The sequence below is a fragment of the Symphodus melops genome, assembly GCF_947650265.1.
Source record: "Symphodus melops genome assembly, chromosome: 11".
Taxonomy (NCBI): Eukaryota; Metazoa; Chordata; class Actinopteri; order Labriformes; family Labridae; genus Symphodus; species Symphodus melops.
This window is the reverse complement of record NC_136701.1, coordinates 17,237,938-17,380,141: the sequence shown is the minus strand read 5'-3', so window position 1 is coordinate 17,380,141 and position 142,204 is coordinate 17,237,938. Positions and strand designations below refer to the sequence as shown.

The following is a 142,204-nucleotide window of genomic DNA, read 5'->3' as shown; positions in this document are numbered from 1 at the left end:
GGTTATGTCGGGCCAAAATGTGTTTTCATGCACATTCTACGTCACTTTTCTGCAGCGGCCTTTGAAACTATGATTTCATCCTGTAGACTATCAGGTGGTTGACTTAATACATTTGGGGCATTTTATATAATCTTCTCTAGCTCATTAGAGACATACAGTACCTTGATATCTACATCTAATACCTACTGTATAAATGCCTGCACAGTACAAGAAAGCATTTGTTTTGTTCAAATTCATTCAACACAGAAAGTCCCACAGATGTATGTTTCTCGGGCAGTTAAAACTTGGGTAAGAGACACAAAGAGTATAAGGATGTGGTTGGACCCTGTGTTGTTAAGAGGGAGGAAATGGAGCAGTCCTCAGGAGTAGTAGTTGATATGCTCAGGAATGCTTTCAATTAAGGGTTTCTCTCTTTCCCTTATTAATTAAAGCCTAAGCATTTGGAAAATTAAAACCGCATTGAGTGAGGGAGCGAGCGAGAGAACAATGACTAAAGTGTAGGTGGTTTGTGCCTTGAGCTTTTTGTGTGTGTATGGGGTGCACATTTTAAGTGTGTGCTTAATGGCAGGGAAAACCGTCAGGGTGGAGGAAGAAAGCATGGTGGGAGCAGGACTAAGAAAATAAACGAGAAACAAAAGAGCTTCTTGTCATTATTATCCCTTTCTTTTCCTCCTCTTCATAACCTCACCCTGTTCATCTGACTGGTGCTGCACATTTCCTGATCCATCATAGTTTAATCTGTTTTTATGAGCCTGCGTAGGACGTGTGCGAGCCGAGCACCTTAAAGTGTGTGTGTGTGTTTGTGTAGTAAGGGGCTGGTTACGACAAATAATGCAATGTTCATGTGGTTATCATCAATTCAAAGGCACGCGACAGCTCAGAGGGTCTTTAGAGAATGTAGCAACTCCACACAGCAGGAATACTTCTGCAGACGTGTCACCATGGTATTTTTTGATAAATCCTTTGTAGGAATGGTTGCCACGGTATTTATCGTCATTTGTTTGATGGGCATTTTTCTTGTTTAGTGGAAGAAAACGTGTTTTAACTGGTGGATGTACTGACGATTCACAGAACTGTTTGAGAAGATAATTGCTGGATTCCACAATTAAAGACAAAAAAAAGACAAAATACAGCAACATTAGTTCCCAAGTACCACTATCACGTTATTAGAGCTGCTTCTCTACCTTTTGTTTTCCTTCATTCAAGAAGGTAAAAGTTGTATAATGATTACAGCACATACAGATAACCCGAATCCAGAACAAGTACTAGTATTTTACCCAAAGTGTTTCTAAATTGTTTGCTTATCTCTATGCAACAAAATGTTTCCCAACACATCCACAATAAAAGGTATTCACGGACAGGTAGCTAAACTCACAGCTCAGCTGCAAAAAGGTTTTTAAAGAGCCTAACAATCCTTTACCGTTACTGCTGCAAGTCATTAACAAAACATCTGCCTTCTAATGTATTTGTTGAGATGACACAGCAACAGACTACAGCTCAACAGTAGAGAGAAAAAAGGTGAGAATCAATTAAACACAGGATGGACCGTTGTCACAATTTTCATACAACATTTTTAGCAGTGCACGGTGCGTACAGGATTACTGCTGGCGATGCCGTTGCTCTTGTGAAACTCATTTTGACCACATGACTTTTTTTTTTCTTGACCTTGGAATGAGTATGCGTGATAGAAATAATCTCTGCTCACAGCCCACTTGAGTTGAGATTATTTTGAGCGTTGAATGATGTATTTATGGAGCAAGTGGATCTTGACTTTCTTTGTGAGATTGTTTTGTTGTCACGCTGTCACATGAACTGCTTTTGTTAAAGTGATTTATAGTGAAAGACTCTGACGTATCCTCAAACAAAAGGCTATTATGATCCAGTGTCACAAAGACGGTTCCTGCTGCTGATCTACAATGATACAAGTGCTCTGAATGGGAGAGGAACCTGTTTTTTTTTTTTTACCCTTTTCCGTCCACTTAGTAGTTTCAAGTTCAGTTGACGTTTTGAAGTTTTAAGAACATCATTGATACATGTCTGTTAATTTCAGATTCTTTGAGGAATAACTTGGATTAAGACAAGATTCACTGACAGGCTTTTTATGCCTTTATTAGAGAGACTATTTCGTGCCTATATTAGAGTGAATTCGGGGCCTTTTGGGTTCATTTGGGCTCTGATTGGGTAGACTCAGGTCCCCTTGGAGGTATTAATATCCCATCTTGCCTGGGCAGCACTTGGGTCCCACTGAAGGAGCTGGAAAACATTGTTGGAAGACAATGGAGGAACTTTGTTAAAAGGCAAACTCTCAGGTATAAGCTCTTTTTAAAATCTGACTCACTTTTATTTTTAACAAACCATTCAAGTTCTTCAAATGGAGCTCAGCCTGAATTTCATTTGGTTCAAACAGCCGTTTTATCAAAAGCATAACCTGCAGGGGAAACCCTCTTAATTAGGGCTCCGCAGTATTCTTGTTCCCCAAAAACAAGACAGATGCTGGAGTTTGATTGTGAGTCATGCGAAGCTGTCATAACAAGCCTCATTTCTCTTTATTCAACGCAAAAGACTGACTGTATTCAAGGTTAAATCGAAGAAATCAATAGAAAACCTTCGCCTGTTTTGTGATAAAAACAAGGAAGCTGTGAATTTGTTACACTCTGTTTAACAGAGACCCAAAGAAAGCAACTGGGTTCTCATTGTCACTCACTGTTTCTCTCTAAAATCTTATCTTAGCTCCCCATGTGAGAGCCCATTAATGTGTAGAAGAAAATGAAATCTGTCTTCTTTTTTTTTTATTTTACTGGACAGAAAAAACTGTCTGCCGATTATGTGGGAGGACAGCAAGTTGAGAAGATTTGTCACATTTCAATCTCTTTCCTCCCTCCCTCCCTCCCGCTTGCTCTCTTGCATAAACACTGTGTGCTCACAAGCTCTGACCGAAAAAAAAAACAAGAAAGCCATGGAAACAGATATGAGAATAAACGTGCTGATCTTTATGTATTACAATCTATTTCTCTGCTCGTCGCTTATTTTTCAGTTCCTGCATTTTGTTCCCTATATGTGCCTCTCATTTCCTCCCTCCTTCTGCCTACTTTCATCTCACTCACCCACTCCAACTCTGTCACCTCTCCTTATGTCTCACATCTCAATCCCCCCCTCCCATCTACCTCTCCATTCCTGCCAGATGTCTATGATTCACATTCGAAGTGTTTATGCCTCCTGCTGTTCCTCCTTTTCCTCCCACCCTCACTTCATCCTCGTGGTTTCCTCCTTTCTCTTTCAGCCCCCTTCCTCTGTCTTATCCTCCTTCCTCTCTTCTTCTCGTTTTTTTTCCTTCCCCCCTCTTCTTCTCCTGCTTCTCTCCCTCCTCCTGTGCCTCCTAGATAACTGTTTTCGCTGCTGCCACTTTTATCACTGTAAGACCTATAGAAAGGGAAGAGGAGGGTGCAACACCCAGCCATGTCACGCTCTCACTCCCTCTTCCTCCCTCTTTCAGGATCTATTCTTCTGCAGCAACTTTCTGTGATCAGCTCCATACCTGTCAAGTCAAAATAACCTTCTGTCTTTGTGTGCCTTTGTAAGACTTTTCTATGTTCTGCTGTGACAAAGTTGCTTAAACGCCACCTCATCGCACACTCAATAGGAAGCTTGGAGGTTTCTATTCACCCAAAAGTTTTCTCTATTAGTCCAGCTAAGAACTTCCCCTTTAGAGCTAAAAACCCAGTTATGGGTAACATTTTGAGCTAATTTTGGCCTTTAACTCTACACATTTTCAATCAATGTCACTTCTTTTATTTGAATAAAGCCACATGTTTGTTCTTGCCGTTTTAGCAGGTCCCAGTTATCTCAATAATCATCCCAACTTTCAATAACAACCTGCAACATATGCATATATTTACATGTGATTGTTTTAGACCTGATCGATGGTTATTTTGAAGTCATTGATAGAAAGTGAAAAAACCTTGGTACGGTAAATCCCGCAGTTGTTTTGTGACAGCCGAAATCACCCTAATTCTGTCTGAATACTGAAACAAAAGTTTCAGTTTCTCAAAACCGCAGTCTTTTTTTTTCTTTTTTCCTGTGAGTTGGACTCTCTATCTCTTGTGTGCTCTAATTTTTCTTCCCTCTTTGAATACTCTCCTGATTTATTACCTCTGCGGGGACATGTGAACAGATGTTTGGTGAGCTGCTGCACCGCGTGTCTGTGCGCTTACTGGATGTGCCCTTTGATTTCAGGAGTCACTGATTTAGATGTCAGGTATAAAAGAACTGATTTAAGTAACGCTATTTTTTATTACGAAAGTCTGATTTATGTTATATGTTTAATACAAATAGGGCAACATTACAGTAGCTGGCTTCATCACCACCCTGTGAGGTACGACCTGGTACATTATTTCACCACAGATGTATATCCTTCTACAACAATAGTTTGCTCTGACCAGGGTTGTACAAAGAATGTTCTTTTTACTGGCTAAAAATAGTTGCTCCGACCATTTTTGTTGTGTGAGCATTACAGTCTGATGTAATATTTGCCCTCACTGCAGGCGACGTATTACAGCATCCAATAACTACATCCAGCTTCCTCACATTCACTTCATGCTCTGTGGCTGCTGTGTGGCTGCTGTTCAAAAGTTGAAAAGAGAGCTCGCAGAAACACAGTGCATTTGTTTTTGTTTTTTTCTGTAATTTCCTTCGTTTCACATTGAGTTTAAGCTTAACTCAGAAACACTTACACACATGCATGCAAACACACTTGGGTGACTCAGACAATGTGCTCTGGTGATACCGGACTGTTTTTTTTTTTTGTTTTTTTTACAGCAAGCAAATACAGCTGGCTATGCTTGTACACTCCACTAAACCATTTGTTCCGCAAACACAAATGTCAAAGCTCCAGACAAGAAAACAAACACGCAAGCTTAGAAATGCCAACATTCGCATGGAAGATGTTCACTTATAGCAAAAACAGTTTGGTGACAAATTTCAATTCGGTGACACATTTCTTTAGATGATGTTTTCCTGTTCAGACAGTGTAAATGGTTGTGGGGCCCTGCAATGTATAGTCTATTTGGCCCTTTCTCTTTTTGCTTTGATGATTTACTGTACAAGTTTATTTAATCAGAAACTACTATGTAATTTTATCTCCTGAGGTGAAAATAATGCTGATCCTACAAGGCTTCAGACTGTTACAATATGCTGACTGCTGAACCATGTGCATGTTTTTATCATCCTGCAGTATTTCCACGTCAGCATTTTTGTACCACTAATAAAGATCCCTCTTTTTTTTTTGCCGTAAATGACAGAAAACTGACCCAAGTTTTTTTCCCCGTCTTTTTTAACAAAACGCTGTCCATTAGGAAGTTCAGCAGAGACAGCGTGTGTGTGTTGAAGCCCCATCTGGCTTGGTCCTCGGTCCTCGTTATTTCTGCCCGCCCAGTGTCCCACAGTGCCACACCGGCAGCTATTTATTGATGACAGCTAACTTACTCTACATGCCGGGAAGACCTCGCACATGTTCTCTCCCAGGACTTCTGGGTAGCAGACACATAAGAAGGCCTCTAAAGTATAAGTCTTTAGGTTATACACAGTTCCACGCACACATTGTCTCTGGTGAATTGTCCCAGTTGGTTACTTTTCTTCCCTAATGAATGCTACATCTTCCACATGGTGTTTTGTCTGGTGGTCTGTGTTACATTTCTGTATGAAGCTAAACGCACGCATAGAACACACAAGTAACAGGCAAAGAGGAAGAGTTGAGGCAAGCCAAAACATATGGAGGCTGATAAAACATGTAGCTTGTCTGGGTCATCATCATACAAATGATGAAAACAACGTGAAAAACAGGTAGAAGACAGTAATGAGATTTAGATACATAATTCAAGCCTCCTGGCCATCAGCTACAATGTGCCTGCCTGTCAGTTGAATTGGCCACACTCACTATTATGGCTACTTATGCATTGCTCTTAGTCTCTACATATAGTCAAAATCATCCTCTATAAAGCTATGCAGGTAAATAAATGAGATATAAATTAACACTGGATCTAAAGGGGTATCCTTGGCTTTTGTAGTCAATTGGACACGAGAGGGATTACAGATTCTGATCAGCTGCTTAATTAGAGTAAGGACAGTACCATTGTGTGTTATTGTCTGTAACCGGTACGTCCCAGAGTGAAAACTGGACAGGGAAAAGCACTGACTGGTTTCCATGCACCATCTGGTACAAAAAAAAAAAATCCTAGAAAACTTTACAATTGAGTTTAAAAAATGTTATGTGACACTGCATATTATTTTTCATTCACTCATCACGTTCTCACACAAAACTGCAGCTTTTTGTAATGTCTTTTTGCATTTTTCGCACCCCAGACAAAGTGAAAATTCTCTTTGGTTGATAAAGTGTCACACAAAAGAGAGTTGTCAGCTCTCTGAAGCATTTACACACATCGATGTACTCTATTAAAATTACAGTTGTCAAAGAGTGAGCACTAGGATATGAGATCATCAGTAAAAGCAAGGCTGTGTGAGTGATGTGCTGGAGAGATGTTGAAGGTGAATGGAAAGATGCAGCAGAGGATGGTAGCTGAAAGAAGAGAGGCAGGACAAGGCACATGGGTTAGTTTTATAACCAGGAGTTCATGAGAACGACATGGACTCATTACTGTCTGTTGGACATAACAAGTTCAACACAGACCACATGTAGAGGAACTCAACATGTATGTCTTACTTTACTTTAGGAAGCTTCATGAATACGGGCCCAGAAGGAATTGAGGAATTCCATTTGAACAGTATTAATTATAATGAAACAAGCAACTGTTCAACTTAATGGAGCAACAAAACCAGGAAATATTCCACTGGACAAGTAAGCAAAACTCAAACAGCTGAATTTTAAAGAGTAAAAGTTATCACAAAGTTTTATTAATTTAATTACTATTTATTCACATTTTTTGAGTGTCTACTTTTTTGTGCCTATAATTTATTTATTTATTTTTATCCCGCGCACTGATCGCAAACTGTTTGCGTGTTGAGTATTTGTGTTTGTGTAACGGTTACCACTATAGCTATAGCCTGTGGATAAATGACCTCACAGGAGAGGTTAGTGCTGGGGGAGACAGGTTTTAAGGTTCCAAACTTTGAAAGCTAACTTGAAGCTTGACATGGAAATAGACAACCTTTTGGCATCATATGGATTTGTTTATTTTGTATGCAAACCTTACCTGACACATAGCTTAAATGAGATGACTTACCCAGTAAAGCCAACAGGAAACAATGATGACACCGATAATGATATGTCCTAAGGCTGCAATCTGTAATGAATAATATCTACAGGGGCGTACACTCTGCTTCTTACTCGGACACTTCCTTATACGTCACCCTCCTCATCCCTCTCTTAGCCTCAGCCTTTGTATTTTTAATTACCCGGCCACCATGCACCACCACCCCAGTAGGGATATTTTTTATTTTTATTTTTTTTATTCTCTCCACTTATTTCTAATTTTCAATTGTATTTATTCAAAATGTTTTCCTATTTTTTTTATTCAGGTGTGGAGCTTAGTGTAAGCAGGTGGACATATAACAATTTACAAAAAAATCTATCTCCATTATGAAGGATTTCAACCACAGCTTGTATAAACATTTGGAGTCTTTTAGGCCCATCCAGACTGGTTGTAGTTAAATGTATCACACAATAAAAAAAAAAATATATCACATATCACACACAAATCCTGAAGCGTTTTCTGCTCTCCTTTAACCAATTGGAACTCAAATCCTGACTCCACTATTTTAACAGCGCTCTCAACCTGAGGATCAAGTGTAATCCAGACACTGAATGACTCCGCGGCTCTGAGTATCACCTGGATCTGTGTGGACTCTTCATAATCACTCAGTCATAAGAGTAGCATTAGTGCCAGACTATCCAAAAATGCCCGAATGCTTTACAACTTCCAACTCTGCAAATGATTCAACTTTTGCTATGCACAGTTCTAAATCTTAAACCCCTGTCCTGTGCAGGCAGTTACAAATGACAATTTTATCTCTTCTCAAAGATGACCAATAAAACCAAACTGTCAACAAAGACCTAAAACTAATACATCATTCAGTCCAGTGCCTTATTTCTGAACAACACTCTGTTTCTCCATGCTCACCTCTCTGTATCTTATTCACACACACTTAACAGAAGGAGGTGTGTCACTGATCGCATTAGCCCACTCACAACATGTCTCCTTCTGAGTCATTGCATTTGAAACATAGCAGGGCCATAATTTAACCCATCAGTTTGAATTCCACAAACTGATGGGCTCCTGCTCCTGAATGCAGCAACCAGCAAGCAAATTTTGCCTGCCCCAGTTCTATTGTCCAAAGAACTGTAAGATTGGAGAGAGCCATGCAATCCTTTGTGCAAATTGTCCTCTAAATCATAAAAGTAAGCACAATGAATCACCTTTCCTCTGGAAACAGTAAGTACATAGCGAGATATGTAATCATTACTCTGTGAAACACCTCTTTCAGCCTGCCTTCCCCGGTTTTCTAACCTTGCCTGCAATTATGTCTGTGCTCCAGAAACACAAATGGAGAATGCACATCTTTGTATTAAAGTAATCTACTGTGACTCTTAAGCTGCTGCAAACAGAACAACTTGAATTTGGAAACAAATACAGAGCGAGAAAGCCGTCTTTAAAAAATGAAACACTCAGTGAACAAGCTCAACATTTCAGTGGTTTCTAAGTGAAATGGGATGGCTGATTAAGCTTAACTTATTAGAAGGCGGTTGATGATCAATGGAGAGGCAGAAAAATGAGGAGAGAGGCATTCTCATGAAAGTGAAGACAACAAGAGTACTGAGGATCTCACTTTTTTTAAAACAATAAGACCAAATTTAAAAATAGCTTCTTTTTTTCTTTCTTTCTTTTTTTTTATTTTTACCAAGGATTAAGAAGACTTTAGTGCTTTATAAAGCAGTCTTTTAGGATGATTTGAGAGAGAGAGAGAGAGAGAGAGAGAGAGAGAGAGAGAGAGAGAGAGAGAGAGAGAGAGAGAGTGAGTTGGGAATGACTTGAGGGAAAGGAACTGCAGGTCGGACTTGAACCCAGGCTGCACATAGTACATGGCGCACATACTGCTCTTTAAAAATGTCATTTTAAAATGACAGCTAATTGCTGATAAAGAAGGAGGCTTAAAAGTTGAGGGAGTTGCATGTCAGAGAGAAGAGTACTTCCGTTTGGGCTCAGGGAATTTGTGGACAGACATGATGAGGAGGATGTATGATCATTGTCATTTGGTGAATTTCATAACGCTCACTTATTGAAGTGTGCAACTTTAAAAACAACAAAGATACGATCTTTGTTTTGCAAAGGTAGATCAGTCCTTAAGCTTGTTTCTATACTTGCAGCACTGTTCAGTCCTATTCACATGCTAATATTTAAAGATGTTTTATAAATAGGACTACACACAGAATATTTCATTTGAAAAATTCAAATTGTGTCCAACCCGATTGAGTTCAAAGCATTTCTTCTTCTCTCTTTCATGTTATCTTGAGGCAAAACTGCTCGGCCATTGTGCTCGAGTTTAAAAGAGAACTGACTGACACAGATTTCAGTATCTTTGCAAAATGTGGCAAGAGCCCTGTTCATGCCCAAAGATTTAAACAGAAGTAGGTAAAGCATGACAGACAGACAGACGGACGGACAGACGGACAGACGGACAGACAGACAGACAGACAGACAGACAGACAGACAGACAGACAGACAGACAGACAGACAGACAGACAGACAGACAGACAGACAGACAGACAGTACAAATTATGACTTAAAGCATCCATGGCCTTACTGTACTTTGACAAACTTGAATTACATTTATATGAACTGTGCTTGTGGGCTGTGGTGAAATGGAAATCTCTCTGAAAAAGCATTGAGCCTCTTACTCACAGGTTTCCAAATGGGCATTTTGAAGATTATGGCTTGACTTTACGACTCACTGTCATGTAATCAGCCAGAAAATCAAAGTTTGCACAGCAGTGTTTGATAAAGAAGGAGCATCCACGGTGGCTGAGTGCATATGCTGAAGAGAAGTTAGTCAGGCAAACATCACACACTAAATGTACCCATCTTTACTTTTCAGTCTTACCAAGTCTTTCTGTGTAATCATCTATATTGTGAGCACTTAGAGAAAAGAGAGCTGTCTGTTCTTGGGTAAAAGTTAAAAAAAGGTGCCCGATGTAGATCACTGGAAAGGAACTCTACAGGTTGCATAACTTCAGTTTATGTGACAGATACAGAAAGACAGATTGACTTTGTTCTTTACTCTATGTCATGCTTTTATTATACTTACCCAGTAGAATCAGTTGTGGACTGATTGGGAGGGTCAGTGTGCCCTCAACATCGGCTGCAGTGGCAGATCTGTAGAACATGCAAATGCACATGTGATGTTTAGATTTAACTACACTTTGAGAGGACAACGATGACACTAAAAAGTTGAGAGTTTGTAAAACTCCAACAGCAATCTGGAAAAAAAATTAAATGAAGTGTATTTGTATACATTCTCCTGTGTCACTATTTGCGACACAGTTAGAAATGCAGACATGTTTGTGGGAAATTGTAATTGTTTGAATTAAAAAAAAATTTAAAAAAAATTTCCAAATTTAAAATACATATTTTCATGCATACACAGAAAAAAAATGTGTGTGACCTCTCCTGACCCCACCTCTCTTCCTCTCTTCCACTCTTCGGCTACCGATTTAGAGCAAAATTTTGAAAAAAAAACAAAAACACCCTATACATATATTTAGTCATTTTATTTTACTTGTTTCAGTTTAACAGTTTAGATATCATGCCCAGTTGGTAAAGTGTGTATTCACTTGTGCTTGTGAACACACATTTTTCCAACTGGGCATATCTAAACTGTTAAACTGACACAAGTAAAATAAAATGTAAGTCTAAACTTACCTTTTGAATGGTTGTGAAATTGCACTTGACGAAATACAGAATAAACACAAGATTGTTTTTAACGATTCAAATTTAGCTTTTAAAATATTTATACATTTACATACATTTTAAATGCTTTAAAACATGTATAAATATTTAAAAACATTTTACTTTTTTGTTTTTAAGTGCAAATTTGCTTTCAATATTTACACAAATATATATATATAAAGATTTAAAGACATTTAGCTTGTTTGTTTTTAACTGTGCAAAAATTGCTTTTAAATTTAAAAATATATAGCTTAAAATTTGTTTGTTTTTAACAGTGTAAAAAATGCTTTTAGAATATGTATAAATATTGACATAACATTTTACTTTTTAGTTTAAAAAGTTTAGAGCAAAAAAAAAAGTGCCTAATCTCTATCTTTCATTTCAAACTCCTGTTTTCATGATTGCCATATGGTAAGCAATGCCAACACCACCATGCTGGGCTTTCCATCCTCCCACTTTTCAATCACTTTTTCTGGCATTGTTAATTCATGTGAGGGTCAAACAGATCATACACGTGTGAATCAATTCAGTCTGAAAAATGTCTCACCAATACGTTTGATTCATTACCGATCAAGGAGTGAAGGCCAAGCTTCTGGGCTCTCAACTGATTTGAGAGTCCGGGCCCTTCAATCTTAGATACTCCGGATCGGCTTTGAATTCGAACTGTAGTGACCACACCCTTATTTCTAATTCACAATGTATATACCACTAGTTACCTATTACCACCCTTTGTTCCCAATATGATTGACATTGACCGTGTGATATTTACACGAATTCGAGTCTTCCCTGGGAAGTCTCTACGATGTCAATATACACGTCAAAAAGTTGTCATTTGTGTGTCAATCTGCTATCTACGCATAGCATACACCCACAGGTTGTCATGACATTACAGTATAAAATAACTCTCCTTGCCTTTGTCAACCAAATGAAATTGTTGAGTGAAATCATAATTGTGACCAGACGATAGCTGCTGAATTCAAAAGAAGCAATCACCCCCTCCTGAGGTTTTGTGTTTAAAAATGTGGTCTGCAGCATTGTTGCATCCCACCTCCTGCACTGATAATCTGGCTAAATTACGGACTACTGCAACTGTAGTGATGTGGTGCTCCAGTGATTATAGCCACGTCCCGCTGGGGGAAAGAGATATGAGACTTCAAGCTGCGTTTTGTATTACAAGTTAGATACAATGGAGGAAGATCTCTCCCTATAATATGCCCATTAAAAAAACACCCTAAACTGTAATAGTGCTAAATTCATTTCTTACAGCTTGTCTCTTGCAACTTTTTACTTTTTTTTTCACCAAAATTAATATCCATTTGTCAAAACTTCTTTGTCAACATCTCCTCAAGGTATAATGACTAAAGAAGGTCCATAATCTTCTTTGTAACGGTGTCATCATCAGTTGATGCCATGACCCAACTCCAGATCAGGGTGGAAAAGTCGGCACAAACTATAAAGATCTGAACATGGAAAAAGAAAATATGACCCCATTCATGACAGCGAGTATATGTTTTTAAAAAATTCCAGAATTGGAAGTCATCATTTTTACTTGTGTTTAAGATAAAATTCAACAAATTTCTTAGCTCTGACTTCGCTTCATAGAAACATTGAAGGTTCACTATAAGAACGACATATATCCTATATATTCACTACACACACTTGTTTTCTATTAATCCCTCTTAAATGGAAAAAAATCAAAGGTATTGAAATACTTGGTTAAAAATAAACCTCCTCTAAAAACTTGAAGACCTTCCCAGGAACACTCCACTGATGTACCTATGATGAAATACACACTCTGACACACACACACACACACACACACACACACACACACACACACACACACACACTTACTAAAGAAAGAGCCTCCTCACCCTCCTACCCACTTTCCTCACATTCAGTACGTACTGCACACTCATGGTGTAACTTCCCATAGGGGTGTAATTACGTTTGTGGTGTAAACTGGATAATTAGCTGCGTCTCCACTTAGCTCTCAGCTGGAAACAGGGAGAGGGGGCGAGCAGAGCAGCAGACAGAGACTTCACCACATCTGCTCACTCTGATACCATCGCAGGATAATGCAATACTGAAACAAATCATTACAAAACACATGCCAGCACAATGAGAATTATCCATATGCTGCATGTAAAACTAGAAACTTCCTTTTATGTTCAGCTCCTCCGCCCTCGAAGCCGAACACACTGTGAGAAAACAAACAGCACACAGAGACATCTGCAGAATCCTGTCTGTCTGCCACTTCAGTTTTTCATTGAATAAATCTGATTTGGTTGATAAAACCAGAACAAGCAACCACAGCTCCTAAATCCTAAATTGAGCTTTAAAGTGTATCCACGCTCTGTTTAAGATTTGAGACAGAATATCCCTAACTATACTTTACCATTTCAACCCATTGTTTTGTTGATTTTGTGAATTATGTTGAATCCCAAAACATGAATAACAAGACAGTTATTAGGGTTTAATGTTTTGAACTTGAAAAACAAGATTACATAGATTTAACTTTCAAACCTTTGTAATGCTAGTGTTAAGCTTTTCAAATCAAATCAAATCAATCTTTATTTATAAAGCGCTTTTCATACTTTAAAAGTAGCACAAAGTGCTTTACATGTTAGATCACATTAAAATCACATTAAAATCATTCCCACCCTCCCCCCACCCCCCACGCATACAAACAGTATCACACTCATACTCACAAGCCACCCCACTCTCCAACACACACACGCAGACCTACACACATAAACACACATGCACACACACCAGCATCAATAATATGGACAGAAGGCTGAGTACGGATGAACCAGGTAAGTGAACGCCAAAGAGGAGCCGTCTGCATCGAGAGCAGCAGATCGGCCGCGGCCATCAGGGGCACCATCACAGGGTGCCCAGGGGAGGCGGGGCCGAGACCCCTGACCTCCACCCAGGCACTGCAGGACGGCACCCTGTTTGCTTGTCATGACCATGTTCAGCCTATTGTTTCATGTGTTTGGCTTTTTGGGGGGATGTTGGTTTGCTATCCTGCTACTATAGTTCTGTATGTTTCTGTTTTTACTGACACTTCATTTCTAAAAAAAAAAAAAGATTTTTCTTTCGGGCCTTCATGCCTGAAAGAAAGAGAATAGAGTGGGTCAGATATACATCAAAGGGCCATGGCCCAGAGTCAAACCTGTGGCTGATAAACAGAGGGTTTTTGCCTCTAAATATGGGGCGCTTGCTCTACTGCCTGGGCTAAACCAGCAGCCTTTGTTCCTGATTTTAAGAGTATGGATACAAACTTTTGAAAACTTATTAGCCGGTAAACCTCCACATTATATTAAACTGGTAAAGCTCCACATTACATTAATAATAATGTGGAGGTTAAAACCTTCACATTATTATTATTCATGGGTCCGCCTCTGTCTTCCACTTTCTACCTGCTAATAGAAAAGTGTCGTCAGTGAGGGTATCTAATCCTGCAGATAAGCAAAGCAAACAAGAAAGAGTTATCACAGTCATCTCTCTGCCATCAGATAGCAGGTTATGAAGATAGAGGCTTAGGACATTTATCTACTGGCTCACACTGACACACTACACATGCTCTATATGTGGCATCATGGACAAACTGAAAAAGTCTGGGCCACTGCCTTGGTACAGCTTGTGGACTAGAAATACTCAAAATAAATTCAATTTTTTATAGATTTGTTTATATGAATTTCTTGCATGGTTGTCAGTCTCCTACTAATGGTGTTTGAATAAAAATGTTGCATTTTGCAGACTCAAAAAAAATCAAAATCAAACAGGGGTTAGAGTGAGCATTGCAGCAAAATGAGGAACCACATAAACTATCAGAACATGCATGCAAATAAAAAAAAATAGGTGTGTAGGTGGTTGCGTGGGTGGCAAAAAACAGAGTCAGGACAATCTGACAAAAGCCAGCAGGCAAGATGTCAGGTACATACATACAGCACAGAGGCAGTGTTAAGATATGAGGTGAGGATTGTGCATCAAGCAGCAGGTCACAACAACCAATGAGGGAGCAGCGACAGGTGTGCAGAGGTGTGGAAACACCATAGGTGTATGGATGGGTGAGGAAAATCTAATTTATTTATTTTTATTCTATAATATTTCTCATTTTAATCTGAAACAGGGAAACTACTAAAACAACATTTAAAGACGTCTTACTCTTATAATTAAAGAACAAATCTTACCACTGAGTCCAAACATCAATGAAGACATAATCAATGAATAGATCAGTCGGTCATTTTCATTGACAAATTAAATTATGCCAGAAAATGCAATTTGATCATTTTTAGTTCTGATTTTTAAAAACATCCACCTTTATCGAGTAAAAAAAAAAACATCTTCAGCTTCATTAAAAGCCATTGAATCTCCAAATCAATTGTGTATCAGAAAACGAAGTGTTTTGCATTTTTACGAGGCGTCCCTGGAGGGCTACTTCCACATGATTGTGATAAAGAGGTAATTTCTCTGTACTCAAGTTATTTCTGATAAAAAACTTATGTAAAGCTCTTCTCAAGGCTCAAGGTTTGTGAAAACTTTTCCTGTAAAAGAGGCGACACCCTCAGTCTGCAAGGAAACGTATTTAGATACTAGTCTACATTTTTTTCAAGTTCAGTTCATTAAACCTTAATTGTGGAAACAACTGAAAACAAACCTTGAAAGAATCTTAAATATTTAAAAACTTAGACTATTAAGTTGCACAAATGCACACCTTCATTGCCCAAAAAGTTATTGATTTGCATGCTAATCAAAGAACCCTCTCTTTGCAGAATAATTAAGAGAGGTAGAATAAGCTTTGCCAGACCAAAAAAAGTTGAAACATTCTGCTAAGATAATGTGCAGTTCAAGAAAACCTGGTCAAATATGTAAAAGAGGGGTGTCAACATGACATCAGTTAGTGGATAATGATCATTCTGTTCAATGCACTCCTCAGAAGCGATCTTCTGTTTCACTTCTTATCATCAAATGGGTTTTTTTTTCACTTTGTAGAACAGTTTTCCTCCAACAGCTCATTAGTGTCAACTTTAAATGATTTAAGGACGTTCTCTTTGTGTAAGGTGCTGAATGAATCAGTATCCTGGTGATTCAGAGAAGCTTCAGGAATGAATCCCCATCACAGATTGAGCTGTGTGAAGCAGAAACCAATCTTTAAAAATATGACAGAAATAAAGCTAATTTGATTGATGATGACTGACGTGAGCTCCTACCCTGTCCTCATAATAAAGTTTCAAATCACACCCTGTTTCCAAATGTACTTCAGCTGTGCTGCATGCCTTTAGCAATAAAATCCAAAAGTCAGCTGTCTCACAGAGAGTGCAGCACTCTGCACCATTGACTCTATGAAACTGAGCCCAGAGACACCAATTTATCCATCGACAGGAGCCACAATGCACCAAAATATTACACAGTGTTTTGAGTAATGCCTGCTAGTAATGCACAATTGTCTCATACTGCTTCTCTGGAATCTGGAATATTATCATCGCTGTTTTCACTTACATCATGAGTGCAACCAATTTTCAGCCTATCCTACTGATAAACATGATATCAAATCCTCTGTGCACCAATACAGAGGGTCATTTTTGGAAAGAATGATTAAGGAAATCGTTTTTTATCATGTACTACTAACTATGCAACTGTGAGGGATTTTGCAGGTAGAAAGCACAGCATGCACTTCAAATTAAACAATAAAAAGGTTTTTGCTCCAAAAAAAAAAACTAATTACAGCGAAACTGTTGTTGGATGCTTCACAACAGCATGTGAGAAACAATAAGAGTTTGTTCAGGAAAAAACATTGTTACGGTTAAAACGATAAGACACGTCGTTTCTATCAGGGGACAAATGCTGTCATGACTGACGGAAATCATGTTGACAGTCAGGCAGAAACAAGAAAACAACAGAATGTAAGTGTGTTAAAGGCCCACAGTCGGCCCCTCCCTCCACCTCCTGGAGTTAGCAGCTTTTCAAAACAACGTTACACCACCTCCTGTTTAGCCAAAGACATATAGGAGTCTGATAGAATAATAGGCCTCTTTCTGCTTATAATCAATGTGTTCACTGCAATAAAGTCTTGTTGAATAAATCAGATAAGGTTTCATCACCTGGTCCACAGGAATGGTTTGATATCCACGGTATGAATGTTAATGTTAATGAATGTTAATATCATACCAGTTATTTTATCATGTTTTATTCTAGGTTTGTGTGTGTTAATAAAATTGTCTGACTTTTCAGTAAGGTGTTTGGGTGAAGACGGCTTGCAGGAGTGATTGCACATTCCAACATGTGTTTGATGTGGCTTTAAACTGAATCACTCACCAATCCAAACATAAGTTTAGTTTAAGGCCCTGAACAGTTAATTACTCACCCACTTTTACAGGTTCAGTGAGCCTTGATAGTTAATCACTTAAGTGGTTTGTTGCTTAAAAGGAATTAGTTACGAGACGAGATGTCAGGTTAAGATAAGAAACGGGCCAGGCAGGAAGTGTCTTTCCCTACAGATTGGAGAAAGGATTCGGGAGTTTGATGCACCAATGAGAGAAGCGGGACCAAACATCAGGAGGCGCATAATTTGGAAAGCTGCCCAATTGGAGGAAGGAAACTGCACATCCTTGAATGCATTATTTGGTTAGATATTCTCTGTCTAGTGTATAAAAGGGTTTAGGGAAAGATAGTCGGGGCTCAGACTTCGCGAACTGACCAGGTATCTGTCTGTCGTCAGGGACACGTAGTGTTGAACCCAGAGACTCTGTAGCATGTATTCTTGATTCATCTGGTTGATAAACTATGTTAACCTGAAAGAGACGCCTCCAGTCATTCCTCTCATCTCATCAAAAGATTGTGCAGAGAGATTCAAGGTAATTATTTAAAGGAGTCAGATTTCTATTTACAACATTTAGGAAAAAGATTAAACAGCCGACTTTTATCCAACAAGTCCCACATCCTAAAAGACCACCCTCCACTATATTTCACTTTATAACAAGTAAAATAGGGAGTGTAAAAAAGAAAGATATAAAAAGAAGAATAACAAATAAAGGTTTATTTATAAAGACTTTAATGTGCATTTTAACATTGTTAAAAATCTGCCCCAATTTCATTTTAAATTTCCTTAATTGTCAGCTGGAGGGTTTTTTTTTTCTTCACTGTCAGAATGATGAATTTGCAGAGTATGGTCCAAGAAAATAGCAAAGTGTGCACAGTTTGTAACTAAACCAACTTTACTTCTTGTATCCACTGTTGTTGTTTTTTTTAATATATAATTATTGGTGTTTTCATAGATCCAGTGTTTCCTAATGAGAGTTAGAGTAGACATGTCTACTCTAACTCTCATGTCTGCAGGGGATCTTTAAAAACATGACATTCATTAGTTTTTGGATACAAACTCGAAGAACTAAATATGTGTTCACGGACATGGAGATGATCAGATGTGTGCCAGATTAACCCCAGTCTGATACTGCAAACTTAAACACATCAATGTATGTTATCCCCAGTACAATATGTGCCTGAATCAAACCCTGTGCAATAGGGCTATGTGCAATCACACCAGCACTATATAGGCTCATTGGCAAAATGTGCTATTTACATCAGAACTGCATAAACATGTGCAATACTCCAGCACTTTAATACTTTACTTGTTATCTGTATGCATTCAATTCAAGATTAACGTCTGGGTTAATTATTGTTCTCAAATTGTAAAGTTGCATTAAAATCTTAAATCTTAGCCTCTCTAAACAGCTGCCATACATAATTCCAGGGACATAGCTTGCCATGTGCCTACTGGCCCTTGGGGTCAACATGGCCTCTGGCTCTGCATGTGCAAAAACGTACAGAAATGCCTTCAGGCAAAATCTATTCCTGACTGAAAGAGAGGGGCAAAAAGGGAATGTTTATTTAACTGGTGGTGGGTAGGAGGAAGAAAAGATGGCAAAAGATAAGAGGCAGCGCAGGGTGGAAAAAGAAATCGATCAGCAGCTCAGAAAGAAATGACGACGATGGAAACAGTTTGAAAAACAAAATAAGAAGTACTGCAGGTAGACAGGAAGAGGTGGTTGATGAGCATTAGGAGGGCTGGGGTAGTTTATGTAAAGAGTAGAAGGAGACAAGGGAGAATAGAAAAAGGAAGAAAAACCCTTTTACAGAAAAGAAAGTTACAACAGTTAGAGTGCGCAATCTGCACCTACGGCTCCCTGCCAGGAACATGTGACATGAAAGTCCTCAGCATACAGCAGAACACCTGCACAGCTTCCTCTTGAGGCCCTTTTAACTGAAATAACTGAGATCCTACACTCATTCATGCACACACACTTTCACACAAACACACTGCAAACAGAGCACATAAATACCCTTGTGACAGTGAAGTGTCCTTGATAGCTCAGTGAAATCCTTGAGCAGAAACAGGCAGTAAAACTGTCTATCAAACTGTTCTGTTAGACCAACAAAGATGAAGATGAACAGAGTCCTCGCTGAGCTGCTTCTTTTAGCTGCCAGCAAAATGCATATAGTGGAATATACAAGCATTTTAAAGTGATACATCAAAGCACGACCTGTTGATACAGCAGTCGATGGGATTCTGTTTGCTGATTAAATTCATTTTGTTTCACAAACTTGAATCTGAATCCCTGAAGCAATTTTATGTTCCCATATTTGTTTGAGTCTTTTAAGAGATTAAATATATATATATATAAAAATAGCCTGTGACCCCTTTAATATTTGATGTTTCCTTTTTTTCCTAATCCACCTTTTTTATTTCATGATTTGTAAAATATTGTCAGTGATTCATGGTATGATCCTTATTTGTACGAGAAAAATGATTAAAATGGCAATTTGAAAAGTGAAAAACTATTACCTGGATCTGCAGCCTTACAAACGTGAACAAATTTCAGTTTTGATAAAGCTGTTTGGCTGTGACAAGCCGGCTTTGGTTCAGTTTTACTCTTCTCAGTGTGTTGTACAAATCTAAGCCATATTAAGCAGATGTTTCATTAGAGTGAATCAGAAGGGATTTGAACCTACATTTAGATATTTCAACACCGTCCCTTTAAAAATGTACTTTAAACATAATGATGTCATGCATATTAAAATAACTGACATGCTGTTAACAGTCTAACACTAACTAACAGTGTATGTAATCTAAAATAAGCAAACTAACAATATTGTCCACTTGTGCTGGATGGATACTGCATTATTTGGGTCAGGGATACCCCGTAGTCAAAGCGGGCCCTCTTTCATCCTGAATGATGACATTTCTGAAACCTTCATCAAAGTGTTTGTTGTCTTATCTTAACCACACAGTGAACTATTTGCTCTAATGCTGATTGCTTTGAATTAATGTGTTAGTCTGTCAATCCTCAATAAATGACTATAACATGACAGGAATCTTTACACAGGCACTTATAGCCTCTCAAAATCCAGGTCCTCCACTACCTGCATACTAACGATCAATTTCCTATGTAGATTTTAACCTTTATTACCCAGAGAGTCAACTTAGCAGGCTCGTACTTCATCAGCAATGCAAAAGAGTTAATTGGCTTGGGAATCACACAGTGTTAAATTAGATTTACACAAACATAACGGGCACATGGCTAAATAGGGAATTAAAGCATCAATACTCAACATGAAGAGGTTCATTATCAGTTGATTTTATATTGCCTAAACATGCTTAGAATAAATGGAAATCCCATTAGGCCATATGTCATGAACAGCTCCTCAACCTTTACAGTCCATATTTGCACATATATGTCTTTGTGAAGATCAGATGAAGATGTGAAAAGAAGACTAAATACATCTAGGGGCTTCAACTGGATATCCACTCTCAGTAATGCACATGGTAGCTATTAGAGTTTAGGATATCTGCTGGAAAAGAAGAAAAACTATTTACCTGCAGAGCCCTTCTTACCAAGCTAGCAAACGTGTTAGTGGGAAAAAAAGACCATGTAATGTCAAGTATGATAGGTCACTTCCTGTATGCTTCCTGGTTAGATCTCTTCTTAAAACTGTACGGACTGTTCTTAACTGACACACATTGTACTCAGTTCACATTGTTGTTAATTCTTAGAGTTTTTCTAATTGTGATAATTGTTCGGTAACAGCCTCCAGTACAGCCTCAAATGTTTGTGTATCAGTGACTATGCAAAGCAATGCATAGAACAATTATAATATTATAAGCCCTATACAGTAACCTTGTTTTACTGTAGGCTAAATGAGTACATCTACACTGCAGAAGTACTGCAGATTAAGTTTCATTGTGCGGCTACAATAACGTGTTAATGCTGCCACGAACAACAATTGTTTAGACTCTCTTTTTTCGGACTCATGATTTTAGTTGGACTAACATGTTAACATGTATGTTAAAGTCCATTTTACAATACCATTCATTTTTAAGTAGCATATTAACCCACTATTTAGACCGTTCGTATCCCATAAGTGCAGCAAATCTTGGACTTGCTTTTGTTCTTGCGAAGGAAAATAAATTGCAGGAAACATCTCCAGCTATTTCCATTACCCAGTTTTAAAGCCTTCTATTGTTTCCTGCTTTACTTCATCCAACATCACCCTGGACCAGAGGTCTTATCAGCCAGAGTGATTGAAAATACATGTGGGGGTGAGTAGGATCTTTACGTGTTGTCATCTTTGAAAGAAAAATTTCATGTCAGTGTTATGTGTCTTTCACTCCCTATGACAGGACTGATAGTCATGTTCACCATTCACAAACACTAACTATACGTTTGAATATTGAAGTACATTATACCATCTTGTTTCATAGGCCATAACAGTGAACATTTGTTTTATTATCCAACACTATTTGTTCTGTTTTTGACATTACAAATTACAAACACAACAAAAAAAGCACTTAGAACCATGAACAATTCAAAATGGATACATTGAGGATTGCCTGTACTGGTAGAGGGCCTTTTGCTCGCACGTGCATCCGCACACATTAGCGCGCGCACACACACACACACACACACACACACACACACACACACACACACACACACACACACACACACACACACACACACACACACACACACACACACACACACACACACACACACACACACACACACACACACACACACACACACACACACACACACACACACACACACACACACACACACACACACACACACACACACACACACACACACACACACACACACACACACACACACACACACACACACACACACACACACACACACACACACACACACACACACACACACACACACACACACACACACACACACACACACACACACACACACACACACACACACACACACACACACACACACACACACACACACACACACACACACACACACACACACACACACACACACACACACACACACACACACACACACACACACACACACACACACACACACACACACACACACACACACACACACACACACACACACACACACACACACACACACACACACACACACACACACACACACACACACACACACACACACACACACACACACACACACACACACACACACACACACACACACACACACACACACACACACACACACACACACACACACACACACACACACACACACACACACACACACACACACACACACACACACACACACACACACACACACACACACACACACACACACACACACACACACACACACACACACACACACACACACACACACACACACACACACACACACACACACACACACACACACACACACACACACACACACACACACACACACACACACACACACACACACACACACACACACACACACACACACACACACACACACACACACACAGAAAGGCTTAACTGAACTACAGTGTGTTTTAAGATAAGACCACGGTCAGATAGACTGTGATCAGGGCTACGACCTGTGTGATAACAGTGGCACATTTCCATCGGCTGTCCTTCTAGTGTCTCACACACACACACACACACACACACACACACACTGCATATTCACCAGACTGGAGGTCCCACATTCCCACGAAGGAGATATGACCAGCTTACTAGGAATTCAGTTCACTACTGCTTAGCACATCACATTCAGATAAAGTTCTCTGAGGATAATACAAAAAAAATGTATTTTTCTTAATCTCTTCACGATGTCCTCCGCTGTCCCATAATGCCTTGGGGTTATTCGGGCTGCAGACCGACACGTCTTCATCTTAAGACTCAATCACCAGCAAGGCTTTAAGTTGAAAATGACTTTCTGATCTCATGAACTCATTTTTTGGATATTTTATTAACAAAATAAAGTCGCACTTTTTGCACTTGCTTATGCCATCAAATTAAACACATCCTGGTTTATGAGCTGGTAACGTTGAAGAGTAAAGCAGAAGAAAACATTTGGCAGAATCTCTCGTTCTCTTTTCTCTCATTCTTTTCTTCTCTCTTTTGTTCTCGTTCTTTTTATTTCTCTTTTCTTTCATTCTCTTTCTTTGTCTCCTCTCTCTTTCTTTTCTTTTGTTCTAAGAAAGAAAAAAAGACAGAAAATAACGAGACAACGAAAGTTCACTGATTTTTTTTTCTTTTCGTCCCTCTTTCTATCTCTGTCTTTCAGAACAAGACAAAAAAACATCAGACAGAATCATGTGAATATTGATGGAGAACATCAAATGTGACAATATTACAATGAATCTCTATTTCTCGTCCCTTTAGCTTTGAACCCTGTTTGCATAGGTAAATGTTAAACCGCTAAGTCAGATGGTGTTGTCTTGAAAATGATTAGAAGCTCAGGCCTTGAACAGCTGGAAGAAAAAGAAATCAAGTAAGGCAGAGATAATGAAAAGTTAGGAGAAAGGTGACACAGGGATGAAAAACTCAGTGTGAGTTTTCTAATCTCCCAATCCTTCACACACGCGCACACACACACACACACACACGCACGCAAACAGGCTAAACTCAGCGGGCAGCAGGCGGGAGATGGTCCTGATGGAGCTGAGCGAGTGGAGCTTGATGACGACATAAATCAGCCGTGCCCTTGAGCCACACCTTCGTGGGGAGACGACGTCTCGGAAACACCAACCTTGCTTCCCTGTCACTAAATGTATACTCACAGTGAACGTAAAGAAGTGTGATAAATGTTCACACAGAGATTTAAGTGCCGAGTGATTCCCCGCTTTGATGTACCACAGGTATGAGTGGGTCATATAAGGGCTGAAAAATGCTTACATTTTCTGTGATGTGTAGGCTGGATCAGGACAATTAATGGAAAACTATAACAGCGCTTTAACCTATAACAAAGTTAATTAAGGATTGCTTACTATGGAGACAATGGAGAACATTCTGGACTTTATTTGCCACAGGACTGATATTTAAACTCTAAAAGCCTCATGTAACAATCAGTCTGCTCACTCTTATTGGCTGCTGTGAGTATTTAGTCAGAGGCAGTGAGAGGATCCAACGAGCAGTAAAATACAATAATTGTACAAACACCACAATCTCAATCGGACCGTGCCAATCTTCTACAGATTGGCCAGCGTTACTTGCTCACAACGACTTATTTTTAGAGAACATCCTGGAAGCAGATTACATCCTGTTGTAGAAACTATTGTCGTATCAAAATTCGGAACACTTTCAAGGCTTTTTTAGTAGGAAAGTGTTGACACAGAGACACATCACTCGACATGAACTTTTTTTTCTTTTAATCACTCTTTTCTTGTACATGTTTTGGACGCCCACAAAGAGAAACCCACAGTCTCGACACTCAAATAAAGAAGTTCAACAAGCATTAAAGAAAATGAGACGTTAAAACAATTGCAAACACGTGCATCTCCCACGCCTCCTTTTTTAAACAATAAAAAATAAATAACTCTGACTCATCTACATCTCACACATCTCACACTGGGCAACAACTAACTAATCAGAAATGAATCATATAAATCCAACAAGAGAAAAGTCTTATCTTTGTGTGCAGATGAAACATGATAAACATAAAAATACACTAAAACAGAGTCTTATCAAATTTGTTTTTCATACAGTGATTAAATTAAAAGGTCAAATTAAAAATGGTAGTGTTTTACAACAGGCAAGTTGAAGAAAAAAAAAGAACAATTTTGTTTTCGCTTTTGTTTGGCTGCCATTTAAACATGATGAATCGCTGCCCACCCATCTGCTGCCTCAGTCAGATATGATGTTATTTCACTGGTGGAAAAAGTCAAAAACCAGTCAGAGATCAGCGGAAGACAGGTTTAATCATCAGGCGGCTGTTCAGAAGACTGGGAGCAGTTTATTCTGCCAGTTTGCGGATATTGCTGAGGAGTCTCCTGCTGTATTCCCTGTGGTCGATGGGTTGGACTTCCAGTGCAGTTACCTTCAATCGGGCTTCATCCTGAGGAGCAAAGAAACATCTGGATTACGCAAAGAGAGTTTCTAACCTCCATAAGAAGAATAACAGCAAACGTCACATGAGAACATTAATGGGTCTTCCTAAGAGAGGGGAGCAAAGGAAATAATCTTGAATTTATTTTTGGATTGAATGCTGTCATGTGTATAATTAAAGTATAATTATTTTTGGCCGACTTTTTCCTTTATTGGATTGTACAGTTAAATAGGGAGAGGGAATGTTGGGAGAAGGGAGTTGGGAACGACATGCAACGAAGGGGCCAAGGTCGGATTCAAACCGACAATCACTGCGATGACTAAGTGTTAAAACATGACCAGAAACAAATCAACATTTGTAAGTGGAAAACTCCTGCAGCCTTGGCTCATCATAAGTAAAGGCCCTCACCTTGGATCCACTGCAGTACACTTCAGATTCATGTGAAGATGCAGCTCATTTTCTTTCTTTAGAAGAAATATGTGAGGAACCTGCCTGATGTCAGGAGGACACAATCCTAACAGGCTCAGAGTGAATTAGACTCAATCTTAGGAGAAAACATTCCTGATGTGAGGATAGCACAGCACATGAATACTCCACCTCACCTAAAGCCAACAGAGGCAAGACATGTCAGTGTTTGTCTTTTCTTGAATTTACAAGACAAACATTAGTTTAGTTGATGTTATTTGACTTTTACACATCATTCGTTTTCAATCACTGAAAATACTGCTATAATACTTATGTTCATCAATAAAATACAAATAAATTATTTAAATATAACACAATGTGATTTCCTGATTTGAATTATTATTTTTTTTAAATTCTGTCTCTCACAGTGGAAATGCACTTACGATGTAAATATCAGACCCCTCCATAATTTCTAAATGGGGGAACTTGCCAAATCTCTGGGTGTTCACAAACTTATGTTCCTCACTGTCGATGAATGCAGGTAAAAGTTAAGGCCCAACTATTTCACATCAATCTATCTTAAACATGTGTTTTATTATATAAGTCTCATTATTCAAGTTATCAACCATTGACGCACTTTCTCTTTTACGCATAAAGCCGAAAACTCATTTCCATTACAATCGCGAGCGCTATAAGAAGAAAACTAATTAATCAATTAGAAATTCAGTCAGCAGACCCAGCATCAAGGATTTAACAATACCCCATTATCTCAGCTGTGATTCAACACCTCGATTAGTGTTTTCAATTTGCACCTACCTGATTACAGCAGGTAAATTAAGGGAAACCAGGCGCACCGAGACAAAGGTTCCACTCGACAAAGGCTAACAACTTATATAAAAAAATAACAGCCTCACAAAGGAGGGGGCTACTGACAAAAAAAAAAGAGAGCGCTTCATTTAACCAGCGAGACGAATATTCTCAGCACAGCAGGTGAAAACAATTACTAAGTGATGTAAGAGGAAGTTATGTTCTCTCACTGGATGTAGATGGTGGTGGGTGGTTACACAACACAACTTCTTGATGTAGACACACTCGTACACATGAAACAAAGAACCAGCACCGGCCCCTTTGTGGTGTCGTGACCTCAGAAAAATTAACGCAGTTCTTCTTTGGTGGTGTTAACAATACATACATCTATTACACAAGGATCCCTGCTGAGAGGTATGAATAATGTAATAGACTGATGGGAAGGATGTTAATGAGAACTACGTGAACATTTCAAATGCACCTTCAACCTTCAGACTCGAGACATCCTGGAGGACGGCTTTATGGTCAGAAATGTGCAGCGCCACTTTGATCTAGGCGGAAATATCTTCAAAAAGCCGCACCTTACAAACATTTACCCGGCAAACTCTGACGGTCAACTATTCTGGTCATCTACCAACATGGCAGAAAGATGTAATTAAACAGTTTCTGTGTAAAGTATTCAGGGATTGATCTGCTGCCAGGTGGCACTGAGCATCTTTTACGTACATTTGAATGGAGGCCGACAGAATGACTAAGTGGTAATTAGAGGTTTTCAACAAACATCCACAGCAGCAGGCGAAAATAAAAAATGACATCAGGCCCCTCCAAAATAAAACAAACCTGAAAGGAGTGATGAAGCGCTGACGTTAACGGTCCCCACAGGACGAATATTTTGGTGATCACTTGTCACCATGAGCATCATGCTGGGTGTTGCATGAACAAACATCAGATAAGTTTGTCATGAACGTTGGCGCATTCAAGGTCTGCTCAGGACCGAATGACTTTCCCATGAGCCTCAGCTGTACTGTGTGTCAGCGGGAAAGGATGTCTAGCTGTTTGCTCAGCATCTGCAAACCAACACTTTCACGATCAAACTTTGAGATTCCGCCGCAGCGACGTGAAGAAGCTCATCCTTTGCTCGTGTACATTAAATCCTGCAAAGGCATAAAATTAGTGTCTTGGTTTGTGATTTTACAAACCATTTCAGCGTTGGTAGAGCATGAGAGGCATGTGCAAACAGAGCTCCACATGACACACAGCCTGAGGCCTGCACTCACACAGCGCTGTTCAGCCATGCCAGTTTCAACTTAATACAGTGACGCTGTTTTGCATCCCTTTTATTGCTGCCGAAATCCAGCTAAGCGGCAGAACAACCTCGCCACGCCATTAAACAATATTCACATTGACAGCAAGGCTGACAAACTAACCCCTGAAGAAGCAACTTAAAAGGACCTGCTGTAACTAAGAGCAGGCTCAATGGGACTGTGACTGTAATCTTATGCTACACATGTTCTATAGTTACATAAAACTGCATTGAAATAATTAAAGAAGAGAAAACACAGAAACAGCATGGAGACTTATTTCTATAGTAACACTCAAAGTACCTTCTGGAGTTGACGTTCCAGTCTCAATGAAAACTGAAGAATGAGGAAAATTGAAGTCTGTGTACGTTCTGACGACTGTGAAAGCATTTACCTTCACCTCCTCACAAAAGAACTGAAAGTGATATTGACACGGTCTGCTAAGAGCGTGGTTTGTCCATGATTTGTAATGAATGTGTCGAATGTGTCAAGTGTGTGTGTGTGTGTGTGTGTGTGTGTGTGTGTGTGTGTGCGTGCGTGCGTGCGTGCGTGCGGCTTTCGATGACCTGCGTGTTAATATAAGGCCGGAAAGAAAAAAGTCCTCTCTGACGCGTGTATGAATCCAGACAAAACCGATTAACCCACGTCAGACATGCACCCCACACAGGCACAATTATACAGCTGATTGCATTTTTACAGTTATACGAACATACACATTTATCAGATCTGAACATATTCGATGTAAGTATTATATCACAGAAATGAGGAACAAAAAAACAACCATCTGTTAGGAGGAAAGTCAAAGACTTGTGATGTGCAAATATTGCATGAAGTGACGAGTTGGAAATCAGACCCTGTTTCTGAAAGTGCATTAATTATCTTAAATCGTCTTTTAAACAAACAACACAGCTAATGTGAGGTTTGTGAGGAAAAGTGCACCCAGTGAATCCGATCTCGAAGGTCAAATGTGATCTACGCCATCATCTAAACGCCATTAACTCCACCTGTGGCAGAGAGCCGAGGGCCTCTACTTCTCTCCAGCACATGGCACCCTCTCCACCCTGTCTGCTCGCACTTCACACACTATCACGGGGGAAATCGTGACTGACTGCTGGTCAGTCGGTTGAAATCTTTTGACTGTAGCTTTCTTTTCCGTCCGAGACACACTGGCTTCTTTTCTCTTAAAAACACTTAGACGAGTTACCAACTACGGAAACTTTCAAACCTCTGACTCTGTGGTCACACACAGACTTCAGTGTGACTTTTATTTTATTTATAAATTATTTTTTTATTTGAAGTGCTGTTAACTAATGCTGAAACTCATCTTTCATAAACGACAGTCAAACAGTCATGTTTAACAAAACAACGAAAATCAAAAGAAGCACATCCTGCAGAATAATCTGCAACTTTGTGATTTAATATTTAGAGTTGATGGCAGTAGCTGCTAGTTTATCTTCTCCGCACTGAACCAAAATGTATTCAGTAAAGAAGTTCAAACAACAACTTTGAATTATGATCCCAACCACAGCTGCTCTTTCTCCACTGAGCCCTTGTTATGAGAAATGACAAAGCACACATTTTGTAACTTCATTAATCCTGTTAAGCTCCGACATTTCATTAGATTGTTCTATTTTTGTGAAAACACCGGGGTGGGTGTCTGATCTTTGCGTCTTGTGTCACGCTCTCGCGTCTACAGGAAAGAACAGAGGCTGAGGCAGAAAGACGCACGGAGCAAGCGAATCACAGGCTCTCCCTCTGTGCTCGTCGCTTTGAACCAACAGCTTTGAAAACCTAAAAGTTTGACAAACACTTACACTTACTATTGATAAGCCCTGGATAGACATTTAGCTAGTCTTCTAACAACATGACAAAAAAAACAGATGAGTTCATGAATCTCAAGAAAAATCATCACCTGTTTAGCACTTCATTTACAGTTTCTCTTTAAATCAGGTTCAGTATCACAATGTTTAGTAACAGGTGAGGGTTTTTTCTCCTCTATCTCTTTTCTTGCTTCATGTTAAGGGGACTCATTTGTTTTAACTTGAGGAATGTGCACTCATTTTCAGTAGATTACTTCAAATAGTAATCTACCAGAAAAAGTGATAGTGATCTATTATCTGTTCACCAGTTTTTCTGTTGAGCAGTATCCGGATGACTTTCAGACGTCTATCTTCCAGTTTACAATCAGCTCGCCATGAAAATGTGCAAAAATACTTGGTACTAAGAGAAAGATCTACCAACAATAATCAGACCCCTAAAGCGACGAGCCATTTGTTTTTAACAACCTTTAACTAACCGAGACGCCAGGAAGGTTATTCCTTTTAGGAGGAGGCGTTTTCCTTCTAATTTACAGAAATGATGTGACTGGTCTTCATTTTTTTAAATCTGAGACTGAGACAAGGCCAAGTAAAAAGGGTTTGGATTCCGAAACGAAATCGAGAAAATTCAGAAAAGTGGTCTCGTCACCACAACAATAGCATAGGAGACAAAATGTATTCTGTGGTCTGCCTCTCTTAGAATTCTTGAAAGTAAAACCATCAGAATGTTGTCATGGAAAAACTGTGCGGAAGTCAGAAGCACTGGTATGCTGACTACCAACGTAGTTAGACAGTTGGGCTCATTCGACTTAAAGACAACCGTGTGTCCGTTTGACTGCAGCTGTACAGGCAATGTGCATTCCATACTTCATGTGAAACTTTTGTGTTGAGGACTTTAACAGTTTTTGAGATTTTGAAAAGCTGCTTCTGAACACCGCTCGGCGTTCCTCCTAGGTATTCTTGAGGTCAGAATTCAGCCCGTTTAGAGCTAAATCTACATCTCAATCATTCCACTCAGACTCTCGCTATGTGCCCCAAATAGCAAATTAGCCTCTGAATAATTACGCTAATTAGGCTTACACAGACAATAGCAAAATGCTAATTAGTGCCTAATTAAGAGCAATGAATTCACAGCTGTATTTGTTTTCTGTTATTCAAAGCACACTGGCTTTACAACAACTCCCTTGTCACTGAGATACTAATTGAAATGAGTTTGTTTCGTTTGACTGACATTGTATTTTGTACATCTTTTCGTGTGGCAATCGGCTGTTGTTGTTGTTGTTGTTATATTGTAAAGTCATTACCAAGCACGCATCCTTGTGCACCTTCATGCATTTCGGTATTTATTAAGCATCCCTCCGCCTCTGCCTGCAACCAGCTCGTCTTAAAGGTTGCTGCTAATCAGAGCGTGGTTTGTGCCAATCAAAATACTAAATCTGTAAACACTGCAGGCTCTGCCATCTCATCTTGTCCGTACCATCAAACTTCATTTGTCACCAACTCCACTAAGGAAGTGTTACTTGGATCTGACAAGAACAAAAATCCTGTGGGGTTGACAAATATTCAGTGTAACAATTTCAAACCTCAATGTAATGACTGGAAGGTGTTCTCTGCTGTATGGTAGATTCTGCTTTAACACACAGCCACAGCTCGTGTCTTTGTACAGTAGTCGGCTGCCGCTTTGTGGGTTTGATTGTGAAATTGGCACTAAAGGAGACCGTTTACTGATTTTACAATGCCACTTTTTTGCAACCTTGGTTTTTTTGGAGAGCCCATTTTTCCAGGAACATTATTAGAGTCCATGAAATGAAATGCTTGCTGGCGCATTTGTTCGGAGCACAAATAAGACAAATAACAGGTTTGAAGGAGCCATTGATAGGTCGAGGATTCCAGCGAGGAAGGGTACACACAAAGGGTCTTAGAGCTAGTAGGACAATGAGGATTCCTGGAGAACCAAACTGTATTGTATCACACTCTACTGTGCTCCCAGTTCAATCGTCACTTACGTTGTACGTCTCCAGCTTGACTCGGTTTTTGAAGATGTGAGTTGTGAAGTTGGCTTTCTGAAAGACTTCATCGAATGCAGCCTCATCCTTAAGGAAACAAACACACATGAGAAAAGGTAAAATAACAAAGTCATGGCCAGAGGTTTATAGGAAGTAGTCTGTTCGGGCTCACCCTCAGAGCTCAATCGGAAAGGCAATTTTCTTGTCAGATGTGGACAAGCTGGTTCAAGGAGAGCTGTGTGTGGTTGTTAATTGTTTGTGTGTGAGTGTGTGTGAGTCTCTCACTGTGTCTCTGAGCTGTCCCAGCGTTTCTGCGCTGTGACCTAACAGAACCTCAGCTGTCTCCTGGAAGCATGTCACCCACTGGTTATCCCCGAAGTCTGCTAAGTTGGCCTGAGAGTCAGACAGACAAGACAAGATGATGAAGGGGCCAGAGATTATTCATGTGTATATGCGATCATAGATGTGGCAATATTCCTCAAAGTCAGCAGCAGTGTGTGAATGATGTGCAGTGTGTGCACTTACTGAAAGAAGGAGCCTGTATTTGAAGTCGGGGAACTCTCTGTTACACTTTTCGCAGCGGTAAAATCCATTCTGCTGGTCTATGACCTTTTTGTTGCAGCCATCAGATGGACAGGCCTGGTACAGACAATTCTCCTTACGAGTGTACACCACGGTTGCCACACAGCTGAAATAGTCCGCCTGAGGAGAGGGGAGGAAATCTATTTATGAGGATTTATAGGAATGAAGCAGCAAAATCAATAAAAACAACCAATTCAAATCCGACTAATGCAACGTGAGCGTCCGAAGCCACAGCGGTTAATTCGCAGGTGCTGCCCTGTTCTATTCTCTATTCTGTTGAGGTGAAACCTAACCTGCAAACCAAAAGTCACAACCACACATAATATCACATTATTAAACAAGTGTTGTACTGCATTTCATATATTATATTTTAATATACAGAACAATATTATTTCCAGCACGCTGCATTAAATGTTCCACTTTGGAAACTGGAGCTGCATCTGTGAAACCACCCCCACCGGAGCTGGAAGAGAGAAGACAATGTAACAGTATGATTCACCAGCTCATTACCATTGGCCCTCAAAAGCATGATTCAAGTCACAGAAAATGTGAGATATTGATAGAAGACAAGACAACAGCCGGAAGGAGGAAGGAAATGATGATAGAGGAAGAGTCAGGGTACCAGAGTGATGGATCACCTCATTCCCCTGTTTTACTGGCACCTCTCCTCTCGGAGCTTCCTGAATATGTGCTGCATGCTATTAGTACCAGCCTATATTAAAAAAAATGGCGCTAGCTGTAGCTGTTATAGTGACGGCCTTGTTTCATTTAAATTTTAGAGTTGACTCGTCTGGTTATTTTTTGGGGAGTCTTGAGTGAAACAGTCGACAAGATTTTTTTTCAATTGCATTTCAAATATCAGAAACCAAATTAATTGGAATGAAAAGAGTTCAATCTCTTACAGCTGCGCATGGACAGAATCTCATGTTAAGTTTTTATAATCAAGGCTGGCAGACTAGACCACGGTAAAAAAAAATACAGCCAGTGTGTAAGAGACTCCCGTTCCATTTCAAAAACAGGCACTACAGTTCAAATTAAAATTAAAAATCAAGCCTGGAACAAGTCCCGTCTTCGTCTCATTTTGACTTTGACAGAGAAAAGACGAATAACAAAAAAGGGACATTGAGAAAAGGTGACTCCTCTCTATTCTCGCTGTCGAGAGTATCGTTAGGACTGTCACTAATCTTATAGAAGGTGTCCACAAAGTGGACAAGAACAATAAACTTCAGAGGACTTGTTATGTAGGATGCTGCGACTTGGTCGATGTACAAGACGGCAGGTGGCTCAGGCAGTAAGAACACAATGAGTAATCTCTAGACAAAACTAAAGAGTCAAACTGCATGACAATGGTCGGGCTATGATGACCAATTTCACAACAAGCAATGTGTCAAGCTATTTTTGTGAAGGCACAACAGCCGATTACTTCAAAGGGTAGCTCCACGGCCCACCGTGATAAAAAAACATGTTTCCAGTGGGCTTCAAAACTTTGGTAAAAGAAAAGTCGGTTTGAAAGAAAACTTTGTCTGCTCTGATGAATCATTGTTGAGTTGAAGTTAGAATCACTTCAATGTTTTTTTCTATTTCCACAGGTTTCCACACAGATCAGGAGGAACCAGCTCAGGCAGAGATTTAAAACAAGAAGCAGAAACTTAGCTGCAGTACACAGAAAACAGTGGTGCACTAGACTGTCACAGCCGTTGTTAAATTCAGCACAATGACAATATTCACATTCTTTAAGCAATAGTCATAGAGCATTTAAAGGTGGGAACCTGATTTGTTTCTATTCCTCTATGAACTTAGACAAAACGTTTTAACAACTGTACAGCCATGGTCATTCATTCATGACATACTTATAGCTCCAGGTGATGGATGCGATGATCAAGATTATAGTACTGTTAGACCAGCAAGTCTTTTTGATGATATATTCCAATTTGAGTCCTATTTAAAAGCTTTTGGGTGCAGTGAAATAAACAAATATTAGAAAAGAACATCATTCAAACCTTTGGGTGAGAAATCTCTGACAGATGGTCTGTTCTCATCCACATATCTTATGATCTGGCATTTTTCTTGTCTCGTCAATATTGGTATTTTTAAATCCTAACTTTGTAGTAAATGCCATGAAAATAAAGTCGATCTCAACTGGAGGGACAAAAAAAAAAAAAAAAAAAAAAATGAAAGAGGAAAAGGAGAAAAAGTGCTCCTTCCAGTTCAGGCAGAAGGACATCTTTCAACATTTTAAAGTACCGTAAATCAACTAAATAAGTCGCTTATGGTGAAAGAGAAACATAAAATAAAATACAATAAAATAAAAATACTTCAGAACCCGCTTGGCATCATCAGTGAAAATGGTGCCAAACAAGTCAGTCCAGCTGGTAGATGCATGCTGTTTACACATCTCTATTTGACTTCCAAACAATCTTGGAACAGTTTAAAAAGAGAGCAGAGGGAATTTGAGAATTCTATGCATAATAGATGCGAGATGAGACGAATTTCTCTCTCCCCCTCTAATACATAAATTGTGCTCATGTACTCTCTCTCTCTCACACTCACTCACACACACACACACACACACACACACACACACAAGGTTATATGCAAAAACCCAAACTTAAACATTTGCAATACAGATACAATGAGCTTCGTTTGAGTTTCGAATTTCAATTAGCGCGTACGCAGTCAAACAGAATCATATTAAAATGCAGCAATGCTGCTATAATTTAAACAGATATTAGCACCTTAAGCGTCAGAACTCACACTGCTAAAATCAACAGCAAAAAAGGAAAGAAATGCTAATTCCAAAGGAAAAAGGCTATTCGCTCATCCTGTGGAGGAGCACAGCATTCCATTTCCATAAATATAAACATAAAGAATGCACACAGCAAATGAACCAGGTCTCACTGGAGGGAAGCATGCACGTGTACACGCCTGCATGCACACAAACACTGTAGCAAATTAACGGACACACGTGCGAGCACAAAAGAATATGTTATACATGCTAAACTAAGAAACCCCAAGAAAATCCTTTTTTTCCCTTTCCGAGCATCACCAAGAGAGTGTTTCTGCTACCAAGAGAACCGGCCTTAGACACGATGTTGGAATTACAGCCAGAATTTCAAATGAAATGCATTAAAATGCGTTCTAAAACAACAACTACAAGCTAGAGCCGGGCCAGACTCATTACTAATGTTGGCCTAAATGAGTCTATCAAAGAGCCTCTCTAGGACGCTGGCCAACATTCACAAACACACTGTGCGCTGCTGTTCCTTGGTTTTGCCGCCCACACTTCATGTTAGGAGTTCAGTAAGGGCAGTAGATGTGAAAAGGCCATTGTGTTCTCTACATCCCTTGTGAGATGAATGATGCTCTCCTTTGTCCCCATGACCTCCACAGATACTGTCAGTCAGACTTAGAGCTCTGTGACACTTTCTTCCCGCTAGCTAACAATGACTCACAGCCTCATAATCTGCCCACCCATCCATCTCCCCAGTACTCATGCCACACAGCAAGAACCTCCCCTTCCAAACACTTACTAAGGAGCTTTTTTTAATTAGGAGAACTTTTCCCGTGAGCAACAACCCACTACCCCGTCAGCGTTGCACTCCCATGTTTCCGCTCGCCTGCCTGCCTCATCATATTTCACAAACTTGGGTAGATTGGAGCGCTGCAAGGCGGGAGAGGTGGTAAGGCGACGGGGTGGGGAAGGTGGTAAGGAGGCAGGGTGCATGTGGTGGGAAGACGTCTTCTTTGGGGGATTGTCAAGGGCTCAAGATGTTGGCAGAGGCTACACGGAATGTGAAGACAGAGGTCAGAGAGATGTGGACCTTCAATCGCAACGAGACCACTCGAAATAAATCCCCCTGCATTCGCCATCATCTCTCCCCTCCTGCCTGCTACTTCTGTGGCGTTTTCGCTTCCCCCCTCTGTATTCCGGTGTGTACACAGAAGCCTTGGGGCAAAGTCTTAACCTTAAGCACACTGAGGAGAACCTGGAGGAGCAGCATGACTAATGCTGCACACAAAAACAGACGCACAAAAACACTCAGAGACACACTTACACACAACTACGTGCTCAGACTTACCTAAAAAGTCATAAACACACACAAACACACTTCTGAAAATATATTTTTTTTTATTCTTATCACACCAAATCCCTGTGTCACCTCTGGCACCTAAATGCAATTAAAATGTGTATGTGGAAGGGCAACCAAGTGAAAATCTACTTCACATAATTGACATGGCTGCACATGCCAGCCTTAATGCTTGTCCCAAAACCCCGCAATACGCACACACATTGGCGTTTTAATTAGAAATGGCTCGTACACCTTCACACACACAAAAAGAGTCACAGTCACGTACAGACATGGAGGGAAACAGGTAGAATGTCAAATTAGGTTCCTTCAAAATATAAGCTAATGAGTTGGATGCCATAAATAGAGCCGAAGCTGCCGCCTCAGAGTATGTGATAGACGGCCTCCTCAAAGCTGTTCAATTACAGAAACAGTTGGGGGGTACACAAGCAAAGAGAGAGAAAAGAGGAGAACACAAAGAGAATAAGAAGGGGGGGGGGCATGAAAAAGGGGAGGAGAAAATAAAATCATAGCTTGAATTATTTATAAATTCTCACCTTTCACACATCTGCCAGCTGATCCTAAACCTGTCAATCCCCAATTTCCTCTTTCTGTGATTCTTCTTCACTTCTTCTCTTTTAGTTTTATCTTTCCCCCTTCCATCTTTAAATGACAACATTGTCTACCCAAATTTACTACCAGTATCTTAAACTAGGATTGAGCGCTCTGGAGTTTCTTTTTTTAAGTGTTCGACCTCCGTAGGCTTCCTCCACCTCAAACACATAATGAGTTTTTTTTCTATTTTTTTTATTAGAAACAAAACTGACCTTGAAGCGTCTTGTTAGTGGCTTCTAATTAAACGTGAGGGCCGAGGGAGACAAGCTGGAAGTGTACCAAATGAATTTGACAGAAAGTTTAGAAATGGCGTCGCTCTTACAGGCAGTTTACTTTCACCGCGGCGTAAAGATTATCCTCGGCGATAACGCGTCGTTAAATAGGCCAGGGATCAATTTCAGAGTTCTCACGAGCTCCTGCAAAAAAATCCATGGCAGTTTAAATCTGTACAGCTAATATGTGAGCTTCTCTATCAGCCTCCCACAGCTAAAACAAGAGAAAGAGGACTCTAATCCATGAAGTCATAGTAAGGCACAGCCTGGAGCTGCTCTGTTTGAAACGAGCAGGAGACTGACTGGATTCATGCTCAGCTAAAACTCTTCCACTCAAATGAGAGGGTGTTTAAAAAAAAAAAAAAAGGCTGAATCCATGTCTGCTCACAGAAAAAGGCTTCCCAGATAGTTTGAAAGAAGACACAGTGGATGTTATCTAAGTCAAACACTGATCATAACACTGATGTTTATGGTAGAGAAGGAATCATGTAAATCTAATTTTTGATTTCTTAAAATGTTCTTAGTGCTCGCTGACAAAGGATGGTCCGAAAGTACGGATTGCTAAATGAGTGATAGTTACAGTTAGGAAAGGTAGGAAGGAGGGGGTGGGGGGGTGAAATAAGTCAAGAAAACACGAGAAACATTTGTGGTGTAACAGCCTGTCACCATGATGGATCTGTTCCTGCTTGGCGTCTAAACTCTGTGTAAAAGACCGTGAAGCTCAGGGACACACACCCAAACCTGGTGTTTACTATGTTTGTCTAAGAACACGGAAAGATTTTCTCAAACTCTGCCATAATCTGCACTCTTCCTCTCCGAACGGGAGCCAGCTGTCTGAGCGAAGAAGGTTTTCCTGACGGACACTTTAATCTGCTTGCAGCCAGAGTTTTCATCAAGAACCGGCTATGGGATTGAGGGTGTAAACTTTTGCAGGGATACACCTCGGGCTACATGTCCACCCTATCGACTGCCTCAGCCTCTTCCTTCGAAAACAAAAATAACTTAAAATGAAAGAATAAATAATTAAGCAGGCGCATGCATCGTCTTCTCAAAGGCCAAGAGTAATTTAAGTTGTTAAAAACGTCTATAACTCCACGTCATCCCCCATCAGTCTCTTCGACTGAACCCGCTGATAAGTGAAGATTAATGAATGGGAAATAAACCATTTGGTGTTCCATCCTAACTTTAGAAGATAACCAGCAGCTGGTTGTTGCCATGTCTCTTTGCATTACATGTCTGGGTCATTCCATGCCAAGTGGTCCAATTTAAAAAAATCTGCCCCACCTCAACATTTGCAAAATCTGAGATGTTGAGGTGGAGAGCATTGGACCATCGAATGACCCAAGAATCACTTTTTAATATAGCTAGCTAATTGGCTTATGAGGTTGTTACGGTTTTTAAAGAAAGACATCAAACATCAGCAGACAGGTGTCAGGTTAGTGAATATGTTGGGAGCAGAGAGCTGGTGGGGTGAATAATGTAAGCCTGCACACCGTAAGCTGCGGTTAGCTCACATGCTACGTCAGTCCATTTATGTTTTTGCAAAGTTGTTCCCAATGAAACCAGAGTAAAAGTGTGTGTGATTTAAAAGCAACCCTTGCACTCAGTGTCTTTTGCAGTCTTTGTTTAGTGTTTATTTCGCTGCTACTGAGCAGCTCCCGTCGTACTGTTCAGCAAGGTGCTGATGCCGCTGCTGTCGTTGCCCGGGTAACAGTGAAATCAGACGGCTTGTCAGATGATCCTCTCAGAAAATAGGAGTTTGTGGGAACAGATCGCCTTTGAGTTGTATAGTTATGTGCTGTATGTATCTTTGGCATGCTAAATCTCCTATCTGCACAACTCATGTACTATTTTAGATACCAAATAAGACAACCTTAGAGGTTGAAAAAAAGAAAAAGAAGACTGACACATGATGTGCAATGGTTTTAGAAATACTACTCATGCTATTCTTATCTTTCTCCTATTGTTCGAGGGCACTTCTGTCTTTGTTTAAAAAGGTCAACAATTACAGTAAGTGACACTTTTGAGTCACAATGCATGATGGAAAACACTACCTCGAAGTGAAGCTAGGCAGAAGCATGTAGTCCCAGCTGTGTGGGACAGAGCAACAGAGCATCATCATTCAAAGCTTATACGAATACGACATGATTAAAATTGCAATAAAAAATAAAATAAAAGTCATGTGTTTTAATCATAGTTCACATCTGCAACTACTGCATTTTTAGGCAAGCAGCTTTTTTTTGGTCAGATAATGAAAATAACAGTGGAGAGGAAAGACAGACACGTCTGAATGAAACTCTGAGCCGAGGGAATTTCTTACAGGCATCGTTGTTCTCCTGTATTTGTGACATTTTAGAGAATGATTAATTGGTTAGCAAAGAAAAGATTGCTTTTAATAAAAAGGAAAACTCATTAGTAGCAGCCAAATTTCCTCGTGAGGCCGATTATCCTTGAGAACATTTTTTTATTTTATTTTAAAGAGGAGTATAATATCAAAAGACAACACCAACTTTTAATAATAGCATTTACTTTAAAAAACTTTTAAAATGTTTTGACCAATGTTTAAAAGCCCTTTACCATGAAAGTCATTCTGGTTTATTCTCCTCAATGTTTCAATGTTCTGCCTCACTGCCTCATTTTCATTGTCACTTTATTGTTAGTTATAAGTGTCAGTGCTGTGGATATCGACTTCTTCAAAGGATGAATGTTTGCTGTGTGAGGCCTTACACATGTAAAAACAAAGTTTGCTGTAAATACTGCACCTTCTCTCGGTGTCCCATCTGCTCATCTTTAACATCGCTCAGTGATTTCCAGTTTGTCTTTGCTCCACTGCCCGTCGACCTCGTCTCTGTCAGGGATTGGCTGTTGAGCTGATAGCCTTCCTGGTCAAACCTTCAGTGTGGGGGAAATCATCCAAGACACACGGAACATATGTTGGATCAACATGTGCTGAACACAACATACATGTGGAAAAACGTCATACATCATTCAGAGAGGAGACTGAGAGGAGGGCGTGTTGAGAGAAATAAAAGACAAACAGAGCGTGCCTAAGAACTCGGCTAATGAGCCGTGTCTAATGATGAACCTACAAAAAGCACAAGATTAATAAAAGTCATCTGTGGTGGTTTTCAGGGATGTACCTACTCGAAGTAGGTGTACAAGTAGGAAAGTATTTTCTATGACCTATTTATCTGCATTGAAGAAGAGTGTGCGCCTTCTAAACACCTCACCGTCTGCTATTATCGAAAGAAACCTTCTTCAGCCATGACTAAATTACTCCCTTAATCCCTTCACTGATTTAAATCCACTGCATCTGTCTGTATGCTGCCAACGTCTCTCTCCGACATATGGCTGCCTATCATAAGAACACCTTTGCATATCAATCAGCTTTAAGATCTATTTTTACATTTCTGTCCACACACGTTTTATTCACAGAGGGGGGAAGAGAAAAACAAAACTTATTCGTCTTTGTACTTCTCTACCCACTCCATCTTTTCATTTATCTAGCTTTTTAATATTCTATCTCAACGCATCGCTGTGACTCCTGCTCTGTATTCAAGCCAGAGTGGAGGAATCTAATCAAGGCATCATCCAAATTCATCCGTTTCCTTTAATTATGCGAGCAAGCCTGGTCAAAACAATCCCACAATGCAGCACGTCGCCACAGGAGCTCGAATCAGAGAGGCGCTCTTCTGTCTGTGAAGGAAGCGGACCTCAGCGTTAAGGAGTCAAAACATCACATTTATTGCGATTTTTCTCGTGGTTGTTTGTACGTAAAAACCAGAGAGAGGGCCGAACAGCTGCTCAGATCAGAGTGAACGAGGGGAAAGAAAAAGAAGGAGGAGGTTTTTTTTTCTCTCTCCAGTTTTCTTTGACTGTCAGGATGAGACGGTGTATTGACCGGAGACTAATAAGAGCGAGATTAAAGCTGGAGCAGAGGAGCCTCCCCCCACCCCCCTCCCCCTCTCTCCCTTTTAACACAAACACAAGTAACTGCTCTCACTAATGCAACACACACAAAAAAAGTTGCAAAAACTACAGCTCACTGAATAGGAAGACAAATTCACAAGTCAAACATTAAAGTTTGAAAGATACATAACAATAATGCCCACAGGTACTTCAAAACACAAGCTGCAAGCACCCTGCAACTTTCAACCCCAAGAATAGCTTTCGATTGAACACACAGGCAATCATATGCACACTCCGGCTCTGTTATGTTATCACACACACACACACAAAAGAAGAAAAACTGCATTTATATTTCAGCGGTGAAACTACTTGGGGAGCAGCCTTAATGAGTGAATGAGTCATAATTTAAAATCCCTCCACAGGAGCTGCTAATAAGAATCCAGTTTGACGCAGCTCAGTGTCCCCTCGTTTTCAGCTCATACAGTATAAAGAGGAAGTTCAGAGAAGGAATCCAGATTTATCCGTGTTCTGCTTTTCTTTTTTCTTTTTTACCCTGAAGCTGGTCCTGTCTACGCCTTCTCCCACTGGGACTGAGGAAGCACATGTAACCAGTCTCCTGACACGTGATCGTCAACGCTTAGCACCGTTTGCCTTTAGTGTGTATATGCATGTGTTACCATATCAGGGGTTTAGAGTTTGTTGTATGTTTGTCAGTGTATGTGGACAGTTCAGCAGCAAAATGATTCAGTGCACATGTGGGGCTTGTGATAAAAGACATTAAATATCTATGGGCTCTGGGAAAAAAATGTGCGAGCATGCAAAACACTGACTCACCAGCCCCTCAGTTTGAAGGCCTCGGGTATGTCCGGGTTAACTAAGACTGTCGAACTGAACAAAACAGAGAGAGATCTCCCCCCAAAATCAGACAAGCGAGCTCCTTTGATTGCGACCACTGGCTGCCCTGAGCCGTCAAACTTCTCAGCCTGAAGGGAGAAAGAAGAAAAAAAAAACTGTTGAAGACAGTGACGAGGAAATGAAGAAAAAAAGAGACGACAAAAGCAGTGGTATTAATGTTCCAGATATGTTCAGTCTGTTTCTGCAGCTTGGATAGACCAGAAAGTGATACAGGGTATGGTTTTCTTTTATAATTGGACAACCTACGAGTTAATTTGAAAGTCATTTTTGGATTTTGGCAAAATGGAGGGATTAGCTCTTGCAGATTGAATGAGCTTAGAGAAGAATAGTGCCATTTCATGCACATTCGAGAGTTATTTAGGCTGCCGTCTCAAATCAAGGACTCGGGTCCAAAACACTCCTGAAGGTCACAGGAATGACTCGACCCATCCAAATTTTGATAGCCTTGAAATCCCCCACCTCCCGTAAAACAGCTCTATGCAGGAGCACAGTGGGACACATGGGCACATGCACGGCTGGGCATCTTCATGAACACACGATTAATTATAGCCTGCTCCGCATGAGTTTTTTTTTTTTTTTGTTAAAATCCCTGAATCCATTCCTGGATACAGACAGAGTAAAAATAGAGTGAGGGAGATTATAGTTATTACCTCCTCTCCCCACAATGTGGCCGTCACCACTTTGCCAGTTGTGTCTATTAAGCTGAGGGCCCTCTTGGAGACTTCTTTGCTGTTCCTCGTGGTGATACGGGACACGTCCTCTGCACTCTTACACACTCCAATCACATCTGCAGACAGAGAGAGTCATTTTACATCCCCAATCTATAGATAGCTTATGGACGCAACAGAGGAAGCTAACAGAGGTAAGAAAAGCATGTCATGTGAAAGTAGCCTTTTTAAACATCAAGTACCGTAAATTCCGGACTATAAGCCGCTACTTTTTTCTCACACTTCGAGCACTGCGGCTTCTACTCCGGTGCGGCTAATGCATGGATTTTTTATGGGGGACAATGAGCTTCTGCCGCAAAAACATTTGACTTCGTCACGTCGGATCTTAATATCAGTCATTTTGCGCTTCATGCACGCACCCTCATGATGGAAAACACACAGAGAAATACATATGATGCAGCTTTCAAGTTAAAGGCGATCGATCTGGCTGTCAAAGAAGCTAACAGAGCTGCTGCACGTTAAGATGACACTGACAGCGACAACAGAGACTGAGGAAGTGAGTAATGAAGTCATTCTGAGGCAGTGAATGGATGGACATTTTCTTGTGAAATATATTACGGTCATCTTTTTCATCAGCCGTGTTACAGACACCGTCGGCTAGGCTTCGTATTGTAACGGTTCATGTTGTAAAGTCAGTAGTTGATAATGTATTCATAATTCCGATTATGTGGAGAGTCAGTGAATGCACCAGCGAGAACGTGTTGAGTGGCTGTATGAGAGAACGCTGGGGGAGAGAGTTGGATTGTTACGGCAAGTTATGTGTTGCTCTCTGCTGTAAACGGCGTGGTCACGGCCGACAGTGATCGGGTTATTAAAAGTTATTATTTGAACGCTCTCGTCGTCCTTTAACGTCCGTACGGACGCTACAGTATTTGCGGATGTTACCGGTAGCCTACGTCTGTGTAAATAGCTCTTGTTATAGCGTGGACACCTGCGGCTTATAATCAAGTGCGGCTTATATATGTACAAATACATTTATTTACTTATTTTTAGCCGGTGCGGCTTATATCCAGGTGCGCTCAATAGTACGGAATTTACGGTATATACATCAATGCATCCTCTACATAACACGAGGTACGTATAATAGACAGACATACAGTCACAGTGGATAACAATAAGGCCCATCCTCCTGAACACAAAAAAACCCCTCCTCATTCAAGGTTCCCGCCATGCTCAGGGCCTGAACACTTCATTATAGAAGAGCTGCGCTGCAAAGGTGAAGAGCCTGGCACACGCTGACGAACATTAACATCAAAAGCAGAGTGAGGCAAATTCATTTAACCAGTGCTTATCATACATAAACATGACTGTCACAAGGACACTGAAAATACATCAAATTAACAAAAGGCAGAATAAATACATCCAGTTGATAAGTGTGCATTTCATTGATTATTTTTTTCCCCATTTGTGAAAATTCTTTTTTAAAGCTTTTTTTCCTTGAAAAAACACAAACCGTTTACTTTTACTGTTCCCAACACGTTCAGTGCAACCATACACGTTTATTACAGCTTCTTTATTAGACAAGAAGCCCTTTTGAAACACAGCAAATTAAGGATTGTTCGCAATCATGTTTTCAAGGTTGAAAGCTTCTTCTGCTGTGCTACCATGAAAAGGAGGCGGGTGCCTGCTGCACCACTATGCGTCTTTGCCTTTATGGTGAAAATATTGCTCCTTTGAACATTTTTGCTTCAGACTGTTTCCATGTTTCCAACGGCTTCTGCTGGAATTCTGACCATTACTCCCCCCCCCCCCCCCCCCCCAAAAAAAAAGCTTGTGGTTCAAACTGCCTGCACCTGCCAGAAGACAAATGTTAACCTCCAAGAGACCTGTTGGATCCCAGATACATTACACTTTGGTTTTCTATAGTTGTATCACTTTAACAAATTAATTGCCCTGTTTGGTCTTCATGAGCCATGTATGTGAACCTGTGGCGACATGCTCAGGTTCCTTCATGTTCACACTAACGATTGTGATTGTACTGACTCACATATAAAAGATAGAGGAGTCTGTTCAACAGTAAACCTGTCGGACCAAAATCCTACAACAACCTGTCATCTTGACAGCATCTCAGTTCTGTTCTTTAGCTTTCTGCCCATCTTCTTATTCAGTTAGAAGTGTTGCCCATGCACTAATATTGGACCGTCATGAGAAATTCTTGGTCAGAATTATAATAAAGATTTGTCAACAGTCATTCTCTGAACTGTCTGCTACCTCTGCTAACCTTGTTCCTTAGCTTTTCCTTCCCCCCTCCTCCTGCTCCTCTCTCTCTCTCTCTGTCTGTGCTCTCTCTCAGCCATCCTTAATTCCATTATGATTGAGACGATGTCATCCACCTCTGAACTCCATTATCACCACGGGAACAGGCTGACAGTTCTCATTACCATGTTATAATCCCCTATTTAACAAAGGAGCAGCGAGAGAGGCAGCGCAGAGGGAGAGAGCGGAGAGACAACAGATGACACACACAACATGTAACACTGCCCTCTGCGACCCACACAAACACACTCCTGCAGGTAATGAGTGCGGCGTGTTCAAACATGATACGAGCTTTATCACGCTGTATTACTTTACAGCTCTGAATGTAGCCCTCCATGAATGTTCCACTCTGCAGGTTGCAGTGATATGTTTACACTTCTTTACGAGCAGTCATTTGTTCTCGAATATTTTGTCCGACACTTAAATGAAGTGACATCTCTGCTTGTGCTTCTACGCGGCAGTTGTGTCGACTCTGCTGAGGCACAGCAGCGCAAGCTCACATTACAGAGCGTTTCAAACTCACATCTGAAGTGTGCGCGGACATACAGAGCCCGTGCAACTCAATGAAGTAAGAAAGGCAACAGATTTCCTAATTTAACCCCAGAGACGTCAGTGCATTCTTTTTCATACTGAAAAAAAGATTCAGTGGGGAAATTGCTCTGCCGTAGCTGCAAACTACAATTAACATCTTCTTTTTAATAAAGACTGACATGTGATTGAACAACTCAAAGAATCCAAAACTCTCATCTCATCAGGCTGTCTGATAAGTTTTATTTCTATTAATTGTGGATTCTGTTATCAGATACGAGCGGATTTAAAATCTCTGTGAAGTTCAAGCTCTTGCATGCCTTCTGGAATTTGGACAATGACTGAACTTAATACTAAGGAAGAGTGAGAAGTATTTGTATTGGCAATCAAAGCCGTTTTTGTTTACAAAGGCTCAACTATTGAAACATCACTGTCTTCATAAATAACACCAAGCAGTTGGCCGTAAACAACGATTGTTGAGTCATTTTAACCCCAATCTTCACTTGGACCGTCTTTATTCACCTTACGCAGAGATAAGACATCCCTGACTGGCACAAAGTGCAGGCACCACAACTCACTTTTAATAAAACAGTGAAATGAGCTCTATCCTGTTCATTATCTTTACATGTCACTGTGTGCTTGTTATTAACCTCTGGCCCTGTCATGATGTTTCCTTCAATGACACCTCCGACATGACTCACATACATGTCAGCATGTCAATATGTGCCGTTTCTTACCTCTATCTCACACATATAATTGACTGAGCTTATAGCTGTAATGCAGCTGATAACTCAAATATTCTGATCCTGTCAGAAACTCTCGTAATGAACAAGTCCTTTAAAGAGTTTACATTTCGGCTCTTGTCTACTGTGAGTGTCACATTCATTTAACGTGTTGTGCTGATGCACTCTGTGTTTGTGTGAACGCACAGCGCTGCTCAGCACACTTTGACAACTTCAATCTTAATATTTCATGTGATTTTTATGTAACGGTTTCAAATCCTCCAAAAACACTTCTTCTGCCCCTGCGACGTTTGAAAGCAGGACTCTGCCGCTCCATAGTCGGAAATGCTTCTGTATCCAATATCACAAGCAGCAGGATGAGTGGTGTGATAAACGGGCATGTCTCCCTTTCTTAATGTTAACAGGTGATCGACTCATACAAAAAAAAGTGTTCACGGTAAAGCGTGGTAAACACATTTGAATGAGTGGTAAATTAATTCTATGGTTTAATTTTTTTTTCATAGTTTCAGTGATTTCAGTGTACTTCGTATCCTCACTCCAGTTTTCTAATGGGTTTCACACGTACTTATCAAAATCAGTTAATTCATGTTTTTTAAGCTCGATGCAGAAAGTAGAATTTGTGATGTGTATTCCAACTTTAGAGTTAAAAATTCCAGTATATCTGTCTTCTGCTTTTCCCTTGTCCCTTGCCCCCTATCCATACAGTATCTGCTGCTCACTCACTCTTATTTAATTTTCTATTTTATTTTACTCTATTGATCCCAAACAGGGAAATTTGGTGTTTTCACTCTGTTGGACATGCAACACACACATAGGCAAAGTTAGTTGTTCTTTCATTGGTTAAATAATAAAAATAATAATAATAAATTCTCATCAACACAATCTCTTACCAACAACTTCGTTATTGTCTCTGTTCTCCAGCCCTGCGATGGGAACAAAGCAGAAGTTCACGGCAGGGATGCCCTGACTATCATCACATGGCACGATGGACGAGTTTGCGTGGAGGGTCATCTCGTAGTCGTTGTTCAGTGAGCTGTACTGTTTGTTGGCCACCTTCAGCGTAGCCTTGGTGATGTAGTACACCTACAGAGAGAGAGTGGGCAATGTGTCGCATTGTAAAAAAAAAAAAAAAATGCAACCAAATCAGACTGGTTAGATAACAATGAGAGACAAATGTGCAATAACAAGATATAAATAAATATTAATGCATATTTTTTTCACCGCTTAAATTTTCATAAAATCTGATGGTAGCTGGCAGCTAGCTTAGCTCAAAACAGTGTGAACCTTCAGGTCCAACTAGGATGTGGTGTCACAGCAGCATCATTACTTCTCCTCGTTGACCAGAAAATAAAACAAAGCAGAGAACGACTCGGCTACGTGGACTAATTTAAACTTGATATGGAAGGTCACGTCTTCATTTACATCCTAAAAGTTCCCTCTCTCTCTTCCACTTTTCTTTCTGGCTGTTTTCCTCTCCCCTCCTCCTCTCTCTCTCTATGATTTATTCCACACAGAGATAGTAGCATGAAACTAATGTGATAAGCATTCAGAGCACTCAGAGTCAGTCACACCGACTCAATGTTCTGTCAATACTCAGATCACTACTGGAAGACAGATTCATTCCTTTATTTATCTTCTGAGGGCAGGGGGCACAAATTGGATCCAGGGATGTGGAAGGAGTCACTGCGAGTAGCTGATACCTGAGCCAGAGTGACTAGCAGATGATGACCGGGGTTAATTGACTTATTATGCTCAGTGGAACAGACTGAGCAGAGTGAGAGCTTGAACACGCGTTCTACCTTTCTGCTGTCGCACAGGTAAACAGGAACATGCAGAGGGCATGTTTTGGGGGGTAATCAGGAGCGTGGTCTCTGCTAAAGCTTCAAATAAGGTGACCTTCTCTAGCGCTGACAGTAAAATGTAGATGCTCTTTTTTAATTTCACTTTCATTGTTTTTGTCAGATAAACGTAACATTTAAAAAAAACTTAGACTTTTAACTGAAAGGTTTGTACTTCGTCCGAGTCCTCACACTACGAGCTTTTTAAATATGAATCATACCTATTATTTATGAATATTTAAAGGATCCGAGGGAGTATGCTTCAGTCCTATTTAAATCTCTTCTTGTGCAGCCTTGCAGCAAAGGGCAGAGGTCACCGTCTGTGTCACTTATAAAAGAAGGAGCTGGAGCTGCTAGGCATCACGCATCGTACGAAAAGGGAAGAAAAGCAGATGCTTGCTTACACAAGGTCTTGAACTGGAGCCCCCTGGTTGAAAGATGATCCTATTAACCAAAGTTACATCTACGGTCCTTAAAGGGCAAAGGCTCTTCGAAACAGAGTTATGTGTAATGCTTTTGGACTGAATTATGAATGAGTGTTATTCTACATTATTAATAATATACAACCTTGTGAACAGGTTTTATGTGATATCTACATACTCCCACACACCCAAAAGTTTATTGTTCACTGTGATAATCTCTCCTCTCCATCCGATCCAAAGATTCCGGTTGTGACTGTTTCAAAAAACAGCAAATCAAATTAATTTGTGAATATTTAAACTGATATCATGATTGCAAAATGATTCATCGATGGTGAACATTTTTTTTTTCCAACCAAGAAAACTCTAACAATCATGAGGATGTGTGATCTGTATAAAAAAGCAGATTATATCAAACCAGAGCAGAAAGTTGCAGCTTCTGTAAAAAAGTTTTTACTTGATCTAAATTTGATAATATATCTATTTTATTCATGTTTTTTTTCGAGAAACAGAAAAATCAATACAAGTGCAAGTTAAGGAGAAGGGAAAAAAATGGCTGCTCTCTCCATTTAAGGAAGGTAAAGGTACTCTTGCAGGTGTGTGCTCCTTCATGAAGCTTGCAGGCTTCATTAAAAATTATCAGTCTTTAAACTGAGAGACAACCCAAACGTAGTTATGCTCTCAGGCTTACTGCCTAAAATGCAGACAGTTTTGATAATATCTCGACATGTATTCGTTCTTCGACCGTGCTGATATACAGTATGGCAGCCATGTGATTGACCAGGGACCAGCATAGGACGTACCCCACCTCTCATCCAGTAACAGCTAGGATTTACCCTGATGGGACAAGCGGTATAGATAATGGATGGACTGGAAGGACAGAAGTGTCAGTGGACTTTTCAGCTAACATTTAGTTTCAGCAGTCAGAGGTGATCAAACAGAGTGAATTATATTCTAAAGTTTGGACAGTCTCTTTCGCAGCTGACACGATGAGTCCTTGTAGAAACATTGCCAATGCGATGCACAGAGTTTTCCTAATTAAGACGTTTCTTTCTCCCGTAAGCTTCATGTAGGATTAGTATCAGACATCTGAAGCTTTTCTCTTGCTTTGGCCAAACTTTAAAAACAAAACATTGTAGCTCAGAAGAAAGTCTATTGTCTCAATTTCATACACTGTTGTAACCAAAGATGTGATTGCTTTACTTGCAGTATAAAGAGGACAGCTTGAATGTTTCAGTTAATTAGCCAGAAAAGAAGCTTTACAAACACAGTCTGCAATCTGAGCGCAGCTTGCAGTTCTTACAGCCATTTCTAATCAAACCAAAATAAACCATTAGACAAGTTTTCTTAAACTGTTCTCAGCAGCACACCCTCTGCCTCGTGTAGCCCCATAAATTCAAAGTGTTTCTCAAACATATACATTTCAGTAAAATGTGACTTAATAAATCCCTTCTGCAAATCCTCTAATACTTGCCTCCAGCTCATTCATTGGCCAAAAGTCCTGCAGGCAGGAGAAGATTTATGCAGAGGGGTTTATTAGGCACTACTTTGATGCATTTGTTTGAAGCGCCATGAGCTTACAAAAAGTATACCTGAGTGTAAGTCTTATGTCTTATTGCTTATAGATATTGTTTTACTATTGTCTAAATGGGACTTAAGCCAACCTTAAAAATGACAACCACGTTTAGGAACTTCCTTTTGAAAGAATGGGAGAAAGTGCATTTCCCTGCAGCACTTGAAGCTACTGTACAAAATGCACAAATGTTATCATGATTCAGTGAGCCTTCACGTGACGGACTCAGGTGACTGAGTAGGATAAGCTCACCTTGCCTTGCTCCACTAGAGAGTAGAACTTGTCAACTTCCTTGTTGAAGGCTGTGATCTTGATTTCCCCCTGGTGACCAAAACAACAATTAGTTCTCGGATATAAAAAAAAAAGAAAAGAAAAAAAGCAGCCATGTGTGACGTACTGTACTGACAGACATTCAAGCCTCTACTCACACTCTCGTCCAATATTTCAAAGGAAAAGAGCTTGCCCTCTCCTTTAGAGTTACTCCAGTTGCGGATGCTGGACTTGTTTGTGACTCGGGCTCTGAGGGTCCAACTACAGATTAACACAGCAGATATTTGCATTAATGAATCAGCACATGTCATGTCGACACAAAGACAATAAAACTCAACATGACAACAAGAGGTTTTCAAGGAAAATAAAACCAAATAGTTGAATAGAGTAGGTCTGTTGCCAATACCTGCATCAGTTTATAGGCAGGGCCCCAACTCCATACTATGACCAACAAACCCCCCAAAAAATGTAGTGGTTGTGGGTAAATCATTGGACCATAAGGAACATCAACAGTGTGGTGCTACCAGAGAGTAGTAGTAGTCAAAATGTTAGCAAACAGGGTTTATCAGGTACTGTACGTTATTTGAACCTTACTTGCATGGGACGAGTACTCTGTATTAGCCAGTGGGAAGGCAAAATGGTAGCAAAATGAATGCCGTTAATGGCGGTCTATTTTTCCAAAACATCTGCAAATGACCATATCATGAGAATGAATAGTGAAGCTTCTAATTATCAGTACTTCAAAAAGGGAATCACAAATTACAAATGCTTGACCAACACAGTCGTGTTCCACTTCACTGAAGTAAATGCGGTCTAGAGGTCAGCACCAGGAAAGCTGCAGCAGCAGAGACACGTCAAAAAAAGCTTCATCTTATGTTAATGCGCAGCCCAACTTAGCTCACTTCAGTCACGAATGTGAAACCCCACTGTGCAACAGAACAATTCCCAAGGAAATTGGATGAGTGTCTTTTTAAAGTTCCATGAAAGCAAAAAAGCAAAATAAAACATCCGGCAACTCTCTTTTCAAAGAGGGGAACTAGGTGGTGCATCTGCCAACTCCTGGATGCATTCAAAATGTGCTTCTTGTTTCTGTTTTTAACACCAGCCAGCCGAGCTCGGCAGTTTATGCAGCAGTGAGCTTTTGACTGCGTTGATAATTGTGCAGCGGAGGATATTCATACTATAACTTTGCCTGCAATTAAATCCCCTATCATGAGAGCAGCTGCTGGCCCAGAGTGAACCCCATTCCCTGCTCAGTATGGATAAGACTGCTACACCGAGGTTTATGGCAGCCAAAAGCCAATTATAGTCTGCTCTAGATGCTATGACTTAACACAGGGAGAATGGGATGAGAGAGTCATGCAAACAGCAATAAAAAAAAAAAACGACCAAGTGCACATGCATACACATCATCCCTATACAACCTACTGTATGTCACACTATGTCACACACACAATTCATTTGGCACAAACATACAGAAAAGAGGAGCTGCTGAAGTCATCCCTTTTTTACCCACTGTAGGTACTCCCCTACTTCAAAGTTAGAACAGTCATCAGTTTATTACAACACCTAGAGGCACAGTTATCTTTACAGCTTGCAATTTCAAATAGGGCTACGTTATTAAAGCCAAAACTCTGAGAGAGTATTGACGGTGTTTCTTAACTCAAATCTGGAAAACTACATCTTGTATACGCAGTGCTCCTGTCTATTTCAGGACCACTTTAAAGGTCAGAGACAGAGACTTAAGTCAAATGAAATAATAAGAAGTGAAAAAGGGGGTAAGAGCAGTAAAATTGAACCCTGAGGGAGGTGGAGAAATTGTGAGAGGGAAGGGAGGAAGGGGCGGGCAAATCCCCACCAGGCCAAATCAGAATCAAAACCTCAGCAGTCGTAAAGACTACAGCAGTACCTGCTTTTCAAATGCCCCATTTTCCCGGGCAGGATGGGTCATTTCATTTTACATGCAGATGGGCTGACTAACAGGCACACGTAGGAAATACAAACTGCCACACTGCATTGGTATCAGGGGGGTAAAAAAAAAAAAGTTCACACATGCATACAAACACACACGCCCACAGATTTCCAAACGTGCCCTGAAGAGCTACTCAAAAATGGCAGCAAATAGGGAAGCAGACACAGCTCGAAAAGAGATAGTTTGGCTGATGACTAAGCAGAAAAGGGAGAAAAAAATCTGAGCTAAATCATCAGTAAACGTGAGCCATACTGCACTGAGGTGCTTGACACTTGGGAATATAAAATCCAAGATGTCTGGAGGTTTCCTTACAGATCCTATTCCAGTGTTTATGGCAGTTATTCATCAATTATTGACTCAGAGGTGGGTGGGTGTATGTGTGTGTGGGGGGAGCACAGGTGCCAATCTCCTCCTGATCTGCTGCTACTGACCGGTCATACTAACTTCTTGGTTCCTCACAGCTCGGGCAGGCTATCGTTGACTGGTTGATGCTCGTTATCACATCAGTCAGTTATCACCAGTTTCCTCTTGTCAAGTTAATGAAAACAACACATAGATGTTGTTTTTATCAACAGAGATTTATCATTAGCTGGTCAGCATCTCTTATAAGTCATGAAACAAAAGCCGTACCATAAATGAATGTTTAAGCAAGCACACACAGATTTGTCATTTAACTTACTTGCTTTGGTATGGGTTCAGTTGAGCAATAGACATCACTTTCCTGGGGGAAGCTTTAAAGGGTGACGCCTTCATGGGGGAAGCTTTAAAGGGTGACGCCTTCATGGGGGAAGCTTTAAAGGGTGACGCCTTCATGGGGGAAGCTTTAAAGGGTGACGCCTTCATGGGGGAAGCTTTAAATGGTGACTCCTTCATGGGGGAAGCTTTAAATGGTGACTCCTTCATGGGGGAAGCTTTAAATGGTGACGCCTTCATGGGGGAAGACTCCATCGTAGAAACCTTCATGGGTGAGGCATTCATGGGAGACACTTTCATGGTTGACTTTCCTGCAGAGCCTCCTCCATGACCTGGGAGAAGTAGAGAAGAACATTTCAAACTAAGTCAAATACTTCAAATATAAGAGAGTAACAGGACTGTACTGTGTAACAATGCTGCTGAAAGGACGCTCAATCATTTGATTAGCTGAAAGAGAATGGCTAAAGTTTTGGTCAACGATGTATTCAAGTTATTTGTCGAACTTAAAAAAAGGCATGTCTTTAACTTCATAGCAAACTTCCTATTTTACAGAAATATTGATTATAGGAAACCAAAGAAAGAAACTGATGGGTTGAATAATATAACTGTCCCTAAAGCTGAATCTATCAACAGACTGAATAATATTAATGCAGCATAATCACGGCCGTGGTTCTACTCTGACAGACACACTGAGACCCTGTGCAGGCTGAAAGGTAGACAACTTTATTGTTCAACATAGAGCCCTTATATACAGCACAACAGATGTCACAAATTCCTTCCCACTTTAGATACTTCTGTACATGGTATGAAGAAACACATGACCTTTACTCTTCAAATGTCAAACCTCTATTTGAGGAACACTTCAACATTGTACTGTCAACTGAGGCCAAACATTATACTTTTGTGGTGCCTCATATATCGTGTGTCTCTTCCCATATGGTCATAGCTTCTCCAAATAGATCATAGTCTGCTAACAGCAAAGTCTTCTCTACAAGATGTATCCAAACTGAACGTATTAACAGAAATTCGTACTATCAGAAACTGTCTTTATAGTAGACTCCTTACAGACTCTCATGTGTAAACAGACGGGGTTCCATGCAAACACAGAGAGCATATACCTCAAAGTCTTCAAAAGCTCTTATGGACAATTAACTTCACTGATAAAGAAATGAAAGTTTGTCATCAGGAAATAAAACCTTCACTGTGCCCTGAACTATTGTTTCAGCTCTATTTCAAACGGATGTATCTGATCGTGGAAGCAGCTCAAAACTGTCCCCACAGTCGTCTTTGTAATTAACTCACCGTGAATCTCCTTCAGTAAGACTGCCAGTCAATGACCCATTTTAAGCCAATGACATTTTTCACGTTGTACATATGCCTCCAAGTTTAGTTAGATTAGTCATCAGGATATCAATCAGTGGTCCAAAGCACCAGTCATAACTCAGTAAAAACTAATCTTAACTATATTCATGAACATTTTATATTCAGTGTGACAATGAAAGAGTTTCACTTACTATGCCTTTTTTTTTTTTAAAGGAAGAGGGATCATTAAACATTGGAAGCTGAAATGATTGTTTCCTCAGAGACTTCTAAAAATCAATATTAATATGCTGCATTTTTCATATTGTGTAAGACCTCGCACAGAGGTGCACCCACTCTGAGAGCTCTTCCGTCTCTTAAAGTGCCGGCCATAGGATGAATTTTACAGACATCATAAGATGATTGCCTGATAATATTTATCATCAGCACTCAATGTCCATGACACGGACTGACATGACACACAAAGAGCTTGATGTGGTGAGTTGGCTACAGCCAGTCAAAGATAAGATAAGACTTTTATTGATCAATTTACTAATATTGATCCGCAGAGGGTAAATTCGGGCATTACAGCAGCAATACACAAATATAAGTATGCTTTAAGATAACAACATATCCTAGTTTTTTATAATGACAACAAAATTGCTGTTGTGGTAGTAGCAGCCAATGTGTTAGTGTACGTTTGTGTGTGTATGTTTAGTGTATGTTCCGTCAGGCAAGTTTATTTACATAGCACATTTCAACAAGGCAATTCAAAGTGAAAGAGATAGAGAGAGGAGTGTGTCATTTTATTCATACTGAAACATGGCAGGAGTACACATACTACGGAAAATGGCACAAATGTCTGGACCACCAAACAGCAAAAGATTATCATAAATCCTTTTGAACAGATGTTACAAGCGTCCAGATTGTGTGAGTATCAAGAGTTTTGAAGATCTGAAATGTTTAACCTGTTGTTTAAGAGTTTTTTTTCTGTGATTATGTAAGAACCAGCGAACCTGTACGACTAACAACTAAAGATAGCAGTTTCAGAAAAACAACCTTGTTCTGAGCTCAGCTTGAACTATACGTGCCATAAAGGAAATCATCACATACCATTTTGAAAATGACTGAGTGAATCAATCCTCCTTTTTTTTATTGTTATTAAAAAGAATGATGGGATGTTTTGACAAATAATTTACAAGATCAATCGTCCACGAACTCAACTCAGACCAGAAATATACACATACAAACTTCAGCTCACAAACACTATGGTAAAGTAAGAAAAGTTACAAAAGAAGTTCCCTCTGTTTATAAAGCGACTGTTCAGCATTAATCACTTTTGTTTCCAGTTTTAATGCCAGCAAACTTGAAAAGTTTGGACCGAGCCGCCGAATCACAAGGTGTTATCTCACTTCCCACGATACCGCAGCATCGACCCCCGACCCCCCCCCCCCCCAGCAGTGATTCAGGCCAGAGAGTTGTCTGTTGTCAGGGTATATTTTTATGTAATGGATGACGCCAGGTTTTGGCATGAATGAGCCACCATATTGAGCAACAGCATTCAAGAGGAGAATTGTCAGGAATTCAAGATAGAGATGTGATTCCACGGAGACCCCTCCCTCTGATTTAAGCTCCAACAAACACTACCCTCTTTCGTGGCTATGAGTGTGTGTGTGTGTGTGTGTGTGTGTGTGTGTGTGTGTGTGTGTGCTATGAGCAAATTCATCTGGGAAATCACAGACTGAACTGCTTTTTTTCAGGTAAGGGATAATTAACATCAATATTCATCCGCACGCTATCCGGAAGGAGTGAGAGAAGAAGCATTGCAAGGCAAAAAGAGGAGATGATGGGTGTAGTTTGGATGGAGGTAAGGGGTTGAGAGGAGAGATGGGTGCATGAGGTTTATCAAGGATCCTCATTTTAAATGATTAAGATCAGCACAGACTCCTAATATGTAGGCTGGTTACGTCTTCAACAGCTGCTGTGTTTGTAAAATGGTTGTGGGGAGAATACTGTAGCAGAGAAAGATGAAAAAAAGATCATAAATGAGGGAAGTGATCAAGAAAGAGGGAAAGGAAAGGAAAGAGAGAGAGCGAGAGAGAGAGGGGAAGGGAGGAGAGGGAAAGAGTTGTGAAGACAACGAAAACCTGCAGAGAATGGTTAGTGATGAATAATGAATTTTTTGTTAAACTGCACTTCAGCGAGGGCACATCTCTTTTTGGAATTCAAATGGTTCATTCACAAAGCAGTTTGAAGGTAGTCCATTTCAAGGAGAGCTCCTATGAATATTGAAATGAGCACATAGAGATGCTGGCGAGTGCTGTGACATGACCTTTGACTCTACGCCCGCTGCTGAAGGACTCATTTCGGAAGAAGATTCCTTTTTATATGGTGATGTTTTTTGATTTTTTTTTTTTTGACAGCATAGTAAAATATCGCATCTTCCCACTATGAGGATGTCAGAGCTCACCACTGAAAGTAATGCCCGGAGCAGAATGAGGGGCTTTTCATTCAGATTATTACACCTCTGTCCTCTGGTCACCATGGCCTGTAAATGGACCAAGGTCCTCCATAACTAATCGTGTTTCAATCCTCAAATGTGTCTAGAAAAGACAAGAAGGTAAAAGCAGAGAACCACATGGACTTCCCATGGGACATTTTTCTCTGTACAGTAACCTCCTACCAACAAGAATCAAGTCATTTTACTTACCAGGGAAGTGAGTGCATTGACTGATATAGAAACATCAGTCTTGTACTGAATCATATTGCATGATTGCAATATTTAGACGGAGAGAGCTAACAATAGAAAAACAATAACAGCACCAACAGACGCTCATGTTGATCCAGACAATATCTACAATTACCATCCGGCTGTTGTTTGTCTCCAACAACGAGTTGAGTTCAAATCTATCAGCGCTCCCATAGAATAAAAGTGTGAATGGGAAACAGGCAGCGTTAAATGGCCTATGTCTGTATTTTCCAATTAATTAAAATAATGAATTACCCTTAAAATTTCAGACATACACAGACCTACATTAACATAAGGGAGGTCTCACCACAATCACTTACAGGGGATAATAAAACCAGAGAACTTCTGTCTCTGTTTTTCATTTTATAGAACCTTCTCAAAGAGAAGATCCTTCTTAAACTATCCTAACAAATAAACCTGATGTAAAAATGATTAATACCAGGTGTTGTTTAGATGTGGTCATTAAGGAAATATTGAATGAGTTTCGTAAGAATAAGGTAAGAATTATTCAAAAATGTTTTCATTTTCTTCACCACAAAAATGTTAAAGGTCACATATTATGAAAAATATTTGTATTGTTTGATTTGTATCACTAATATGTGTCTCGAGCCCGTCTACAAACATCCCAGTTATGAGGAAAAAGCCATCCTCCCTCTTCTGCAATCTACACTATTCAGAAAATGTGTGCTCAAACATGTTGTTTGGAGATTTTGCCTTCATGACATCACAAAGGGCAGTAACCCCTCCCCCAGATGGGTGACACTCCCACAGCGAGGTGTCTGCCTTCTCAATGAACTCGATTAGGCATGGATGCTAAAAAAATAATAATAATTTTTTTAAAAAAGCCCCAGCCACCCAAGTCCTTCTCGAGAGGTGTGGTCACAGCTCAGCTCATTTGCATTTAAAGCTACAGACAAAAAAAACAGCCTGTTCTGAGCAGGGCTAAATGGAGTGGTTCGTAGGCATGTTTAAATACAGGAATAGAGTGGATTTAGAACAGAAACTTCACACACAGGCTTTTGGGACCTCTGAGATTTATTTAAACTTGTTGATAAGGACGAAGACATGTGACCTTGTTGGGTTTTTTTTTTAATCTCATGTTCTGCTTTAAGGTAATCTTTACAGATGTATTCGTGTGTTTTTCAAAAAGCTGAACAATGAGGTGAGCATACAGCTGTGGTTTTATAATCCTGCAAACAGTACCTGCAGCCTTCCACACACAAACTGATTCAATTTGATTGTTCTTTCTTGTTGTTTTTTAATACAGTGATAAACATGTATTTGTGCTTCAGAGTTATTGCTTTAATTCTCTGATGCAATAATAGATTTATATTTGCTACTGGGAGCAGCAGGTGGTCTGTTCAACCCAACTATGATTATTATTTCTGCATATTGTATGACAGAAACCGTGTGTCACAAGTATAGAATGTATAACAATCTGCTCCATTTGATCTCTGAAGTCGGAAATACAGAATCCCGGTCCGATACGTCATCAGGAACACTCCCATGACGTCGGAATTCCGACTACATGCATCAACAGTAACGTTTGAGCTGTAACTATTGTGTTTGTTAACAGCGGAGTCATCTTTTTGTGTAATTAAATCAATCACACCGAAAGTATCATGCAAATTCTTTCTGTAGAAATGTTTTTTTTCACACACTGTCACGTAGTGCGTTGTTATCACCTGGTTTGAGCTGACAAAACACAAGGTACTCCTGACCTGGAGGCTTCCATGTTGCTTGACTTTCAACTGGAACACTTAACAGAGTTGTGACTGCGGCGTCATTCCCAGCTCTGAAATCCCAGTTCGGAACGTATCATACAAACTGACTCAGTATTAGTGACATCATCCAGTGGACTTCTGAATCTAAATTGAACTTTCGGTCCATATCGTAGCAAGTAAAGAGCAAGAGCTGAGACGACCAAACACACACCTACAACGCGCCAGCCTGTCACCCGGCGTAGCCCTGTGTCTTATTATGTGGACGCTTGAGGTTGCAAATTGGTCATGACGAGAAGGAACCATCCTGTCCAATTTATGAGTGGGTACAATTCCATCATCTTTATTATCTCTTACAGGAGCTGGGAGGAGCAAAGATAGGAGGAAAAGATGCAGGTGGCCTCCAAATTGTTCTATGAGCCCAAAACTTTCAAGCAACTGGATTTGTGATTTCTTAAGAAATAGTAATAAACAAAGAAACAAATCATTTTAGTAAGAGACAACATTGAGACTTAGAGCAGGGGGCTTAATCTCAGACTATTTCATCAGTCAGACAATTAAACAGAGCAGAAGGTTCTGTGTATGTGGCAAAACCTCTGTGGTGAAATGACTCAAAGGGTACAACGCAGAGAAGAGTTGCATGGACTTTTTTTTTTTTTTTTTTTTTTTTTTTTATAAATGCAGCGCCTCATCTTTGCTGAGTCAAATGAGTTGGCTTTCTCTTCCCTCTCTTCCTTCATCACTACGAGGGGATAGAGTCCACAACGCAATATTCATGAAGCCATGAACTAGAGGAGCCATCGGCCCACACACGCTCCCTCAGTCTCGACACGCATACATACACACCTACACGAGCACAAACACACAACATACACCGTGCACTCATTATCCGCCCACATGCCTACATCCTCCACTGAGGAGGACTGTTGGTATGTTTCTGCCACAGTAAGAAATCAATGTGGATGCCGGGGGCAGTCAGTGGAATAAAACAACTGGGTGAAACAAAGGCTAAGCTAATAAAAGCAGATTCAATAAAGCAGGGGCTACTTTAGAAGTGATACATGGCACCAGCTATTCTGGCAGAAAACCAACAATCATTTGGAAGTCTTTTTGTTATAAGAAACCGGTTGCTGGTAAAACATTGAAAGGTGAGACTTATGGTCTCTAACAGCCATGGTGGCCAGCGGGCAACAACATAGTTTTCAGTGCTTCCAGCTGAGCAGTATATAAAGTAAAAAAGGGGTCACTCTGACATATTCAATTATGGCACTTATAACAAAAGAATCTCAGATACCTCATTAATCTAGCCCACCATGTGGCTTACCTTACAATGTCTGAAAACCCCCCCGAGCTTTATTATCCGCTTTAATCTCGTTCTTAACCCACACTCAAGACTACAGGCTTCAAACAATGAACGTCTGGGAACACCAGAAGAATGAAAACCAGGATTTACTTTTCTGTCCATAGTGCTGCTCAAAGTGTGGTACGCCAAATGAGATTGAAAAATCAAAACACCAAAGAGTTAGTTTGTCCCAAGTTTCTGGCTTTAAAACAGCAGTTAAGAGAAAAAAACCTTTAAGGAGGACTGTGAATCATTCATCAGCCCCCTTCAGAAGGTACAGGGCTCCCTCTGTTGGTGGGAAGAGGCTTTGTAATTTATTTGAACGTTTACTACAACGACTGGGTCAGAGGTATTTAACCAGCTCCTACTAGATGACTACCATTCAAATCCTTCCACGATGCAAAACACTTGTGAGTTTACACAAGTTGTAAATGTGTTAGTTTGTTATTTGGGGATTAAAGAATGAGCCTGAGAAGGCAGAGGATTTGTAAAAATGAAGACATGCCAATATAGAAACTCTTGTTTTATAAGGTCTATGATGACTTGGAATAACTTATCCAGATCTTGAAAATAAATCCTATTTGCAAACCTGGGATCTCGGTTTTGTTGTTAATACAGCGTTAACTCCCTTCTGAAAACTTCCATATATATATATATATATATATATATATACAGTGTATATCTACTGTACATGAAGCACCAAGGAAAGGAGAGTGGCAGGGCCTTGTTTGTCATGTTTAAGAAAAATGTAGTCAGACAACTCTGCCTTACACTCATTGTAAAAAAATTTTTTTTAAAAAGATATGATATCAGCATCAAATACGATATCAATATCAAATAAACTGATGTATTTTTTCTGCCACAGGCAGCTAATCTGTTCATGTATAAGCAAAGGTTTCACTATCTTTAACTGTAGCAATAACTAATAATAACAAAAGTGGAATGAAAAAGAAAAGTTTCTATAACAGTTTCTGCACAAGTTTCTTGCGCTAACATAACTGCAATTTCTGATGTATTTCTAACAACAAAAAGTAGAATTATTTACTGTGTGAAGAACTCATTATAAAATAGATACAGTTCAAAATAGAGTGCATTTACATGGATTTGAGTATCCCGATTATGAGCCGTATCCCGGTTTTGATCATATTCGGGATATGATGTTTACATGCTTACAGAGAAACCTGCTTATTTACCGTATATTCCTGTATACATGATCAATAACAGTATCCCGGTTTCTGATTACTGCATCTTATTTGCGCAGGTGCACATGATGATTTCTTTTATACAACACAATAAACTAAAAGTCTCAAACAAAAGCAATATGATCGATGAAAGTTCCGTTAAAATGTTCTTTTTAGTCCACAGAAAAAGAAGGAAGACATCCGACCGTTTGCTCATCCAAAACAAACTGAGTCCATCCAAAAAAATAAAAAACAGCAATCCAACAAAGATAGTCGATAGATCACTGATATACCAGAATAAAAGAGAAGCAATCTCACCAGGATACGTGCCGTATTTATTGTCCGTGTTCTCTTTATTATAGCCTATCTTAGTTATACGTTATGTTTTAGTAGCGAAACACACAAGTAATCCCTCTCTCCAGAATAAGACGCTCTTGTTGGTGCCGTCGTGTTTGTTTTACGTGTACGTCACTTGGCTGAGTCTGCGCCTGTGCAGGTGTTGGCAGCTGTCAGAAACCGGGGTTAGGTGTTTACATGCTGCAGTATCCCGTTTTCTTTCGGAGTTCTCCAGGTAGCAAAATCGGGTTTCTCAAAACCGGGATACACCAGCATATGATGTTTAAATGCACAAATATAAAAACAAGATATTTAGTAACCCGAATAAAAACCGGGACACTAAAGTCCATGTAAAAGCACTCGTTGTTTAAGCATGTAGAAAATCAACATTTGGATTCATGCTCCATTGTGTTTACGTAAAAAAAATTCTGTGACACCTCATTAAACAGTTAACCACTTTGATATTAATTTTCCCTGGCTAGCACAACATTTTGGGGGAAAATAAATCAAAGTAGAGATATTGGGGACTCACACAAATAAATATGAAACACAAAAGACATGTAACTTACTGCTGTTGTTCCCATAGGACGGTCCGGGTACTGCAGCAGACGGGGGGAAACCTGAGACAGAAGTACTAGAGTCCGGATCCTGCTGAGGTGACGTCTTACCTGCAGATTAAACGTATAACATGAGAGATTCACAAAGACTCTTTATTGCTATTTCTCTCATCTTGCATGCACATTTTAAAAGAGCCATACCATCTGTATTGTATGGAGTGGGATCGCCAATCTTCCCTCCTGCTTCCTCTGCAGACTGCAATATCTCCATGTCCACCACGATTAACACAAATCTGGGAGAACGATATTATGAAGTATAAACAAACACAAAGAAAGGGGAGGGAAGACAAGTGGGAGAATGAATGAAAAACATACCTGCCATCTGACATTGTGTTGCGGACAGCCTTCTTCACCTTACACACACAGTTTGGTTCCAGGAGGTTCTCCTCAGGCAGATGGTTTAACTGGGTCGCGAGCAGGAAAGCTGAACACAAAAACATATTGATCGATTCAGAAGTTCATGAGCAAGAAAGCATGTGTATCCTCAGTCAGTCAAACTCATGTTCCAACGGTTTTCTGGTATCCCGTTAATACTTACAAGCGTATGAGTGCCGACTGTCACTCATCATGAGCCGGAACCTAGGCGGACCAGAGCTAGTATTGACCATTCGCATTTTCTGAGAAAAACAACACGGAAGGAGAGATTTTTTCCCCCACATTTATCTGGAGTTTCTTTAAATTCCACCTGCATCTTATTGCATTCAAGCATAATGAGAAATATAATAATGTAATGTTTTAATGTGCACACAGAGGAGTTAAAAAGCTTCAAATAAAATATTTTTAAAATTTCAGTGAATGTTGTCTCAAAAAAGTTTTAACCATTATAAGATAATTTTTAATCCATTAAAAACATTTCAAAGAGTGAAGTAAATTAACTGCGTTTTAATATAACACACCCACACACTCTCTACTGTAGTTTCTCTTTGACATCTTTCGAGTCTCCTCAACCGAAAATGTTGTTAAAGTCCTGACTGTTGTTTTTTTTTTTTCTGAAATTACTTACTCATACTATGATAGGGGAATGATGTACGGGCTAATTAACTAAACATGACATTTACTTACCAGCAGCTGCAGGACAGGATTGGTCAACTCAATGCCTCTGACCAGGGCCTAAACAATAACACGTGTTGTTGTTATTATCCCCTCCCATTTTCCACACCTGTACATTCCCTTTAACAATAATAATGCTTTACAATGTGACCGAGAAAGACAGAGTGGAGAATATACGTGTAGCATTCCTTTTGTATCGTTCCTAACAAGTGTATTACTGAAAATCAAAATGTGATTGTGTTTGATGGTTGCATTAAATGTGTATCACTAATTTTTGTGGTGTAGAGTTGGCGAAATGGTGACACACTATCTTACCAAAAAAAAAAGCAATATTCTGTTTGATTATTTGATAATAAAGCAACTCTGTATTTTCATCATACAAGTACAGAAGCGTACCATGAAATTGTAAAAGCAATACATAATTTGATGACGAATGCAGCTGTAGCTCTTAATGCTACCAGCAGCAGCTAATAGGGCTACAACACTAAACACCAGCCTCGAAAAAACTAGTCAAAACGAATTATTTTGATTAACTCCAAACGAAGCTTACTTGAATTGCCCCAGGAGTTAGTTTAATACTCATTTCTCTTGCATAAAGTTGTCGCCGTAGCCAGCAGACCTCTCCTCATTCTTTGGCTGCTTTTATGGTTTAACTATTGAACATATCGCGAGAACTCTAATTTTCGTGACCAAGTCAAGTGAGCCGATCTACACCGGATGTAGTACTAACCGCCCGAAAGGATGGACGCTATTTATCTGTATTTTGATGCAAAGGCTAAACAAACACCCAAAAACTTAATCATTGTCGTAGTTGAAGATATGCAAATGTACATTTATTTTGTTACATTTGTTTAATATTTTTTTCAGGAAAGTAACTCGTTTACGCTAACGGATTTATTTTGAAGCGCCAAAACTGAAACTCTTCCACCATTCGTTCACAATTGACAACAATTCTCTCGTTGCATCGAACAGTCATGATAGAAACATAAAACATACACAGAACTGTCCTCCGGTCCACATTTGGTTCCGTTTGTAGTTCTTGATGGATCTTCCGTGCATGCAATGGCAAGATCATGTCGCACAGAAATGGACCGAACTCGACCCGGAGCTGAAGGAACATTTCATATCCCTGACTGAGATAGATGATGTTTTTAAATACACCCTTACTCTGACAACGTGAGTAGCTCGCTAAAACAAACCCAACACGTGTGTAGTTAGCATAAACTTCTGAGGTGAAGAGTTGAACCTCAGTCTTCTCAGATACAGACACAGGTAGTCCATTTTCAAAGTGAAAGTCATCAGGTCAATGGGCTCTGTGTTACTGAATCATATGCACCCAGTTTTCCTCACTTATTGCAGTGTTTGGTTATATTAAACCTACTTATTATATTTATTCGAACTTTGCTTAGTGTAAACGTGCAGATTGTTACCCATCTATACATCTATACCGTTTTTGTTTTTATTCCATTCTAGTGCAGTTCTTCCTTCATCTCGTTCACCCTTTTAAAAAAATATTAATCTGTTAAAACTTTACATCTGAATATCGCTACCTCTGTGAAGCACTTTGTATCTCGGTTTTTTAAAAGTACTCTATCATGGATTAATTGAAATGATCTATTTGTAAAATTACGTAGCTCATTGAGGTGCTTCAAGTTTTCTTTACTTTTTTAGGCACAATAATAACATGACTTTGAATGTTAAAACAACTATTTTTCTGTCAGGGAACATTTTGAATCAGTGAAAGATTCTCTGTAATATTCAATTCTATATTTTCTGTTTTATAGCCAAGATGATCTGGACTTTTTGCAGTCAATCTCAGTAGGAAATCCTGTACACAAGGACACAGGGCAAGCAGCCAAATGGAGGGAGAAAGGCAACTCCAGCTTCAAAAGCAGAGACTACAGGGCTGCTGCGCTACACTACTCACAGGTAAGGTATAATAATTATTGTTGTATGTACAGAAACATAACCCTTCATACTTTTCCTTTGAGTCCCCCATCCAATCAAATCTAAAGTTTGAATCAGTGGTTCCCAACCTTTTTTTCCCTTGAACGTTCCTTGTACTTTCATCTCTAAAAGCTGAGCCCCCCGGGGCTACCTCACTTTAAAAAAGATGTACATAGTTAATAATAGTTTTTATTTATAAAATGATATACTATGGCTTACACATTTGTTCTTCCAAACTGCCTTTGTGCAAAATGTTTTAACGTGATTTTATTTGATATGTGAAAATCTAATTGTGACAAGCTCAGGGCACATGGATCCATTCAGATATCTATCTAACTAACTATGTACGTCTTAATATCTAAACTTCTAAAGTTGTTGGTTTAACAAAAGCTGCCTCATGAGTACCTGTGTTAGTCATATCAATGCAAACCATCTAACAATTCACAGTCAAGGTCTATTTTTACTGAAGATATAATGATTGAATGATCATTATATTCGTAGTCTGTCACGTTTTCCCTTCTGATATTGTTAAAGCCATCTTGTAAAAAAGATCCTGTATAGCTTCGGCTCCTCAAAATAATATCTCACTAGTCTGAAAATGGATTGTACAGTAAATATAAGTGATTTTTTTATTATAATTTTAATGTTGTTATTGCCGAACATTAGTGTTCAACTGCATTTGTGATCGTTAGCGGGAAGCCTTAAACATGGCTTTCCTCCCAGTCCTGATTAATATGCATCAACATCAAACTTCTCTGTCTCTGTCATGACAGGGCATATGCTTTGCTCCCCAAAGTTCGGAGCAGCTGTCTCTGTGCTATGCCAACCGCTCTGCTGCGCTCCACCATCTGCAGCACTACCAGGTGAGCTGGCTCGATCTTCAGCTCTTAAATAATGAGGTAGTGTTGTTCTTGTGCTGTCATTAAAACCTGTTTAAACTGGTTCTGCTGCTTATTTGTTCTCTGAAAATGGGTCCGCAGATGTTGAGCAGATTGTGCATCATTGTGTGATCCATTTGAACAGCACCTGACTGCAGGGGAAATGATCATCATTTTTTAATGATATTTAAGCAGCACCCTCACTTCATTATGCTGTTCATAACAGACTGTGATCGAAGAAAAGATGATTCGCCAGAAAGAAAAGAAAAAAAAAAAAACCTTAACCTTCAAAATTGTGTCTTCACTTCCTGGTGATGTATGATTCAGAGATTTAGCTTTGACCGCAATCATTATCATTATTAAGTTTTTACAGAACGCCATGAAATATCATAGAGACATCATTACAGTCGTGTTTTTGAAACCTGGGGCTCATCTATTATCAAGAATTATGCATCATTTGAGCTGTAACTCATCAAAACTTAAGAAACCTCATTTGTTGTCCGTCTTCTCGGAAGGTTCAACCCTGAAAACTTCCACTCCTGTGATTATTTATTTTAAAGGGCAGAGAAGATCCCGTGCTATATAAACCCTAGGAGTTTGTGAATAATGCAACGGGTGTAATCGTTTATTTTGTGTGGAGGCTCACACTCTCGTGTTTCATTTTATTCAACAGGAATCACTTGACGACATAGACAACGCTGTAAAGAATGGTTATCCCTCTCATCTGTCTCACAAACTAGAGGAGCGTCGCGCACAGTGCCTCAAGCACCTCTCTGTGGTTGAAAAGGTAAAAGACGAACATCCCGGGGCTCCTGCAGAAAATCATAAAGATCCAGATGGACTCAAATCTACCAGGCTCCTAAAATCTGGGATCGCTCCTCAAGCTGCTGTTCACTTCAGCGCAGAGAAAGGCCGACACCTGGTGGCTGTGGAGAGAATAGCAGCAGGGGAGGAGCTCCTTAATGACAGGCCATACAGCTGTGTCCTTATACCAGGGATGGAGGAGGTGAAAGGGACGGACACGCAGAGAGGAGTGTTGTTTGGGACGGAGCACAGACGTTGTCACAGGTGTCTGAAAGAGACGTCATGTCCCGTGCCATGTGAGGGCTGCAGTTACAGTCGATACTGCTCCACATCCTGTCAGCGAAACGCCTGGGACGAACATCACCGCTGGGAGTGTCCGCTGGCGGCCGAGTTGATGGTGATGGGCGTGATGTCACAGCTGGCCCTGAGGGTGACGTTAAAGGCGGGGTTAAAAAACGTCCAGACTGCCAAGGAACCAGTCAGAGAGCAGCATAAAAAGCCGAATCCCAGCTGTGTAAATCAACCCGCTCCTTCTATTTCACACTCCGGTGACTCTTACCTGAGTGTGTTTCACTTACTGCACCAGCTGAATCGCCACAGCCCTGGTGTTCGTTTCTTGTGTGCGCTTACTGCGGCAGCACTTCATCAAAAGCTCAGGAAGGCTGGACCTCCCCCTGCATCTTGGCGCCTCAGAAGACCCTCAGGGGCAAACGGCGAATGGCAAGACGAGGAGAGGGAAGGGGATGGTTGGAGCTCTGAGCTGTGGCTGCTGGGAAGTGCAGTTCTGAGGCACATCCTGCAGCTGAGATGTAACGCCCAGGCTGTCTGCACGATGCAGGACACAGGTGGATCCCAGATAGGTTTCACAAGTGATATTAACTCTCTGCAGTGTGAGCTTTTTTGCTACAGTGAGAGGTCAAATTTGGTCTCATTGTCATGACGACGGAAGCAGTTTATTCCCTCTTTTCATTCAATAGTTTTGCAATGAAGTGCTTCAGTGAATCATAATTTTAAAAAATGGATTACACAACCAATAATGACCTACAAAGCACTGACGTTTTTTTATGGGTCCAGGATGAACAAAAAAAAAAATACATTTTGGAAAAGCACTTTTTGATTCAAGATTTGATTGCTGTTATGATTCTTTTCTAAAATTTTAAAATAAATATTCCTCTAACTTGGGGTACCAGTAGCTTAGTGGTTATTGTGTATGCCCCATATACATAGGCCATAGTCCTCCAAGCAGACCATTTGGTTCAAAAAATATTTCAAATTTGCAGTGTTTTTGTGCCTACAGTCAGTCAAAGTTCATCATGATTCAGTACGTTTTCATACTAAGAAAAGGAAAGAAGAGACTAATGTAAATATTTAATGAACCTTTTCCTGTTTTGTTTTTTTCTAAATTGCTGTGGGTTCATTTTGTTGTGATATAGCCAAACATATCCCTTCTCTGACTGTGAAGTGATCTGTTCTGGTTTCTTTCCCTTTCACATGTGAACGCTCTTGAGTTTCTAAACAAGCTTTTGCTTTCCGCTCATTGCATCTCACAGGTTCAGCAAACTCTCGGGTGCAGTCGAGCAGAGAAATCCGCATTGCTACAGCAATATTCCCAACTCTCAGTCTCCTGAATCACTCCTGCTGTCCCAACACCAGCCTGGTGTTCAGCACTGGGACCAGGACTGATCCCTCTGAGCCAGATCTGTTTACGGACTTAAGTGGAAGTATAACCGATTACCGAAGCACCTCAAATTGGATCACTGCAACTGTCAGAGCAGCTAAAGTGATAAGTGCTGGACAGGAGATCATGCACTGCTATGGTGAGAAAAACGGGACACTTTCCCAATGAGAGCAAAAGTATCGTTAGAGTGCTGACAGAGTCTTAAATAAAGGGATGCATAACACAGAAGTTACAGTGTAATGTAGATAATACAGCTGTTTGGGTACAGACAACACGAGCATTATTCAGTTTTACAATATTATGTTACAAAGCATATGTTGCACTCTAAATGTATAATATATATTGACCTTAAAGCAGGTTGTCTCTATAGAAAATTGTGATGTAAGATTAAAGAAGATACCAGTATATCACATTTTTAATTTAAACTGAGTTTGTGTTTTCGGACACAGTTAAGACAGTTCTCTTTTTGTGACATGCTCCAAATAGTGAAAGTATGTACTGTTGTCCTTCAGGTCCTCACAGCAGTAGGATGGGTACTAAAGAACGCCAGCGCCTCCTGCAGGAGCAGTACTATTTCTTGTGTGAGTGTGAGGCCTGCACTCTGCAGCAGGGGAAGGAAGAAGAAGGTGCGGAGGGCAGACCGCAGCGCTCAGGTGATGGAGAAAGTCCGCAACAGTCGAGACTCCTTTGTGGCAAGTGCAAAGGATTCCTCAAAGTACGTATTTATTTTGTGTTGGTTTTTTTAGCAGCACAATGATGGCGCATTCCAGATTTACCTCGTACAGTTCATAGCTTTTATCTTTATCATTTAAGACGCTTCCTATGATTTTCAGAAAATCACAGATGACAAAGGAAAAGGATTTCTGTGTTCCCAGTCCTCCTGTGGCCATCATGTGTCTTCATCTGAAGTGTGTCACAGACTGCAGGAGATCCAGGTTGACCAGGAGAGAGCTGTCGACCTCATGGAGAGAGATAGGCCAGGTGGTTGTGATACATGGATGCACAGTGTTTGTATTATTCGTGATGAGCTATGTTACATCTCCGTCTTCTCCTGCTCTGCCTTCTCCTTCAGATGAAGCGCTGAAGCTGCTAAAGAAGACTCTGTCTCAGTCTGGACTGACCCTTGCCGAGACACACCCACTACAGGGTCAGCTGGAAGATACTGCAGCCAGAGCGTATGCCACAATGGGTGAGTGTAACAATCCCACCCAAACGTTTGAAAAGTGCATTACCACATTAAATAAAAGGATGTTCATCAGTATTCTTAAATTTGTCACGACTGAAGCAGAAGATCATACTAACCCAGACTTTGTTTTTGGTGGTTTTGCAACCGAATAATATTCTTCTGGTTGATGGTTTTCTTTTTTTTGTTACGTGCTAAAAACACATCGCTGACTTGTTTACTTTAAAATTCCATATTGCATGACAATAAATGGCTTCTAAAGATTGCCACTAGAATATGTGGTGGTTCTTAAATGCATACTGGGAATGTTAGTAGGCCTTTCATACATTCTAATAAGCACTAAAAGTAGCTTACCATAAAAACAATAACAGACCCTCAGACACCCTGGGGTGTCATATAAATCATCCTGACCTTTAGCTCTTCTGTCTTCTTATTGCTATGTTTCTTTTTTGCTGACCCTGCAGGTGACTGGAACAAAGCAGCCTCCCATCTGGAGCGAAGCACTGTAGCTATTAGCTCCCAGTACGGAGAAGACAGTATTGAGCTGGGACGACAGCTTTTCAAATTAGCTCAGCTCCACTTCAACGGGTGAGTCCAAGTTGTGCAGACAGTTGTGGACATTTTTAAATGGCATGTTTTTTTTTCTTGAATTTCAAGTCGTAGTGTTTTATCACCTTGACATTAAAAGTAGAAATAATAAGTCGTTTCTGTCTTTCTCCTCTCGTCCTCGCAGTGGAGCCCGAGGGTCAGCGCTCTCCGTCTTCCCCAAGGTCAGACGGCTCCTCTGCCTACACTGCGGCCCTCACTGTGATGAATTACAGGAGCTAGAAGCCATGGAAGGCTGTCTACGAGGGTAGTCTGAATTATTTGTAAAGATAATTTTTTTGACTGAGTGAAATGTATTTAAATCTGTGAAATGCTCTGTTTTCTAGACTGTATCTGTATTGAGACTCTGTACTGGTATGGAATAAATTCTGTGATACAGGCAACATGCAGGTGCGTGGGTGTGTGTCCACGGGTTTAAATGCAGTTGTCTGTGGGCATCTGACCTCTTGGTGTCAGAATGTATCCATCAATAATTTCAATTTCATGCTTCAGTTGCAGTCTCACAGTGTGACTCAACTTATCCATCAGGTGCTTCTAGGTTGACTGTACTTGTCTGTGTGAAATTGCACTTAATGGGAGTTTTCTCTGTGACTGTGATTAAGAACTGATTTACACTGTAGCAAATTAATAAATCCATCTATTTAATCTACAAATAGCCCCAGCTCCTGCGCACACATACAGGTACACCCCTGACCTTTAGGTGGCAGCAGTTATCCTCTAACAAATTCAATTTCATGCTTGAAAGGCAGGAAAGCAGGATGTAGCTCTAACTCTTGAACCTACAGTCCATATCTGCCAAAACCTGTATATCTTCAACTTAAAAGTCCAGGGAGCTACAAAATGTCTGTCCTTCCCCCCACTTCTCAACATTGAATCAATCAAGAATCCCATAAATGACTGCGGATAAAGCCACCCCGTGACATAAAGGGCTGAGAAATAAGATGTCGATGCTGTGAAATCTGCTGTAGTGGGTCATTGGTTTTCCAGAAATGAGCGGGACTCCCGTTGAGCAAAGACAATAACATCTCAAACCACAGCTGGAGCTTTCTGTGACATCTGACAGCTACACATCACAGGAATCTGGAGGGAAGGCACTCCCACAGACGTGGATGGGTACTCACAGGAAGTCAAGGTCAAGACAAAAAAACTCAGAGAGGCAGCTGGTGAAATAAGCTAAGGAGACGCGTGAAGGTGACTCAAAATGACGTGCACGGAAAAGCTCCTGCTGATTATTGCTGAGTTAAAATTATAACAAGCGTTGAACCAAATAAAGCAAAAAGAATACAATAATGCCCTTACGACTGGTTACGTTTTGGTTTCCTCATATGTTAGGAAACAAAAAGACTCTAAAGAACACAGTGTTCTTTGTTGTTTTATAGACTACATGATTTATAGTGTAGTCTATAAAACATCAACACTTCGAACTATGTGAAAGACCTGACGAAGGCCGTAGAGCTGAAACCCCTCTGTGTTTTCCACTCTTTTTCTTACTTTTCCACCTAAACCTCTCCAACTCAAGTCTAAGCATCTAAGACCCCCCACCACCACCTCCACCACCAAATGGAAGTAAACTGTTCCACTGTTGTTTTTTCAGTAATGTGTCCCAAACATTACCTCACACACTGCTAGCGCGCCAGCTTCCATTCATAGTTTGGTCACTTGACAAATTTGCAAACAGTTCCTGCGACATTTTTGGTTTTCAGACAAACTATCATAATAAACTGTATATAAACACTAAATTTAACTAAAAGTAACTCATAGTTGTATTTTCTGTACTGAAAATATAATTTGCTTATCACTCATGGACTCTCAAGCCTATCAGCAAATGTTACCAGCTTGATAAAGTAATTCTACTCCCTCCTCAAATCCCCCTTTTTTTAAAAAAAAAAAGAAGAGGTACTTCCTGTTTGTGCAGTTCTTCATCTAATGAGCCAGCTTATGTCAACATAATGTTTACATGGCAAACCAGATAATGACTTCTAACACTGAGAGTCACTGATGCAGCTTAAAACCTGCAAATGTTGAGCCTGAGCCTAAATAACGTAATAAACAGACATGAACAGCTTAACACCAACAAAAGTAGACCCAGCGTAAGCATAGCTGTCATTTGTGTTATAGAATCACACATACATTCACATTTTCATTTCCTCCCTTTTTTGTAAGCAAGGCAATGTGTGATACTCCATCAGTCGAAGAGCTCAGGGATAAAATGTGAGTAGATGTTCAAAAGGAATAGCACTGACAAATACTGTGAGGCAGGGAGGGAAATGTGGAATGAGAAAGAGAAACACAGCCAGCATGAATAAGTCTGCAGACATCCCCTCTCTGCTGCAGTATCAGATCACAGGCTCCACATTTGACTGTCCAATGCCATTTGAGGCTATTTCCAGGCGCTGTGATCCCTGGCTTATCAGATGTCTTGCTATACATAATGCAATCAAAATCGGCCAGACCACAAACAAAAAGCTGTCGCGTGTGTATTCTGTAACAAGGCCTGCGTCAATATCTGTAACTCAGACCGACAGAGTTACAAACAGCTAGGTTTGCCTGAGTCAACGTGTCCCCTGTAAGCTGCTGGTCAACAATGTTATAAGTGCATGAATTATATACACTGCTGTAACCATAACAATGACCTCCGACCCACACTGGGAGGGTGTGGCTGCAGTGCGAAATATCCACATGCTTAATTATGGAGCCTATAACTGACAGGCATTTCAAACACTTGGTAAAGAAGTTTTTGTCATGGTAATCAGTACAATTGAAGCAGTTTTGTGAAGCACACTTTTTTTTGTCATTCTCATAAATACAAAGGAACTTAATGCATGAATCCAAATAAAAAGACAAAATAAAATTTAAACCCATAAATGGCTAAGAGCAGATTAAAGGGGATCACTAAAGCTAACAACCGCTATCAATTTCTGAACCAAATGGTCAAATAATTAAAAAAGAATAATCAGATGGCATTTATGAAAGTCTGTACAATATTTAATTGAGACCTTTCAATAGTCCTTCAATTTGGTTTGAATTGGATGAACCGAATGACAAGGCAGCCATTTGGCTTTGCCATCTGTAGGGACATGCCACCTTAAAGTCTGAAGCAGAGGCGGATATAATTTGGATCAAACCCAAACAAAGGGTTACACCACGTGTTCCAAAATCAAGCTCAGAATCCAATCCAAACAATTCAGTCACGGAAGAAGGCTGTCTACCAGTGAGTTTGTCCTTGCCACTGCTGCAAAGCGCTGGCTCATGATGGTTTAATGTTGGATCTCTGTAAATGTTTTAAAAGGGTGCAATCGAGACCTGCTCTTTCTGTTATGGCTGCTGAGATAACTTTGGTAATGATTTAACACCAATAGCGTCAACCGCTATCCATTTGAAAGCCAACTCTAAATTGGCTAAAACTAGAATTGAGCAATGCATCTATACTATAAAAAACGTCTTTTTAAAGCTTCATATGTTTACAGCTTTGCTAGTTTGGGCTTCTCTTCTTTTGGTGTCACATTTTCTCTTGGATTTAGTGACCTTCTTTTCATCACTTATCCATCAACCGGCACTTCAAATTTCCCCAAGTAACCCCCCTTGGAGGGTCTTAAACATATCAGAACTCCTCTCTAGCTAACTCCCTTCTGTCCCTGTAAGTATGCATGAGCCCCTCACTCTGAGAACCACGACCACCTCAAACTCTCCGATGTCTGCCTCTGCTTTTTGGCTGATTTGTTTCTTTAGTTAATCTCCTCCATGCTCTGTATTTCAGCCCCTTTTTCCACAACGGACGACATCTGATACATGATGCAGACGATTGTAATGCTGCTGGTGCTCATGTAAAAATAAAAGCCCCATCACTCTCTTATATAGGCAAGGCTATTACCCACTCGAATAGAAATGAACGACAGTAAATAATAGTTGCCAATAACTGAATTTTAAGTATGTTTAAAACAGGAAAGATTTGGAGGTTCTTGATGTCTGTTGGAGCAAAACTAAAACATTAATGGCTTTTTGTAGGCTTGTGCGTGCAGGCTACTATTTCAACATCCAGATCATAATTAGAAAGAGAGAGAAAGGGAGTGAGAGTCACGATCTATGTGTTTGAGGGCTGGTGTAATTTCAGTTACAGAGAGAGAAGCTTGCTAAATTTGGCACATGTGCTGGAGAGAAGTGTGCACTGCTGTACAAGATGAGGATGAACTAAACCGGTAGACCAAACAGCAATCATTCTCATAAAACAGTTTGCTCACCTTCCTGGGACAAAGTCACACACTAAGCAGCTTGAAGGGCAAAGGGCTGGGGTTTTGGTTATTGGCTTTTCGATCTTCCACGTTCAGGCCAATGCTCTTGGCTTCAAGAACAGCAGTCAGTCCAGTATTTGAATCTGACAGGAATAATCTTATGGGCCATCAGATGCATTGCAATGACGCTTGCTTGCTTTGATGATACCACGTCTTTGCCTTCAGTGTCATCATGAAGGAAAGTTTTAACTTTAACGTAATTTAACTATCTACTGTATAGCTTGAGCAATACTAGGAAAAGACAGTTACAGTGCATAAGGTGGTAACTTCACTAGTTGCACAAATAATTGTCAATACTTGTTATCTTTGCTGGCTTTAATATAACAAGATTCGGATGTTCAAAACATGACTCTTCAAAATGTATTAGAGTTAATGGTAAATGGAGTTGAGCTTGCTTGGCGCTGACTTTAATCCCATTGGTATGCTGCTGATGAAGACGGGTGTAGTAGTGTAGTAGTTCTGATTAAATACCTGGAAAACTTATTTTAAATCAGCCTCTGCAGTTCTTTAAGTTAATTGCTATGAAGAGTTGTTTGCAAGCTAAGATTCTCAATAAATCACACATGTATTTCAACTATACTAATGTAGCGAATCATAGCTTTTTAACATTAGCCTTTTTAGCTTATTTGGCTCATGTGCTGTTGTTGGCATGTCAACGTAAGCGTTGAGCACCAACACCTCTGTGAACTCTTATAGAGCTGACAGCAGAGTGGGACCTCTGTTTCTTTGTGCAGTTTGACAAGTACATTTGGACTTTTTCTTCCTAAGGTTATTCATTTTATATAAAATACTGAAGCCTTTGATTGCTAAAGTTTAGTTTCACATCATGAAATAATTTTCCTTAATTCTCAGTTTTTCCACAAAGAATCTGGAGGCAAACTGTCTCCTATCCCTTGACTAACTGTCTGCTCTCTTGTTATGATGCTCCCGGAAATGAAAGCTGAATATTGCTGGCATTATTCATCCCACTCCAGGGAACAGTAACCCAGGTGACTTACTTCCAACCTCAAAAAGCAAATAAAAAATATTGAGGAGAAAGTCGCCCTTGGGGAAATTTATTTACTTACTTACTTTATATTCTGTGGTGTCAGCATTCCTGCTCTGTCGCCTGGAGGTACAAAAATGATAACTTCAAAATACAAATCTGGACGTCTTTTTTTTGTGCCAGAAGAGTATATTTAGTTGACATATCAATAATATTATCAGTTGGACTGCCCTTTGTGTGTGTTTAATAAAACAGCAGTTTTTCAGAGTCTGGCTTTGGGTTCTGAAAAAAGAGTCATACAAAACTGTAGATCTTTTTTGCCTAGCCATGAGGGTAAAAGCTAAGAATAGGTCTCTCTCCCTCTACACTCTCCAGATAAAAATAATGACCTCCCCTTTTTAATAAGTTCCGCCATAATAAATATAAGATAATCTCTCTCTCCTCCTCCTCGTCCATCTATCCATGACTCCTTTCCTCTGCAAATGTCCCACTTTGTTCTCCGCCGTAATGGCAGGAGTATTTTCAGCCCTGCGTTGAAACGTGGATGGATGATGAACACATTTCCCTCCATGCTTCTCGTCATCAGTTATCCATCCCTGTAATGTAATGTAATTTGATCCTTTATGGCTCTCTGTAGGAACATTTATTCTACACTTTCTGCCTTCACAAGAAGAGCTCGTGATCCGCTGCAGAGCAGGTGGGGAGGTGGTGTTGTGTTCAAGGACATTTCAGCAGGAATAATGCTCACGGGTACTCCTGTTACAGGAGCTCATCCCTACAACTTTTCCTAATTTATTATTTTTTAAATCCAGATTTTATGACACTCCCATGAGGAAAGCACTTTGGTTTCTTTTTTGCCAAAAGTCAAATGTGTATTGATCAGACAATTTTCAATAGAGGTCATTAAGACTTTAACTAATTACTATAATGTGGTGGTAGTGGTGAAAGAACTACTCCAATCTCTAATTAAATTAAAAACCCTGATGCAACAATATCAAAGTACCCCTCATTTAAAATCCTACCATATTTAAATTCAAGGTGAATATAGTATTGTATCCTTTGTATAACATGATTATTTGTGATACTATTGATATTGATGCCTCAGTGTGTCAGCAGCATTTTACTGTTATAGCTGTTTGAGTGGAAATAGTTTTTACTTCTCCATACAAAGATGTTTGATTTGGTCCTCTCGTGGCCAACCTTGGGCTGGGTCACCTTTAAAAGCATCTCACGTATAAACTGAAGGGTCACGACGTGATTACAGGGGCCTGAGAGAAGAGAAAAAAGGTTGTATATAGGTTGTCGTCTAAAAATCTAAAATATCTAAAATTGTGCTTAGGTAGAGAACTTGAATGTATTTGGACTTGTGGTTAAAAACTTTAGCTAACCTCCTCCTTTGCCCACACAAAGGCCTGGAGATCTCCCATCGTTCATCTCTTCGCGGTTCCAAAATACATTAATTATTGACTAAATGAGAGACGAGAGCACCAGAGTCAGGAAGCTGCTCGTCCATCTCAACAGTGTCTCACTGCCCTGGTTTCAGAGCAGCTGCAGTTTGCCCTGAAAAGTTCCCCCTGACTGTGCGGAGAAGTGATGAGCAGTCTGCTTGCTGATGGATGGAGAGTACTATGACTGTGATTGCCCAGCGCTGCCAAACATAAATATAGTCTCTTATTTTGGCCCTTCAGGACAGCCTGACAGCGCTGATGTTTATTGGAGGAGGCTTATGAAGTGATGGCAGGCTGGGGAAGACGATGTCAGAATTCAAATGTTCATCCATATCCTAAGAGCTATTGTAAATAAGCTCAAGCAATCGAATTACCCCTTCTTGTATCAAGGAAAATGAAACAAAGTGCAGTATTTATAACTAGCTATCTAACAGACAAATGGAACAAATCCTCCTTTTTCCAAAACAATTTATCCACACAGTGCTACTGAAACTGGATCCTCTGAAACTGATTAACCCCTTCTAACAGGATGGGCGGCAGGCCAGTGTCTCTGCCTGACTCAGGCAGCAGGTTCACTTTCAAGGTGTCACTGATACACTTCTCCCTTCAGCGGGAGTGTCTTAACTGCCATGCAGGCCGTGGCATCTCAACGACGGCCAGAAGGACAAATAGCGGTCACCTGAACATCAGATATCAACTGTTTTGTAATTCAATCTAAATCGAGACATTGGGAGCCAAGTATCCATATCAATTGTTTGTTATGTGATCGTTATAAACTTAATGTTTATGATAGACCAGGAAGAGATGCCAACAGAGCCAACCTGTCCGACTAGAGGAGGCACTGTTGTGTAATACTAACTTTGTGAAGGACTTTTTAGGGTATCAAATAAGATTGAAACTACAAAAACTCACATGTGCAATAATCACAGAGTATGACTGGTACGTGCTTTCAAATCATAATATCTTCTCTGCAGGCCAGCATTTATTACTTCTTACTTGAACATTAAAGACAATCTTTTCCCTATAGATCTGAGTAAAAATGTTGGGTGTAGAGCCCGTGTAGTGTCCTTGGACTTTTATCAACGTAACTATGAATAATGTTGGTGTACATTAATTACCTGAATAACTAACAACTTTAAAAATCTATTGAAAGAGTAAAGTATGTGAAAATGATCTGCACTGCTCCGGTTAACTTTTTAGTTTCAGATCATACTTCACAAAGGCTCCACATCTCAACAGTGTGAGGACAATGGTTTCATTCTAAATACATCTAAATCATCCTTCAAGTCCACTGGCATTAATATGAAAAAATATGCATCACTGTGAGGAACACATATTTCACCTGCAGCCTTGAAATAGAAAAATGAACTTTTTTATTATATGCAGGAAGGTAAGCTGGTTAATGGAATTTTATATTGTATCCATTATTATGTGATTTGAATAAAATATTTAAATATAGAGAAAAATAGCTTGCCTCAAACTTACTGTAGAAAGCCAATACACTACAGGTTTGGTTTGTCAAGTTTATCATTTTACTGCGTATGATTTTGAATGCCCATCTGAGAACAGACATGCAGTGTGTGACAACGGTTTACTTAGAAATACACAATAAATACTTCAATATTTATTTCTTATTCATATTATTTTCATGAATCCTATTTATCTTTGTATATATTTATTTGTTATAGCATATCTTTACTTACTCTTTAAAGTAAACATATCTGAAATCCTGCAAGCATTGTGCATTTTTGGGAAAAAGGTTTATATTTACAGGTCGATACTTTTTAATTGGTTTTTCTACTGCACTTAATTACAACTTCAAACACTTAATTCTTAAGTATCAGACTATTATCATTTGCAGTCCATGGCAAAAACAAAGATAAAACAATAAAGATTGATTCAAAGAAAAATACAAATGTATAACCAGTATTCTTTCAGGATATCAATATGTCATGTTACTGCGTTGACTTTGAGATTTCTCGATACTTTTCCACTCCAGCCACACAGAGTGATCAGCAGCCACAGCTAACTCCTCTGAGTGACTCCTCTTTGTTTGGCCCGTTGTGTCCGTCTGGCTCCGGCTCACTCCATTACAAGTCTGAATGACTAATTAATGTTCCCAAGACAGGTGACACCAGCTCCTCAAGATCCATTTACACCCTCATCCCCACAGGGCTCCGGTCGGACTCTGCTGCACCTCTTCACTTCTCCCTCACCTCCATCCATCCTCCTAGCACTCATCCCCTCATCTCTTATTCATCCGGTGGTGGAGTACTGTTTAAGAAGCAAGTCTGCGGATAGATAGATGGACAGATTGAGAGACCGGACAGGTGGAGCAGACAAATACGTAGAGGTGTAGGCTGCATTTTGGAAAGGGAGGGAGTAAGAGAGACGGCGAAAGAGAAAGACAGAGTGAGGCGGGGGATGTGTTACTATCTCCACTGTTGTTTTTAACTTTGGGATATTTCACAGAAGTTTTTTCTGGAGGGGAGAAAGGTGAACCCTGATCTCTCCCTGCCAACCAGCGCAGAACACCCACTCTCATGAATGGTTAGATAGATTACACAAGGCCCTGTATGTGTGTGTGTGTGTGTGTGTGTGTGTGTGTGTGTGTGCGTAAACCACATTAAGTCCTTCAACTTCCTGCCCTCCGCCTCTTCTTTTTTTTTGTTCTTAATGTTGGGCTGTTTCAAAATACTGCACAAAGAGAGATGAACGCAGATTTCAAATGAAACTATTGTTACCCATAAGCCCCCTGGTGTACCACAGATGTCCCCTGACACATCATCAAACAGATAGCAGCAGTATAATCATATGTGCCTCCAGCCACTAATGATCCCGCACATGCACAGCTCCTTGAGTCACTTTCATAGCTAAGTGAGTTTTGTCTTTGACTCTCTTAGTCACCACAGAGAGAGAAAGACATTTTCCCCTTTTTTTAATTAAAGTTAGTTCTCAGCTCACACTCCTTTCATGCAAAACTTAAATGAACACTGATAATCCATCAAAGGCATGAAGAAGGACAGACTTCATTTAAGTTGTTATACTGCAACCTGTGGGAAGGAGAAACCAGCTTGACAAAGTAGTTCAAGAGACGAATCATTTCCTTAAAGGCCATCATTTAAATGGGTTTCTGAATGCAATGCACATTTTCTGAGAAGTTGGAAAGGGGAATTGTGACCTATGTAGCAGTGCAATAAAAAAATGCAACTTTGATCACTGCCCCAAACTTGTTTATGTTCATGAGACAGAAATGGTAGATAACTACATTCTTAAATATTGTCTGTCACAGAAAGCCTCTAAGTGTGCATTTTTGGGTGGTAAAATATCAACTTAAAAAAAGAAATAAGCAGCCTAACTTAGACTTAAATGTTAAATGTTAAATGTTAGCACAAAGGAACAGGATGTTTTTTTTGGGAGCTGTAGACCTTGTGATATATTACTGGAGTCATTCACTTGGGTTGTCTTGAATAGTATTAAATAATCCAGCATTTGTCCCTTTAGCACCAGCTGTTGGACGGATAAGGGAAAGATGGTGTTGGCTTTTCAAACAAGGTCATTTCATGACAAATGACACATTAAGAGAAAGAAATCAAATGCAAGAGTGGGAGTCAATAGATAGATAGGTATATATCTACACTCAAACTTAGTTTCACGGGCATTCCTAAAAAAATAAATAAAAAAAAAACAGTATACCACTAATTTAGCATGTGCACCACAGCTGTTAGGAATAACTTGACTGCCAAGGCTATTGGCAATTGGTCATTCACAAAATGTTGCACAAAAATACACACAAACAATCACACACTATATGCAGGATATAGGGATGGGCAGCCATGGATAAATCAATTACAAGGTTTAATGTCAAGTTGAAGGCCAGAAGGAGGGCACCATGACTACATCCCCGCAGCAGCTACTACTAAATCAGCCGTCTGCACCAGCAGATAGTGAGGACACCTGTGGAGCAGGCAAAGAGCCTGAGAGGACAGGGTCAGGACGCCCAAGCTGATGTCCTTGTTTGCTTGGGGGAAGAAATACTGTCTCATTGGCTTTAATGACCAAACCGGACATTAATATGGCCCTTTGTGCTTATCAGGAGCGCCAGCAGTGTGGTCATTCTCAATCATCTGTTTACTCTGTTGACTTTGTCTTAGTTTCTTGTTCTCTCCCCCTCATAGTGTCTATATTTACATCCCCTCGATAGCAATTTCTGTCCATCCAGATGGAGTGCTGTTGACTATGACAGCAAATTGCACTCAGCTCAAGGCTCCCCAATGCTCTGGGTCATACTAATCTTCACGGAAAAAGTTGGTCATTTTAGGCAAATTCTTGTCTGTCTTTCTATCTCGATGTTACTGTAAAGGCTTTTTTTTCTGCAAAAGCCAAGAGATTGTTACCCAGTTATAGTTACTTCAAAAATAATTTGCAGGAAGATTACTTATAACCTCATGTCTGTTCTCACATCGCTCCAATGAATAGCAAGCAAATTGTGAATTAAGATGATTCACAAAACACACACACACACACACATTGGTACTGGTAGTCAAGATGATTCACAAACGTTTCTATTAGACATTGCAAATTTCCGTTTTTAAGTGCTGTTCAGACACACCATCATCAAAGAAACTGAAGACGATGGCATTGAAATTCAATGCAGATTCATCTTTTGCTGTATCAGGACAGAACACAACACACCATGGTCTGATAGTCTTTGTCTAGATGTGTGCGCTCAACCGATGAGTAAACAAAGACATGCAGAGAAAGAATGAAGCGCAGACCTGTTGTTGTGCACACTGGGACTGGAGTAGTTATTAGTAAGTGTTGCATCCGCTTGATACTCTGCATCTACTTACAATTTGTTTGTGAATAGTGATCCAGAACCTGTAACATTATTTTTTTTCAAACCCATTGCCTTTTTTATATAGGAGTGCATATACACATGTGATAGTGAGAAATGGCTACTGTAAAGCAGCATTACTTTGTCTTATCTCTTGCTTAATATATGTATATATATATATATATATATATATATATATATATATATATATATATATATATATATATGCTTGTTAATCTCTGTTTTGTTACTAGAAACACAAATTGCTTAATGAATATTTCTTTTAACTTTTCTCCTGTCTTTCTTAAGGCCTGTCATTTGGAGCTATCCAAGGTGTTGGACATTTTGCTAGCACGACGGCTCATGTAACAGTTGATGCTTACTAAAAAAGAAAAAGTACATCCTCCTTATTTCTTTCCTTGCTTTGATTTTTCCATTTGAAGTTTGTCCATGTTTCCAGCTGCACACAGAAATAGTCTAGTCCTTTTTTGTGGAGTACTGCATGCCTATGCTATACTTTCTGTGGAGCTGTCCTTAGTGCTGAACTGCTTAAGCTTCAACGAATATTCTATTCCTTTTTAAGATCCTTTTATCTTGACTTCTTGCATGTATACAACATATGCTCTCAGTGTTTCTAGTTTTTCAACTTAATTCGGCAGAAAATATGCCTATATTGGTTGGTGGAGAAAAAAAGAGAGGTTTCAATGTCAGTCCAGCCATGCTTACACAAATCTCTGAGCTGCAAGCGGTTTATGTATGCAAGCTTATTGATTTGTTTGCCAACTTTATACTGTACAAATACAGAGGGGGACTAACTCTCCCAATGTGACTTTTTCTTTCTATTAAAAATAGATGAATCGCAGGGGACTGACCATTATTACGCAGACTCGAGTGCCTGTACATAATTACTGTAACTGATTTGCAGTAAACACAAGTCACCGTAAATTAGGGTTGTTATTACGGGAAGAATTGCTTCGAAATGAAACCGACTCTGGCGAAGTTAAATTCGCCCACACTCCGTGTAGTCATGATTAATAGGCTAATTTTGTAGTCAGGTAATATCAGAGCGAAGTATCCGTAAATTGGAAGGACTGGGGAGCACTTATTTCACCGCCTATACACTCTCTCTCTCTCTCTCTCTCTCTCTCTCTCTCTCTCTCCCTCTCTCTCTCTCTCTCTCTCTCTCTCAGTGACAAGCGTCAAAAAAAATACCACCCAGGGAGCGAAGAGCAGCAGCTTTCCACGCATCCACACACAGCTCTTGCCCGCAATCCTGTGCGTAAATTTCTACAACAAAACTGATCTTTTCTTCCAGCCGAAGTCTCAAAGAATCGAGATGACAGAGAAAAGAGCGTTTTTTTCTATCCTGGTGATTCAAAGTAGTCGATGCCAGCGGGCTGATTTGACTCCACATGTCTGAGAGGAGAGTAGCCTACTCGGTAAAGACGCACCGGTATCAGCATCAGTTCTTTAGGACCAAAATGAGGGACAAGATGTGGATATTTTACAGTGCCGACAATCCAAAGTGTGTGTTTTCTCTTTGGAATCAGTGGTGTTGGTGTTACGCAGCGCTGGTGTGTTTATTGTTCTCGCCTGTCAGGACGGATGAAGGGTGTCCGTCGTCCTGCGTCTGTGCCAGAGACTCTGGGACGGTGACCTGCCGTGACGGGGAGGACACCGAAGTACCGGGAGACATACCGGAATGGACGTCCACCTTAATACTCAAAGGGAGAAACATCTCAACTTTACAGCGTGGTGCGTTCATGATCAACGGCTCGGAGTTGGAAATGACGACACTCTCTCTGTCTTACAACGGGATCCAGGCCATTGAACCCTACGCCTTCTTGGGACTCCCCCGGATGCACTTACTGGATCTGAGCCACAATCAGCTGGAGTCTATCTCAGCTCGGGCTTTCCACGGGTTATTCGAGTTACGATCTCTTTACCTCAATTACTCTATTTTACCTGCGGCCACGGCGCAGCTTTCAATTGCGCTCAGCACGCACAGCCTGCGCCACCTCCACAGGCTGGAGTTGGCGGGAAATGGTCTAAAGTCAATCCCCTTAATGAGGTTAGATATCTACAATCTCCATGGGCTGGTGCTGATAAATAACTCGTTAGAGAACATCGGGAGAGAAAATATCACAAATTTGTATCAGCAAAGGCGCTTACGTGTCTACCTGTCTTTAAACCCGTTTCGGTGCACCTGTGAACTGGAGGCGTTTTACTACTGGCTGAAGAATTCATCCCAGTGCCCGGATGCTGGGCGGCTCTTGTGCAGCGAGCCCGAGGCCAAGAGGGGCATTCCGGTGGAAAAGCTTCGGGAAGAGGACATGGATTGTATGAACGAGAACCTCGAGGCGGTTTCTTACGTGTTCCTCGGGTTAGTGTTGGCACTGATCGGGGTTGTGTTTCTCATGGTGCTCTATCTCAACCGGGGAGGCATCAAACGGTGGCTCAACAACATCAGAGAGGCGTGCCGAGACCAGATGGAGGTCTACCACTACCGGTACGAGCAGGACTCGGACCCCAGACTTGCCAATGTGGCAGTTTGACACGCTGAAACATGAGGCCAGTGTTGCATGGTGAGAGGACACAGAAAGACTTTTTTTTTTTTAAGTTTCACTCTCAGCTGGACAATGAACTGCAAGTAGCCTCCCTCTCACTGAATGAAGTACACAGCCAAAGTCAGTAAAATAGCAATACGGCCAGTGTTGCACCACTGATGCTTCCAAGCAGTGTTGTAAATATTGTACATAAATAGCTTTTCATGCATTAAGTTACCTTACTGTTTGTTTGTCAGACTACCTGTGGTATTATTTCAACTAAAGTGACAAATGTAGGCCATAAAGGCTTTTAGAATTCTGATTTGTAAACAAAAAACGAAGGTGAATCAATCAATACTGAGAACTGCAGCCTCTGTAAACAGTTGCAAATGAGTAGTCTACATTCATGAAACCCTGCAGGGAGAGTCGGGTAGAGAGTCTGTTTCTAATGCACCAAGAGAGAGCATTATGCAAAGTAAGAGATGAGAGAAAAGTGGTAAAGAAGGGGGATGGAGTTAAGGGTATCCTGTTGGGAGTGCCATGTCATCATGGCACAAGATACAAACCTTGTTTTTTATGAACAACGCTTTGATCCTGGAAATTGCACAAGTGTGTATCAAATGATTCCATGTCAGTTTATCAAGAGAGGGGGGAAGAGGCAGACTCTTAGCCATGCATGTGATTGTTGTAGGTACAAAAAAAACATCTTAATAAAAGGTCGAAGACAAACAGAGTTAGTGGTGTTCTTTATGCCAGTTCATTCTAGCATCAGTGTTGAGAAATGTTCATGCATCACCTTGCAGAACATTTTGAAAATAAATGTTCACATCTGTAATAAACAACTTTTTTTCAATTTGCTAGATGATGGTGCAAGGACGTTTTTAAGTGCTCTCAATGTCGGTAAAAAAGTCACATCGTCACCGCCTCTGGGCTCAACACCAAAGGTCTGAACTATCGGCTTCTTTTTCAAAAGCACACGAGAGTGCAAGGCTGGCAGAGGTTTGAGCAGAGGGACAGACAAGGAAAACATGGAAGTGTTAGTCACATCAGCACTGTGACTAATAAAGTGTGCAGAATAACAACCGACCTGCAAAGTCAGTATCTCTCAAGGGCCCCGAGCTCATCAAATCTTTTTACTAAAGGTCTACATTATGATCAGGGGGATTTTGGAAACCAAGGTCAAGCTTGAAAAGCTGGCAAAAACACAGGAGGGTAAGAATGTGTGTGAGGATATTCTTTTATGTGTGTTAATCTAAACAGATTCCAGCTGGCAAAGGCAGAAAGTCAGTCAATCAATTCACGTTTAAGTACCACCAATGTTTTAATCTCATGACACTTCACATAGAAAGCAGGTCTGGGCTGTACAAGTTACAGACAAAAAATAAGACAGAGAGCATCAAAAAAAAAAAAAAAATAGTAATTGTAGAAATACAGCTTAAAGTAGATGATGTGTGAAAACTGCCACCATTTAAAAGGGCTATTTGTTCCATAACATAATAAAGCAATAGTAATTTCCCCTTCTCTTTATGAAACATGACTCTTGAGGAAATTGGAAGTGAAAGAGAACAAATAAACAGTTTAAATGGAAAACAAACTCATCCAAGTGGAAGAAAGATCTGCATAAAATAAAGGTCTTTTCATTTGCTCTTATGTTATTATTATTTATTATTCCAAATGAATGTATTAAATATGCCAGCTGTAAAGCAAGAATACATTCTTAATCTACAGTAGATTTAATGTACAGCTGTTTCATGATCATTTACATGCCTTAAGCCAAATACATTTTTTGATTAACTAAAATGTACATTTCAGTTCAACCCTCAATGGATAGAGTGATTTCTAATTGTAAATGTTAAACCCCTTTTGTCCACGTTATGCACTCTTGGTGAATGTATTTTACTGTGTCAGCAATGTTCAAGTCAACATTAAATAACAGCGACATCTGAATGTGAGACATTGTCACTTGTTATGTCAGATGACGTGGCAGTGTACCACCCTCTGTCGCGTTCTCGTGTAGTATAGTGAGGCTGATGAGGTAGACAAAGCAGAGTTCAGGGGGGAAAGTGTGTCGACATAAATCATTTTGACGTGAAACTTGTCTATTGAAACGTCTTTCTTCCGAAATGATGGTGGAGATTCTACAACATGGTCCCAGAGCAATGTTCGAGAGCTTTCAGAGAAACAGAGAAGACAACCTTAATAGAAAACTTTCAACAGTGATATATCAGTGAGAGCTGATGTTTAAGTCAGAGGGGAAAAAAACCTGTACAATAAAAAAACATTAACATAATGTGTAGGTTTGTTTGTTTTTGTATATGCATTTGTGTGTTTTATGTATATCATCAGCTCCAAGAGTTTAAAGCCATGAAAGTCTGTGAGGTGTGAGTCTGCCTTCAGCCTAAATCTAATGTTAAACACCTGTATAAATCTGCCCGGAAAGACACTCCCCAGGTGATTGAGCAGTTTAGAGGATAAAAGTGACTTTGTTTTAAAGGTTTTTGGTTGACATAAACATTACATTTAACCATGTAATGACTCCAAATGAGCAGTCAGGAATTACCATTGTCCTTAAGCTATACTCACATATACCAACACACATCTTGCATACAAATCTAAGGCCCTGTCAATTCCAAAAGGCAAATGTTCCATTTATTGTAATCTGCTTGAAGAAATGAAATTCAACCATTTCTCACGTATCACTATTGATGTTATAACCCCCGGACTTCTCTCCTTGTGTTGGACTTTGGGATATAAATAAAATGTAAGACAACAAAATATTCAGTCATATTCTGTACTCAAAGAAAATAGTAAAAACTTAGTTTTTTGGCTTTAACCCTGCTCTCTATGATCACGTCACTTGAATTTGCATTGCTTCATTTCTTTGACTTGCCCTACACGCCCTTCCATCTTTTGCTCTCTCTCCCTGCTCTCATCTCTCACTCCTCTTCTTCCAGGTAAATGACTTTATCCAGTTGAGTGACTTTGTAAGGACGCAGGGACAGGGTTTAAGCTGAGCCCAACGAAAAGGAAGAAACGCAAAAAGAAAGATAAAGGGAGGCGAGTAGAGAAAAGATTCATTATGCTTCTTTCGTCCAGGCACCAAATGCCCTTGCTCGTGCAAAAAGATGACTCATACTCTTGCTCGTCTGTCTGGGAGGTTGAAGCCCAACTGCAAACTGGGCAATGATTTTTAAATAATGGTAAAAATATTAACATTACTGTTGAATAGCTGAGTCTATCAGTTAGTTGGATTATATCTGAGCATTTGAACTTCATGTTACTTTTTAAATAGTCGCCATTTCCCTCAGCTCACACTATGGATGAATGTGGATTGTCCCATCCTCTTAACCCTAATCCCAGGGAAAATGTCATGATGGTAAGGAAAGATAGTAAGAGAATTTATAAAGGACTAAGGGAAGGGCAACTGTGTTGCTCTGAGAATCTCACTGCATTTCCACAATGCTTTGTAATAATGCAATGGCGGAGGTTAGTGATGTGGATCTGCAGTGGTGAAAGTACAATTTTCAGAAAGAAAAAAAAAAACATTCCCCAGTGCCTTCATTCTGGTGAAATAATCCTTGTCACCACAAGGTTTGAATTGAAATAAAAGGAACATAGCCAACCAGGATACTTTACTTTGGTTGTTTTACAACATCAGTGTAATGTTCATAGTTTGTCTATGGATTTAAGATTGGTGGAAGTTATTCAAGACATATTATTGCAATGGTAACTTGTATGATATGAAATGATTTTTTCAATCATTTTTTTTCCCTGAACAGTCGGATACACGAGATACTTTAAATGTTGAGGTTGTAAGGAATTCTGGGACGGTATTATCTTATCTCCTTTTCATCTAAAAGAGGGTCCAGTGTACCCTCTGCTAAGGGAGGTTATAAAAGAAGCATTGACGAGCCTTTCCTTAGCTTTTAGACAATTGGAACGGCATCGCTGCCACTTAGATGCTACTGGGTCATTACACTAAGTTAAGAACCCTCCTAAGCTAAATTTGAGTGCACCCTGTGTGAGTGTAAAAAAAACCAAAAAACACTAGCTACAAATAACTACGTAAATGCAATGAAAGTTGTTTTCAACTGTCCAGGTGAAATAAGCAACCTGTGAAGAAATTGCTGGTGTGTCTTGTGGAAATGTGTCTACTTATGAGAAATGTTGTGATTGCTGTAAAAGTGCTATTGTGAGGGAGGAGGAGAAGTACATGTTTTGGTGTGCAGGAGGAGATTAAGAGTACATTTGTTTGGTAAAACCCCAAGTGACACCCAAGTGAAACTTTCCCAGATATTTTAAAGTTTAGGTCTAACCCAAGTAATGTCTAATGGTAAGGGATGATATTAGGTTAAGGGCAGCGCTTGTAGAGCATTTTTGAAAACCATTGGAGGGAAACTGTGGGTTAATGAACGCGTCTGCAAGGAGTAAAGCTGACTACAAGTGGATGTGATGCCATATTTCACTTGTCTAACTGATTTTCCGCTATCGCTGTCTGACACAAAACCATCCAGCAGAAGCCTCACTTTCATCATAAAGTGCCCTCTTACTTTGAAGCAAAAATCTTTTACACTATGTCATAGCAATCAGAAATGTATAGCTGTTCTGTCTCAGCTGTAACAGAGGTTTTCACACATATAAGTAAGAAGAAAGAAGCTCTTTATATAAGCTTTGATTTTGACTTTTCCCGTGTCCTGGTTAACACTACAAAGCACATGCAGCGTGAAGGATTATGGCTTAAGAAACATAGGATGAAAAATGTTGCTTGCCTTGAATAGATAATTCCCTCTCCTTCTTTTTTACAGATGTGTTACCATAATATATCGAGCCTCAAATATTCTTGTTTTAGTTGTCGTATACATGCTGGAAATTAAACTCTGAGAAGAAGTGGTGTTCATTAAATTGGTTTGAATAAAGTCTGACCGATATAATGATTTAGTTCTTTTTAAAAATGTATCTACATACATAGAATTGGTATTGAATATCTTATTAACTTATTCTTTGTCACAACTTAAAAAAATACTTTGGTTATTTAAAGTGTATTATACTCGTCCATGAAAGGTTTTGTCAAAAGTATTTCTTGCCTTAGTGTACTGATTTTAAGAACAAAAACTGCAGGCAAGCAACATTTATTATAATTATGGTTTTCACAATACCAGAGTTTTAAAATTTAAAAACATTTAAAAGCATTCGGCTGTGGCTCAGTTGGTAGAGTCGTCGCCCCCTCAATCGGAAGGTTGAGGGTTCGATCCCCAGCTCCTGCGAGCAACATGTCCGATGTGTCCTTGGGCAAGACACTTAACCCCAAATTGCTCCCCCTGCTGCGTCTGGGGTGTATGAATGGATAGTTACTGGATGGGCCTATATCCAGCCCATCAGTGTGAAGGTGTGATCTGCGGTGTAAGAAGCGCTTTGAGTAGTCGGAAGACTAGAAAAGCGCTATACAAGCTCAAGTCCATTTACCATTACACACGTTTCCATGGCAACAAAAAAACAAAAATGTCCTAGGCCCCCAGGATTCGGCAATTTCTTTTTTAATGAGCAAAAAAACCACACTCCTGTACCGCATGTAATTGTAAAAACAACATTAAGTGAAAAGTTGTGAATGTATGAAATTCAGAAAGTCTTCGTTCTTTTGTGGCATCTTTAGGTTTAAAATATGAGACTGACGATGTGTACATTTTGGTGGAAGCAGGGAATCATTTTAAGCAAAGGTAGCGCTTGGATCAAAGGCAGCAAAATATCCAGACCTGAAATCATTAAAGGCAACAAAATATCCAGACCTGAAATCATTAACCTGATCTCTCAAGGCAATATATCAAATAATGGAATAAAAATAGAAGAAAAAAAAACCCTAGTCTGCTTAACATGTATACGACAACTAAAACAAGAATATTTGAGGCTGATAACAAACTGACTGAAACAGAATTTCTTGAAAGACTTCACTGTACAAAACAAATGAAAGATGTCATTAAATGTCACACCCATCAGATTCATATCACAAAGTTCTCCATTCAGCTTTGACCACATTCTGCAGGATTGTAGTGTTTAGCTGAAGATTAAGATGAGGAGGAGCTGAGGTGTGGTCAAAGAGAGAGAATGAAGAGGACCTGTTAGACCTCTGTAACCACAAATACAGCTCTGAATATACTCAGAGCAGTGTTTACCTTTCAATAAATACCTACAATTTACAATAAATTCAGTACCATCTCTTAACAACAGCATGAATGACACATTCTAAGTGTGGACCCCCCACATTTTCTCCTTCCAGCTTTAGTTGTAAAAGTGCAGGCTAGGGGCTCCTGATAAATTCTTAAGAGATTAATTAAGCTTAAATTTGAACAATAAAGGCTTGTTTGTTGCAGGCAAGGTCATGTGCCGGCATTCAGTGCCAATGTCATGGAGCTCATTAGAAAAACTCCCAGGAGTCAAAAAAGGCAGGAGTGAATCTGTTTGTCTGGGGGTTAACATGTCCTGATGGAAGGCAAAACACTTTCAAAGAAAACTGCACTATTGTTTTCCTACGTGTGTCTTGATAAGACAAGAAAAAAGACAAAGAGAAACTCTCAAAGATCTTGTGTGAGAAAATTCGTACACATCTCAACTATGTCATAATATTGTTGTTCTATTCAATACTTCGATTTTCTTGCGAGTAATTACAAACCCTGGGAACCAATGTATTACAGTCTCATGTCTGATATTGACCAGCAGAACAGATTCTGTTTGAACAAGCAGTACAGGTATCAAAAATCTTTACACAGATGAAACCTTTTAACCTGCCTGAGAAGTAGTCTGTGCTTGGAATGGGTGTATGAGAAACATGCAGAAAGAGAAATTCGTGACCTTAATCTATGCCTGTAGGTCAGGCCATAATATCTCAGATTTCACACGCCAATTTTAATCATACTTCCCAGCAAGGGCTCAGGTGCTCATTTGGGTTAACGAGAAATATCCTTCACATAGCAGGTCAGCTGAATGATTGAAAAACATGACACTGATTCTCAAGATAAAGCATCACTTTTGCACACTTTAATCACGGACTATGTCGACTGCCAAAGACTTCCACAACAGACAGATAAGACAGTTTGAGAGTAAAGCCAGAGAAGCCAATGAACATAGAAACAATCCTAAATGTTTTAGATTTAGACATACAGATACTGATTTAGGAACTGATCGTGGTTTAAGAAATTAACCAAGAGTTAGTAGATAGATAGATAGATAGATAGATAGATAGATAGATAGATAGATAGATAGATAGATAGATAGATAGATACTTTATTGATCCCGAGGGAAATTCAGGAACCCTGATTGGGTTAAAATGTAAATCTACATGACAGTTTATTGTTGGTGTTGTGATGTTGCATTTGTTTCTGACATTTTTGCATTTGCTTCTTAATTTGCTTACTTTCTTGAATTAAGTTACTTCGGCCCTCATCCATCGTACCTTCAGCATTTACTTCTACATTGTAAACCAAGAGGCTGGGCCTTTCTCAAACCACCCCCAACCACACTTCAGTTGATTTTGAAGCCCATGTGGAGGGTCTGCCACAATGAATGCTGTCCAAAACCTTTGTATATAAAGTACATAAAGTTCCAGTTTCTGCAGGAGTATGGGGGAGTTGGTCTCAAAGGTTGTCAGTGAATCAAATCCTTCCATGTTAACGGAAGGTGATTCATTTGTGACTTCAGACAGAATTCACTCCAGAGCATGAAGGGAATGGGTAGGGTCTGCTCTTTACAAAACGTTGTTTAACCACCTTAGCCTCCTCCCCATGTGGACTTTCTTCTATCCTTACACTTCCTTATTTGACTTACTCTTTTGCTCTGTTACTACTATCACTAGAGATTGCCATCTAGCAATTTACAGATACAGATCACTGTAAGCTGCCTGCACAATTTATATGACCATATTTTTTAAATGTCAGTCTGTATACCGACCCGCCAACATGCCATTTATCAAATTGTGTATCTGAACAGAGAAGTTTGAAATCCTTCACAGCCAGTTTCTCCCACTTCTTCATTTGTCAAGACAAATGTTCGTGTCACTTAATTAAAAAAAATTAAAAAACCCTTTATCCACAGCAGTTTCTTACAAGCTGTTGACTGTGTTTCAGCTTTACTCCTCAGGAGCTGCTTTGCAGCATTGAGATGTTAATTAAACTTTTACCAGCTGGGCAATCTTCTCAAGGACAGGAGGAAATCCCATCAACACTTGAAGAAATTTAGCAGTTTTAGAGTAACACCCGATTACTGCATCCACCTATGTTGCATTTGACAAAACACAACACTTTGATTTTATTTTCAAAACTGCCATAACAACTTAATTCAGTATCCTTTTTCTTTGTTTGTTTCTCATCACTATAACACTTCTTGAAATGATAAAGCCCATGAATGCCCTCTAACAGCTATTCATCTGAATTACAAAATGTTTAGTGCTCATTAAATCTCACCCTCATTAATCACACTCTCAGCTTCTGCAGAACTTCTAATTATCTCCCAGTGTGTCTATTTGAGTAGTGTATATATCATTCAAATGTCTGTAAAAAAAAAAAAAGTGCAGTCTCAGCAGTTTGAATATTTCATGCTGTCCTTCACTTGAGAGAAACAGCCGATCCCCTGACTGGTCGTAACATTGGCGAGTTACCTCAGAGAGAACAACATCTGCTTCGACAACCTGTCCGTCACTTTCAAAAAGCTCTGTCCTCTCAGTACAAGCTTTGGGAACATTTGAAAACTACTTCTATAATATGCTACCACATTCATTAAAACAAGTCATTAAAATACCCTACATAAAGATATACAGAAATGTGTATATGAATTTTTAGTTTGTCCAAAACACCAGACATCAGGAAAACATTGTCATTAACTAAATAACTCATCTTTCTCCTCCACCCTGTAATGCAAAACTGATGCACACATGTGGTACATCTGAGTGCACATAAACGTTTGGCCCCATCTATTTCCCTTATCATTTTTCTAAATTGTGTACTTCTGCCCTCATGTGGCCACATTTAAACGCTCATTTCCACCACCGCACTGTTGCATTTAGCTTCACACTGTTTTAAAAGTTTTAGTGTTGTCTGAAACTGAGAATAACAGATGTTTGGGGGGTCTCTGAAGAAAATGCAGTTTTGCATTTGTGGTTGTTTATTAATACAATCCTTAATACACCATGCTCATACTCCTGACATGTGCTACAGCATACGTACACTCAGCTTTAAATCAGATCGTACTAACACAAATGTAATTATGCATATAGCCAGCTATTTGTAACAGTTGTGTAGCCATAGGCGATAATATTTTATCACTAATAGATAATGAATCCCTTTATCATCAATCTTTATGCAACATACAGCCCTCTCTGGGTTGTTTATTTAAACTAAATTTAAATTGTGCATATTTCACTTGCCACCTGAAAGAACACATTAAGCAAATGGGAGGTTTGGCTTCCTTATTGTATAGAAATTATAAATCATTATTTTACTCTAAGGGATAACTTAGTGTAAAGTAGCCATCATCAAGATTACATAAATTGCTGTTGATAACTACAGTAGTTGTATGTCTTTGTTAAATAAAGTACTTCTCTACAATAGAGGGATGATGATTGATCTTCGGTGTTGGAGCGCTGCAGTTCAAATATTATATAATATCTGTCTCCATGGTCCTTTTGTTGTTTATCATCAATTATTACCCGACTAATAATTCTAATGAGCATATTCATTTGTGAGTTTAGTGCTTTCATTTTGGACTCAGTCAAATGAGATTGATTAGGCTCAGCTCTGAACACTAAAAGGTTAAACTCGATACCCAAGAAAGATCATTTACTATCATGCTCAGGATACAACATCACACATGATTTCTCACAATATGAATTTGAGGAGAATTGAGAGAATGTTTTCTCCCATTTGATGATGAAGGTAGCATCAGGCTAGACTATTTATTTATGTATGTTATAAAAAACCCACATTTTAATCTATACAAAAGTGTCACAAGGGTATTTATATTCATCTCAGTTCAACTGTGATAAATGTGAAGTTTTCAGTTCAATTCTGGTATAGATCAGGTTTATTGAAACTATTGGTGGTACATTGCAAATAATGAGAATGGACCTTGGGGACACAATTTGAATGACAGGATCGTGCTAATGATCAGTGTCGGTTTGATTATATTATTATGTTCAGTTCACATGCTTTTTCAATCTATTACAGTTTTTTTTAACTGCAAAACACTATCTATTCGCTCCCATTTGTTATTATTTCAATGTACTTGTCATGGTTGTTATTATGAGTGGGCATGGCTACCTGGCATCGGGGGTAAGCGATGTCATGAGAAGGTGTGGCCGGGGCCTTTAATTGGGGACAGGTGTAAGATTCGGGGGAAAAGAGTGGAGGGGCAAACAAATTTCCAACCACGCCACACCACACCATAGCACACAAAGAAACGCTGTACTTAAATCCATTACAACGAATAAACGAACTGAAGAAGGATGAAATCAGGGTGTGCGTTGTCTAACTGACCACTCTTAACATAAAGTTGAAAATTTGCCCGTCCGATCACGGGGAGAGGAGGGGAGAGAGCAATGCTGGAAGGATTCCATGAATGAAAACCAGGAAAATAAGGATCGATCAGCTGTTCTGGTGTCTCTGAGAGCCAGGAACTCGCCGGTACCGTGAGTAGAGGTGCCGCTTCCTGACTGTGGCAAATCAAGCATTAAAGAAGATATATGAAATGTTTGGATGTGCATAAAGAAACCCCACGGTGACGTGAATTAATAAATACGGAAATACACGAACACAGCCACACAGCTGATCGCCACCGCTGCGCAATCAGCTGATCGTCTCTCCTTGTAACGCACGTGTAGCCGAGTAAATATTTTTGTTTTAAAATATTTTCCTATTTAATGTTGTGAACATTCCCAAAACATGTTTAGAACTGTACGATCACTTTTCCTGTGCGTTTTTATTTACATGGAGAGTACTGTTTGTAAATAGGTTAATTGGTTCCGCATTACCTGTTGTAGCAGGGGGGGATTATTTTATGGGACACAAGAACGCATATGTGCGTTGAAGCTGCGCGTTCCCGCCATAAGAGGGACGGCTTTTGTACCGGTAAGACGTGTGAGATGCTCTCTTCCATTGTTTAAGCTAGCGAGTATAAAAAGCTGTTTAATCTGTTTTAAACTGTACAAAGATGTAACGTGAACTTATTGTAAGTTTGTTTATGACTTTTGAAGTTAGTTTTGTCCGATGGAAGTGACGTTAAACTACGATAAAAACGTCGGACATTTTGCCTCATTTGCATATTTTCACTCGCTGCAAGGAGAGAGACCTTACTGCTGTCTGTGTGTACGTGTGACACGTGCCCTCTTGCTACATTACAGAAAATAAACGTGTTGATCCTGATGCCTGCCTGAGTGTTTGCCTTCGTGAATGCCAGCGTCCATCTTAAGTCTGCTACATAAAACTGGTGCCGTGACCCGGATCCTCTGGTCAGCCGCCGCCGATCGCCGAGGTTGAGCTGTGTGCAACGTGACTTCTGGGACGTCAAGTTGGTCGACCTGTGGATCCTGCTAGCTGCTTAAGTGAATGTTGGTATTCAAAATTATAACGGGCATTAAAGCAACTAGTGTATTGTAAGAGTTAAACAGTTTTAAGAGTTATCTATTTCATCTGAGATTTGTGACACACGGAGACTTTTTTTTTATGTTTGGTTTAATGTTACAGTATTTTAAGTGTCTAATGTGAAATATGGCAGGCAGAGGTCAAAACACTTTTGATTTTTTCACACCAGTTATTGGTAGAGGTAGAGGAATGTTTAATGTGGATCAAGTTGTTAGGAGTGGGGCTAGATTATTGACTACTGAGGAACCATCAGGGTTAAATGATATTAATTACACTCTTCCTCCTGAGCCGCAGTTTTCCACACCTGTTGGACTGATAACACCACCCAACAGTTACGTGACCTTATAGGTGAGTTAGGGAGTCAAATAGGTGAGTCAATAGCCAGCCGCTTGCTAGCTAGCCAGTCTCCACTCACCCCAGTGCAGTCTCCTCCTGCCCAATCAGTGAAAACTGAAGCACCAGAGACAACGATCGATCTGTCCAAGGTGAGCCTGATCGTCAGACCAGATGTCAAAGAGCCTCCCATGTATCGCGGTGATGGAGATGACAAGTTCTCCATCCAAGAGTGGATTGACATGATGGAGGTATATCTGCACAAGAGAAATCTTTCGACAAGTGAGCAGAATGATGAGGTCTTGAGCCATCTTCTGGGCAAAGCAAAGAGTATTGTCAAGGTAGGATTGAAAAGCAGCTCGGCTTCAGGTACTGTCATCGCCCCTGAAACAATCTATGGCATACTGAGACGTTATTTCAGCAAGTTTCCTGGGTCCTGCTTACCGCTGGCAGATTTTTATGCTACTCAACCAACAGCAAATGAAACCCCCGTAGATTACTGGGTGAGGCTAAACACAGCTGCAGAAACAGCAGACAGGCACTTAAAGTCCCAGGGAGGGAAAATGGACAATATTGACGCTGAAATAGCTATGATGTTCATCCGAAACTGCCCTGATCCTAGTCTTGCCTGTGTTTTCAAATGTAAGCCCATCAGCAAATGGTCACTCACAGAGGTGCAGGAAGCCATTGATGAATATCAAAGAGAGCATCAAGTGAACAAGTCCAACACAGCCAGGAGACACGTCGTCCAAGTAGCCACGGCCGTTACAGCTGTTGACCCGCCGGAACCAGAACCCGATCATCTCCAGGTGAACACAACCAAATACACACCCTCTAACCCAGTTAAGCCAGTTGATGCACCTACCTCAGATCCAAATGCTCTAGAACGTGTGCTCAGTATGTTGGAGAGAGTCTTAGAGCGGACAAGTCAGCCTTGTTCCACCACCCAACCTCAGTCACCCCGAGCAGCTGGTTTCACTCCCTGCAAGGTATGTGGTGACAATTCCCACTCTACACGCACACATTGCATGAGGGAAAAGAGATGTCTAGGATGCTTTGAGCAGGGACACCAACGAAAAGACTGTCCGAAAACGACTGCTATGCAGCGTGGTGGCCTCTCAGCTGTTCAGGGAAACTAACACACTCACATTTGGGAGGGGACAGTGTGAGTGAAAGTAATGTGACCCTCAACCCTGATGAAGATGCACAATCCGTATATGTAGAAAGCCTGAGAACTGCCCCACCTGGCGCTGTTATGCTGTTTCAAAATGTAACTCACCTTGGAAAAGCAGACAGCCTGTTTTACACTGATGCACAAGTCAATGATAAAGTTCCACTGCGAGCACTGCTGGATTCTGGCTCCATGTCCTGCACTATGAGTGAAGAGGCGGAACAGATGCTTCAGAGTGCTGGGTTAGCATCCGAGCCTGTCCCTGTCAACAATGACATTGTGTTAATTGACTGTGGTGGAGTTAAAGTGAAACCCAAATGTATTTACAACCTGAAGATGAAAGTGTATGGATGTGTGTTTAACGTACCTGCTCTGGTTGTTCCTGGGCAGAAAGATCAGATGATTCTTGGTACAAATGTCATTAAACACATTCTAAAGCAACTCAGACAACAGCCCAGCTTCTGGCAGGTTCTCACCAAGCCTGAGTCCACAGGTGAGCCTGAGATAATGCAGTTTCTTAACATGTTGGCTGGTGTCCACAGATGGAGAGGTGATGCATTGCCAGATTTCATTGGGACTGCCAAGCTTGAAAGGGCTGTTACTCTTCTTCCCTTTAGGAGCAGCAGTCAGCGCAAACAGTGGTTTGGCTAGACGGGAGCAATCAGGTATGTACTGCTGATAATACATAACCATACCCAGAAATGACTTAATTTTCTTCTGAGAGGGTGTGACACAATCCTCCATCATGAGGTCACACTCAGTTACAGACGTGATCGACTTGACTTTGTCTGGATCAGTTGCAACACCACTCTCATCCACAATGTGTCCAAGAAATCTCACACTTCTCCTGAAGAGCTGACACTTCTTGGGGGCTAGCTTTAGCCCATGAGTACGCAGTCTACTGAAGACAGTTTCAAGTCTCCTGAGTGCTTCTGCTTCGTTGGGAGCGAACACCAGAACGTCATCCAAATAACAGAGCAAGGTCAGGAAGTTCTGGTCACCAAATATTTCATGAGACGCATGAAACTGGCAGGACTGTTACACAGACCCTGGGGACGTCTGTTGAACTCATAGAGTCCCATGGGCGTGGTGAAGGCAGTCAGCTTCTTATCTTCTTCGGCCATGGTGATGTTATAGAAGCCAGAGGTTAGGTCCATAGCACTGAAAATAGCGCTACCACCGAGGGCTGCCAGGCAGTCAGACTGGTGGGGCAAAGGGTGAGCGTCCTTGACTGTGCGGGCATTCAACCAGCGATAGTCAACACATATCCTGAGATCCCCATTTTTCTTCCATACGAGCACAAGGGGGGACGCCCACTCGCTGCTGGACTTGCGAATGATGTCACGCTCCTCCATCTCTGAAAGCACTTGTCTGAGCTTATGATACTCTCCAGGTGGAACACGTCGGTATGGAAGCCTAAACGGTCGCTTATCAGACAGATGGATACGATGGACGAAGTCTTTAGCCGTCCCGCAATCAAGCTTCGACCTTGAGAAGACATCCTCATACCTTAGGATCAATTCCAGCAGCTGAGACTTCCAGTGGTCTGAAACCTCACACGAGTCAACATCCAGGTCTCCCAAACCTATGTTGTGTAGACCCTCATGGAAACTGGATCGATGAGGAGCGTCAGAGTTGACAGAGCTTTCATCACATGCAGTCTGACATTTCACCTCAACTTCAGATGCCGGCTTCTGCTCGACGGTTTCATCCAAGTCCTCAATAGCAACGCAGGTAGTCACATCTGCTAGCTTGGTGTGACGCTTTAGGGTAACTGCTTTGTCGAAGGTGTTCAAGACTCTGACTGGAACACACCTGTCTCCATTCATGGTGGCAACAGATCTGCAGACAATGATGTCTTTTTTGTGAATCTGAGCTCTTGATGGCTCAACAAGAATGGCACTGCCTTCAGAAAGGGGTGACATGACGGGTAACTTGGCCCAAACCAGGTGCTCTTGCCAGGGAAGAAGGGAAATGCAAAAGGTGCTGCTGCGTTCAAGAAGTTACATCCCAGTGACTGGAGAGAGGAACACTGCAACTCAGTTGAGCAATTAAAAGCTGCACTCCTGGAATCAGTTGTACTGGCACACCCCGACTTCAGCCGACCTTTCATCCTGTCGACTGACGCTTCCCAAGATGGCTTGGGAGCAGTCTTGTCCCAGCTTCAGGAGGGTGAGAGTAAAGCACGCCCTATTGCTTTCGCCAGCAAGGCGCTCACCCGTGCTCAAAGCAACTACCCTGCTCATCGCCTAGAGTTTTTGGCGCTGAAGTGGTCCATTTGTGACAAATTCAGCCATTGGCTGAAAGGACATACCTTCACAGTTTGGACAGACAACAACCCCCTTACCTACATTCTCACCAAGCCCAAACTCGATGCGTGTGAGCAGAGGTGGGTCGCCAAGTTGTCGCCATATGATTTCAGTATTAAGTATATACCGGGCAGTAAGAACATTGTTGCTGATGCTTTGAGCAGACGGCCCTTCATCCAGAACCGTGTCTGCCAAAGGCTTATGAGGGAGCCATATATAGAACTGTTGGATGAGTCAGAACGAGTCCAAGAAGGTGTCGTGCAAGAAATGTTAAGAGCCAGTGCAAACCATCAGGCTGTTGAGCAACACCCTGTGCCTGACGACTTGGTGCACAGCTCCTTCACCAGTCATGAGGTGTCTGCAGTCTTAGATAGCCATGTTGAGTGGGATCATGGCTCTAAGCAAAGGGTGGTCTCTTGGCTCGCTCAGGACCTGCAAAACTTAGTTCCACCGGGTCTGGACACCTTACCTGCTTTCTCGCTTCAAGAACTCGAGGATGAGCAAAGAAAGGATGTCTCCCTGTCCCAGGTCATCCCATTTGTTGACCGCGGTAGACGGCCGTCAAGGAGGGAGAGAGCAGGATTGTCGTCAAGGGTGCTAAAGAATCTAAAGCAGTGGTACAAACTAAAAATGCTGGATGGTGTCCTGTACAGGGTCTGTAAGGATCCGCTGACTGGAAAGAAGCGTCACCAGTACGTCGTTCCCACCTCCTTGGTCAGCCATATTCTGCAGGGTGTCCACGATAAGGCAGGCCATCAAGGTCAGAGCCGGACCTTGCATCTGGCTAGGCAAAGATTCTTCTGGGTGAACATGGAGCATGACATCAGGGAATATGTCAAGTGCTGCAAGCGCTATGTTGTCAGTAAGACTCTGGAGCCTGAGGGAAGAGCTAAGCTCGAGAGTATCAAGACCACGAGCCCCCTGGAGTTGGTCTGTCTGGATTTCTGGTCGGCAGAGGATTCTAAAGGGAAAAGTTTGGATGTGTTGGTAGTGACGGACCATTTCACCAAAATGGCCCATGCCTTCAAGTGTCCTGATCAGTCAGCGAAGCAGGTAGCACGTCAGCTATGGGATCGCTACTTCTGTGTATATGGATTTCCTCAGAGGATCCATTCAGACCAGGGTGCAAATTTTGAGAGCCAGTTGGTTCAGGAGCTGTTGCAAATAAGCGGTGTGGTAAAGTCCAGAACAACTCCGTACCACCCAATGGGTAACGGCAACTGTGAGAGGTTCAACAGAACCTTAGGCAACATGATCAGGTCCTTACCGCCCAGAGACAAGCAAAGATGGCCGCAGATGCTGCAGACACTGACTTTTGCTTACAACTGCACAGTGCATGAGTCCACTGGCTATGCGCCGTTTTATTTGATGTATGGCCGGATCCCACGACTGCCAGTAGATGTTATGTTTCACAACATCGAAAGAGACAATGATATCACGGACTATGACAGCTATGTCAAGAGGATGAGAGAAGACCTCAGGGAAGCTCTAGCCACAGCCCAAGTCAACACGAATCTCAGTCAGCAGCGTCAGGCAGATCTGTACAACAAAGGTACTAAAGGTGCAGACATCGAGGAGGGAGGTCGGGTCCTGTTGGCCAACAGGTGTGTACGGGGTCGCAGAAAACTAGCAGACCGGTGGGAGTCTATACTCTACACAGTTGTCTCCAGAGACCCAAGGTGTCACACCTACCGTATCAAACACCCAGGCACTGGTCAAGAGAGAGTTGTCCACAGAAACTTGCTTTTGCAAGCCAACTTTCTGCCAGTTGAGGTGGACCAAGCGGAAGAGTCGTCTTCCTTTGATGATGGATCTGAGTCAGGTCAACAGACCAATGATGGAGAGGTGAGCCTCATGGTAGAAGGGTCAGAAGTTGACCATTCCATGCGCACTGCTAGCTGGGTAGCTGAATCTACTTCCATGGAAGGCCCTCGAGTGACTGAACATGTAACCGACAGTCATTCTCCCGACCCTTTTGGAGATGTTGAGCCGAGCCCTCCTGCTGGTGAGAGTGTTGGACATGAGATGGATGGAGTTGGATCAGACGAAGACGGGAGGAGTGTGGCAGACTTGGGGCACACCATAGTCGGGCCAAAGCCTAGTATCAGTCATTCAGAGAGACTAACAGACATAGATGTAACTAATAGGGTTATTACAGACCATGGCAGGGCATCACCAACTCACCCAGTTGCCCCCATTAGGACCAGAGTGGGGAGGGTAGTGAAGCCAGTTAGCAGGTTAATCCAAAACATGACTCAGAAAAACAAGCAAGCAGGCACTTTTGTATGTGAGGTTGCCAGGACTTTATTCATGTAGGTTGTTAGATCACAGGAATTGCATCAATATGGAGGATATGTGTTGTCAACATTGTTTAGTGTGACCAAATGTATACAGGGTAACGGTTGTTTAGTTGTCAGTATGTGATTGTGTATAAGGCACTTTCTTTAGCAAGTAGATATTAGGAGCCTGGCCAGTTCCTTTGTTTCGCTTTCCCTTTTGGTTGGGAGACATTTATGTTGCTTGTGAGACTGTACTATTTGTGATAAGTGGTTCATGTTGCATTTTGGTCATCTGTCGATCTATTCTTTTGCTGTTTTGAGAAGTTCAGAGGGGAGTATGTAGCCGAGTAAATATTTTTGTTTTAAAATATTTTCCTATTTAATGTTGTGAACATTCCCAAAACATGTTTAGAACTGTACGATCACTTTTCCTGTGCGTTTTTATTTACATGGAGAGTACTGTTTGTAAATAGGTTAATTGGTTCCGCATTACCTGTTGTAGCAGGGGGGGGGATTATTTTATGGGACACAAGAACGCATATGTGCGTTGAAGCTGCGCGTTCCCGCCATAAGAGGGACGGCTTTTGTACCGGTAAGACGTGTGAGATGCTCTCTTCCATTGTTTAAGCTAGCGAGTATAAAAAGCTGTTTAATCTGTTTTAAACTGTACAAAGATGTAACGTGAACTTATTGTAAGTTTGTTTATGACTTTTGAAGTTAGTTTTGTCCGATGGAAGTGACGTTAAACTACGATAAAAACGTCGGACATTTTGCCTCATTTGCATATTTTCACTCGCTGCAGGGAGAGAGACCTTACTGCTGTCTGTGTGTACGTGTGACACGTGCCCTCTTGCTACGTTACAGGTGTGTTATAATGTATTTTTGTGGATTTAATGTTCAATATTGCACTTTGAAAGATAAGAGGGACGGCTTTTGTACCGGGAGAGAGACCTTACTGCTGTCTGTGTGTACGTGTGACACGTGCCCTCTTGCTACGTTACAGAAAATAAACGTGTTGATCCTGATGTTTGCCTTCGTGAATGCCAGCGTCCATCTTAAGTCTGCTACACACGGATAAAACACAAAGCATCTTATGGAATAAGTCATTGTGCTCACATGAATCCAGTGATTAAAGCGCTAATAAACCCGAGGGTTTCTTGACAGACACTGAGCGGTGACTGCGCGTACCCGACACAGAGCGCTGGGTGCGTGTGCCGGACACAAAGTGACAGCTAATAAATAAAGATAATTAAACAAATCCGGCCAAGTGTTTATAAATAAAACAAATGAATAGCGGGGAATCTGTGACGATGGCTGCAGGAGGAGATCTCGCGGACACAGAAACAGAAGCTGAAATGAACAGTAGACAGTATAAATCACTAAGCGCATCACGCAGAGGTAAACTCGGACATTGCACGCGCAAACTAAATGAAATTAAAACAATGATGGAAGAAAGTGCTGATGTTAATAGAGTACAAGAAGGTTTCGAACTTCAAAGACTGCTTGATGAATTTAAAGTGTGCCATGAATCTGTTCAGATACTGTTGCCTGATGACGCAAGAATAAATGAAACTCTTCACTGTAAGCCCGGATGTCATATCTACAAAAAAATATTAAGTACAATGTACTTAAATTTTGTTTCATTACTAAAAAAATTTAAGTATGTTCTACTGATCTGCAGAAAAAGTTGATTTTGTGAATAACTTTAAGTTTAATGCACTCAAATAATTAAGTTTTAGCCCTAACCACAACCAGAAGGCCTCATGAAATTTACTGAAATTTTAAACCTGTGTTCTGTTGTTGCTTGTTAATTTATCTTTTATCTGCCAAATATAAGTTTTAAAAAATCACATTGATTATTGAGTGTTTTTACATTAAAATCAGTTTCTTCTCTTCCAGTTTCGTATGTTTTAGGGCTCATCCTGCACTCAGGAGTATTTACTAGATTTGCACCCAGTAAAAATGCTTACTTAGATTTTTATATCACACTGTGACTCTGAATTTACAGCCCCTGTAAGCTAGTAGGCATGTGCAAGACCGACCACATTGAACATCCTGTTTCAAACTCGTTTTTATAGTATAATGAGCCTTTATTTTGAAAACAACCGAAAGCGCGTTATAATTACTGCACACTTGAACTTAACATCGCCCCTCCCCCACAACGGTTACCTGCTGCATGTTTGACAGGTTGAATTGACATTCGGCTGCAACTTGTCTCAGTGAGAGGTTTCTACCTGCCATGTGGTTCCTTCCTTTTTATTCACTGGATATTTATGAGCAGTGGAAACTTATTTGAACTTATCAACTGCGGACGTTTTCGGCTGCTAGCTTGCGGACGTTTTCGGCTGCAACTTGCGGATATTTTCGGCTGTTGGCAGAGGACAGTTTTTCGTGTGGCAGTTCGCCACTTTTTCACTGGAGAGGCTGTTTTTAAGCTGTGGACAACTGTTTCAACCAGTTCAACGGACCTTTTTTTATTGTTCATTCTTTCGGCGGACACCGCCCCACTTTGAACCATAGACTGTCTTTGAACCCGCGCCCCAGCAAAGAAAGGAGGGTGGACGGGACAAACGCTGCGCTAAGGTCCTCTGAATTTGGTGAGTAATTATTGTATGTCACTTGCATGCCTCGTTTTTGTAGCAGACGTTACTGTCATAACATTTTCTCTCTAAATTTGCTTTGTTTAACTGTTGAGGGTAATCAGGAGAGATGCTTTGGAGGTGCAAGTATTGTTCTCTTAACTATGGTAAAAGAGGAGAGCTGTTTAAACATTACAGGCTTAAACATGGAACTTGTGCCAGGACCGAATCATTTCCTTGTTTACATCAGGAATGTCTCTGTACCTTTACTTCCCTAAATGCACTGAAAATACATTTATCCCGCCTTCATCCTAAAACTCAGGACCAGCAACCAAGTTTAGGTGTACCAGTTAAGTTTTGCTGTCTGTCATGTGACTTTGCTGAGTCTTGTTCTGAGACACAATACTTCAGTCACCTGCATACTGTACACTTAAAAGTTAACCATAAAATCAGGTGCCCTTTTAAAGAATGTAACTTTGAAAGCAGTGTGTACTCCACTTTCAAAGCTCACAAGAGCAAAGTACACAAGGGACAGAACTGGAAGAGTTTCAAGTCACAAATTATCGTTTCTGATGATGACAGTGGTACAGCTCGAGAGCAAATATCAGAAATGTCACATGATGACATGGACGAGTTAGAAGACGATATTGGTGAGGCCAGTGCAAGTGATCTTTTTGATTTACAAAAACAGCTTGAACACAATTTAGCATCGCTAAAGTAGCCCAGCTAGCGGGGAAAAACCACCATCAACTGGGACGAGGGAGCATCCATGCTGTCCCACACCTGGGACTCTCTCCTCCAGAGACCATTGGACAGCGGGGGGCGCGGCCAGCCTGATAGACCTGTGAGATCCGTCAGGTTGACCACTCCTAGGAAGAACAACATATAAGGATACGTCACAGCGATCAGCTGACGCCTCTGAGAAAGACTGCAGATGACGGTCGAAACATGTCAAGGTAAAAAAACATCTCCTACTATTGCTCGTCTGAAAAGTACAGTTTTATTTGTTTTTCCCAAGTATAGTTTTAAGAACATAAATGTTATTGGGTGGGGGTAGCTTTTCTTTATCTTTTCCCTGGTACCTTTTTTGTCATCTCTTTATTCTTCTCCTTTCCTTTCCGCTCTTCTTTCCTGTCTTTTTTTCTGTACATTCTTAAGTGTCCTCCTTTTTCTTGAATCTCCTGTATCTTAACCTGTGCTTTGCTCCTCTCCTTTTTTGCTTCATATCTTCTCTTCTGTTCTTCTCATCTGTCTATCTTCTTCCTCCTTCATTTCCCTTCATATTGTGTCCTCTTGTCTGCCTAGCCAGGAAATTTCAAATGATGTTCTAAAAATTGTGGTGAAAGTTCTGGCATTTAATTGACAAATACATGTAAATATCTTCAGCTAACTTGTGTTCTTTTGAGTACATTTTAGACTACTGAGCCCACTGAGACCAGATGCATATGTGTTCGGGGCCTGCCAGTTATCTTGGGGGATGATCCCTCAGACTTCTTCAGGACCAACACAGTAAGTAACTTAATTTTAAATTGTATACAATATGGTTTGCTGGCTTTGTAGCTAGGGACAGTCCCAGTCATGCTGAAAAGATTGGGAGGGGGGGATAATTACTTAAAGTACAGTTTATATAGGATGAAGCTTAATGATTATGTTCTCTCCTGGTCCATCTCTCTCTTTCTTTGCTATGCTGTCGCTGACTAGGAATCATTCAGTCAGACTGCAGTGGGAATCCTGTGCGTAGATGAGGAACATCATCAGCTGAACCCATCCAGAGTGGGCATAATCTTGGAAGGAAATGTTGTCATGAATGAACTGTCCAACCTGCCTCAGGCCTTCTGCATCCTTTTTGGACTGATTTATGCCCTTCACCTGGACTACCCAAAGTCCATGTAGTACACTTTCCACTTTGTCCAGCAAGTGCTACTCAACCTGGGTAAAAGTGAGCTGGCACCAAAAATTCAAACCAAAAATTCTGCTTACCTTGTAAGTTCCAGGTAGGCATTTTATGACATGTTTATGTTTGCTGTTGTGCACTGTTTGCATTGTAAGTTTTAAAGTTTCTTAACAGTTGCATCAGAAGGGCAACTCCCATCATTTATACTTGTTCAAGATGTCTAGTTTCTACTTGAGCGGAGAGCCGTTACACATAATGCTGTATCTTAACATACGTCTTCACAAATCCACTGAAAAATTACAGACCGAGATGGGTTGGTAGTGATTAACCCATTTTAAAAAATGGTGCGACATAACTTGTTTTACCTTTTTTAAGTTTTTTATGTGAAGTAAAACCCAGTGCTGGGAAGTTTTATTCAGTACTGACTATTACTGCTCGCATGCTGAAGTGCACCTGTTAAAACAGGCATTCAATGTTTACGTTTGTAACTTACTTACTTACGTTTGTGAAAAACATTCTTCTGTTGCAAATTACATTTTTCCACTGTTTAAAATATGGAAATAAAAAGAATGTACTTCTGTATTTAGTGTTTTGATGTTTTCTTTATTTAGTTTTCTGGGTTAATTAAACAAATATAATCATAAATGTACTTTAAGGAATTAAGTGGAGTAATTGGACAAAGCAATTGAAATAATACATTATTTAAAGTTTAACTTTAACAACTTAGAATTTAGTGTATTGAACTTAAAAAACTAAGTGTAATCAGTGTGCAAAGCAATTGATAGTACAGATGATTTTAAGTTAAGTCAACTTGGTATTCAGTGTATTGAATTCAAGCTTTTAAGTTAAATGCACTCAAGCTTCAAGTCCATTGTACTTTCTTTTTTAACTCAACCGGTTTCCTCGGATTTTTTAAGTAGACTCAACTGAAATGGGTTTAAAGTGTTGATTGGTATGATCCAAAAATGTCTGATTTCACTGCATTCATGAGTGAGGTGGAGCGCTGGATAAAATCCCAGTCTGACCTACAGGCCCTTGTTGATGTGACAGACAGCGTATCTAAAGCATCGAGGAGCAGCTCAAAAGCCTCATCGGTCTCATCAGCCCGCATTAGAGCTGCAGCAGACAAAGCTGCTCTATTAGCCAGAGCTGACACTCTGAAGAAAAAGCATGAACTGGAACTGGAGAAGCTTCAACTATGTTCAAAAATGGAAACATTGGAATTAGAAGCAGATGTTGCTGCAGCTGATGCAAGAATGAAGACCCTGCAAGAATTCAATGACAACATGGAACATAACTCAAAACCCGGACTGACAAGGATGGAAATAAGTCGGGATGAACATGAATATGTGAAAGAAAAACCACCTGACCCAAAGGAATCACTGGAGGCAAAATCAGTCCTGTTTACAAGAACAAATGGAAGCCTATCACATCTCGGTTTTGCAGAGCTTGGAGCAATACCAAAAACCCCACTACAAAGAATAATTCAGGCTCAACAGATCCCAAAATCACACGGCAAAATAAAACCAGAAGAGCATGCAAAAACTATAACTCATCATAAATCTAATACTGACACGCCTGATCAGTCATATAAACAAGAACATTCTACACCTAAAAATGAAATGAATCAAAGCCTCGACCTCACAACCATTATGCAAAGACAAATGGATCTAGCAAACCTGCTTGTAATACAGCAGAGACAGGCTTCACTTCCAAAAAGAGAAGTGCCTGTATTCAATGGTGATCCTTTTGCTTTCCGACCATTCATACAAGCTTTCAAGCATAACATCGAGGAAAAGGCCAACAGTGATGAGGATCGACTGTACTTTTTGGAGCATTACACTTCAGGACAGCCAAATGAGTTAGTTCGAAGCTGTTTTCATATGAATGCCACAAGTGGTTATGCTGAAGCAAAACGCCTGCTTAAACATCACTTTGGTGATGACTTCAAAATAACAACAGCATACATTGACAAGGCCTTGAACTGGAACTCAATACGAACAGATGATGGAAAGGCTCTTCACAGCTACGCTCTTTACTTAAGAAGCTGCGGCAACGCAGTGCAAGATCTTCCATACATGACAGAACTGGACCTGCCTTCTAACATGAAGCAACTGGTTTCAAAGCTCCCATTTAAGCTTCGAGAAAAATGGAGATCTGCTGTATGCGACATAATGGAAAGAACACAGCAAAGACCAAGGTTTCAAGATCTGATAACCTTTATTGAAAGATCCTGTGTTTGGAGACATTCAAGATACAACTGGAGGTGAAAAGTTAAGAAAACACAAAACTGACTCATTGTACAATAAATCAAGCAGCAAGAAAAGTTTTGTCACTGCAGTTACTCCAGTTATAACCCGCACAGAACCCAACATGGTCCATAACAAAAAAGTAAGAGGAGAAAAATTACAGTGTACCAGTACAGTTAACAAGGATGCTTTTATAAGGCCTTGTGCATTCTGTCAAGGAGATCACGTGATGGAAGCATGCCAAGCTATGTCAAAGATTTCCCACAAAGAGAAAATTGAGTTTCTGAAGAAACATGGACTCTGCTTTGGCTGTTTGATTAAAGGTCACATGAGTAAAATGTGCAAAAATCGCCTTACCTGTTATTCCTGTGAAAAGAAACATCCCACTGTACTGCATATTAAAAACTTTAATTCAGCAGACATTACAGAGAAAGAGAAACAAGCAACAATCCTGTTACCATCGCTACGGTCTCAACTGAGCACACGGGCCAGAAACACGGATCATACACTGGCAGTCATACCTGTAAAAGTGAAAACCAACAAAGGCAGCTGTGTCATACAAACATATGCCTTCCTGGATCCTGGCAGCACTGCAACATTTTGTACTGAGGAACTAATGGAACAGTTATCTGTGAGAGGAAAAAAACTGAGATTCTACTGCGATCACTGGGACAAGAAAAACCTGTGAAAACCTATACCTTAGGCGAACTGGAAGTTAGCAGCCTAGATGACAGCGACTTCATAGAACTTTCAGAGGTCTTCACACAGACTGCTATTCCTGGTAGTCGAGAGAACATTCCTACAGAGACAGATATAAAAGGATGGCCTTACCTGGAAGAACGTTCACCTAAACTCCATCAGAGCAGAAGTTACACTGCTGATTGGTGCAAATGTCCCAAAAGCAATAGAGCCAATAAAGGTCATCAACAGTCGATGGGCCCTATGCAGTCCTAACACGCTTAGGCTGGACGATAAATGGACCGCTTGGAAGCATTTCACAAGCAGATATGCATGGCCGACCGTGCATTACAGCTAACCGTATTTCCGTGTCAAGATTGGAGGAACTGCTAGTCCAACAACACAATCAGGACTTCTCCGAGTTGGCCTACAATGAGAAACAAGAACATTCGTTTGAAGACAAAAGGTTCCTGAGGATAGTTAACAATTCAATCACAAAGAAAGACGGCCATTATGAAATACAACTTCCATTTCGCCAGGGTAACGTATGTCTACCTAACAACAGAAAGGTGGCAGAACAAAAAGCACTAAGTCTTACCAAAAGATTCAAGAAAGACGAAGCATTTCAGAACGATTACTTTGCTTTCATGAATGACGTCTTGAAGAAAAGATACGCTGAAAGAGTACCTAAAGAACAGCTCACCCGGAACGACGGAAGACTGTGGTTTATTCCTCACCATGGCGTCTACCACAAAAGAAAAAAGACAATCCGGGTGGTCTTTGACTGCTCCTCTTCCTTCCAAGGTACGTCCCTGAACTCTGAGCTGCTTCAAGGTCCTGACCTTACGAACACCTTGTTGGGTGTACTCCTCAGATTCCGACAGGAACCAGTAGCAGTGATGGGGGACATGGAGGAATGTTCCATCAAGTAAGGATACCCAAAGATGATACAGACTTCCTTAGATTCCTGTGGTGGCCTGGCGGTGACACCAGTCAACCACTGGCAGAATACCGAATGATGGTACATCTGTTCGGAGCAGTCTCATCTCCGAGCTGTGCTAATTCCGCACTGAAAAGAACTGCCGACGACAATGAAGGGAAACGTGGCACTGAGACCCTCAACACCATACGTCGCAACTTCTACGTGGACGATTGTCTGAAGTCTGTCTTCACAGAAGGACAAGCAGTCTCTCTAGTACAGGAGCTGAGAGCTACATGTGCCACTGGTGGATTCAAGCTCACCAAGTGGACCAGCAACAGTCGATCTGTCCTTGCTGCTGTTCCAGCAGAAGAGAGAGCTAAGGAGGTAAAAGATTTGGATCTCGACAGAGACAAGCTGCCTGTAGAGAGAGTCCTCGGCATGAGATGGAACATAGACTCTGACACATTCTTCTTCATGATAACCCCTAAACAACAGTCAGTTAATCGCAGAAGTATCCTGTCAGTACTGAACTCGGTTTACGATCCTCTTGGATTTCTAGCACCTGTTCTGCTTAGAGGAAAAATTATACTCCAAGAACTCTGCAGGCTGAACTGTGGATGGGACGAAGAAGTTCCAACAGCCTTTGCAGAAAAATGGAAAGACTGGCTGAAAAATCTTGACCTGATCCATAATCTGAAGGTCAACAGATGCTTAAAACCCTCAAACATCAACATCTGTAGCGCCCAGCTGCATCACTTCTGTGATGCAAGTGAGCGAGGTTACGGGACAGCCACATACCTGAAAATGACGAGCAGCAATGGATTAGTTTACACATCATTCGTGATGGGAAAGGCAAGAGTTGCCCCCTTGAAGGTGGTAACGATCCCAAGGCTAGAGCTTGCAGCCGCTGTCCTTGCCGCTAGGATCGACAGAATGCTAAAAAGAGAATTCGAGTTAAATCTCACCGACTCTGTCTTTTGGACAGACGGCACCTCTGTCCTGAAGTACATCCTAAATGACACACAGAGATTTCAGACTTATGTGGCAAACCGTGTATCTACCATCAGAGATCTAAGTCACAAGTCACAATGGCACCACATAAGAACCGAACTCAACCCAGCGGATATTGGATCAAGAGGTACTACAACTGAGACTTTCCTCAGAGAGGGACGCTGGCTAAAAGGTCCTGACTTCCTTCTGCAACCTGAAACAGATTGGCCAGTGCCTGCTCAAATATCACTTGTAATCTCCGACACTGATCCGGAGATCAAGAAACCTGCTGCTATCTTCGCTACAATTGCTTTGAAAAGCCAAGGCCCTTTGACTCGCTTCATTCAGCAACTGAATGATCCGATCAGCAGCATGGCTCCTGAAAATCAAATGGATTCTGAAAAAACAGAGTTTACAGAAAAAAGCAGGTCACACACAAATATCCGTAAAAACTAACATTACTGAACAACTATCAGTGGAGGATCTTACCAAGGCAGAGGAATCCCTTTTGTCCTATGTCCAACAGCAATCCTTTCAAGACGAGGTGACTGCTTTACAAAGGAACCAATCTGTGAAAAGGAGCAGTAGGATCTACAAACTAGATCCTGTCCTTCAGAACGGAATCCTGAGAGTCGGAGGCAGGCTGAGCAGGTCGGCAATGCCGGAGGAAACTAAACATCCGGCCATTCTGCCCAACGACAGCCATTTCTCAGGTCTACTCCTGAATCATATTCACTCTTTAGTAGGTCATTCTGGACGAAACCAGATGCTATCAAAGCTCAGAAAGAAATATTGGATCATCAAAGCCAACTCAACTGCTAGAAAGATAACCCGCAACTGCGTAATCTGCAGACGATGGCATAGTGCTGCAATGAAACAGAAGATGGCCGACCTACCCCTTATACGCATAACACCTGACTTACCACCCTTTACTCACACCGGTCTAGACTACTTCGGTCCCATTGAAGTGAAGAGAGGCCGTAGCAGAGTAAAAAGGTACGGAGCCCTGTTTACATGTCTTGCCAGTAGAGCCGTACACCTGGAGATGGCTTACTCCCTAGATATAGACTCCTGTATCTCAGCACTCCGAAGGTTCATCTGCAGAAGGGGTCAAGTAAAGGAAATTGTCTCTGATAATGGTACAAACTTCGTTGGCACGGAACGGGAACTCAGAGAATCACTCACTAACTTTAAACTGAACAAGATCCAACAATCGATGCACACTGAAGGTATCAAGTGGACATTCAACCCTCCTTATGGTTCTCACCATGGAGGTGCATGGGAGCGCCTCATCCAAATAGTTAAAAAGATCCTTTACTCCATCACAAAGGAACAAACCATGGATGATGAATGCCTGCAAACAGCTCTGTGTGAAGTGGAAGCGGTCATCAACGACCGCCCCATTACAGTGATATCTGAAGATGCGACAGATCCAGAACCTCTTACGCCTAATCACTTGCTTCAACTAAGAGGAAGGCCCATTCTTCCACCTGGACTCTTTGAAAAGAGTGACATCTATTCCAGAAGAAGATGGAAACAGGTCCAATACATATCAGACCTCTTCTGGAAACGTTGGACACGGGAGTACCTTCCACTGATGCAGGAGAGACAGAAATGGAACGAGGTAAAAGGAAACCCGAAGGTTGGAGATATAGTGCTGATGATCGATGAAAGCTCACCACGCAATTCCTGGCCTATGGGACGCATTATGGAAACCTTTCCTGACAAGAGAGGACACGTGCGTCGTGTCAAGGTCAAGACCCAGAATGGCACGCTGGAGAGGCCAATTACGAAGCTGTGCTTCCTGAAAGACGTGACCTGACAGACCCGACACACCTGACAGACTGACTTTCTTGACTAGGTCCTTAAGTTGACTATTATAAATTGCTTTAATACCTTCAAATCATGATTAATTTGAGCTAAGAAACTAAGAAGGATCAAATAACATTTTCTCCTGTATATGTTTGACTGACTGACTTTTTCATTTTGTCTGTCTGTCTGTCTGTCTGTCTGACTGTCTGACTGTCTGACTGTCTGACTGACTGACTTTTTCTCTCTTTTAGACTGACTGACTTTGTGACTGACTTTTTCTCTTTTTTTGACTGACTTTTTCTCTCTTTTTTTGACTGACTTACTGACGGACTTTTTCTCTTTTTTTGACTGACTGACTTTTTCTCTCTTTTTTTGACTGACTTACTGACGGACTTTTTCTCTTTTTTTGACTGACTGACTTTTTCTCTTTTTTTGACTGACTTACTGACTGACTTTTTCTCTTTTTTTGACTGACTGACTTTTTCTCTCTTTTTTTGACTGACTAACTTTTTGTCTTTTTTTGACTGACTGACTTTTTCTCTCTTTTTTTGACTGACTTTTTCTCTTTTTTTGACCGACTTTTTCTCTTTTTTTGACGGACTTTTTCTCTCTTTTTTTGTCGGACTTACTGACTGACTTTTTTTCATTTTTTGACTGACTGACTTTTTCTCTTTTTTTGACTGACTGACTTTTTCTCTCTTTTTTTGACTGACTTTTTTTGACTGACTGACTTTTTCATTTTGTCTGTCTGTCTGTCTGTCTGTCTGACTGTCTGACTGTCTGACTGACTGACTGACTGACTTTTTCTCTCTTTTAGACTGACTGACTTTGTGACTGACTTTTTCTCTTTTTTTGACTGACTTTTTCTCTCTTTTTTTGACTGACTTACTGACGGACTTTTTCTCTTTTTTTGACTGACTGACTTTTTCTCTCTTTTTTTGACTGACTTTTTTTGACTGACTGACTTTTTCATTTTGTCTGTCTGTCTGTCTGTCTGACTGTCTGACTGTCTGACTGTCTGACTGACTGACTGACTGACTTTTTCTCTCTTTTAGACTGACTGACTTTGTGACTGACTTTTTCTCTTTTTTTGACTGACTTTTTCTCTCTTTTTTTGACTGACTTACTGACGGACTTTTTCTCTTTTTTTGACTGACTGACTTTTTCTCTCTTTTTTTGACTGACTTACTGACGGACTTTTTCTCTTTTTTTGACTGACTGACTTTTTCTCTTTTTTTTGACTGACTTACTGACTGACTTTTTCTCTTTTTTTGACTGACTGACTTTTTCTCTCTTTTTTTGACTGACTAACTTTTTGTCTTTTTTTGACTGACTGACTTTTTCTCTCTTTTTTTGACTGACTTTTTCTCTTTTTTTGACCGACTTTTTCTCTTTTTTTGACGGACTTTCTCTCTTTTTTTGTCGGACTTACTGACTGACTTTTTTTCTTTTTTTGACTGACTGACTTTTTCTCTCTTTTAGACTGACTGACTTTGTGACTGACTTTTTCTCTTTTTTTGACTGACTTTTTCTCTCTTTTTTTGACTGACTTACTGACGGACTTTTTCTCTTTTTTTGACTGACTGACTTTTTCTCTCTTTTTTTGACTGACTTTTTTTGACTGACTGACTTTTTCATTTTGTCTGTCTGTCTGTCTGTCTGTCTGTCTGACTGTCTGACTGTCTGACTGACTGACTGACTGACTTTTTCTCTCTTTTAGACTGACTGACTTTGTGACTGACTTTTTCTCTTTTTTTGACTGACTTTTTCTCTCTTTTTTTGACTGACTTACTGACGGACTTTTTCTCTTTTTTTGACTGACTGACTTTTTCTCTTTTTTTTGACTGACTTACTGACTGACTTTTTCTCTTTTTTTGACTGACTGACTTTTTCTCTCTTTTTTTGACTGACTAACTTTTTGTCTTTTTTTGACTGACTGACTTTTTCTCTCTTTTTTTGACTGACTTTTTCTCTTTTTTTGACCGACTTTTTCTCTTTTATTGACGGACTTTTTCTCTCTTTTTTTGTCGGACTTACTGACTGACTTTTTTTCTTTTTTTGACTGACTTTTTCTCTTTTTTTGACTGACTGACTTTTTCTCTCTTTTTTTGACTGACTTTTTTTGACTGACTGACTTTTTCATTTTGTCTGACTGTCTGACTGTCTGACTGACTGACTGACTGACTTTTTCTCTCTTTTAGACTGACTGACTTTGTGACTGACTTTTTCTCTTTTTTTGACTGACTTTTTCTCTCTTTTTTTGACTGACTTACTGACGGACTTTTTCTCTTTTTTTGACTGACTGACTTTTTCTCTCTTTTTTTGACTGACTTTTTTTGACTGACTGACTTTTTCATTTTGTCTGTCTGTCTGACTGTCTGACTGTCTGACTGTCTGACTGACTGACTGACTGACTTTTTCTCTCTTTTAGACTGACTGACTTTGTGACTGACTTTTTCTCTTTTTTTGACTGACTTTTTCTCTCTTTTTTTGACTGACTAACTTTTTGTCTTTTTTTGACTGACTGACTTTTTCTCTCTTTTTTTGACTGATTTTTTCTCTTTTTTTGACTGACTTTTTCTCTCTTTTTTTTGACGGACTTTTTCTCTTCTTTTGACGGACTTTTTCTCTCTTTTTTTGACGGACTTACTGACTGACTTTTTTTCTTTTTTTGACTGACTGACTTTTTCTCTCTTTTTGACTGACTTACTGATGGACTTTTTCTCTTTTTTTGACTGACTGACTTTTTCTCTTTTTTTGACTGACTTACTGACGGACTTTTTCTCTTTTTTTGACTGACTGACTTGTTCTCTTTTTTTTTGACTGACTTACTGACTGACTTTTTCTCTTTTTTTGACTGACTGACTTTTTCTCTCTTTTTTTGACTGACTAACTTTTTGTCTTTTTTTGACTGACTGACTTTTTCTCTCTTTTTTTGACTGACTTTTTCTCTTTTTTTGACCGACTTTTTCTCTCTTTTTTTGACCGACTTTTTCTCTCTTTTTTTGTCGGACTTACTGACTGACTTTTTTTCTTTTTTTGACTGACTGACTTTTTCTCTCTTTTTTTGACTGACTTACTGACTGAGTTTTTCTCTTTTTTTGACTGACTGACTTTTTCTCTCTTTTTTTGACTGACTTACTGACGGACGTTCTCTCTTTTTTTGACTGACTGATTTTTTCTCTCTTTTTTTGACTGACTTTTTCGCTCTTTTTTTGACGGACTTTTTCTCTCGTTTTTTGACGGACTTTTTCTCTCTTTTTTTGACGGACTTACTGACTGACTTTTTTTCTTTTTTTGACTGACTGACTTTTTCTCTCTTTTTTTGACTGACTTACTGACTGACTTTTTCTCTTTTTTTGACTGACAGACTTTTTCTCTCTTTTTTTGGCTGACTGACTTTTTCTTGACTGACTGACTTTTTCTGTCTGTCTGTCTGTCTGTCTGTCTGTCTGTCTGTCTGTCTGTCTGTCTGTCTGTCTGTCTGTCTGTCTGTCTGTCTGTCTGTCTGTCTGTCTGTCTGTCTGTCTGTCTGTCTGTCTGTCTGTCTGTCTGTCTGTCTGTCTGTCTGTCTGTCTGTCTGTCTGTCTGTCTGTCTGTCTGTCTGTCTGTCTGTCTGTCTGTCTGTCTGTCTGTCTGTCTGTCTGTCTGTCTGTCTGTCTGTCTGTCTGTCTGTCTGTCTGTCTGTCTGTCTGTCTGTCTGTCTGTCTGTCTGTCTGTCTGTCTGTCTGTCTGTCTGTCTGTCTGTCTGTCTGTCTGTCTGTCTGTCTGTCTGTCTGTCTGTCTGTCTGTCTGTCTGTCTGTCTGTCTGTCTGTCTGTCTGTCTGTCTGTCTGTCTGTCTGACTGACTGACTGACTGACTGACTGACTGACTGACTGACTGACTGACTGACTGACTGACTGACTGACTGACTGACTGACTGACTGACTGACTGACTGACTGACTGACTGACTGACTGACTGACTGACTGACTGACTGACTGACTGACTGACTGACTGACTGACTGACTGACTGACTGACTGACTTTTTCTCTCGTTTTTTGACTGACTTTTTCTCTTTTTTTGACGGACTTTTTCTCTTTTTTTGACGGACTTACTGACTGACTTTTTCTCTCGTTTTTTGACTGACTTACTGACGGACTTTTTCTCTTTTTTTGACTGACTTACTGACTGAGTTTTTCTCTTTTTTTGACTGACTGACTTTTTCTGTCTTTTTTTGTCTGACTTTTTCTTTCTTTTTTTGATGGACTAACTGACTGACTTTTTTTCTTTTTTTGACTGACTGACTTTTTCTCTTTTTTTGACGGACTTACTGACTGACTTTTTCTCTCTTTTTTTGACTGACTTACTGACTGAGTTTTTCTCTTTTTTTGACTGACTGACTTTTTCTGTCTTTTTTTGTCTGACTTTTTCTCTCTTTTTTTGACGGACTAACTGACTGACTTTTTTTCTTTTTTTGACTGACTGACTTTTTCTCTTTTTTTGACTGACTGACTTTTTCTCTCTTTTTTTGACTGACTTACTGGTGGACTTTTTCTCTTTTTTTGACTGACTGACTTTTTCGCTCTTTTTTTGACGGACTTTTTCTCTCGTTTTTTGACGGACTTTTTCTCTTTTTTTGACTGACTGACTTTTTCTCTTTTTTTGACTGACTGACTTTTTCTCTCTTTTTTTGACTGACTTACTGACGGACTTTTTCTCTTTTTTTGACTGACTGACTTTTTCTCTCTTTTTTTCACTGACTTACTGACGGACTTTTTCTCTTTTTTTGACTGACTTACTGACTGAGTTTTTCTCTTTTTTTGACTGACTGACTTTTTCTCTCTTTTTTTGACGGACTTTTTCTCTCGTTTTTTGACGGACTTTTTCTCTCTTTTTTTGACGGACTTACTGACTGACTTTTTTTCTTTTTTTGACTGACTGACTTTTTCTCTCTTTTTTTGACTGACTTACTGACGGACTTTTTCTCTTTTTTTGACTGACTGACTTTTTCTCTCTTTTTTTGACTGACTTTTTTTGACTGACTGACTTTTTCTCTTTTTTCTACTGACTGACTTTTTCTCTCTTTTTTTGGCTGACTGACTTTTTCTTGACTGACTGACTTTTTCATTTTGTCTGTCTGTCTGTCTGTCTGACTGTCTGACTGACTGACTGACTGACTGACTGACTGACTGACTGACTTTTTCTCTCGTTTTTTGACTGACTTTTTCTCTTTTTTTGACGGACTTACTGACTGACTTTTTCTCTCTTTTTTTGACTGACTTACTGACGGACTTTTTCTCTTTTTTTGACTGACTTACTGACTGAGTTTTTCTCTTTTTTTGACTGACTGACTTTTTCTCTCTTTTTTTGTCTGACTTTTTCGCTCCTTTTTTGACTGACTTTTTCTCTTTTTTTGACGGACTAACTGACTGACTTTTTTTCTTTTTTTGACTGACTGACTTTTTCTCTTTTTTTGACTGACTGACTTTTTCTCTCTTTTTTTGACTGACTTACTGATGGACTTTTTCTCTTTTTTTGACTGACTGACTTTTTCGCTCTTTTTTTGTTGGACTTTTTCTCTCGTTTTTTGACGGACTTTTTCTCTTTTTTTGACTGACTGACTTTTTCTCTTTTTTTGACTGACTGACTTTTTCTCTCTTTTTTTGACTGACTTACTGACGGACTTTTTCTCTTTTTTTGACTGACTGACTTTTTCTCTCTTTTTTTCACTGACTTACTGACGGACTTTTTCTCTTTTTTTGACTGACTTACTGACTGAGTTTTTCTCTTTTTTTGACTGACTGACTTTTTCTCTCTTTTTTTGACGGACTTTTTCTCTCGTTTTTTGACGGACTTTTTCTCTCTTTTTTTGACGGACTTACTGACTGACTTTTTTTCTTTTTTTGACTGACTGACTTTTTCTCTCTTTTTTTGACTGACTTACTGACGGACTTTTTCTCTTTTTTTGACTGACTGACTTTTTCTCTCTTTTTTTGACTGACTTTTTCTCTTTTTTTGACTGACTGACTTTTTCTCTTTTTTTGACTGACTGACTTTTTCTCTCTTTTTTTGACTGACTTACTGATGGACTTTTTCTCTTTTTTTGACTGACTGACTTTTTCGCTCTTTTTTTGTTGGACTTTTTCTCTCGTTTTTTGACGGACTTTTTCTCTTTTTTTGACTGACTGACTTTTTCTCTTTTTTTGACTGACTGACTTTTTCTCTCTTTTTTTGACTGACTTACTGACGGACTTTTTCTCTTTTTTTGACTGACTGACTTTTTCTCTCTTTTTTTCACTGACTTACTGACGGACTTTTTCTCTTTTTTTGACTGACTTACTGACTGAGTTTTTCTCTTTTTTTGACTGACTGACTTTTTCTCTCTTTTTTTGACGGACTTTTTCTCTCGTTTTTTGACGGACTTTTTCTCTCTTTTTTTGACGGACTTACTGACTGACTTTTTTTCTTTTTTTGACTGACTGACTTTTTCTCTCTTTTTTTGACTGACTTACTGACGGACTTTTTCTCTTTTTTTGACTGACTGACTTTTTCTCTCTTTTTTTGACTGACTTTTTCTCTTTTTTTGACGGACTTACTGACTGACTTTTTCTCTCTTTTTTTGACTGACTTACTGACTGACTTTTTCTCTCTTTTTTTGACTGACTTACTGGTGGACTTTTTCTCTTTTTTTGACTGACTGACTTTTTCGCTCTTTTTTTGACGGACTTTTTCTCTCGTTTTTTGACGGACTTTTTCTCTTTTTTTGACTGACTGACTTTTTCTCTTTTTTTGACTGACTGACTTTTTCTCTCTTTTTTTGACTGACTTACTGACGGACTTTTTCTCTTTTTTTGACTGACTGACTTTTTCTCTCTTTTTTTCACTGACTTACTGACGGACTTTTTCTCTTTTTTTGACTGACTTACTGACTGAGTTTTTCTCTTTTTTTGACTGACTGACTTTTTCTCTCTTTTTTTGACGGACTTTTTCTCTCGTTTTTTGACGGACTTTTTCTCTCTTTTTTTGACGGACTTACTGACTGACTTTTTTTCTTTTTTTGACTGACTGACTTTTTCTCTCTTTTTTTGACTGACTTACTGACGGACTTTTTCTCTTTTTTTGACTGACTGACTTTTTCTCTCTTTTTTTGACTGACTTTTTTTGACTGACTGACTTTTTCTCTTTTTTCTACTGACTGACTTTTTCTCTCTTTTTTTGGCTGACTGACTTTTTCTTGACTGACTGACTTTTTCATTTTGTCTGTCTGTCTGTCTGTCTGACTGTCTGACTGACTGACTGACTGACTGACTGACTGACTGACTGACTGACTGACTTTTTCTCTCGTTTTTTGACTGACTTTTTCTCTTTTTTTGACGGACTTACTGACTGACTTTTTCTCTCTTTTTTTGACTGACTTACTGACGGACTTTTTCTCTTTTTTTGACTGACTTACTGACTGAGTTTTTCTCTTTTTTTGACTGACTGACTTTTTCTCTCTTTTTTTGTCTGACTTTTTCGCTCCTTTTTTGACTGACTTTTTCTCTCTTTTTTTGACGGACTAACTGACTGACTTTTTTTCTTTTTTTGACTGACTGACTTTTTCTCTTTTTTTGACTGACTGACTTTTTCTCTCTTTTTTTGACTGACTTACTGATGGACTTTTTCTCTTTTTTTGACTGACTGACTTTTTCGCTCTTTTTTTGTTGGACTTTTTCTCTCGTTTTTTGACGGACTTTTTCTCTTTTTTTGACTGACTGACTTTTTCTCTTTTTTTGACTGACTGACTTTTTCTCTCTTTTTTTGACTGACTTACTGACGGACTTTTTCTCTTTTTTTGACTGACTGACTTTTTCTCTCTTTTTTTCACTGACTTACTGACGGACTTTTTCTCTTTTTTTGACTGACTTACTGACTGAGTTTTTCTCTTTTTTTGACTGACTGACTTTTTCTCTCTTTTTTTGACGGACTTTTTCTCTCGTTTTTTGACGGACTTTTTCTCTCTTTTTTTGACGGACTTACTGACTGACTTTTTTTCTTTTTTTGACTGACTGACTTTTTCTCTCTTTTTTTGACTGACTTACTGACGGACTTTTTCTCTTTTTTTGACTGACTGACTTTTTCTCTCTTTTTTTGACTGACTTTTTCTCTTTTTTTGACGGACTTACTGACTGACTTTTTCTCTCTTTTTTTGACTGACTTACTGACTGACTTTTTCTCTTTTTTTGACTGACTTACTGACTGAGTTTTTCTCTTTTTTTGACTGACTGACTTTTTCTCTCTTTTTTTGACGGACTTTTTCTCTCGTTTTTTGACGGACTTTTTCTCTCTTTTTTTGACGGACTTACTGACTGACTTTTTTTCTTTTTTTGACTGACTGACTTTTTCTCTCTTTTTTTGACTGACTTTTTTTGACTGACTGACTTTTTCTCTTTTTTCTACTGACTGACTTTTTCTCTCTTTTTTTGGCTGACTGACTTTTTCTTGACTGACTGACTTTTTCATTTTGTCTGTCTGTCTGTCTGTCTGTCTGTCTGTCTGTCTGTCTGTCTGACTGTCTGACTGACTGACTGACTGACTGACTGACTTACTGACTGACTGACTGACTGACTGACTGACTGACTTTTTCTCTCGTTTTTTGACTGACTTTTTCTCTTTTTTTGACGGACTTACTGACTGACTTTTTCTCTCTTTTTTTGACTGACTTACTGACGGACTTTTTCTCTTTTTTTGACTGACTTACTGACTGAGTTTTTCTCTTTTTTTGACTGACTGACTTTTTCTCTCTTTTTTTGACGGACTTTTTCTCTCGTTTTTTGACGGACTTTTTCTCTCTTTTTTTGACGGACTTACTGACTGACTTTTTTTCTTTTTTTGACTGACTGACTTTTTCTCTCTTTTTTTGACTGACTTACTGACGGACTTTTTCTCTTTTTTTGACTGACTGACTTTTTCTCTCGTTTTTTGACTGACTTTTTCTCTTTTTTTGACGGACTTACTGACTGACTTTTTCTCTCTTTTTTTGACTGACTTACTAACGGACTTTTTCTCTTTTTTTGACTGACTTACTGACTGAGTTTTTCTCTTTTTTTGACTGACTGACTTTTTCTCTCTTTTTTTGTCTGACTTTTTCGCTCTTTTTTGGACTGACTTTTTCTCTCTTTTTTTGACGGACTAACTGACTGACTTTTTTTCTTTTTTTGACTGACTGACTTTTTCTCTTTTTTTGACTGACTGACTTTTTCTCTCTTTTTTTGACTGACTTACTGACGGACTTTTTCTCTTTTTTTGACTGACTGACTTTTTCTCTCTTTTTTTCACTGACTTACTGACGGACTTTTTCTCTTTTTTTGACTGACTTACTGACTGAGTTTTTCTCTTTTTTTGACTGACTGACTTTTTCTCTCTTTTTTTGACGGACTTTTTCTCTCGTTTTTTGACGGACTTTTTCTCTCTTTTTTTGACGGACTTACTGACTGACTTTTTCTCTTTTTTTGACTGACTGACTTTTTCTCTCTTTTTTTGACTGACTTACTGACGGACTTTTTCTCTTTTTTTGACTGACTGACTTTTTCTCTCTTTTTTTGACTGACTTTTTTTGACTGACTGACTTTCTCTTTTTTTGACTGACTGACTTTTTCTCTCTTTTTTTGTCTGACTTTTTCGCTCTTTTTTGGACTGACTTTTTCTCTCTTTTTTTGACGGACTAACTGACTGACTTTTTTTCTTTTTTTGACTGACTGACTTTTTCTCTTTTTTTGACTGACTGACTTTTTCTCTCTTTTTTTGACTGACTTACTGATGGACTTTTTCTCTTTTTTTGACTGACTGACTTTTTCGCTCTTTTTTTGTTGGACTTTTTCTCTCGTTTTTTGACGGACTTTTTCTCTTTTTTTGACTGACTGACTTTTTCTCTTTTTTTGACTGACTGACTTTTTCTCTCTTTTTTTGACTGACTTACTGACGGACTTTTTCTCTTTTTTTGACTGACTGACTTTTTCTCTCTTTTTTTCACTGACTTACTGACGGACTTTTTCTCTTTTTTTGACTGACTTACTGACTGAGTTTTTCTCTTTTTTTGACTGACTGACTTTTTCTCTCTTTTTTTGACGGACTTTTTCTCTCGTTTTTTGACGGACTTTTTCTCTCTTTTTTTGACGGACTTACTGACTGACTTTTTTTCTTTTTTTGACTGACTGACTTTTTCTCTCTTTTTTTGACTGACTTACTGACGGACTTTTTCTCTTTTTTTGACTGACTGACTTTTTCTCTCTTTTTTTGACTGACTTTTTTTGACTGACTGACTTTCTCTTTTTTTGACTGACTGACTTTTTCTCTCTTTTTTTGGCTGACTGACTTTTTCTTGACTGACTGACTTTTTCATTTTGTCTGTCTGTCTGTCTGTCTGTCTGTCTGTCTGTCTGTCTGTCTGTCTGTCTGTCTGTCTGTCTGTCTGTCTGTCTGTCTGTCTGTCTGTCTGTCTGTCTGTCTGTCTGTCTGTCTGTCTGTCTGTCTGTCTGTCTGTCTGTCTGTCTGTCTGTCTGTCTGTCTGTCTGTCTGTCTGTCTGTCTGTCTGTCTGTCTGTCTGTCTGTCTGTCTGTCTGTCTGTCTGTCTGTCTGTCTGACTGACTGACTGACTGACTGACTGACTGACTGACTGACTGACTGACTGACTGACTGACTGACTGACTGACTGACTGACTGACTGACTGACTGACTGACTGACTGACTGACTGACTGACTGACTGACTGACTGACTGACTGACTGACTGACTTTTTCTCTCGTTTTTTGACTGACTTACTGACTGAGTTTTTCTCTTTTTTTGACTGACGGACTTTTTCTCTCGTTTTTTGACGGACTTTTTCTCTCTTTTTTTGACGGACTTACTGACTGACTTTTTTTCTTTTTTTGACTGACTGACTTTTTCTCTATTTTTTTGACTGACTTACTGACGGACTTTTTCTCTTTTTTTGACTGACTGACTTTTTCTCTCTTTTTTTGACTGACTTTTTTTGACTGACTGACTTTTTCTCTTTTTTCTACTGACTGACTTTTTCTCTCTTTTTTTGGCTGACTGACTTTTTCTTGACTGACTGACTTTTTCATTTTGTCTGTCTGTCTGTCTGTCTGTCTGTCTGTCTGTCTGTCTGTCTGTCTGTCTGTCTGTCTGACTGTCTGACTGACTGACTGACTGACTGACTGACTGACTTTTTCTCTCGTTTTTTGACTGACTTTTTCTCTTTTTTTGACGGACTTACTGACTGACTTTTTCTCTCTTTTTTTGACTGACTTACTGACGGACTTTTTCTCTTTTTTTGACTGACTTACTGACTGAGTTTTTCTCTTTTTTTGACTGACTGACTTTTTCTCTCTTTTTTTGACGGACTTTTTCTCTCGTTTTTTGACGGACTTTTTCTCTCTTTTTTTGACGGACTTACTGACTGACTTTTTTTCTTTTTTTGACTGACTGACTTTTTCTCTCTTTTTTTGACTGACTTACTGACGGACTTTTTCTCTTTTTTTGACTGACTGACTTTTTCTCTTTTTTCTACTGACTGACTTTTTCTCTCTTTTTTTGACTGACTTACTGATGGACTTTTTCTCTTTTTTTGACTGACTGACTTTTTCGCTCTTTTTTTGTTGGACTTTTTCTCTCGTTTTTTGACGGACTTTTTCTCTTTTTTTGACTGACTGACTTTTTCGCTCTTTTTTTGTTGGACTTTTTCTCTCGTTTTTTGACGGACTTACTGACGGACTTTTTCTCTTTTTTTGACTGACTTACTGACTGAGTTTTTCTCTTTTTTTGACTGACTGACTTTTTCTCTCTTTTTTTGACGGACTTTTTCTCTCGTTTTTTGACGGACTTTTTCTCTCTTTTTTTGACGGACTTACTGACTGACTTTTTTTCTTTTTTTGACTGACTGACTTTTTCTCTCTTTTTTTGTCTGACTTTTTCACTCTTTTTTGGACTGACTTTTTCTCTCTTTTTTTGACGGACTAACTGACTGACTTTTTTTCTTTTTTTGACTGACTGACTTTTTCTCTTTTTTTGACTGACTGACTTTTTCTCTCTTTTTTTGACTGACTTACTGATGGACTTTTTCTCTTTTTTTGACTGACTGACTTTTTCTCTTTTTTTGACTGACTGACTTTTTCTCTCTTTTTTTGACTGACTTACTAACGGACTTTTTCTCTTTTTTTGACTGACTGACTTTTTCTCTCTTTTTTTCACTGACTTACTGACGGACTTTTTCTCTTTTTTTGACTGACTTACTGACTGAGTTTTTCTCTTTTTTTGACTGACTGACTTTTTCTCTCTTTTTTTGACGGACTTTTTCTCTCGTTTTTTGACTGACTTTTTCTCTCGTTTTTTGACTGACTTACTGACTGACTTTTTCTCTTTTTTTGACTGACTTACTGACTGACTTTTTCTCTTTTTTTGACTGACTGACTTTTTCGCTCTTTTTTTGTTGGACTTTTTCTCTCGTTTTTTGACGGACTTTTTCTCTTTTTTTGACTGACTGACTTTTTCTCTTTTTTTGACTGACTGACTTTTTCTCTCTTTTTTTGACTGACTTACTGACGGACTTTTTCTCTTTTTTTGACTGACTGACTTTTTCTCTCTTTTTTTCACTGACTTACTGACGGACTTTTTCTCTTTTTTTGACTGACTTACTGACTGAGTTTTTCTCTTTTTTTGACTGACTGACTTTTTCTCTCTTTTTTTGACGGACTTTTTCTCTCGTTTTTTGACGGACTTTTTCTCTTTTTTTGACTGACTTTTTCTCTTTTTTTGACTGACTTACTGACTGACTTTTCTCTCTTTTTTTGACTGACTTACTGACGGACTTTTTCTCTTTTTTTGACTGACTGACTTTTTCTCTCTTTTTTTGGCTGACTGACTTTTTCTTGACTGACTGACTTTTTCATTTTGTCTGTCTGTCTGTCTGTCTGTCTGTCTGTCTGTCTGACTGTCTGACTGTCTGACTGACTGACTGACTGACTGACTGACTGACTGACTTTTTCTCTCGTTTTTTGACTGACTTTTTCTCTCGTTTTTTGACTGACTTTTTCTCTTTTTTTGACTGACTTACTGACTGAGTTTTTCTCTTTTTTTGACTGACTGACTTTTTCTCTCTTTTTTTGTCTGACTTTTTCGCTCTTTTTTGGACTGACTTTTTCTCTCTTTTTTTGACGGACTAACTGACTGACTTTTTTTCTTTTTTTGACTGACTTACTGATGGACTTTTTCTCTTTTTTTGACTGACTGACTTTTTCGCTCTTTTTTTGTTGGACTTTTTCTCTCGTTTTTTGACGGACTTTTTCTCTTTTTTTGACTGACTTTTTCTCTTTTTTTGACTGACTGACTTTTTCTCTCTTTTTTTGACTGACTTACTGACGGACTTTTTCTCTTTTTTTGACTGACTGACTTTTTCTCTCTTTTTTTCACTGACTTACTGACGGACTTTTTCTCTTTTTTTGACTGACTTACTGACTGAGTTTTTCTCTTTTTTTGACTGACTGACTTTTTCTCTCTTTTTTTGACGGACTTTTTCTCTCGTTTTTTGACGGACTTTTTCTCTTTTTTTGACTGACTTACTGACTGACTTTTCTCTCTTTTTTTGACTGACTTACTGACGGACTTTTTCTCTTTTTTTGACTGACTTACTGACTGAGTTTTTCTCTTTTTTTGACTGACTGACTTTTTCTCTCTTTTTTTGACGGACTTTTTCTCTCGTTTTTTGACTGACTTTTTCTCTCGTTTTTTGACTGACTTACTGACTGACTTTTTCTCTTTTTTTGACTGACTTACTGACTGACTTTTTCTCTTTTTTTGACTGACTGACTTTTTCGCTCTTTTTTTGTTGGACTTTTTCTCTCGTTTTTTGACGGACTTTTTCTCTTTTTTTGACTGACTGACTTTTTCTCTTTTTTTGACTGACTGACTTTTTCTCTCTTTTTTTGACTGACTTACTGACGGACTTTTTCTCTTTTTTTGACTGACTGACTTTTTCTCTCTTTTTTTCACTGACTTACTGACGGACTTTTTCTCTTTTTTTGACTGACTTACTGACTGAGTTTTTCTCTTTTTTTGACTGACTGACTTTTTCTCTCTTTTTTTGACGGACTTTTTCTCTCGTTTTTTGACGGACTTTTTCTCTTTTTTTGACTGACTTTTTCTCTTTTTTTGACTGACTTACTGACTGACTTTTCTCTCTTTTTTTGACTGACTTACTGACGGACTTTTTCTCTTTTTTTGACTGACTGACTTTTTCTCTCTTTTTTTGGCTGACTGACTTTTTCTTGACTGACTGACTTTTTCATTTTGTCTGTCTGTCTGTCTGTCTGTCTGTCTGACTGTCTGACTGTCTGACTGACTGACTGACTGACTGACTGACTGACTGACTTTTTCTCTCGTTTTTTGACTGACTTTTTCTCTCGTTTTTTGACTGACTTTTTCTCTTTTTTTGACTGACTTACTGACTGAGTTTTTCTCTTTTTTTGACTGACTGACTTTTTCTCTCTTTTTTTGTCTGACTTTTTCGCTCTTTTTTGGACTGACTTTTTCTCTCTTTTTTTGACGGACTAACTGACTGACTTTTTTTCTTTTTTTGACTGACTTACTGATGGACTTTTTCTCTTTTTTTGACTGACTGACTTTTTCGCTCTTTTTTTGTTGGACTTTTTCTCTCGTTTTTTGACGGACTTTTTCTCTTTTTTTGACTGACTTTTTCTCTTTTTTTGACTGACTGACTTTTTCTCTCTTTTTTTGACTGACTTACTGACGGACTTTTTCTCTTTTTTTGACTGACTGACTTTTTCTCTCTTTTTTTCACTGACTTACTGACGGACTTTTTCTCTTTTTTTGACTGACTTACTGACTGAGTTTTTCTCTTTTTTTGACTGACTGACTTTTTCTCTCTTTTTTTGACGGACTTTTTCTCTCGTTTTTTGACGGACTTTTTCTCTTTTTTTGACTGACTTTTTCTCTTTTTTTGACTGACTTACTGACTGACTTTTCTCTCTTTTTTTGACTGACTTACTGACGGACTTTTTCTCTTTTTTTGACTGACTTACTGACTGAGTTTTTCTCTTTTTTTGACTGACTGACTTTTTCTCTCGTTTTTTGACTGACTTTTTCTCTTTTTTTGACGGACTTACTGACTGACTTTTTCTCTCTTTTTTTGACTGACTTACTAACGGACTTTTTCTCTTTTTTTGACTGACTTACTGACTGAGTTTTTCTCTTTTTTTGACTGACTGACTTTTTCTCTCTTTTTTTGTCTGACTTTTTCGCTCTTTTTTGGACTGACTTTTTCTCTCTTTTTTTGACGGACTAACTGACTGACTTTTTTTCTTTTTTTGACTGACTGACTTTTTCTCTTTTTTTGACTGACTGACTTTTTCTCTCTTTTTTTGACTGACTTACTGACGGACTTTTTCTCTTTTTTTGACTGACTGACTTTTTCTCTCTTTTTTTCACTGACTTACTGACGGACTTTTTCTCTTTTTTTGACTGACTGACTTTTTCTCTCTTTTTTTGACGGACTTTTTCTCTCGTTTTTTGACGGACTTTTTCTCTCTTTTTTTGACGGACTTACTGACTGACTTTTTTTCTTTTTTTGACTGACTGACTTTTTCTCTCTTTTTTTGACTGACTTACTGACGGACTTTTTCTCTTTTTTTGACTGACTGACTTTTTCTCTCTTTTTTTGACTGACTTTTTTTGACTGACTGACTTTCTCTTTTTTTGACTGACTGACTTTTTCTCTCTTTTTTTGTCTGACTTTTTCGCTCTTTTTTGGACTGACTTTTTCTCTCTTTTTTTGACGGACTAACTGACTGACTTTTTTTCTTTTTTTGACTGACTGACTTTTTCTCTTTTTTTGACTGACTGACTTTTTCTCTCTTTTTTTGACTGACTTACTGATGGACTTTTTCTCTTTTTTTGACTGACTGACTTTTTCGCTCTTTTTTTGTTGGACTTTTTCTCTCGTTTTTTGACGGACTTTTTCTCTTTTTTTGACTGACTGACTTTTTCTCTCTTTTTTTCACTGACTTACTGACGGACTTTTTCTCTTTTTTTGACTGACTTACTGACTGAGTTTTTCTCTTTTTTTGACTGACTGACTTTTTCTCTCTTTTTTTGACGGACTTTTTCTCTCGTTTTTTGACGGACTTTTTCTCTCTTTTTTTGACGGACTTACTGACTGACTTTTTTTCTTTTTTTGACTGACTGACTTTTTCTCTCTTTTTTTGTCTGACTTTTTCACTCTTTTTTGGACTGACTTTTTCTCTCTTTTTTTGACGGACTAACTGACTGACTTTTTTTCTTTTTTTGACTGACTGACTTTTTCTCTTTTTTTGACTGACTGACTTTTTCTCTCTTTTTTTGACTGACTTACTGATGGACTTTTTCTCTTTTTTTGACTGACTGACTTTTTCGCTCTTTTTTTGTTGGACTTTTTCTCTCGTTTTTTGACGGACTTTTTCTCTTTTTTTGACTGACTGACTTTTTCTCTTTTTTTGACTGACTGACTTTTTCTCTCTTTTTTTGACTGACTTACTGACGGACTTTTTCTCTTTTTTTGACTGACTGACTTTTTCTCTCTTTTTTTCACTGACTTACTGACGGACTTTTTCTCTTTTTTTGACTGACTTACTGACTGAGTTTTTCTCTTTTTTTGACTGACTGACTTTTTCTCTCTTTTTTTGACGGACTTTTTCTCTCGTTTTTTGACTGACTTTTTCTCTCGTTTTTTGACTGACTTACTGACTGACTTTTTCTCTTTTTTTGACTGACTTACTGACTGACTTTTTCTCTTTTTTTGACTGACTGACTTTTTCGCTCTTTTTTTGTTGGACTTTTTCTCTCGTTTTTTGACGGACTTTTTCTCTTTTTTTGACTGACTGACTTTTTCTCTTTTTTTGACTGACTGACTTTTTCTCTCTTTTTTTGACTGACTTACTGACGGACTTTTTCTCTTTTTTTGACTGACTGACTTTTTCTCTCTTTTTTTCACTGACTTACTGACGGACTTTTTCTCTTTTTTTGACTGACTGACTTTTTCTCTCTTTTTTTGGCTGACTGACTTTTTCTTGACTGACTGACTTTTTCATTTTGTCTGTCTGTCTGTCTGTCTGTCTGTCTGTCTGTCTGTCTGTCTGTCTGTCTGTCTGTCTGTCTGTCTGTCTGTCTGTCTGTCTGTCTGTCTGTCTGTCTGTCTGTCTGTCTGTCTGTCTGTCTGTCTGTCTGTCTGTCTGTCTGTCTGTCTGTCTGTCTGTCTGTCTGTCTGTCTGTCTGTCTGTCTGTCTGTCTGTCTGTCTGTCTGTCTGTCTGTCTGTCTGTCTGTCTGTCTGTCTGTCTGTCTGTCTGTCTGTCTGTCTGTCTGTCTGTCTGTCTGTCTGTCTGTCTGTCTGTCTGTCTGTCTGTCTGTCTGTCTGTCTGTCTGTCTGTCTGTCTGTCTGTCTGTCTGTCTGACTGACTGACTGACTGACTGACTGACTGACTGACTGACTGACTGACTGACTGACTGACTGACTGACTGACTGACTGACTGACTGACTGACTGACTGACTGACTGACTGACTGACTGACTGACTGACTGACTGACTTTTTCTCTCGTTTTTTGACGGACTTACTGACGGACTTTTTCTCTTTTTTTGACTGACTTACTGACTGAGTTTTTCTCTTTTTTTGACTGACGGACTTTTTCTCTCGTTTTTTGACGGACTTTTTCTCTCTTTTTTTGACGGACTTACTGACTGACTTTTTTTCTTTTTTTGACTGACTGACTTTTTCTCTATTTTTTTGACTGACTTACTGACGGACTTTTTCTCTTTTTTTGACTGACTGACTTTTTCTCTCTTTTTTTGACTGACTTTTTTTGACTGACTGACTTTTTCTCTTTTTTCTACTGACTGACTTTTTCTCTCTTTTTTTGGCTGACTGACTTTTTCTTGACTGACTGACTTTTTCATTTTGTCTGTCTGTCTGTCTGTCTGTCTGTCTGTCTGTCTGTCTGTCTGTCTGTCTGTCTGTCTGTCTGTCTGTCTGTCTGTCTGTCTGTCTGTCTGTCTGTCTGTCTGTCTGTCTGTCTGTCTGTCTGTCTGTCTGTCTGTCTGTCTGTCTGTCTGTCTGACTGTCTGACTGACTGACTGACTGACTGACTGACTGACTTTTTCTCTCGTTTTTTGACTGACTTTTTCTCTTTTTTTGACGGACTTACTGACTGACTTTTTCTCTCTTTTTTTGACTGACTTACTGACGGACTTTTTCTCTTTTTTTGACTGACTTACTGACTGAGTTTTTCTCTTTTTTTGACTGACTGACTTTTTCTCTCTTTTTTTGACGGACTTTTTCTCTCGTTTTTTGACGGACTTTTTCTCTCTTTTTTTGACGGACTTACTGACTGACTTTTTTTCTTTTTTTGACTGACTGACTTTTTCTCTCTTTTTTTGACTGACTTACTGACGGACTTTTTCTCTTTTTTTGACTGACTGACTTTTTCTCTTTTTTCTACTGACTGACTTTTTCTCTCTTTTTTTGACTGACTTACTGATGGACTTTTTCTCTTTTTTTGACTGACTGACTTTTTCGCTCTTTTTTTGTTGGACTTTTTCTCTCGTTTTTTGACGGACTTTTTCTCTTTTTTTGACTGACTGACTTTTTCGCTCTTTTTTTGTTGGACTTTTTCTCTCGTTTTTTGACGGACTTACTGACGGACTTTTTCTCTTTTTTTGACTGACTTACTGACTGAGTTTTTCTCTTTTTTTGACTGACTGACTTTTTCTCTCTTTTTTTGACGGACTTTTTCTCTCGTTTTTTGACGGACTTTTTCTCTCTTTTTTTGACGGACTTACTGACTGACTTTTTTTCTTTTTTTGACTGACTGACTTTTTCTCTCTTTTTTTGTCTGACTTTTTCACTCTTTTTTGGACTGACTTTTTCTCTCTTTTTTTGACGGACTAACTGACTGACTTTTTTTCTTTTTTTGACTGACTGACTTTTTCTCTTTTTTTGACTGACTGACTTTTTCTCTCTTTTTTTGACTGACTTACTGATGGACTTTTTCTCTTTTTTTGACTGACTGACTTTTTCTCTTTTTTTGACTGACTGACTTTTTCTCTCTTTTTTTGACTGACTTACTAACGGACTTTTTCTCTTTTTTTGACTGACTGACTTTTTCTCTCTTTTTTTCACTGACTTACTGACGGACTTTTTCTCTTTTTTTGACTGACTTACTGACTGAGTTTTTCTCTTTTTTTGACTGACTGACTTTTTCTCTCTTTTTTTGACGGACTTTTTCTCTCGTTTTTTGACTGACTTTTTCTCTCGTTTTTTGACTGACTTACTGACTGACTTTTTCTCTTTTTTTGACTGACTTACTGACTGACTTTTTCTCTTTTTTTGACTGACTGACTTTTTCGCTCTTTTTTTGTTGGACTTTTTCTCTCGTTTTTTGACGGACTTTTTCTCTTTTTTTGACTGACTGACTTTTTCTCTTTTTTTGACTGACTGACTTTTTCTCTCTTTTTTTGACTGACTTACTGACGGACTTTTTCTCTTTTTTTGACTGACTGACTTTTTCTCTCTTTTTTTCACTGACTTACTGACGGACTTTTTCTCTTTTTTTGACTGACTTACTGACTGAGTTTTTCTCTTTTTTTGACTGACTGACTTTTTCTCTCTTTTTTTGACGGACTTTTTCTCTCGTTTTTTGACGGACTTTTTCTCTTTTTTTGACTGACTTTTTCTCTTTTTTTGACTGACTTACTGACTGACTTTTCTCTCTTTTTTTGACTGACTTACTGACGGACTTTTTCTCTTTTTTTGACTGACTGACTTTTTCTCTCTTTTTTTGGCTGACTGACTTTTTCTTGACTGACTGACTTTTTCATTTTGTCTGTCTGTCTGTCTGTCTGTCTGTCTGTCTGTCTGACTGTCTGACTGTCTGACTGACTGACTGACTGACTGACTGACTGACTGACTGACTTTTTCTCTCGTTTTTTGACTGACTTTTTCTCTCGTTTTTTGACTGACTTTTTCTCTTTTTTTGACTGACTTACTGACTGAGTTTTTCTCTTTTTTTGACTGACTGACTTTTTCTCTCTTTTTTTGTCTGACTTTTTCGCTCTTTTTTGGACTGACTTTTTCTCTCTTTTTTTGACGGACTAACTGACTGACTTTTTCTCTTTTTTTGACTGACTGACTTTTTCTCTCTTTTTTTGACTGACTTACTGACGGACTTTTTCTCTTTTTTTGACTGACTGACTTTTTCTCTCTTTTTTTCACTGACTTACTGACGGACTTTTTCTCTTTTTTTGACTGACTTACTGACTGAGTTTTTCTCTTTTTTTGACTGACTGACTTTTTCTCTCTTTTTTTGACGGACTTTTTCTCTCGTTTTTTGACGGACTTTTTCTCTTTTTTTGACTGACTTTTTCTCTTTTTTTGACTGACTTACTGACTGACTTTTCTCTCTTTTTTTGACTGACTTACTGACGGACTTTTTCTCTTTTTTTGACTGACTGACTTTTTCTCTCTTTTTTTGGCTGACTGACTTTTTCTTGACTGACTGACTTTTTCATTTTGTCTGTCTGTCTGTCTGTCTGTCTGTCTGTCTGTCTGTCTGACTGTCTGACTGTCTGACTGACTGACTGACTGACTGACTGACTGACTTTTTCTCTCGTTTTTTGACTGACTTTTTCTCTCGTTTTTTGACTGACTTTTTCTCTTTTTTTGACTGACTTACTGACTGAGTTTTTCTCTTTTTTTGACTGACTGACTTTTTCTCTCTTTTTTTGTCTGACTTTTTCGCTCTTTTTTGGACTGACTTTTTCTCTCTTTTTTTGACGGACTAACTGACTGACTTTTTTTCTTTTTTTGACTGACTTACTGATGGACTTTTTCTCTTTTTTTGACTGACTGACTTTTTCGCTCTTTTTTTGTTGGACTTTTTCTCTCGTTTTTTGACGGACTTTTTCTCTTTTTTTGACTGACTTTTTCTCTTTTTTTGACTGACTGACTTTTTCTCTCTTTTTTTGACTGACTTACTGACGGACTTTTTCTCTTTTTTTGACTGACTGACTTTTTCTCTCTTTTTTTCACTGACTTACTGACGGACTTTTTCTCTTTTTTTGACTGACTTACTGACTGAGTTTTTCTCTTTTTTTGACTGACTGACTTTTTCTCTCTTTTTTTGACGGACTTTTTCTCTCGTTTTTTGACGGACTTTTTCTCTTTTTTTGACTGACTTTTTCTCTTTTTTTGACTGACTTACTGACTGACTTTTCTCTCTTTTTTTGACTGACTTACTGACGGACTTTTTCTCTTTTTTTGACTGACTTACTGACTGAGTTTTTCTCTTTTTTTGACTGACTGACTTTTTCTCTCGTTTTTTGACTGACTTTTTCTCTTTTTTTGACGGACTTACTGACTGACTTTTTCTCTCTTTTTTTGACTGACTTACTAACGGACTTTTTCTCTTTTTTTGACTGACTTACTGACTGAGTTTTTCTCTTTTTTTGACTGACTGACTTTTTCTCTCTTTTTTTGTCTGACTTTTTCGCTCTTTTTTGGACTGACTTTTTCTCTCTTTTTTTGACGGACTAACTGACTGACTTTTTTTCTTTTTTTGACTGACTGACTTTTTCTCTTTTTTTGACTGACTGACTTTTTCTCTCTTTTTTTGACTGACTTACTGACGGACTTTTTCTCTTTTTTTGACTGACTGACTTTTTCTCTCTTTTTTTCACTGACTTACTGACGGACTTTTTCTCTTTTTTTGACTGACTGACTTTTTCTCTCTTTTTTTGACGGACTTTTTCTCTCGTTTTTTGACGGACTTTTTCTCTCTTTTTTTGACGGACTTACTGACTGACTTTTTTTCTTTTTTTGACTGACTGACTTTTTCTCTCTTTTTTTGACTGACTTACTGACGGACTTTTTCTCTTTTTTTGACTGACTGACTTTTTCTCTCTTTTTTTGACTGACTTTTTTTGACTGACTGACTTTCTCTTTTTTTGACTGACTGACTTTTTCTCTCTTTTTTTGTCTGACTTTTTCGCTCTTTTTTGGACTGACTTTTTCTCTCTTTTTTTGACGGACTAACTGACTGACTTTTTTTCTTTTTTTGACTGACTGACTTTTTCTCTTTTTTTGACTGACTGACTTTTTCTCTCTTTTTTTGACTGACTTACTGATGGACTTTTTCTCTTTTTTTGACTGACTGACTTTTTCGCTCTTTTTTTGTTGGACTTTTTCTCTCGTTTTTTGACGGACTTTTTCTCTTTTTTTGACTGACTGACTTTTTCTCTCTTTTTTTCACTGACTTACTGACGGACTTTTTCTCTTTTTTTGACTGACTTACTGACTGAGTTTTTCTCTTTTTTTGACTGACTGACTTTTTCTCTCTTTTTTTGACGGACTTTTTCTCTCGTTTTTTGACGGACTTTTTCTCTCTTTTTTTGACGGACTTACTGACTGACTTTTTTTCTTTTTTTGACTGACTGACTTTTTCTCTCTTTTTTTGTCTGACTTTTTCACTCTTTTTTGGACTGACTTTTTCTCTCTTTTTTTGACGGACTAACTGACTGACTTTTTTTCTTTTTTTGACTGACTGACTTTTTCTCTTTTTTTGACTGACTGACTTTTTCTCTCTTTTTTTGACTGACTTACTGATGGACTTTTTCTCTTTTTTTGACTGACTGACTTTTTCGCTCTTTTTTTGTTGGACTTTTTCTCTCGTTTTTTGACGGACTTTTTCTCTTTTTTTGACTGACTGACTTTTTCTCTTTTTTTGACTGACTGACTTTTTCTCTCTTTTTTTGACTGACTTACTGACGGACTTTTTCTCTTTTTTTGACTGACTGACTTTTTCTCTCTTTTTTTCACTGACTTACTGACGGACTTTTTCTCTTTTTTTGACTGACTTACTGACTGAGTTTTTCTCTTTTTTTGACTGACTGACTTTTTCTCTCTTTTTTTGACGGACTTTTTCTCTCGTTTTTTGACTGACTTTTTCTCTCGTTTTTTGACTGACTTACTGACTGACTTTTTCTCTTTTTTTGACTGACTTACTGACTGACTTTTTCTCTTTTTTTGACTGACTGACTTTTTCGCTCTTTTTTTGTTGGACTTTTTCTCTCGTTTTTTGACGGACTTTTTCTCTTTTTTTGACTGACTGACTTTTTCTCTTTTTTTGACTGACTGACTTTTTCTCTCTTTTTTTGACTGACTTACTGACGGACTTTTTCTCTTTTTTTGACTGACTGACTTTTTCTCTCTTTTTTTCACTGACTTACTGACGGACTTTTTCTCTTTTTTTGACTGACTTACTGACTGAGTTTTTCTCTTTTTTTGACTGACTGACTTTTTCTCTCTTTTTTTGACGGACTTTTTCTCTCGTTTTTTGACGGACTTTTTCTCTTTTTTTGACTGACTTTTTCTCTTTTTTTGACTGACTTACTGACTGACTTTTCTCTCTTTTTTTGACTGACTTACTGACGGACTTTTTCTCTTTTTTTGACTGACTGACTTTTTCTCTCTTTTTTTGGCTGACTGACTTTTTCTTGACTGACTGACTTTTTCATTTTGTCTGTCTGTCTGTCTGTCTGTCTGTCTGTCTGTCTGACTGTCTGACTGTCTGACTGACTGACTGACTGACTGACTGACTGACTGACTTTTTCTCTCGTTTTTTGACTGACTTTTTCTCTCGTTTTTTGACTGACTTTTTCTCTTTTTTTGACTGACTTACTGACTGAGTTTTTCTCTTTTTTTGACTGACTGACTTTTTCTCTCTTTTTTTGTCTGACTTTTTCGCTCTTTTTTGGACTGACTTTTTCTCTCTTTTTTTGACGGACTAACTGACTGACTTTTTTTCTTTTTTTGACTGACTTACTGATGGACTTTTTCTCTTTTTTTGACTGACTGACTTTTTCGCTCTTTTTTTGTTGGACTTTTTCTCTCGTTTTTTGACGGACTTTTTCTCTTTTTTTGACTGACTTTTTCTCTTTTGTTGACTGACTGACTTTTTCTCTCTTTTTTTGACTGACTTACTGACGGACTTTTTCTCTTTTTTTGACTGACTGACTTTTTCTCTCTTTTTTTCACTGACTTACTGACGGACTTTTTCTCTTTTTTTGACTGACTTACTGACTGAGTTTTTCTCTTTTTTTGACTGACTGACTTTTTCTCTCTTTTTTTGACGGACTTTTTCTCTCGTTTTTTGACGGACTTTTTCTCTTTTTTTGACTGACTTTTTCTCTTTTTTTGACTGACTTACTGACTGACTTTTCTCTCTTTTTTTGACTGACTTACTGACGGACTTTTTCTCTTTTTTTGACTGACTTACTGACTGAGTTTTTCTCTTTTTTTGACTGACTGACTTTTTCTCTCGTTTTTTGACTGACTTTTTCTCTTTTTTTGACGGACTTACTGACTGACTTTTTCTCTCTTTTTTTGACTGACTTACTAACGGACTTTTTCTCTTTTTTTGACTGACTTACTGACTGAGTTTTTCTCTTTTTTTGACTGACTGACTTTTTCTCTCTTTTTTTGTCTGACTTTTTCGCTCTTTTTTGGACTGACTTTTTCTCTCTTTTTTTGACGGACTAACTGACTGACTTTTTTTCTTTTTTTGACTGACTGACTTTTTCTCTTTTTTTGACTGACTGACTTTTTCTCTCTTTTTTTGACTGACTTACTGACGGACTTTTTCTCTTTTTTTGACTGACTGACTTTTTCTCTCTTTTTTTCACTGACTTACTGACGGACTTTTTCTCTTTTTTTGACTGACTGACTTTTTCTCTCTTTTTTTGACGGACTTTTTCTCTCGTTTTTTGACGGACTTTTTCTCTCTTTTTTTGACGGACTTACTGACTGACTTTTTTTCTTTTTTTGACTGACTGACTTTTTCTCTCTTTTTTTGACTGACTTACTGACGGACTTTTTCTCTTTTTTTGACTGACTGACTTTTTCTCTCTTTTTTTGACTGACTTTTTTTGACTGACTGACTTTCTCTTTTTTTGACTGACTGACTTTTTCTCTCTTTTTTTGTCTGACTTTTTCGCTCTTTTTTGGACTGACTTTTTCTCTCTTTTTTTGACGGACTAACTGACTGACTTTTTTTCTTTTTTTGACTGACTGACTTTTTCTCTTTTTTTGACTGACTGACTTTTTCTCTCTTTTTTTGACTGACTTACTGATGGACTTTTTCTCTTTTTTTGACTGACTGACTTTTTCGCTCTTTTTTTGTTGGACTTTTTCTCTCGTTTTTTGACGGACTTTTTCTCTTTTTTTGACTGACTGACTTTTTCTCTCTTTTTTTCACTGACTTACTGACGGACTTTTTCTCTTTTTTTGACTGACTTACTGACTGAGTTTTTCTCTTTTTTTGACTGACTGACTTTTTCTCTCTTTTTTTGACGGACTTTTTCTCTCGTTTTTTGACGGACTTTTTCTCTCTTTTTTTGACGGACTTACTGACTGACTTTTTTTCTTTTTTTGACTGACTGACTTTTTCTCTCTTTTTTTGACTGACTTACTGACGGACTTTTTCTCTTTTTTTGACTGACTGACTTTTTCTCTCTTTTTTTGGCTGACTGACTTTTTCTTGACTGACTGACTTTTTCATTTTGTCTGTCTGTCTGTCTGTCTGTCTGTCTGTCTGTCTGTCTGTCTGTCTGTCTGTCTGTCTGTCTGTCTGTCTGTCTGTCTGTCTGTCTGTCTGTCTGTCTGTCTGTCTGTCTGTCTGTCTGTCTGTCTGTCTGTCTGTCTGTCTGTCTGTCTGTCTGTCTGTCTGTCTGTCTGTCTGTCTGTCTGTCTGTCTGTCTGTCTGTCTGTCTGTCTGTCTGTCTGTCTGTCTGTCTGTCTGTCTGACTGACTGACTGACTGACTGACTGACTGACTGACTGACTGACTGACTGACTGACTGACTGACTGACTGACTGACTGACTGACTGACTGACTGACTGACTGACTGACTGACTGACTGACTGACTGACTGACTGACTGACTGACTGACTGACTTTTTCGCTCTTTTTTTGTTGGACTTTTTCTCTCGTTTTTTGACGGACTTTTTCTCTTTTTTTGACTGACTTTTTCTCTTTTGTTGACTGACTGACTTTTTCTCTCTTTTTTTGACTGACTTACTGACGGACTTTTTCTCTTTTTTTGACTGACTGACTTTTTCTCTCTTTTTTTCACTGACTTACTGACGGACTTTTTCTCTTTTTTTGACTGACTTACTGACTGAGTTTTTCTCTTTTTTTGACTGACTGACTTTTTCTCTCTTTTTTTGACGGACTTTTTCTCTCGTTTTTTGACGGACTTTTTCTCTTTTTTTGACTGACTTTTTCTCTTTTTTTGACTGACTTACTGACTGACTTTTCTCTCTTTTTTTGACTGACTTACTGACGGACTTTTTCTCTTTTTTTGACTGACTTACTGACTGAGTTTTTCTCTTTTTTTGACTGACTGACTTTTTCTCTCGTTTTTTGACTGACTTTTTCTCTTTTTTTGACGGACTTACTGACTGACTTTTTCTCTCTTTTTTTGACTGACTTACTAACGGACTTTTTCTCTTTTTTTGACTGACTTACTGACTGAGTTTTTCTCTTTTTTTGACTGACTGACTTTTTCTCTCTTTTTTTGTCTGACTTTTTCGCTCTTTTTTGGACTGACTTTTTCTCTCTTTTTTTGACGGACTAACTGACTGACTTTTTTTCTTTTTTTGACTGACTGACTTTTTCTCTTTTTTTGACTGACTGACTTTTTCTCTCTTTTTTTGACTGACTTACTGACGGACTTTTTCTCTTTTTTTGACTGACTGACTTTTTCTCTCTTTTTTTCACTGACTTACTGACGGACTTTTTCTCTTTTTTTGACTGACTGACTTTTTCTCTCTTTTTTTGACGGACTTTTTCTCTCGTTTTTTGACGGACTTTTTCTCTCTTTTTTTGACGGACTTACTGACTGACTTTTTTTCTTTTTTTGACTGACTGACTTTTTCTCTCTTTTTTTGACTGACTTACTGACGGACTTTTTCTCTTTTTTTGACTGACTGACTTTTTCTCTCTTTTTTTGACTGACTTTTTTTGACTGACTGACTTTCTCTTTTTTTGACTGACTGACTTTTTCTCTCTTTTTTTGTCTGACTTTTTCGCTCTTTTTTGGACTGACTTTTTCTCTCTTTTTTTGACGGACTAACTGACTGACTTTTTTTCTTTTTTTGACTGACTGACTTTTTCTCTTTTTTTGACTGACTGACTTTTTCTCTCTTTTTTTGACTGACTTACTGATGGACTTTTTCTCTTTTTTTGACTGACTGACTTTTTCGCTCTTTTTTTGTTGGACTTTTTCTCTCGTTTTTTGACGGACTTTTTCTCTTTTTTTGACTGACTGACTTTTTCTCTCTTTTTTTCACTGACTTACTGACGGACTTTTTCTCTTTTTTTGACTGACTTACTGACTGAGTTTTTCTCTTTTTTTGACTGACTGACTTTTTCTCTCTTTTTTTGACGGACTTTTTCTCTCGTTTTTTGACGGACTTTTTCTCTCTTTTTTTGACGGACTTACTGACTGACTTTTTTTCTTTTTTTGACTGACTGACTTTTTCTCTCTTTTTTTGACTGACTTACTGACGGACTTTTTCTCTTTTTTTGACTGACTGACTTTTTCTCTCTTTTTTTGGCTGACTGACTTTTTCTTGACTGACTGACTTTTTCATTTTGTCTGTCTGTCTGTCTGTCTGTCTGTCTGTCTGTCTGTCTGTCTGTCTGTCTGTCTGTCTGTCTGTCTGTCTGTCTGTCTGTCTGTCTGTCTGTCTGTCTGTCTGTCTGTCTGTCTGTCTGTCTGTCTGTCTGTCTGTCTGTCTGTCTGTCTGTCTGTCTGTCTGTCTGTCTGTCTGTCTGTCTGTCTGTCTGTCTGTCTGTCTGTCTGTCTGTCTGTCTGTCTGTCTGTCTGACTGACTGACTGACTGACTGACTGACTGACTGACTGACTGACTGACTGACTGACTGACTGACTGACTGACTGACTGACTGACTGACTGACTGACTGACTGACTGACTGACTGACTGACTGACTGACTGACTGACTGACTGACTGACTGACTGACTGACTGACTGACTGACTGACTGACTTTTTCTCTCGTTTTTTGACTGACTTTTTCTCTTTTTTTGACTGACTTACTGACGGACTTTTTCTCTTTTTTTGACTGACTTACTGACTGAGTTTTTCTCTTTTTTTGACTGACTGACTTTTTCTCTCTTTTTTTGACGGACTTTTTCTCTCGTTTTTTGACGGACTTTTTCTCTCTTTTTTTGACGGACTTACTGACTGACTTTTTTTCTTTTTTTGACTGACTGACTTTTTCTCTCTTTTTTTGACTGACTTACTGACGGACTTTTTCTCTTTTTTTGACTGACTGACTTTTTCTCTTTTTTCTACTGACTGACTTTTTCTCTCTTTTTTTGACTGACTTACTGATGGACTTTTTCTCTTTTTTTGACTGACTGACTTTTTCGCTCTTTTTTTGTTGGACTTTTTCTCTCGTTTTTTGACGGACTTTTTCTCTTTTTTTGACTGACTGACTTTTTCTCTTTTTTTGACTGACTGACTTTTTCTCTCTTTTTTTCACTGACTTACTGACGGACTTTTTCTCTTTTTTTGACTGACTTACTGACTGAGTTTTTCTCTTTTTTTGACTGACTGACTTTTTCTCTCTTTTTTTGACGGACTTTTTCTCTCTTTTTTTGACGGACTTACTGACTGACTTTTTTTCTTTTTTTGACTGACTGACTTTTTCTCTCTTTTTTTGTCTGACTTTTTCGCTCTTTTTTGGACTGACTTTT

General features: G+C 39.5%; 3 protein-coding genes across 5 annotated transcripts; 2 read left to right on the top strand and 1 right to left on the bottom strand.

Moving 5' to 3' along the window:
* Positions 1-24,283: 24,283 nt before the first annotated feature.
* LOC306831581 (replication protein A 70 kDa DNA-binding subunit-like) lies at positions 24,284-64,007 on the bottom strand. The gene is made up of 17 exons (XM_079355760.1): positions 63,880-64,007; positions 63,342-63,389; positions 62,818-62,896; positions 62,595-62,703; positions 62,421-62,512; positions 62,232-62,330; positions 53,021-53,366; positions 50,528-50,630; positions 50,352-50,420; positions 47,160-47,352; positions 42,665-42,801; positions 41,934-42,082; positions 39,953-40,082; positions 32,180-32,356; positions 31,940-32,047; positions 31,655-31,741; positions 24,284-25,327 (listed from the first exon to the last, which is right to left on the bottom strand). Exons 1-17 carry the CDS (start codon positions 63,910-63,912, stop codon positions 25,226-25,228), a joined length of 2,061 nt encoding a protein of 686 aa, XP_079211886.1. The 5' UTR covers positions 63,913-64,007; the 3' UTR covers positions 24,284-25,225.
* Positions 64,008-64,031: 24 nt separating this feature from the next.
* On the top strand, positions 64,032-70,810 carry smyd4 (SET and MYND domain containing 4). Of its 3 annotated transcripts, none has more exons than XM_079355758.1 (10): positions 64,032-64,505; positions 65,114-65,258; positions 66,050-66,139; positions 66,828-67,848; positions 68,509-68,775; positions 69,149-69,351; positions 69,512-69,617; positions 69,709-69,825; positions 70,284-70,407; positions 70,553-70,810. In XM_079355758.1, exons 1-10 carry the CDS (start codon positions 64,372-64,374, stop codon positions 70,674-70,676), a joined length of 2,331 nt encoding a protein of 776 aa, XP_079211884.1. In that variant the 5' UTR covers positions 64,032-64,371; the 3' UTR covers positions 70,677-70,810. The 3 variants fall into 3 exon arrangements, with proteins under 3 accessions (XP_079211884.1, XP_079211883.1, XP_079211885.1); XM_079355757.1 differs by having other exon boundaries at positions 64,033-64,505; positions 69,470-69,617; XM_079355759.1 differs by having other exon boundaries at positions 64,034-64,505; positions 66,828-67,803; positions 69,470-69,617.
* A 12,403-nt stretch (positions 70,811-83,213) lies between these two features.
* tpbgl (trophoblast glycoprotein like) lies at positions 83,214-85,226 on the top strand. The gene has a single exon (XM_079356099.1). It carries the CDS (start codon positions 83,397-83,399, stop codon positions 84,537-84,539), a length of 1,143 nt encoding a protein of 380 aa, XP_079212225.1. The 5' UTR covers positions 83,214-83,396; the 3' UTR covers positions 84,540-85,226.
* The last annotated feature ends 56,978 nt before the right edge of the window (positions 85,227-142,204 follow it).

Bases quoted from the DNA above. Each gene is read 5' to 3' on its own strand.
- LOC306831581 (XM_079355760.1), bottom strand. From the start codon at position 63,912: ATGAGTATTAAACTAACTCCTGGGGCAATTCAA. The intron at 32,357-39,952 runs GTGCAGTATTTA...CCCTCTCCTCAG, and splicing joins AGATGGGACACCGAGAGAAG to GCGGACTATTTCAGCTGTGT. The intron at 31,742-31,939 runs GTGAGAGACTCA...TGTTTCCTTAAG, and splicing joins TGGGACAGCTCAGAGACACA to GATGAGGCTGCATTCGATGA.
- smyd4 (XM_079355757.1), top strand. From the start codon at position 64,372: ATGGATCTTCCGTGCATGCAATGGCAAGATCATGTCGCACAGAAATGG. The intron at 65,259-66,049 runs GTAAGGTATAAT...CTGTCATGACAG, and splicing joins CTGCGCTACACTACTCACAG to GGCATATGCTTTGCTCCCCA. The intron at 69,352-69,469 runs GTACGTATTTAT...TATGATTTTCAG, and splicing joins AGTGCAAAGGATTCCTCAAA to AAAATCACAGATGACAAAGG.
- tpbgl (XM_079356099.1), top strand. From the start codon at position 83,397: ATGTCTGAGAGGAGAGTAGCCTACTCGGTAAAGACGCACCGGTATCAG.